The 144,179-nt window shown below is 39.9% G+C and overlaps 1 protein-coding gene across 1 annotated transcript; it reads right to left on the bottom strand.

The window, feature by feature from the left end:
- Positions 1–35,000: 35,000 nt before the first annotated feature.
- On the bottom strand, positions 35,001–129,243 carry LOC149266413 (UPF0235 protein At5g63440). Its single transcript, XM_089430529.1, has 7 exons — positions 128,962–129,243; positions 74,538–74,652; positions 49,315–49,468; positions 47,771–47,867; positions 35,739–35,827; positions 35,544–35,612; positions 35,001–35,327 (listed from the first exon to the last, which is right to left on the bottom strand). The coding sequence occupies exons 1-7, from the start codon at positions 129,074–129,076 to the stop codon at positions 35,268–35,270; spliced, it is 699 nt and encodes a 232-aa protein (XP_089286655.1). The 5' UTR covers positions 129,077–129,243; the 3' UTR covers positions 35,001–35,267.
- Positions 129,244–144,179: the final 14,936 nt, after the last annotated feature.

Genomic DNA, 144,179 nt, shown 5'->3' with positions numbered 1-144,179 from the left:
GGCATTAATGACCTCATAAAGGAATGATCATGATCCATCATCTTAGAAGGCCACTATCATTGACAAGAACATTTGCAGAATGATGACTATGAAAAATCCTTCAGTGGAATATTCAAATAGAAGGTTCATGACTTTCAAAAAAGGCACAGATGAGGATTCAAGAAAGAATGATATGTAGGCTGAGAAAGATGTAGGAAAGCAAAGGAGGTTGAGATAATCTCAATCTTGGAAGCTATCAAAGGAACTTTAAATGATCAAGGAAAGAACAAAGATGAGGTATGTATGCATATATGTGTTAGCCATGTCATTTGTGGTAGCATGGGAATTGCTCTAGCAGCATAGTCAATGTATCTATATTTTTCAGTTTAAATTCATGTCATCATTTTGTTCATGAGCATGGGGAATAGCTCTAAAAGGCATGGTCAAGACTAAGGAAGATCTCTTTCATTAATAATATGCTTGAAGGCATGATTCATACACTAATAAAGGTCAACATGAGAAATGTCACTATGTTGATCTGACTCCCTATCACTCTAAATCACTATGGAGCAAGGTATACTGGGAGGGTCAACATGAGAAAGGACAAGTGTTTAGGACAACACTTCTTTAAAGGGGAGGGGCATGTTATTCCCTATATAAGCCCCTTATTAATCCCTAGATATTGATTGATTACATTTCTATTGTTGTATTGTTGTGTAGGCTAGAACCCCTCATGGCCCCATTTTATTATAATTGTACCTTGTCTCTTATATATATATTAAGGAAACACGTTCTTAGGATCATCAAATATGGTCTTGTTCATTGTATTTATTGGAAAAGGAGGTTTTCTCCTCGAAGAGGACTGTAATTATTGGTTTCTTATAATTTTTAAGGTGCAAGGATCATAACAATAACTAAGAGTGAGGATTTCAAAACTCTTATAAAGTCCTAATTCTACCTTATTGGGTATGTAGAGGACTAGTGGAACCAGTGGTATTACTTTAAGCAAAGACAAGGGCAAAATGTATAAGAGTACACCACATAATTCAAGAAGATGAAAATAATGTTTCGTATCTCTACCAAGAAACCAGACATACTCCTCAATTATCTAGGGGATTTACAAAGTCGTCTGCAAAAGAAAGTAATGTTGCTCAAACCCAAGACAATAGATGAGGCTTTTGTAAAGACATAATACTCGGAAAACATAGGACAAAAGAAAGGGCAATCAAGTGGGTCAAAGTAGAAGGAACACCAAGAAATTTTCAAAGAAGGGAAGAAGAAATGGAAATGGAAGAATGTCAAAAATACAATAGCCACTGAGCACTAGTGCAAAGATCCCAACAACCATTATAACATCAATAGAAATACAAAAGAGAAGGGTTGGAAATTACATTCAGAGATCAACTCGAAGAACCAAAAGAAAGAAGGAAAGAAGAAAATATCATGGCCACAGACTCAAGTAATCAAGTGGAAAGAAACTTAGACAAGGATGAAAATATTTTTCACACATCGATGCAGAAGGCGATGAACCTGAGTAGACTTCAACAACAGGAAGAGGAGATGACCAAATTCTTCCATATAAAGATATAGGTCAAGAAGACAAAAATCGATATTATATTCAACTCAAGATCATAGGAAAATATCATTATAGAAGGGTTGGTCAACAAATTGGGATTAGATGTTCATGATCATCCAAGCCCATATCCATTGGATGGGTAAATAAGAACGGAAAAATAAAGGTAACCAAATAGTCCAAAATTTGATTTGCTCTTAGTGTTGATTTTATTGATGAAGTAGAATTGGATGTCATTCCACGTCATGTGGAATGGTGTTTGGAAGTCCCTATACGTACATGTAGGATGTAATCTTCATGTGGAGATTCAACTAGTGCCACCTCATCAAGGATGGAAAATAATTCACTATCAACGTGCACAAGGGAAAGTCCAATTTTTTGTTGGTAACTACCAAAAAAGCCAGGAAATTAATTAGTTCTAGTAAGAAGTATTTTCTGGTATTTTTAAGAGAAAACCAATCTGTACAAGAGCCAGTGAGAGTAAAGTCATCCCTGGAGGGATGTAGTAAGGAATTGAGAGAAATTGGAAGAGTTACTACAAGAATACATTGAAGTGTTCTAGGAGCTTAAAGGGATACCAAAAAACAGGAAAGTTTGGCACAAGATTCAACTATTATCGGACTCTCTGTTGTGAAACATTGAGTTTTATAGGAAGTCTTTCGTAGTAGCTAATGAGATGAAGCAGTTGCAACTGTTGATAAAGCAGGGTATCATTTGACCAAGTACCTCACCATGTGGGCCACGCATCATAATTGTGCCTAAGAAGGATGGGACTTGGTGACCATGCATTTATTACAAGGTGTTGAACAAATTAACACTCAAGAACAGGGACCCACTACCAAGGATAAATGATATGTTAGATCAGTTACAGTTGTTAGAGAATGTAGTAGGGCAGTGATTAATTCAATGTCTCCTTATTCCTTAATATTTTCTTGTGAACTTTATTTATCTTCTATCTTCTTGTGTTTCTTTATTAGATCTTTTCATCAAACAAATATCAAGAGAAAAATAGTAAAGACAATGGACGCAGAAATTAGGTTCCAAGCTAGGGAAAAATCCCTCATATTGACACCTAATCATTAGGATTGGGTGAATATTTGTAAATTATGTAAATAGTAAATAATGGAGAATGGGAAAATGAAGAGACACTGGGAGGTGAAGCCTAAGAGTCTCTCCCTCCTTGTATGTATCCTTGAGCAATATTAATGAAGAAACACAATTCATTTGAGGAGTTACCACCTCGCTTGACATGGTACCAGATCCAACTCCATTTTCGGCATCCCTTTCTGCCCTTGTAACTCCCTTTTTCCATTTTTTTGCAATATGTCCTCTGCCCCTCCTTTAGTAGAAAAATTTTCCTGCATTTTCTGATGCCTGTTTGTAGTTTTTTCTCTATGTGCCCAAGCGCTCTCCTCGATTCTGAATAGTATGTTAGTTGGAGTGGTGTTTCAATTTTTTTGAAAAGAAGGATTGAAGCTAGAGCGGTGTGAAAGTTGAAGCTAGAGTGGTGTCTTCACGGGTTTTTTTTTCCTAGAGTAAGTCTTCTATAAAATCTTTAAACTTTCAAGTCAGTTGTGAACTTCGATTTCTATTAGGGTTTCTTCTGCCATTAATATGCACTCATTCTTGTCGCGGTTGCACTCATCTCTTCTTCCGGCCTCTCGACCCCTCTACCTTTTGGCCACACAGTTAATACAACTGCACCATTATTGTGTTTTGTCATACACTGCATCGTTCTAATATGACTATGCCCCTATACCACCTTTATTATTCTACACCACATACCACCTCTGTTGTTCTACACCCCGACTCACTCCACATACCCCCGCAGGTCCGATACTCCTGCACCATTAATATAACGCCTCCCTTTTTTTAACCGGTTATAACACGGTTTAAGTGATACGTTGTAATTGACATACAACGATGCTCTCCCCTCCACGCTGCATGTTTGCCACACCTCCAACAATACCACACTTCCACTGGTTTCCATATTGTGCTCCCATTCCACAGTTATCCCAAAGCATCCCATACCACTTCGCTCCCATTCCACAGTTATCCCAAAGCATCCCATACCACTTCGCTCCCATTCCACAGTTATCCCGCGGCATCCCACAGTGATACAGTCATACATAACGCTCTTTCAACTGCGCCATTGCACAATACAACACTGCCATCCACACTGGTCCCCTCACACACCATACTTCGGTTATAATACATATCGCTTGGTCAACTACCACTCTGCACCATACTGCCTGACTCCCTTCGTGGGCTCGTTACCAACCCGCTCCACCCATATACACCCTCCCTTAAATAATACCTCCCCCATATACACCCTTCCCATATAATCCCTTCCCCAAATATACCTCTAGTATATACATATCAGAGTTATATTTTACAATATTGCTACTACAGCGCAGTTTTATTTTTACACAAGGAGTGCAAAATTTGTTTCCAACAGAAGAGCAATTTTTTTTACACAATACACATTTTTAAATGCATTCATTGATCTCTATAGTTGGAGTAGTTCTCTCTAGAAAAGAGAATTATCCAGAATGGTCAAAGAAGATAAAACACACTCTCATTTTCAATGAGTTGGGGAAAGGAGTTTGTGTAGGAGAAGGATATAATGAACCTGCAAAGCCCACCTCAAACAAGAAATTCGCCATTTGGGAAAACAAGAACAGAAAGGCCTATGCATTGATTGCGGCATCTATAAATGAAGAGGTGAGTCGCCATATTTCACCATTTTCAAATTCTTTTGAAGTCTTACAGAATTTGAAGGGACTCTATGACTCACACTCTCAACTTGAAGTTGTCCAATTGATGATTAAATGGTTTAGTCTTGAATTGAAAAATGATGATCCTCTAGCTTTAGCATCAGAAGTAGGATCTATATGCATGATATCAAGGCCACTGATGTTCAACTAGACATTCCTCTTATATCTTTTGTCAAGGCACTTTATCCCACTTATTCAAATTATCTTGAGTCATTGCAAGAAAATGGAAACCTCAAAGAGATTACCTTTGACTCCCTTGTGAAGAAATTTGTTGAGAGAGAGAAAGATTTTGGGAAGAAGACAACTCAATCTTGTGAAGAAGTTGTGTGTCTTGCATATAGAGAGAAGAATCCTCCTCAAGATTCTTCTAGAGGAAGAGGTGATCGAAGAGGAAGAGGAAGAAGAAATTTCAGAGGCAAGGGGGGCATACACTCTCAAGGAGAAAAGTTTGATCTTCATTGCATGTGTTGCAATAAAGATGGACATGATGCATCTACATGTAAGTTTCCTTGGGACAGAATTGAGTAGGAAAGAAATCAAGCCAAAGGTAAAACCAATGACAAAGAGAAAGGTAAAGCACCTGAATCCACTCACTATGTTGTGACACATTGTAATATTGGAGTAACTTAAGACTTGCTTAATACTTCACTTGCTTCTTAGAAAAATGATTGGTTGATTGATTCATGAGCAGCTTGCCACATGACTTTTAAAAGATATTTTTTTGAAGAATTTATTGACAATGTTGATGGAGCAATATACATTGCAGACAAATCAAAACTCAAGCCATCAGGGCTTGGCACAATCAAGCTCAAATTGCCTGGGCTTCCAGACTTTCTTCTGCATGATGTTTTATATCTCCCACAACTGAGGAGAAACTTGTTGTCCTTGGTCCACATCCACCATCAAGGACACTCCATTCATATGTTTGATGGCAAGGTTGAGGTTAGAAAAGCATCATATCACTCACTTTTCATGACGGGCATAGAAGAAAAAATAATTTTGAAGCTGTAAGCTACCTCTGCTCGTGCACAAAATTTCTCATACAATTCTCATTATGATGAAGGTACATTTCCATCAATTCTTTTATGGCATGCTATATTTCGACACTTGATCTATGACAGCCTTCGCTTGTTGAAGAAAAATGGTGTTACTGATTTGCCTACAATTCCTAGGAAACTTAAGCAATGTGATGCTTGTATTCTAGGAAAGAATAGAAAACAGTGTTTTCATGATTCACATTCCAGAGCACATAGAAAAATTGAACTCATTCATTCAGATTTATGTGATCCAATGCTTGTTCCTTCTACAAATGGAAATAAATATATGATGACATTTATTGATGACTGCACTAGAATGTGTTGGGTTTATTTATTGAAGAACAAATCTGATGCTTTTCAAACATTCAAGAACTTTCATACATGGATTGAAAATGATGCACAATCTCATATTGGCTCTATTCGCACTTATAATGGAAAAGAATACACTTCAAATGAATTTGAAAACTATCTTCGCCAGCATGGGATCAAACATCAAACAATTGTGCCTTATAATCCCCAACAGAACGGAGTAGCTGAAAGAATGAATAAGACAATCTTAAATATGGTACGTTCCATGATGTTTTTCAAGAACGTAAAATTGATGTTTTGGGATGATGCAGTTCTATGTGTTGTATATGTAAGGAATAGATTTCCATCTAATGCTATTAGAAACTAAACTCCTTATGAAATGTGGTATGGCCACATTCCTTCAGTAAAGCATCTCAAGGTCTTTGGTTCCACCTGTTATGCCTTGATACGAAAGGAACAAAGAAACAAACTTGGTGCAAGAAGTCGTAAGTGTATCTTCTTGGGGTATTCAAATACCTCTAAAGCATATCGTCTCTATGATGAAGTTAATAAGAAGTTTATTGTATCTAGAGATGTAATCTTTCTTGAATATTCCAAAGTTGACAATGTTGTTAAGCGGCAGCTTGATCGCTTAGATAGATTCAGACATGCAAAATCATTTCAAGAATTTGATAATTAGATTCCACATCTTGAATGGGGGATTCCTATACTAGATCAATCTGTGGAATCTTTTTCTGAAGCACTCTCTCCCCCACATGAAGCTCTAGCCACTTATGATACTTTGACTAATGTGATTGACAAAATTGGGAGACTCAATATTGATCTAGTCCCAACTCAATCAACTGAGCAGCCTGGACCATCTTAGAAAGGTCCTCCAAGATGGATGACAAAGACACTTGAAAGTGTTAATCCTTGTGAGGCTGGAAAGACGGGAACAATAAATTCAACTAAGAAAAATGGAGGTGATGTAGATGATTTTGATTCACTTGTTGATATGGATGTTTCTTATGATTGTGAACTGAATTTGTCTATAGATTTTGAACCAACTTCCTTCAAAGAAGTCGTTTCTCATGATGAATGGAAAGAAGTGATGCAAAAGGAGTATGATGCCTTGATATAGAATAGCACCTGGAAGCCGGTTGATCCTCCATTGGGAACCAAACAAATTGGTTGCAAGTGGGTCTACAAGAACAAGTATAAAGCTTATGGCTCACTTGACAAGCACAAATCCAAGCTTGTGGCAAAATCTTTTGCACAGATGGAAGGGATCAATTATGAGAATACTTTTTCCCCCATAGTAAAATGGGCTACCATTCGGACACTCTTTTCCTTAGCAGCTCAGAACGATTGGAAATTCCATAAAATGGATGTAAAAATTGCTTTCTTGAATGGAGATCTGAAAGAAAATGTTTTTCTGTCCCAGCCAGAAGGATTTGTTGTGAAGGGACATGAACATAAAGTAGGAAAACTTGTGAAGTCCTTCTATGGCCTCAAGCAAGCACCGCGAGCCTAGTATGAAAAGTTAACTGAGCATCTTCTGAAACTCAACGTCAAACATTATGATCTTGATGATGCAACTTTGTTTGTCAAGAAATTTAGCAAAACAGTGGTATATCTTGTGGTATATGTAGATGATCTTTTGATGACATGGAACAATGAGAGCTACATTGCATTCATAAAGAAGAAACTGAGGAAAGGTTTTGAAATGACTGACTTGGGCTATGTTCACTACTCTCTTAGTATTGAAGTAACTCAACATCCGAAGTATATATTTCTCTCTCAAAAGAAGTATATTAGAGATTTTTTGAACAGGTTTGGCATGGTTGAATGCAATCCTTTGACTACTCCAATGGAACAGAACTTAAAACTCACATCCATTGAAGGAAAAGAATTTGAGGTTGTAACAAAGTATAGACAGCTTGTAGGAAGTCTCGACTACCTGACTACTACGAGACTGGACATTTCGTTCGTTGTTGGAATCATCTCCATGTTTATGCAAAAGTCTTGTGAGGGACATTGGTCTGCTACAAAAAGAGTTCTAAAGTACTTGAAGGGAATCCAAGACTTTGGACTCAAGTATACACAGGTGGGCGACTTCAACTTGATTGTATACTCTGATTCAGACTTCGATGGAGACAAAGAAATTGGGGTATCTGCTTCAGGTTATGCTATGAGTCTTGGATCAGGAGTTATCTCATGGAGATCACAGAAACAATCAGTTCCAGTGGATTCCACAACAGAGGCAGAATATGTGGCTGTAGTTGACGCAACAAAAGAAATTGTGTGGCTCGGGAAAATTCTGGAAGATTTGCAGGTGAAACAAGTGCATTCAACTCCACTCATGATTGACAACACCTCTCCAATAAAGTTGGCCAAGAACCCAAAGTTCCATGATCGAATGAAGCACATCAATACAAAATACCATCTGATTCGACATCATATTGAGGCCAAGACAATCCATCTACGCCATTGTTCCACTAATGAGAAAATTGCAGACATCTTCACCAAAGCGCTTGGAAGAGAAAAGTTCAAAAGATTCAGAACAATGCTTGGATTCACCAACATCCCTTCAGATTAAGGGGGAGATGTTGACACCTAATCATATGGATTGGGTGAATATTTTTAAATAATGTAAATAATAAATAATGGAGAATAGGAAAATGAAGAGACACTGGGATGTGAAGCCCAAGAGTCTCTCCCTCCTTGTATATATCCATGATCAATCTTAATGAAGACATACAATTCATTTGAGGAGTTACCTCCTGGCATGACACCTCCAAGGGGAAATCCCAGAAAACCTTTTCTCTTCTTGTAGAATCTACTTGAAATGAGAAAACCAAGACCCAAAACCTAGACCAAATCCTCCAAGCACCAAATCATCCCTCCAAGAAGCCCTTCCAAGTAGATCAGATCAACAAGGTTCAATCCTGCTTCAACTAGCTTCCAACTTCAATTTCGACCCCCGGCTTCAACCTTGCAACTTCAGCCTTGTAGCTGTTGTAGAAACGCTAGGACAATTCATCAAAAGGTCTTCCTTTGAGCAAGACAATGTTTCTCAAAGTCAATGATGTCAAATCAGAATATTCACTCTTCCAACAACTCGATCCTGCAACTTGTTCTTTTGCAATTCGGGCCTACAATTTCGGCATTTATTAAAGCTGTAGAAACCCTAATTCTTCACAAGTGTGAGAGAGAGCCCAAAAACAAATATTCAAGACATTTTCCTTCCTTCCTTGATCTTCAATCTAGCCTTCTCAGTCTTCTCAGATTCAGGTCGAACTTTTCTTAAGAGATCAAACTTTTGAGTGAGTGCCAAATGAGGTCAAGGTTGCTTGTATTTATACACATCTGAGGGGTTAAAGTACCTTCCTTTAGGCCGACTTGAAGCTGCCAGAGTTGACCTATGCTTGGACGTTTCTAGGACTTTCTAGACTCAAAATCAATATCTTTTACATGTTACAACTTGCCTGAAAGGGTCTTATATAAATGACAAAGACTGTTTTCACTCAAGAAAAATATTATTTTGACATAACAAACCCTAGAAGCATGAAGAACATGTTTTACCTAGATGACCATCAAAATGGAGCATGAAACCCATGCTAAAAAACATTATTTTTCTTCCGTCCTTTTCTTGTAATGTAAAATATACATAATGATTTGAGTACATTGACAATTATGAAGACCAAAACTCGTTAGATTTTCCAATAGCAACAACCAAAATACTTCACCAAGATGGACTTAAATCATGGTATTACCAAGTTCTATTCAAAGAAGAAGATACCTAGAAAGTCGCTTTTAAAACCAAACAAGGTCTTTATCACTGATTAGTCATGTTGTTTGGTTTATGCAATGCACCAACTACATTTATGAGGTTAATGAATGAACACAATGCGCCCTTTTTTCGATTCATTTGTTATTTTTAATTTGGATGATATATTGGTATACATTGCTACCTGGGAGGAGCACATATCACATTGATGTAGGTGCTATAGACATTAAAGAAGCATCAACTTCCAGTGAACCTTAAGAATTGTGAGTTTGCACAACAGTCCTTAGTGTATTTAGGATGTGTGATTGGTGGAGGAGAGTTGAAAATAGACCCTGCCAAGAAGGAGGCCATCATGAAGTGGTCAATGCCTACCAATTTGATCCGGATTTAAACAGGAATGCAACAAATTACAGAGATAACCATATACACAAAGATGCAGCGGAAATAATACTTCATTTCATTAATGGAAAATACTGAAATATGCTTACAACCAGAAATAGAAATAAACCAGCTAGGGCGATGGTAGCTTATCTCTGAGAAGAGATGTGGTGGCTACATGCCTCTGAACTGTGTTACAATGAGGCTCGAAGGCCTATTTATTGTTGAGAAACAATGAAAAACCCTTAACATTCCAAAACCTAACCCTAGAAGATGAAACGCCAAATTGTGGGCCCCGTTTGGGTAAATTGGTACACCAACTTCCCAAGGTCGTAACTTTGGCATACGATCTCCATTTGACGCGTACAATAGCTTGTTAGAAAGATCTATCCGAGCACTACCACTTTGGGAGGCAACATGGGTCCATGGACCCATGTTGCCCCAGATTTCCCAAAAAACGTCGTTTAGGGCCTCAAAACAGCTCCGGAAGTTCAGGACCCGAAAAACTGCTAAAAATAGTAAGTTGTGCTACAATTAAGGAAACTGAAAATGCTGAGAGAAATAATGGTGGGGGTCCAGGTGGACTTGGCAGGTGGCCACCAATATCCACCTGGATCATTCCTCCCCCCTTAGGAATCAATGGTCCCCATTGCGTGGAGTTCCTCCATGAGATGAGGAAACTTTTGCTGAACTTGTTCCTTGGTGAGCCACTTGCCCTGCTGAAGGAGTTGGCCTGCTTTGACAACTCGATACAGTTGGATATTCTGTTGGCGAGTGTTCTTGATCTGTGTGTCCATGATCCGATCAATTGCAGCTTGTTCCATGCAATCTGGATTTAATTCTGTGGGTGTGAGTTGTTTTGCAATGTCGGATGTGTCTAGCAATGGTGGAAAGTATGGCCGAAGGCGGTCCACATTGAACACTGGGTGCAGGCCAAGGAATGGGGGAATGCTGAGCTCAAATGCATTGTCTCCCATAGCCTTAGTAATGGTGTAAGGACCATATCGGAGTGGTCTCAGTTTTCGATAGGCTCCAGTAAGGCGTTCCTTTTGCAAATGCAACCAGACTTTGTCGCCCACCTGAAACTTGTGTGGCACCCGATGTTGATCATGTCGCTGCTTGTACTTGGCATTTGATTTCTCCAGAATGTCATGGACCTGCTGGCGAATATGTTGGATGCGCTCAATGAAGCTGGTGGCCTTATCTGTTTCGGACTGGACATGAGCTAAATTTATGTGAGTAGCTGCAAGTGGCATGGCCACATCAATGGGGCATAGTGGCTGGAATCCCAAACCCACCTGAAAAGGGCTATGGCCAGTGGAGCTGTGAAGAGCTTGGTTGTAGCTGTGCTGAACATAGGGGAGGCTCTCGTCCCATGTGCGTGGATGCTTTGAGTTGTACATGCGCAGAATGTGCACAATCATCCTATTGACAACCTCTGTCTGGCCATCAGTTTGAGGATGGAAGGCTGTGGACTTCGTGAGTTTGGTGTCCAGCATTGACCAGAGACTGGACCAAAATGTGCTGAGAAACCGACTGTCCCGATCTGAGATGATAGACTGTGGGATCCCAAAGTGCACCCACACTCGTTCAAAGAAGAGTTTAGCAGTGGCTTCTGCTGTGATATTCTTCTTGCAGGCCGCCATAATGGCCATCTTCGAGAACCTTCGACGACCACAAAAACACAGTCATTTCCATGCTTAGTGGAAGGAAGCCCTGACATGTAATCCATGGAGATGGATTCCCAAGGTCGACTAGGGGTAGGCAACGGGGTATAGAGGCTGTGCTTCTTGATGGTCGGTTTGGCAATGGCACAGGCAGTACATGATCTGATGTACTTCCCAACATCCTGTCGAAGATTCGGCCAATAGAAATAATTTTGCAGTACTACCACTGTTTTCTCGACCCCGAAATGCCCAGCAGCCCGACTGTAGTGTGCTTCCCAAATCATCTTGGCATGCTCGCTTGAAGGAACACAAAGGTGACCCAGGTGGCATAACAGGGCATCCTGGAGGTGAAAATCTGGAACATGCCGACCCTCCAAGATTGTCTGGTATGTGTGGCCGAATTCTGGGTCGCTTTTGTAGAGAAGTGGCCAATCAGAAGTCTCGTGCCCACAAGAGTTGAGCACGGTGGTTAACGCCATGATCGGTGGTCGACTGAGGCAATCTGCAACATTATTGGTGCTGCCCTTCTTATACTTGATATTCAAGTGGAACTGTTGCAGGTATGTAGACCACTTCTGATGGCGATCATTCTGCAATTTCCCTTGGGTCTGTATGAATTGCAGGGGTCGGTGGTCTGTGTGGATGACCGTTTCCTTCCCCAAAATGTAATGCTTCCATTGTCAGCAGGCCTGTACAATGGAATACATCTCTTTATCATAAGTGGGGTACTTCCGGACTGTGTCTGAAAGTGTTTCACTATGATATGCCACTGGATGTCCATGTTGAGTAAGGACTGCCCCAATAGCATAGTCAGAGGCATTTGTCTCGACCTCAAATGGTTGTTGTAAATCTGGTAACGCGAGCACTGGTGCCGTGCAAAGGCGATCCTTCAACTCCATGAATGCCTTCTCTTGAGATTCAGACAAAAAGAATTTTGCTTTCGCCCCTCCCTTGGTGACTTGACTCAAGGGCCAAGTAATATGATAAAACCCCAACACGAACCTGCGGTAGAAGTTGGCAAGACCTAGAAAGCTACGGAGCTCTGTTAGAGTGGTTGGAGATGGCCAATCCCGAATGACTTGGATCTTGGCTGGATCGACATGCACCCCCTGTTCATCAATGATGTATCCCAGATACTGAACTTGGGTCATGCCAAAAGTGCATTTCTCCAAATTGGCACATAGCTTGTGTTGCCGCAGTGTTTGGAGAACCTGTCGGATGTGGTGGAGGTGCTCTTCCCAACTCTGGCTGAAGATCAGAATGTCATCCAAGTATACTACTACAAAGGAGTTGGTGAATGGCCGCAAGATGTCATCCATTAGCCTCATGAAGGTTGCAGGAGCATTCGTCAATCCGAAAGGCATAACCAACCATTCGAAAAGGCCCTCCTTGGATTTGAAGGCAGTCTTCCACACATCAGAGGGTTCGATTGGTACCTGGTGATATCCTGACTTCAGATCGATCTTGCTGAAATATTTCACCCCCTTTAGTTGGTCCAGGAGGTCATCAATCCGCGGGACAGGGTACCTATTACGGACAGTGATCTTGTTCAGCGCCCGATAGTCAATACAGAGTCTCCACGTCCCATCCTTCTTCTGTACCAACACGATCGGGCTCCCACAAGGCGATGAACTCGGACGGATGTGACCTTTCTGCAGGAGCTCCTGAATCTGTCTCTTGATTTCATTGTTCTCTAGAACGGAGCGCCGATAAATTGGTCCATTGGGTAGCGGCGCACCTGGGGTCAGATCGATGGAGTGCTTGACCTGACAGTGCAGAGGAACCCCTTCAGGGGAGGTGAAGATGTCCTCGTATTCCTCCACAACCTTGTCCATCTGTAGTTGTCGTGCAGAGGGACCCCGTCTGGAGGCTGCGACCACCGTCTTCTTCTTTCCTTGAGGGCGTATCATCAGGAAAACAAATTTCCTGGTTTTGGAAATGATCTTACTGCATTGTTTTGCAGTAATCAAAGAGATGGCGGTAGGTGGTGCTACCTTTGGTATCCTGTACAACTTATTTCCCAATGTAATAATAACAGCACGGGGCCTTGATTCATACACAGCATGTCGCTTCCACAAGTATGGCTGTCCTAATAATACATCACAAACTTCAAGGGAAGCAATGTCACACAATACCTCATCCGTGAAGGGCTTGATGTTGTATGGAAGGCGACATTGTTGGCTCACGCGAAGATCTCGTCCTTGGTGAAGCCACCCAATGGTGTATGGTTGTGGATGTGCTGTGGTCGGTAAGCCCAACCGCTTCACGACCTCTGCCGAAATGAGGTTCTTTTGACTCCCGCTATCAACAATGAACTGTATCAGGGAGCCCTTTACCCACATCTGGGAGTGGAAGAGACGCTCCTCCTCCTCTGGATCTTCGGGTTCATTTTTCTGGATCTTGGCGGTAGCAACAGTGGCGTTGGGATCCGCATCAATGATCTGCTTCCCTTTGTCATTCCCCTTATCGGGTTCTGACTCAGAGTCGGAACATGCATCTGATTCTGAAACCTTTAGCTCAGCCACCAGTGACTGCTTGGCCCGACACTCACTTGTGTTGTGGGTGGAGCTCTTATGGAACTCACACTATTTTCCCGTGTCCTTTTTCGGCTTCGCGGCGTTGTTCTTTGCTTGCAGCTTCGGCGGGTTGTCTTGGGCTGTCCCGCCTTGGCTTTGTCCTTTGTTCTGTGGTTTAGGGGCACCTTTCCCCTGCTTTGGATTCGCAAATCCAAAGTCTCGCTTCTTTTGTTTAAACTTCTGCTCGACCTTGACGGCATATCGGTATGCTGCGCCGAGCGAGGAGATGTTCAGGAATTGTATTTCCTCCTGGATGTACTTGTGCAAGCAGCCACGGTATTTGAGTATCAAATGTTGCTCCGAATCCTTGATACCCAACTTTGTGCGAAGGGTATGGAAAAGATTGGTGAACTCTGGCACGTCTTGGTCCCTTCCCTACCGCAGCGTGGTCCACTTTATGTATTCATCCTCATAGCTTCCGACAGGGTAGTACTGCTCCTTGATGGCATCCCGGAATGAATTCCAGGAGGGTGCGACTGAAAATAGTGAGCCAGTACTTTCATCCTTCTGCTCGCAGTAGGTTTCCCACCAGTCCTTGACGTGGGGGGCTTCTTTGAGAAGAGAGAGAACAATCTTTTCCCGACTTGAAAAGTCATGAACAGAAAAATAACCCTCTAGCAGATTTAACCATTTATCTACGGCATCTGCGTCTATCTGACCCTCGAATATGGGAATTTCAAAATTAACTTGTACCTTAAAGGGTGTGGCGTTTCCAGAGTAGCTGCTGGAAGCCGATGCGTCGCTTCTGGGTAGCCGTTGAAGGATCTGGGCAAAGCTGTCCATCATCGCGTTCCGTTGTCGCTCGAGGGCTTCTTCGAGCAAGATTTTGATGGGATCTCCTGCCCCCTCGTCTTTCTTCTCATCCGCCATGGGAGGCCATTGGGATTTCCGAGGCTGGTCTTGCAAAGGTTCGACCAGTTCAAGCCCTAACTCCTTATATCCCGACCTTGTTGGGGACATGCAAAGAAAAACAGAGAAAAAGCAAACCGCTCTGATACCACTGATCCGGATTTAAACAGGAACACAACAAATTACAGAGATAACCATATACACAAAGATGCAGCGGAAATAATACTTCATTTCATTAATGGAAAATACTGAAATATGCTTACAACCAGAAATAGAAATAAACTAGCTAGGGCGATGGTAGCTTATCTCTGAGAAGAGATGTGGTGGCTACATGCCTCTGAACTGTGTTACAATGAGGCTCGAAGGCCTATTTATTGTTGAGAAACAATGAAAAACCCTTAACATTCCAAAACCTAACCCTAGAAGATGAAACACCAAACTGTGGGCCCCGTTTGGGTAAATTGGTACACCAACTTCCCAGGGTCGTAACTTTGGCATACGATCTCCATTTGACGCGTACAATAGCTCGTTAGAAAGATCTATCCAAGCACTACCACTTTGGGAGGCAACATCGGTCCATGGACCCATGTTGCCCCAGATTTCCCAAAAAACGTCGTTTAGGGCCTCAAAACGGCTCCGGAAGTTCAGGACCCGAAAAACTGCTAAAAATAGTAAGTTGTGCTACAATTAAGGAAACTGAAAATGCTGAGAGAAACAATGGTGGGGGTCCAGGTGGACTTGGCAGGTGGCCACCAATATCCACCTGGATCACAATTTGTATGAGGTCAGGTGTTTCATTGGGCCAACATAAAGACTAAGGAGCTTTATAGCTTTGTTTTCAGCAGTAGCAGCACCACTCCACACCATAACAGTGAGTGGCAAGAGTTTCTGATGGGGAAAGGGTTAGTAGAGGACCTTCAAGGAGTTAAAGCAAAAAACCAATCTTGCATCGATTCTTGCATTACCAAAACTGAAACATCCCTTTGAAGTGGAAATATATTTGAGTGAGTACGTTATGGAAAAAATGTTGATGCAAGGAGGAAGTCTTGTATGCTACCATTCTAAAGTATTTCACGAGGTAGCTCTCAACTATCCTACTTATGACAAGGAGCTTTATGTCTCGGTACAAGCTATCAACAATTGGAAGCAATATCTAATGGAAAAGGAGACACTAATAATCCACACAGATCACAAGCTATTACAGTACTTGCAAGCCCACAGTAAGTTACAATAGACCATGCATTATGTCAAGTGGATGGGGTTTCTCCAGTGATTTCATTTAGTGATTAATTATAAGAAGGGAAACACAAAAAAGTTGGCCTACATGCTTTCAAGCCATCCCATATCAAAGATCACAATTTTTGGAACTCTGGTGTGCATGGGGTCTTTCATCCATGATGAAATAGAGAGGCACACACAGAGGATGAAAGGTGTTTCAATGATTGTAGCTAATGAAAAAGGCTCACACTTGCAAGGTTACATGGCATTTTGGAGTAGGGAAGACAATGGCCAATTTACAGAGAGATGTGTATTGGCCTAGGATGCAAGAAAATGTATATAGGTTCATAAGAGGATGTATGTTATATTGTATCAACAAGTCTAGTTATAGGAAATAGGGTCAATATCATCCCTTACCTATACCCACTCATCCTTAGGAAAACATTCCCATGGACTTCATGGGAGGTTTGCCGACAACTAGGAAGGGGCATGACTACCTATTCATAGTAGTAGAAAGGTTCAGCAAGATGTGTGTTCTCATGTCCTGTAAAAAGACCAATAGAGAGAAAGGAGCGACAAACTTGTTCTTTGGACAAGTCTACGTGCACTTTGGAATCCTATGGAGCATCAATTTAGATATGGACACAACATTTCTTAGTGCATTTTAGACTACATTGTGGGAAAAGATGGACACAAAGTTGAAGATGTATACATGATTCCATCCACATATAGATAGGCAAATAGAAGTAGTCAATAGTACTTTAGTGCAGCATTCAACGGAATACAATAAAAACCATTTGAAGACTTGGGATGAAAATCTGGTATATATACATAATGCTTATATCAAGGTAATCATCTTTTAAGTCCCCATTTGAAATGTGTTTTGGATATTTGTCACCTTTGCCTTTGGATATTACATATGGACAGCATGGAGTGAGGAAAGATCTTAGAGGGGATGCCTTAAGGGCATAAAAGTTTGTTAAAAAGGACAAGAAGATGCATCTATGGGTACAAGAGACATTGCAAGAGTCACAGGAAAACTATAAGGCCAAGCATGATCAACACAGAATAAAGAAATCTTTCAGAGTGGGAGACAAAGCATGGTTATAGTTGCACAAGAAGAAGTTATCGGTCCCTAGTAAGGAAATCAAGGCTCTATGATAGGGTCCCTTTAAGATATTGAACGAAGGTAGTAGATAGTGCTTTTAGAGTTAGTCTACCCCCATACATGCACTTTTACTCGGTGAATGTAGAAAATATGAAACTCTTTGAGCCTTGTCTACTAAATCAGAAAAAGGAACAAGTCTTGCCTTCTATAGAGGATTTAGCACCAAATGCTCAAGTAGAGTTCACGGGGCATACAATTTTGCAAAATAGGTATAAAACTACAATATAGGGGCAACATGACCTTTGGCAGATTGGATTGAAATGGAAACTTCCAAGCTAAGCTAAATTGTACTCCAAAGAGAAGGTAGAGGGAAACATTCCTCACTGCATTTAGTAAAAGGTTTTGGATACCAAAATCCTCCCAAAATGGCCAGATATGATCCAGATTGAAACATTATTATTTTTCATCCATTTTGATGCTTTTAGTCTGGGAAAATTGGAGGAATCAACTCATAGGACCATTTTTACCGGTGGGTCCCAATTTGGCAAATTAAGGTTTAAGCCTTTCGAAGGCAATTTGAAGCATTTCCTAAAGTTTTTTGGGGTACAAAATCACTTTCTTGTGCGAAACCCTCTAGCGTTATTCTACTTTTAAATATCTTCCCAATAGCACATGAAAGACCTCAAAAGGAGTTTGTACACAAAAGTTATGCCACCCAAAAGTTGGCCTTCCTATTTTGTGCACCATTATTCGATAGGATGCCATGTTAGCCCCATTACTCATTGAAGAGGGGTTAGGCATGTGACCATGATGAAGAAGAATGTGGAAGAGTCGAGTTTTAATTCATATTTGGGGTTGAATTGGTCAAATTTAACCCTTATCGAACTATGTTATAACTAGGTCACTAGGAGTAAAAGGGGTTTGATTCTATTCTAGGGCATTTTTGCTCCATAGTTGAGCATAATAGATGAAAATGGATAGAGTTAGGGAAGAACAAAGAGTTTGTATTTTATAGCAGGCCACGGACCACGGGTCTTAATCCTTTACACCATTTTCATTCAGAGAAAGAGAGAGCAAAGCAACCTCACCTTCTAGTTGTCTTTTCTCCCAAAAGGATTTCCCAAGTCATATCTTGTGTTATTATGGTTTGTAAGTGATTTTTTCTCTATTTTTTGCAATTTTGTATATTTTGCATGCATAAGCATAACACAATAACTTAATAATCCAAATATATAAAGAAAAATTAACCCTCGTAGTATAGATTTCAAATTTCAATAAATTTTATCAAATCTATTGTGACAAACTATACAGTGGAATATCCATGGATCAAAGATAAGGAGTTATAACTAGGCCTTGAGGAGCACTAACAAAGATGGATATACAGAGTTTAACATTTTTTTACCATACAAAAGCGTTTGCTCTTCTTGGATTAGGGACAAAATAGAGCATTAAATTAATAATTAATAAACATAATTTGAGATTAACATCTCACCAACATCCAAATGAAACTTTTGTAATAATATCAACTTAGATCTCCCTATTCATGTTCCCTATTAAGTTGGTCATTGCTCACACTACATCTAATCTCACTATGAGGGTGATCACGTCAGCGAAATATATCCTATCAAATCACTTTTAGATCAAATGAATTGTAAACTCCATGGAAGTTTATCAACTATCCTTGCTCTCTAAAAGGGCACAATGACCACAAGTTTCTATTTAGAATGGCTACAAGGACTTTATAGATATTGTTATAATGAATTTGGATGAGCAATTAGAGCCTTGTCAATTCCTCTCAAAGTGTCATCAAAGTATACCAAAATATATTGAACATGGTTGTTTTCTTGATAACTAATGAAAAATATTGAGACTGACAAGCACACAAAGATTACTCCAAGATTAATCAATGAAGCTTCAACATGACATTGGAAGAGTTCTATAGGATAGCGTCCCTAGCATTTCATAGATATATGACATTTACGAGGCACTAAGATAGTGATTACAACTATGTTCAATGTTTCACTTTACGCCAAGGCTAGAAAATTCATGGTAGATGATGCAACATGAGCATCCATAACTTCTAAGATCGAGTGCATGATGCCTTACAAATTAATGGCCTCAAACTCTACAGTTTTGATACTAAAATATAGCATTTAGTTTATAAATCCCAAAACCTCTTCCACCATAACAATTTATGTTATATTTTATAATCCAACAAATATTTGGTTTATAACAGTGTAAAAACACATGTATTCATGTTACTTAACTTGTCTTCATGATGAGTTTGGGCTCAACCTAAGTATTTCTTTATAAATAAAAGGGTTGAATTTTGAATTAAGATGTTTATAGTTTAAGACAAAAATCATCCACTCCTCAAAAACTTTAATTAGAGCCTTCAAATGATAGGTCAAGCAAGAATGAGCCATCTGATTATGTCTAAAACACTAAAATAATAGGGTTGGCAAGCACATTCTACCCAAAACCTTGAAGTGACAAGTTAGGCGTTGGAACCATTTGGTGGATAGCTTTTATCATGGTTTAATACATTGGATGTATGTATATTTATGTAATGATGTGACACTCTCATTGTAATAGGGTTTGGGCTCACGAAGCAAGAAAGAGAGGCTCGTCCCTTTTCCATTCCACTTTTTGGACAAGCCTAACCCTGCATCACTGAGGATGAATCAATTATAGGTTGAAAGAACTTGACATAAATGTTAATGAAGATACAAATATGAGACAAATGGTGTTGCAAAGAAATTTCATGTGGGAAAAGTCTTTGTGACTTGGTGCAATCCAAAACCAAGCCAACTTAACATTGAACAAGGGGATTAAGAATGTTGATTCAAATGAGAGGTGACCTCACCATTGACATAAGTTATCAAAGAACTAGATATAAGAGGCAGGAATGATTGACTCACTTTTGAAAAATAGCATCATTAGCTCTATAAAACAATTGAACACACATCCACCTTTGAAAAAGGATAGAGAAATACAAGAGAGCCCAAGGAGATATTAGAATGAGAAATATTTCATTTTGTTTTCCTTTCATCACCGCAATGTTTAGTAAGCTGATTACTAAGTTGAATAATAAGAAAAATGTAAGAAAAAGTTTATAAATATGTGACAACCCATTATGGTTAAGGACAATAAAATAAATTATTTATAAAAATAACACAACTTAAAGTATAAAAGAATTTATTTTTCAACTTACCATTGTATGAATAAGTTGTTGCACTGAATTCAACCTCCTTTAACTAATACAAATTGTTACTATTTTTTCAATATTTAAATGATATCTGCACAAAACCATTCTAATAATAAAACAAATTTAACAAATTTATGAATATTTTCATTATCATTTACCATCGAACAATACATTTAGTATATCTATATTAAATACACACTAATGAAACCTATATTAAGTAATTTTCACAACAACCTTTTAAAATCCGATGTGTTATATAATGTCCATTTCACTCATTCTGAAATCCTAATTGGGCACTAATTATTTTTATGGTGACTCTTCCTCGATAGTTATTCATAAAGTATATTATGAATTATACATCTAAAATCGAAACCCTTCAATGAACCTTATATTGATTAAAACAATTAATGAAGACATTTAATTCCTTACAAAAACACTAATGCTTATTTTACCTTGGCTGTTTTTTTCCATATTGACAAGTATTTTTTCATATCAATAACCCATAATAAAATAGTGATACATTTGTGATTTCTACCATGATTTTAAGATGGGATCTTTCTCTTACTAACTATTATTGACCTATAACAAAATGTCTTTATTTAAGCAAATTATTTTATTGATAAAACCAAAACAAAGGAATGCACAATTTGAGTGGGCCTAATGGTTTACAACATGTACTTCTTCGTAATAGGTCACAAGTTCAAAACCAAAGTGGAGTAGAGTTTCTACATGTTGATAAATTGATATTGGCTTGATGTGATGTAGCTCAAAGAGTAGGCATCCACCCCTAGAGTGAGACCTAGTTTCTCTAAACATCTCGACCCTTCCCAAGTCACAAGTCATTGCTAGTATTGGCTAAGGAGGGCATTCAATTGAACCTAGTGATTATCTATGTGTGTCTGTACCAAAAAACACCCATGATAATATTACCAAGGAGAGTAATTGAGAGGACATCATGCATTGCTTGTCATACCTTATAGTTCAGACTTGGAATGAAAATTAAATCATTTTTAAGAATTTATTTGCATTGTTAATTATCAATAAAAATGATGATACCAAGGATAATTTAAAAATTAAAATTTTATATAATGTTATAAGAGGCTCACATTTAGAATTAAGAATCTTTAATAATAGAATGTTATAAGGAGCATTGTGATGGTTCGTTACAATGGTAAATAAGTGTAATGGAAGATATGACATTTAAGTTCATTAAAGGACGATAACCAATGAATTAATTTACATCACAAAAGTAATTTTCATATGCAATACAAAAGCCATTTTCCCCTTGATAAATGGATCTCCTTTCTTTTGTTGGTAGATGGCATTCTTGTCACTGAGGTGGGCCTACCTTTAGCTTAGATGAATAGGCAAGGGGGTCCCTTTGTTGACTTCAGCAATCAAATTATTGGGCAAAGAGAGGTCCCTTGTCCAACAGACAAGGGGGTCTTATACACCAAGTTGATATCTGGCTTGGTCGTGACATAAATAAATAATAATAATAAATAAATAAATAAAATAGTTATTAATATTATTATTATTATTATGCGAATTTCATCAAAAATATGCAACTAGCCTCTTAATATCCATGTAATCAAGGTTCACAAAGGTCACCACACCTCTATTGCAATCAAAAATGTGATAGTAAACACAGTTCATTAAAATGCCAACATCTTTTTGGAGTTATTCAACCCAAGCCAGCATGCTGACATGCTTTTGGATGAGTTGAACCCAAGCCCTCGTGCCTCGACACCAAATATGTTTCAAGTAACCACTTGACCACAACTTGCTTGACCTAGTAGGAGTGCTATTAAAAACACACGAGAAAAAATAAATTATGGATAAATGTATAATTTAATATAGAAAATTTGTGTACAAGTAATAATGAATGTGGGTAAGGATTTTGAACCTCTCTCTTTGGAATGAAAATTCCCTCCAAGCTATATTGGAGGGTGCCTCAAAAATTTGTTTCAATCCCTCATAAGTGAGGTTATTTCAATCTCCCTAAAGTATATCAACATCCATTTTTTCGCCTTTGCAAGGCTCTATATTGAGGTGGATTTGGGGTCATACTTCTTAAGGAAATCCTTTCAAATGTTGGGTTGAACTTGAAACAAATTTCAAGAGTAGACCTCATTTTGAGATTCATCCCCTAACCACTTCTTATTGCAAGTTAGCATTTTAGATTACTCCTATAAGGCAACCAAAAAAGAAGAAAGCAAATAATTGTAAAAAGAAAAAGAATAATTGTATTCCCAATTGTTGGAATGAAGAAAAATCATATCATATAGTTGGATAAGTCATTGCACAAAAAGAATGTGATGATCCATGAAGCTCCACCATCCAAGGATGATTTAGGGACAATTGAGGGTTCATAAGAACAACCAACAAGCTCATAGGATAATAAGATTCACAATGGCAAGTTCCCTTGTCCCCTCTTATATAGGAGAAATAGAGGGAAGTGAATAGAAGAAAGGAAATAAGAGTAGCATTGTCAAAGAAAAAGACCCTTTAATCTTAGAAGATTTCTCCAACTCAAAGCAAACATCTTCCTTTCTCGTGATGATCCAACCTATTGGAAGAAAATAAATGTCGAGGAAAAATCCTAGTAGTCAAAGAACTATGGGAACTTCAAAAGAGTTGAGATCCAGCAATTGACTTGGTATTGTCTTTTGACTTAGTTATCGGAGAATCCACAGTAAAAACCATTTTCAGTCACTATAAAATGTCTTTGAAGTTTTGGAATTAGAGAAATTGTGTAGAATAATATGAAAGAATCTCCATTGAAATTTTTTAGTATGAAATGGTCATTTGAGTAAAGTCGTGATGATTGCAAGTTTTTCCATTATGCAATATAAATCTCTTTTATTTCTATTAAAAAAAAACAATAACAAGCATGCATTATTATGTTTGCTACTTTCCTGTTGTAAATGTATTAAATGTGATTTACAAGTTTAGAAGTAAAATGCATTTTAATGCAATGATTATGTCATTATCTCTCTATAAGCATAGTTACATAGAACAAATTATAAATATGGATGAACCTTTTACATGATATTGCCCATTTTGCTAAATAACATAAAGTTGTATCCAATGCAAATTTCCCACATAAACAAAACATAGCCTTTGTATATGTTGGCTACCATTTTACTTGCAACTTTACTCACCCATTTTTCTACTACATGAAAAAAAAATTGATTGTTGGTGATCATGTTAAATGACTAAATATGAGAGGTCGCTCAAGCTTGTCTCAGATCCCTAAATAATGGGATAAGTTTAACAATAAAATGTTGCATCAAGAATTAAGGGTAAAGGGAGACAGATCATAATCCATATAAACACAACCCTAGATCTCTTGTAGAGGATGAACTTTATACTTAATATAATAGTTAGCATTCTTGCCAAAATGGAACCCAATTGAGGGTTATAAAAGTAATAACCTTCTTGTAGAAAAAAATTAAATTGTTGGTAGCCCTCCCAATTCCAAAGTTTTTGCATGAATGTTTAATGCACTCACTCCAAACAATTAGGAGATATATAAAAAAGTTAATAGCAAATTTATTTGAAACACTTTTGAGCTACCTCTACCATTTCCTTTAAGTTGATATGAAAGAAAAGACAAGCTCACACATACACAAAAATTTATACACGGTTTTTTTGGTCTAATGGCCCTAGAAAAACCCACAAGGGGAAAACCAGTCTTCAAGGAGGATTTAATTGCATCTTAAGAAAATAATTACACATCAAAGATAAAAACAAACTTATCTCCCTTTTTGCTTGTTGATGTCACTGCCCAGGCTACATAAAAATTTATACGACACTGTCATATTACTCAGTTTTGTTTTTCCTCGAACTTTGTTTTTGTTGTCACCCAACAGAGCCTCAAATTTTGTGTCAATCTTAGTAGAAACTTTCTCAGAAATTTGTGCTTCGGTCCTCTCCAATTCTTCCTCGAGATTGTCATTGTAATTGTCTCAAAACTTGGGCCCAAAAAACTTTGTTAAGACCAAAAAAAATGAGGGCTTCGACCTAGCCTTTTCCTCCACAAACTTTAGTTGAGAATCTCACTCAACTCCCTCCAACAACAGTGTTGAATTTCCCTACATATTTGGCTAGCTAACTCCTACAAACACAGCCTGCTAACCTAGCTCAAAAATCTCAGGATGTGTGCCAGTCTCCAGTAGAAAATTTGGGCTTGTCTCCTAGTTGTATGCTGCCTTCTCCTCTCTGCAATCTCAACCCCCTTACTCCTTGCACTCCTCTCCTTAAATCTCTTAAGAATAATGAATAATCCCTTGTCTTTCCCCCCTTTCTCTACTGTAAATGAAGAGAAGCCTAACCCTAGAGGTCTAATGGTTGAGATTAAATCTCAACTTAATAGATCAAAGGTAGAGATCACTTCCCTCTCTTCATCCCCTTCTCATGTGGTCCCCCTCACTTAATGAACTCCTAGTCACTTTAATATATTTTGTACCTTGTGCATTTTCTCTTATAAAGTCAACATTAAATTATATAGTGATTTTAATAATAAAAGGCACTTTGTAGTTTTTCTCCCTAACGTCACATTTAAAACATAAAGTGACTTTATTAAAAAGTACCTATTGACAAAAAGGTCATTAAAGTGCTTTCCTAGGCAAAAAGGTCAATGCACTAGAAAGCACTTCCTTGGTACCATTTTTCTCAACACTCCCTCTTACCGAGGAAGTTGTTTCCCACCACTCCAACTTTATTTCTGAAGTGGATATGCTCACCCTTAGCACCATATTGCCACCTACTACTCTCACCACATCACCATCAACCTCTTTGATGGTCTACTCTCTCACACTGACACGTGCTTCCTTCAAGATACCATAAAGCCTTCTCGGCTTCCTCTTCCCTGAAGAAGTCTCCTATACAAGTGTGGGAACCTCATCTTCATCCCCCTAGAACTTGTGATCCTAATGAAGATACCCCTTTGGCCTGTAGTGATCTTTTAACTTGTGTACCTGTCATCCTAGAAGCCAGTGATCCTCCTAGCCCTGTGAACATGTACTAGACCTAAAACATGTAATGCACTCCCCTGCCCAAGAGCTTGTTGCTCTACACAATCACCCTCTTGTGACCTCTTCATGGTCTTGATAGGCTAAAACATGAGCATGTAAAATCTCTCATCATGGACACCAATCACTCTAACATATGTTATGCTAGATCCCATGGGATACATCAGCATTTATCCTTCACGAAACACCACAACATATCCCTTGTCCTCAATACAGGAAACTGATATCAGGTTCCTCCTCAACCTTGGTACATATAGGACCTTTGTCACTCTCAAAGGTGGCAATGACTCCCTCTGAAAGGATACAGTCCCCACTCTTGCCACTCTGACCCTGACATCATCTCCAAGCACGACCTCCAAGTCTACTCCCTTTGTAAGACTTGTAAAGTGCTCCCTCACTCCAGTCATATGGCAAGATACTCCACTATCTATAAGCCAGACACTCATGGATGTAGCACTAGTGGCTAAGCTCACCACCAATGAAAACTCTAGATCAAACCTAAGGGTGAACTCATCGATTGATGTTGACAAATCCTTCTTCTTCCCCTTCTTCTCGAGACACTAAGAAGCATAGTGACCCATCTTACCACAAGTGAAGCATCTCACTTAACCCATATCCTTCTCGGACTTCCCTTCCCCCTTATGTTGCTTGGCCCCATTGGTGGACCGCTTCTTCTCCTTGCCCTTAGTCATAAGGGCAACATTCTCCTCCTCATCTACCCCACCACTCCAACTACCACTCTTTGCACTCCTCTTGGTCTTCTCTTGGGTGAAATCATCCCACCTCCTCCTCCAATCTGAAAAATTCTCTTTGGCAACAATGCCATGTATGAATCCATCCCATTACTGGGTGAAACCATCTAATGCAATCCTAACCAACTGGTCCTTAGGGATAGCCTCTCCCAGTGCAACCAACTCATCTCACCTGTGTGATCTTGGTGAGATGCGAGGTCACATTGTCAGTCTTGGTCATCTTAGTGTTTCTTAGCTTCTGCCTCAACACCATCATTTTGTTCTCATTGGAACTCTGGTGTAAAGTGACAAGAGAATCCAACATCTAGTAGGCAAACTTCATTCCTATCACATGAGGGAATAGGTGGTCTCTAATGGCATCAAGAATGATTATCTTCGCTTTTACATTCTTCTTGTTGAAATCAATCAACTAAGCAGGATTTGTAGGAGGTTGCACAACATTCTCCATAATGTTCCATACTGTTGAGAAATCCAAGGGTGAGGCAGTTAAACAATTTCTCTAATTATGACATTAACTTATGATGTTTTCATCATTATTATTAGTTCTTATTAATTATATTTTCTTATCATCAAGACTAATGTCAAGTAACAAAGAGGAGAACACAAGATGTAGGCACACTACCAGGGAAAAACCCCACTCTAGGGGAAAACCCAGTGAAAAAACTTCCTTCAATAGATTCAAGATGAGATGACCAAGTCCCTTACAATCTAGACCCAAGACATCCTCCATCAAGTCATACTTGTAACTGTGAAAGCATCGAGTCCTTATCATTGTGATAGCAACGAAACCATCTTATTGTGAGACCTTATCACTTTGGTAGCATCGAAACCTTCTTTACTGCATCTAGACCTTGTCATTGTAGCAGCACCGAAACCATCTTGTAATAGCACCGAACTGTGGTTACTATGGTAGCACCGAGATCAGCCTTGTGCCTAATCCGAACTCTTGTAGCGATACCAAAACATCTTTGAAATTCACCGAAATTTCGCTCTGAAATCCGAGCTCTATAATCCGAACAACTCACTGTAATGACACCTAAACTTCCTCTCTGAGATTGCACTGGAACCTCCTTTTTGAGATCTGAATTTCTGTGATTGCACCGAGAACATCCCTGTGATATCACTAAAATATTTCTTCTGAAATACTTGTCCGAAAACAATGATCTAAGCGAAGGCCTTTAGGCTTGTATATATAGTAGTCTCCATGACAAATAAGCCGACATGATAGCTTGAACAGTTGTGTCTCCACTTTAGGTGAGGCCAACATGATTTCACTTGAATGTAGCCGACTTGATGATGATCTATTTGAAGCCTTCTTGAAAGAGACTTGATGGAGGAGTCTTTGACCCAACAAACATATTGACTTTGACCCAAATAAATAATCCTAAAGCCTACAACAAAGGCTTAACCTATATATTTGACCCAAGCATGAAACCCATGCTTTAACAAGTCAATTAAAATAATAATAAAATTATTTTTGCTTTCTTTTGACAAATATATTACATTTTGACTTCAAGTACAATGATGAAGACCGAACCTAGTTACATCCTTCAACACATACCTCCAACTACTCAAACAAAAGCATCATCCTCTCCTTCCAGGGGACAAAGTTTTATGCCCCTGCTAATTTGTCCTCCACCCTTATACCAATAGCCATAACTCTCCAACCAACACTAAATTTGAGGTCTATAAAACCCCAAATCTGCCTCCCTCTCAATAACCAATCTCTGAGTATCTGAAAATAGTTTTGGTTTGATGTTTACTAACTTATAATATAAGGTACCCCCTTCTCGCCTTCATCCCGTCCTCTTTCCTTTTGCTCCCCCTGTTCTTTCTCCTCGCCAATAGCCTCTAAAGCTCTCTACACCCGAGTCTCAGAAATGGCAGAGCTCCCAGAAGATCGTGACACAGCTGCAAACCCTCTGGAGCGCGTTATTACAAACAGCGAATGCACCTTATGCAAAGCCCACTGCTTTATGATTGCAAGATTCGTTAAGCACTTTAATGAGCTCAAGGAGGAATTCCATGCGGACAGAAACTCCAAGAGGAAAAAACTGGAGAAGCAAAAAGCGGAGATTGAAAATCTCAAGGAGAAGTGCAACCACATGGAAGAAGCAATTGCTCATATCAGTTCAATAACCCAGAGCATGCAAGCGGAGACCTCGACTAAAATCAGCGCCAAAAAGGAACCTCAGCTTGATGATTCTGTTAATCAGCAACAGTAATCTGTTTAATGTCTTGTAAATTTTGTTTATTAGCAGGCTTGTTTGTACGGCAGTATAGCCGTTATCTTTTTCAAACTATTTCTACTAAGTCCACCAACAAGGATCAAGGGTCTGCGCACCCATTTTGGATCCTCCCCTCTCAGCTTTTACTACAATATGTAACAGGCTCTGCCTTTTGAAGTTTTTTATAATACACAAGTAACCGATCTCGTTAAAAAAAAAAACTTATAATATAAGGTAGCTTGCTGGTTTTTCTTATCAGTTGAAGGTTTTCCTCGAATCTGAACTCCCTCAGGCTTTGATACCATGCAAAAGAAATTTAAGTTGCTAGTGGCCCTCCCAGCTTCAAAGTTTTTGCATGAATGTTTAATTCCCTAACCCCAAACAATTAGGAGATAAATAAAACTTTTCATATCAAATTTATTTGAAACACTTTTGAGCTACCTCTACCATTTATTTTCAGCTGATATGAAAGAAAATACAAGCTCACACATACACAGAAATTTATACACAGTGTCTTTGGTCTAATGAACTTGGAAAAACCCACAATGGAAAACCATTCCTCAAGGAGGATTTAACTGCTTCTTAGGAAAATAAATACACAGTAGATACAAAAACAAACTTATCTCCCTTTTTGCTTGTTGATGTCACTACCCGAGTTACATAAAAATTTGTGCCACACATAATCATATAACTCGGTTGTGTTTTTGCCTCGAACTCTATGTTTGATGTCACTTAACAGAGCCTCGAATTTTGTGTCAATTTGAGCAAAAACTTTCTCAAAAAATTGTGCCTCGGTCCTCTCCAATTTTGCCTCGAGATTCTTGTTGTAATTGTCTCAACACTTGGGCCCAGAAAATTGTGTTAAGACCAAAAAAAGAGGGCTTTGACCTGCCCTTTTCCTCCACGAGTTTTAGCTGAGAATCTCACTCAGCTCCCTCTAACAACAACATTGAATTTCCCTTCATATGTGGCCAGTAAACTCCTACAAACACATCTTGCTAACCTAACTTGAAAATCTTGGGATGTGTGCCAGTCTCCAGCAAAAAAATTGTCTCCTAATTGTACGTTGCCTTCTCCTCTCTACAATCTTAGCCTCTTCCTTCCTCCTTGCTCTCATCTCCTCAAATCTCATGAGAATAGTGAATAATCTGGTCTTTTCCCTTTTTGTCTATTTTAAATCAAAAGAATCCTAACCCTAGAGATCTAATCGTTGAGCTTAAATCTAAGTTCGTTAGATCAAGGGTAGAGATCATTTTCGTCTCTTGACCCCTTTTCTCATGTGGTCCCTCTCACTTGATGAACTCCTAGTCACTTTAATATTTTTGTACCTTGTGCATTTTTTCTCTTATAAAGTCAACATTAAATTATAAGGTGACCTTAATAATAAAAAACAATTTTATTTTTTCTCCTTGTTACCCACCATTTTGTGGGTAATATCCCTAGGAGAAAATTTTCTCCAAGATGGTCCTCAGTCGGCAACCCCTTGCAACCACCATCTAGCCCATTGTGCCATTTCTCCGCCACCTCAGCCATCCCTGTGGTCCCTCACCCATCTATCATGATCGTGTTTTTTAAGGTGGGCCTCCTGAACCTAAAGGTATGCCTGTCATTTGGTAATTGAGTATTATAGTTTTCTTATCATGGACACTTCTAGGTGTGGATTAATGGGGGGATTCGGCGGAAAGACTAGCTAGATTTGTGCTTTTGTCCTCTAGACCTCTTTTGGATGATACCCTTGGATCTTACTCCCATGGGATCTCATTTACTGACCTTTGGGTTTTATGGGTGGTACTACATGGGAAACCCTAATTTTGATTGCGTAGTCCCACTCCCTCTTGCATATATATTACTCCCCTTCCATACATTGTAGCCCCATTCATTATTCTTCCCACCTGGGTCCACATTTCTCCATTGGGTCCACATAGGGTTGGCCTCCCCATCCCCTTGCCCACATCTTGGATCGAGCTTGAAACGTTGCCCCGAAGGTTGATGTGGCTAAAAAAAACAAAAAACATAATTGGCCACACTCAATAGGGAAATGTACCACAAAATGCAAAAAACGGTCGGGACAAACACATTTAGCACATGGGCAAAAGCCAAATGCATGAGCTCCACCCCATACCCATGGTCATCGCCTTTGTTCCTATAGGTCCTAGATGAGCCTCATTTATCATTCTGGAACCCATGATTGTCCCAACCCCTGGTAGGCAATGAACCACCCTACCTTAAAAGGGGTATCCACTATTATACCTTACACATCATGCCCTTATCCTTGGGCCCCGAGCAGCTAATCAAAGAAAAAATCATAAAAGGCAAAAGGCGTATAAAGAAGGGTGGAAAAATCAAAGTCGAGGTATCTCATGCACCACGATTGCTCCCTCTTATACATTATATACCCAAGTGTGGGCTTCCCCTTATTAGCTACCCTTGTGCCCCGACATGTGGCCTAGGATTGCCCCTTTTATTCCCTATTTTGTTCATCTCTTTATCACATGCCACCACCATTTGACGGAAGTGCCTTAGACATACTATCCCCTCTAAAGGTAGAAATTGCCTAATAGGGTACTTGGCTAACCCCCTTTGGAGCTTGGAGACATTATCATATGTCAAAGCCCACTATGGAAGGGCATGCCATTATGAAGGGCCCACCTGTTGTCCATGGTTTGTAAGCTCTTTAACTCGATTTTTGTAAATGACTTGTTGTACTGGAAGGCTAAAGTGCGCATTGGATCTTATGAAGGATGGTAGACGGTCCCCATTTTGAGTTTGGTCTCCTTATACCAGGTCCTAATCCTCCATAGAGCTACATTGGCACATGCAGTGTGTGAGTAAAAAGCCATGGGCCTCCACAGCAATAGGCAGCACCCCATGGATCCCTAGAGACGTTCATAGATTGCTCGAGATTCACCTATTGGATTAGGAAGATGCACCTGGTTCACCATGCCCAGCCGGCCCCACAGTTGTACCATGCACTTGGCAGATGACCCAAGACCTATATGATGATGTGGCATCATTTACATCATCATCTACGCCCTTGCAGGTGGTCTACAGGCATCTTCCATCTACTTAGAGACCCATGAGGTTACTTGTGTGCCCCCACACCCATTGGGACCATCACAGGGTTATTATTTGGAGAACAAGAGGCCACCCCATTGTTCATTGTTTTTGGGAGTCTTATTTCTCATTATGGCACTTATGGACTTCAGCAGGCCTCTTAGAAGGCCCAACGACATCTAATATTGATCATTCGACCTCTTAAAAGGCTTATTCCTTTGTTATGAGCTAGTTTGGTGGGCTTGTCACCAAAAGTTACTTATTTTCCACATTATTTTATTCTAGGGGCTAATGTAGGCCTAATTAGCTAAATTAAACTCATTAGAAATGTATAAATACAAGTGATGTGAGTTCATTTTAGCATCATCACTTGGATTGGACTTGTATCTCTTTAGAGAACTTCGCTATCCTTCTTGGAGGATGAATTTTTGGAGCATGGAATGAATTTTGATGTTTGGATTATTTTCTCCTACCTTGGAGCTTCTTGATTGGCAAATTGTTGATGATTGGATATAATCTTAATACATGTAAGTACAATTTAATGTTGTTTTCTCTTTTTTATTTTTGTCACAAACATTGTCGCTGGGATTTCACTATACTAGGGCTAATTTGTCGCATCCCTTTATGCAAAGTTGTGGAAATTGGGTTTCTAGATAGTGATGTTTCATGTATGGACCATGTATTATGAAAGAATGTTCCTAGAGATGCTTCTTTACTGAAATTCATCTTGATAAGCCATCTATTTTGCAAAACAAAGTATAAATCTCTTGAAGTTGCTTTTATTACTGCCCTAATGCCATGCGAAGTTATCTTTGAGGCCTCCTTGACATAGAAAATTCAACATCCATAGTAATAATTACTCGACTCCAAATCTCCCCAAAGGATTAGACATTGGTCCTTTGCCTTTATCTTCCTTTTCTTACCTTTTCTTTTCTAGGTCTAGCCCTCTAGGTCTCTTGGGGCATCATTTACTTGCAAACAACCCACTGAAAAAATCTGATCTCTTGGCATCCTCTAGGTCGGGGTTTCTCCTATGCATCCTCCAATTTTGAATCAATTAAGACAGTGGGATTGTGAGATACCTCAAGCCCTAGCTTCAAGATCAAATTTTTCCCTTGGTTTCCTTAGGCCTAAAGACCTCATTGGGATCCTCACTTTGCCTTGTGTTGAAAATTCATTCTTTGGTCCCTTTCTCTCTCTGGATTAGGTCAAGCATATCATTGGTTGCCAAACTACCCGCCCCCCACCCCCTCCCTTGACCTAACCCCGGGTCCATTTGTCCTATGTGGTCCCATACTTCATTGAAGACAATTCTTCAAGGATCACTTGGAATCCAAGCCTTCACAAGAATTTTAGGGTTTGAGGGCCTCCGTCATAAGATACATACCCTAAACTCAAACCTTGAAATTCTCCTTGAGCCCTTCCTTGAGAACCTTTAACCTTGCCTTCCAAAGCAAGCAAGCTATTCATTTGAGCCTCTCTTGTGAATAGGCCCCTTAGGATCACCCCTCACCCTACCATTGGTCTATTTATTTCGTGATCCTTATTATATCGGGTCTCCTCCCATCGGTGAAAATCCATAAAGAGTAGGGAGCCATAGTCGAGGTGACAGTGGGCTATTGCTCGATTGTTTCCCTTAATCTGGTAGTAGCCCTTCAAAGATCCCTTTTTAGGACCCCTACTAGCTTGAGTGGTAACACTCCCTAAAGTCACATTTAAAACATAAACTGGGTTTATTTAAAAGCACCTAATACATGTACCACCTCATAGAGTGGCTTTACTTCATGACATTAAGATAACTCATAATGTCTCTTGACAAAAAGGTCATTAAACTATTTTCCTAGGAAAAAGGGCCAATGCCCTAGGAAACACTTCCTTGGTACCATTTTTCTAAACACTTATCATCCGGAATGATACGCACATGCCTAGACAAGACAAATGAAAATTAATGAAATTGTGAGCAGATGGGCCATAATGATCAAAGTTCATATATGGTTGGGGAGACCTCCCAAGCTACAGTGAGATTGTGTTATTGACAAGCATTGAATATTTTATCCCAAAGACTCCCCAACTCAAGATCTACAAAACAATCTTCCCAATTGGAATCTTCATCACGATAACAATCATAGCATTTGATTCAATCCTAACAAACTACCAACCTAAGGAATCCTTATTCCACGACCTATGGTTAAACCATAAATACGGGTTGCTTAGTGTAAGGAGATAAAGGTTTCAAACCTTATGGACTTGCCCACCCATCTCTAATGTGGTGTTAAGCAATAAATAAATACTAATTCTACACCACCAAACTAGGTCTTCCTTACTTGGAGCACATTTATTTGAAAATATGATCAAGCGATCATTTTAAATATCTTGAATTTTCATATAAAACATGCATTCTTTGAAATACAAGCAAGTTGCATGACCTTCACTCCCGTACTTCTCCAATCTAACAAGTGACTCTTACACCTCAGCACAAGAAAGAAACAATAGCATTGAACATTTTGGCCCTTACCAATAAATAAGGTTAATCCCTAGCACATATCTTTGAGATTACAATCTGTACATGCTTAGTGAAATATTTTGCAGTTATCCGTTGCAGAGTATATAGGGCATTCCACCAAAAGAAGAATTTTTTTATTGCCCGACATCCACCATAAAAGAAAGTGTTCAGACTCCTCGACTTGCACCAAAAACACTTGCACTCCTTGAAAGTGGAAGTCCAAACAAGGATATCATAAAATGCCATTTTTCATAAATGTGGTAGACTGTGGTGTCACACCTAAGACCTCATAAAGACACACACTTCTCTGGATCTCACCATTCCAACCTGGCACCATCAAATAATGCCACTTTAAAGTTAGCCTCAATTTCAATGGTCCAGCAATTGTGTGATTTATGGATTAAGCCTCAAGGAGACAGCATTAGCAAACAGAAGTTAGCAAAAATCCAAAGTCACATGACTCAAACTCAGAAACGACTCGGTAAACCTACAGTCGATAGTCAGCTCAGCGGATCAGCACAACTCGGCACAAAAGTCCAATAACTGGGCTTATTAAAATATCAGAGTGCAACGACACAGCAAACCCAAAGTTAATAATCAGCTTGCAGATCAGCAAAACTAGGCACAAAACTCTAATGAGTCGGCTTTATCAAAATATAAGGAAACTTGCAGTTTCAAAAAAATAAAAAATAAAAACAGGAAACATGAACTCAGCAAAATTTGGCAAAAATACTGACCACAGCCAAGTACTCCTAAAGCTATAGACAGTTATATGTACATGAATATAACCATCCAAACTATAGAATTTAGAAAAGCTTATAATCACCACAAATTGTCGCAATTGTTATTACAATAATGACTCATGAAACTTTGAAAGCATAGCCCCACCATGTACCTAGCAGTTAAATTACATGTGAATCCGTGAACAATTATTTCGTAATCGAATCAGGGTAAACAATACTTATAGGCACAATAGAAGTTACACATGCAAAGCCAGTAACAAGTAATTCCTGGCATACATTATTCATGTAGAACTGGAGTTAACTGAGCAAGCATTTTTTGCAAATAGAACAGCAATAAAAAACTAAACTAAACAAACAAATAGAGCACATCAAGATTAATATCATGTCCATATATATGCTACACTGATCAAGGAAAAAATTATTTTCAAACAAATAAGATGCCATATGCAAAACACAACAAAAAGCCAGATGTGTATGTAAAATCAAAATGAAAAACAAATAACTTATGGCTGCACTGCGAGTAAAAGCTTTTCGTAGACATCCCGAGCAGACAAGTCTTCCACCTGATTGAGAAATAACATGATCCCACCATATCACATGATAGGAAAGAGAAGGTCTTTTGTTAGAGCTGAATCCAGAATGCATATATACAGAGCTTTTGGCATGTAAAACAGAGACAGCATAAGAAACTAAAGAAAATTATCAAAATGTGACACGAACAACATCAAACCACAGGATGTAAGAGATAAATCCATAAAAACTGTCAGAATGAAACTCACCACCAGTAGCTTTGACTTATTATTCCATCCCCTCTGTAAGGTCATCTGTGTTAATCTTAAACCCAAAACCTGTACGAGGAAGTCACAAAAACATTGAGTCAAGGATTTAGGAATCCACAATTGTTGACATCAGTTACCTCTTAGAACATAGCATTAGCAAAGCTACCAAATAAAGAGACTTAAAAAAATGCATACTTTGCCCATATATTCTAGCAGCTCATTGTTTGCTTCCCCACGAGCTGCAGGAGCTGCCACTGTTACTCGAACATCATCTGCATTGACTCCTGTTGAAATCCATTGTTAACAATATAAACAACCTTTCACAGAGTATCATGTTCTATATCCTATAATAAATATTGCATAATACTACATGTATCACTGAAACAGCATTAGAGAATATTTGAGGTCTAAAATGGGCCTTATGAGGAAAATAATAAAATAAGAGACGAATTTTCAAAGAAAGAAAACTAAATTTTTTAATCATAGCTTCGATTTATTTACTTATAGGTTTACTCAAATTTCAAGTGTAGGAACTTGAAATTTAAGTAAATCTGTGAGTAGATAAGTCAAAAATACGATTAAAAAAGTTGTTTTTTTCCCTCCAAAAATATTTACCCATATGGTTGACATCATCATCCTACTGGTTCTTTTAAAATTGATTTTGACAGTACATTTTTCATCTTGAGGATCATTTTCTACCTCAAAACTCCTCTAGTGGTTGCCCCTCAGATAGGGTCAAGTCCAGAAACATAACGTGCTCAAATTTTAGTAGTACATAATTCATTGCAATAATGGGATATAAATTTCGACTTGATATTGAAGTTCAAAGGTGTGGCAAATTACTCATCTGAAAATTAAAATATCTCTGGCAACAACGAAAAATAGATGCATATGTACTACAAGATCATCAACAAGAACAAGAAAATCAAGACTATCTAAAATAAATAAATATTATTTCTAACACCCATGGGAGTAGGATCTGGCAGCAAGCACCAACGTGATCAGGCTAGTTTTAATACAGAGACACGGGTTCAAACCCCCTGAGTGGTTGTGGATGATGCCAGGTGCAAGTCTTGGGTGACTTTAATGGCATAGATATGCCCCTCATAACTCAGCAACTTAACCAAAGAGACTCTACAAGACATTTCTAAAAAATCTGACTTACAAATTTGATCAATTCTTCAAGATTCAATGACAAACCAAAACCATAAGATTTTCTACTATCTAGACATTTTTTTCCTTGGCAAATTTGCTTGTGCCTCATTGGTTTACTACTAAATGTGGCAAAGAACTCCTATATTCTCTCTGCCCCTCCACTCTATTTTTTGTTTTTGGAAATGCATCATATATCACATTAAATATCAATTTTCATGCAAATACAAGTTAAATTTATATATGATATAGGACACGTTACCCCTCCTTTCTCCAAGATGGTCCTCAACCGGCAGCCAACAGCCCCTTGCAGCCACCAACTAGCTCGTTGTGCCATTTCTCCACCACCTAAGCCAGCCATGTGGTCCCTCACCCATCTATCATGATCTTATGTTTGAAGGTGGGCCTCTCGAACCTAAAGGTATGCCTTGTCATTTGGTAGTTGAGTATTATAGTTTGCTTATCATGGAAACTTTTGGGCATAGACTAATGGGGGGATTCGGCGGAAAGAGTGGGTTAGGTCTGTGCTCTTGTCCCCTAGACTTCTTTTGGATGCTAACCTTGGACCTTAGTTCCGTGGGATCTCTTTTACTGACCCTTGGGCTTTAGGGATGGTATTACAAGGGAAACCCCAATTTTGGTTGCATGGCCCTGCTCCCTCATCCATATATATTACTCCCCTTCCACTCATTATAACCCCATTCATCATTTCTCCCACCTAGGTCCACATTCCTCCACTGCGTCCACATAGGATTAGCTTTCCCCTTTCCCTTGCCCACACCTTGGGTCGTGTTGGAAAATGTAACTAGGTTCGATCTTCATTTAATGTATTTGAGTCATCATGTAATGTACTTGTCAAAAAAATAAAGAAAAGAATTTTTATTACTATTATTGTGACTTTTTAAAGCATGGGTTTCATGCTTGGGTCACTATGTTTTAGGTCAAGGTCCCCATTGAGGACTTCTAGAATTTATTGAGAGTCAATAGAGTCATTGTACTTTTAAAGAAACCCTTCTTGGGCTTTTGAATCATGTAAAAAGGTTAAGTATTGAGTCAAATATAATTTATGTATCCTCTACATCAACTCGGCCTAGAAGAGATCAAGTCAGCCTAAGGACCCTATTTGACCTCACATGGAGCCTATAAATACAGGCAAGTCGAAGTCATTTGGAGCATCCTCTCTCACAAGAAGTTTGATATCTCTAATAGCTGGAGCATCCTGTCATCTTGTACCATCCATGTCATCACTACCCTACTCTGCTCTGCTAAACCATGAAGTAATAATGAAGAAGAAGTGATCGAAAGTTAGTCATAAGATCATACCACTCTCCACTAACTAAAGTCAGTCCTTGATCCCAGATCAAGTTGTTGAACACCATGCATCCTAGTCATAGGGAGTGTGGAAGTACACGATGCGTCCATCGGTAGTGCTATGGTCCCTAACCATCTTTTCCCAACTCATTGGCCAGATGAGAAGTACTTCCCATGAGTCTCAGATTCTATGGGTAGGATGTGTAACGGGGCATCAGCTGGAAAAGGTGAACCACTCATCCTGCTCATATTGCATAGGAGAAGGTGAACCACTCATCCTATGCATATGTCAACCGTAGGGGAAGGTGAACCACTCACTCTACATGCATGTGTCCGGGTAGGGGAAGGTGAACCACTCACCCTACACACATGTCAATCATAATGGGGTATCACAGGGGAAGGTGAACCACTCACCCTTTGGTCGCTCATAGCTCCAAGAAGTACCCCAAGCCCCCAGGAGCTCCCAGAGCTCTGTGTCCAACTCATAAGAGGGTCGTTCCACGACTACAAGTCTCTCTTGAAAGGTTAAGAATTTGACCTTCCCCAAAGGCTTCGTGAGAATCTCTGCAACCTGCTCATCTATTCTAATGTGTTGGAGCCTTATTGCTCCCCATTGTACCAAAAATTCTAAAATGAGAAACATCAGGTTTCTTACCAGTGAATACTTCATAGGGTGTCCTGAAGTCCAAAGCTTGATGTGGGAATCTGTTTTGGACATACACAGTGGTGTTGGCAGCTTCTCCCCATAAGAACTTCGAAAGACCTTGATCATGTAGCATAACACGGGTGGCTTCTATAATAGTATGCATTAGGGGATTTTTGAGGTCTAGAATGGGCCTCCTAAAGAAATTATAAAATAATTGTGGAAATAATAAAATAAGATTAGATGACATCATCAAATTTTAAAGGGAAAAAAGAAAATTATTTTTTCAACTCGTATTTTCAACTTATCTCCCTATGGGTTTACTCAAATTTTGAGTGTAAACACTCATTGGATGCATAATTTGATTCCTCATATAAGGAGTACCCATATTGCATACTTTCGATGAACCCTAGCATAAGAAAAATGAGAAATACATGAAAAACGTGATTGCAATCACGCTTTTTCATGTATTTCTCATTTTTCGTGTAGCAGGGTCCATCGAAAGTATGCAACATGGGTACTCTTTGGATGAGGAATTAAATTTTGCATCCAACGAGTATTCTTGCTCAAAATTTGAGTAAAACTTTAGGGAGATAAGTTGAAAATACGAGTTAAAAACTAGTTTTATTATTTTATTATCTTTTATATTTTTACTTTTTTACTCCAAAAATGGTTGACGTCATCATCTTGAATCCTATTGGTTCTTATAAAGTTTATTTGGTTGTACATTTTTCTTAGGAGGCCCATTTTAGACCTCAAAATTCCCATAATGGATTCTTCCTTTCGGCAACACCATTTTTTTCAGGAGTATATGCAGTAGTGGTCTCCCTCTTAATGCCAGCTTCTCTACAATAGTCTTTAAATTCATTTGACTCATATTCGGTCCCATTATCGGTCCTCAATATTTTGATCTTCTTCCCTATTTGATTCTCGACCAAGGCTTTGAAAGAACGGAACCATTTGAATACTTCATCCTTCTTTAAGAAATAGATCCATGTGTTGCGAGAGAAGTCATCCACAAAAATAAAATAGTACAAATATTCACCCAAAGATGTCACAAGCAACATACTTGATAGATCATAATGGACCAATTGAAGAATATCAGAGGTTTGAGTTTCACTAGAGGGGAATAATCCCCTTGTATGTTTTTCAGCTTCACATCCCTGACAAACACCTTCATGATTTAAGTTAAATTCGGGCATACCTGTACCCATCTTTTTGTTGGAAAATCAGAAAGGCAGTAAATATTTTCTTGACCTTGATAATTACTTGTGATGTTTCTTATCATTAAGATTCTTCATATCTTCTTTCTTTAGTTCATCAAGTAATTACCATGAGCAGCAGCACATAAAACAATGGACACAAGATGTAGGCACATGCCAAGGCAAAACCCCCCTCGAGGGGAAAACCCAGTCAAAGTAATTCTTCCTTTCAATAGTATTCTTTGAGACTCTTCACCCTAGACCAAGACCAGACCTTCCCTCCACACCAAGTCAACCTCCAGAAGATTGACCTCTTTCCAGCAACTTCGACTATGCAGCAACATGCAGCAGCTAACAGCTTCCGACAGCAATCCAACTTGGAAGACTTCATTCTCCCAATCCAGAGCACGAAACAGAGAGAGACCACCACCAAAATTTTGATTTTCCTTGACTCCTTAGACTCCCCCAAACTCGCATTCACTTCGGCTTCCCAGCAACAGACTTTCCCAGCTTCCTACTTCGCACTTCTGCCCAGTAGAGAGAGAATGAGAAGTGATGCTCCAAATGAATTCGAAGTCCTTCCTTTTATAGGCTTCTTGTGGGGTCGAATGGGTCCTTAGGCCGACTTGATCTTCTCTTAGGCCGACATGGTGTGGAGGTTACATAATTCATATTTGACTCAATACTTAACCTTTTTACATGATTCAAAAGCCCAAGAAGGGTCTCTTTAAATGTACAATAATTCTATAGACTCAGAATAAATCCTAGAAGTCCTCAATGGGGACTTTGACCTAAAACATGGTGACCCAAGCATGAAACCCATGCTTTAATAAGTCACAACAATAATAATAAAATTATTTTCTTTATTCTTTTGATAAGTACATTACATAATGACTCAAGTACATTATTGAAGACCGAACATAGTTACTTTGTCCAACACTCCCTCTTAACTAGGGAGGTATTCATAATGTACATATACAATGGAATATCTCAAAATATATGAACCATGAAGAACTTTAGGCACCGCAATGTTATGGACTAGATTCTTGACCAGGGCAATCTATCCAACCAGTCAATCGATTTAGGCACCGCAATGCCATGGACTAGATTCCTGACCAAGGCAATCTATCCAACCAATCACTCAATAGTTTAGGCACCGCAATGCCATGGACTAGATTCCTGCCAGGGAAATCTATCCAAGTGGGACTAAGATGGACTCAAGCTTTCAACCCCTCTAGGTACCATCAATCTTACTTGCTAACCATCAACCCAAAAATCCAGGTGTGTATCCAAAACAGAGCTCAATGATCAACACCACCTTTCCAACTTCTAGACATCAACACAATGTGTTGGCCAAATGTCCTCTGAGGCAATGCTTCACTCACAAAGCCTCAACACCCCTTGATCCAGCAGATCAAGAATGACCAATCTCTCCCAATCAAACTGATTGGTAATCAACATGCTTTCCTTCGAGAGATTCACCTGTACAAACACAACCCCAATCAATAATATACTTTTGCATGTACATAACCAAATACAAACCTTCGGGGTCTTCCAAGCAATAGATGTTGCTTCTCAACTTTCCATAGTAGGACTATCAACCGAATCTTTGACAGAAGATTCCTCAATCATACATTTTTCTTCCTACTTCATATGCAGCAACATATTCTTCAGTCAGATCCTGCTTTCCTTCTTTCAGCAGCACTTCAAAATGCATTCTCCAATTTCCTTTTCCTGTTCATGGCCTTCACTCAGACTTACGGCTGTTAGTCCTGGTCTAGTGCATGACACATGAAGCAGAGAACCATATCTGACACTCCCTCTCAACCAGGAAGCACCTCTTTATCTGGACTCCCTCTTAATCTTAGGGAGATCTCTTCTATTCATGCTTCCTCCGGGAGATCAGCTTCTTCTTTTTCGACATAGAAGAATCTTTTCGTGGATTCCAACCATTTCATCAAAGTTATCATCAACCTCATCATGCGAGCATCTTCACCAAGTTGAAGATTGTGTACCAGCACAGCTTGTTGTCACATCGAGCATCTTCACCAAGTTGAAGATTGTGTACCTGCACAACTTTCTTGTCACATCGAGCATCTTCACCAAGTTGAAGATTGTGTACCTGCACAACTTAGATAGCAAGTACAACCAAAACTATAGAAGCATGATGTTAGCCATATCAAAAACACGGAAGCATTTCAACTTTATTCATATCAGATACCTAGACTTAATTATAAACAAGAGACATATACTCTTCAACATCTTGCTAGGGACTTTGTCATACACCCTAGACTACTTCATAACAACACTCATTCCATCTAGGGTTTCAATATGTCTTCCAAAGGTATGACATACCTTACTACAACATATAGAAAACCCTAGAAACCATTCACACAAATATGGATCTACAAATCATCTAACAACCTTCCAAAATACATGTGTTAGACTTCTCACTAGGGATTCATACAAATCCTAGATTTCATACAAAAAAATCAATCAAAGTCAATCACAGCTTAGTCATTAACCTGACTAGCTTCCACTAGGGTTAGTTCCAAACCCCTAGATTTTCAATCAACCATCAATCAGTCACTAACATGACCAACTACTACTAAGGTTAGTTGCAAACCCTAGATTTCTGAGCAATCATCATACTCAACCAAAAATTCAAATTTCAACAATTTCTTCACAAATCTCAAATTATCATATAGTCAACATTCATCAGAGATTTCTACTTCGACTAAGGTTCAACTCCAAAACCCTAGAATTCCATTTTCACAAATTCAACAATCTTATACAAATCTCAAATCATCATATTCCAAAGATTTTACTTTGACTAAGATTTAATTCCAAAACCTTAGATTTCCAATCTCAACAATCATTACATGCATAAATCTCAGATTGTTATATTTCACACTAGACAATGTCACTACTAGGGTTTAACTGCCAAACCCTAGATTTTCATTTTTCAACAATCATCTAATAGATTTCAGATTGTTATATCACACATACTAAACAACTTTTAACTTCACTAGGGTTTAGCTATAACACCCTAGATTTCCAAACATCAACATCCTAGAATCTCAGACAAGGACTTCATTAAATCCTAAGACTCATGACCATCAATGACTAGGTCAACACACATATCTAGGAATTCATAACCATACATAAGCATATCATATGTCCAATAACATTAATACATCTGACCTAGACCAAGCTAGGGATTCAACCAAAAGGACATATCTCTATATGCCTAGATTTCATCACCATTCAAATACATTTCATATCATGAGATAGTCAAACCCAACTTCACAAATATCAATAAGAGTTAGACACACAAACATATTGATTATACTAGGGTTTGATCAGACAACACACACATACCAAGTAAATCAATTCTAAGACAATATAAGGGTCTTGCTCACACATTCCACCAAACCCTAATGAGCTAGGGTTCCAATGTAGAACACACATTCCACCAAACCCCAATGAGCTAGGGTTCCAATGTGGAAACATAGCAAACCCTATATTACCAAAACTTCAAAGGTTCCGGGATTTTAGATCTTATCATTCCATCCTAACAAGTTAGGATTTCCCGATCATACCAAAATCCCAAATATGAAATCATCAATAAAGACTTCAACTAGCATTTCACAATATCCCTAATTAGTTTAGGGTTTCAGACATTCACAACAGCATACCCTTCGGTTAGGGTTTTCTAGAACCTGTCTAGGGTTTTACCAAATCATATAAGAGTGGGGTGGGTAGATTTATCAAGAGATGAATCACCCAAACAAGAATCACTAGGATTCAATACTGCTAGTCATAACAAGGTTAGTAATAGATCATCAAATGAATAATCCTTTCAATCAATGAATTCAAAGCATACATTTGTTTCTTGACTAACCTTGTCTTGAGAGATCCTTCTTCTTGCAGATGTTTTCCCTAATCAAGACAATAGAGAGAGAAAGGTGATTATTATTCAATATAATCAAAATTGAATGAGTACATGAACCCAAAACTGAAAAGACATGAAATACTTATCTTTGAGAGTAGTTGGGAGCTCCCTGCAAAGCTTGAGGGAAACCTACAAATTCTAAAACATATAAGACAATATATGTAAAGCTATAAGCAAAGGACTTAGTGGTGTAAGTCCCTAATGTCGAGCTCTTCGGGCTTGACTTTCTTCAGCAAAGTTCGCTTGATCTCTTCTTCTCTTCTTATTCTTTGGATTCTCGGGATAATCACTTTTGTAGTGACCCTTCTATTGATAACACTCTATCTTAGACATGTCAACTTTCTTCCTCAGTCCCGTCGATCTCTTGAGCATGATCAAGGTTAGCTATGAATGGGTCAATATTGTCTTTTATCCCTTCTACCATCAGAGTCATAGCCACCAATTCTAAATTCCTAAATTTCACTTTGACGACATCACTGGCTTCTTCTGTAGGTTTCTTTACATTTCCTTTTACCAAATCCAACACCTTGTTCTTCTCGAGGATTAGGTCAATCCTCTTCTTCCAGGATATGAAGTTAGATGCTCTTTCAAACTTGCTCTCACCCTTGATAGAGTTAGACATCTTCCTTGAATATGAAAGACTCCTTTCCTGAGATAGTGCCTATGAATGGATTTGCCTTTTTCTTCTTTCTTCACCAAAGCTCTGATAAAGGCAGTAAAGATTTTCTTGACCTTGTAATTACTTGTGATGTTTCTTATTATTACGACTCTATATATCTTCTTTCTTTAGTTCATCAAGTAATTACCAAAAGCAGCATCACATAAGACAATGGACACAAGATGTAGGCACATCCCAAGGAAAAACCCCCCTTGAGGGGAAAACCCAGTCAAAGTAATTCTTCCTTTCAATAGTATTCTTTGAGACTCTTCACCCTAGACCAAGACCATACCTTCCCTCAACACCAAGTCAGCCAACAGAAGATTGACCTCTTTCCAGCAACTTTGACTATGCAGCAACTAGCAGCTTTCGGCAGCAATCCAACTTGGAAGACTTTGTTCTCCCAATCCAGAGCACGAAACAAAGAGAGACCACCACCAAAATTTCGATTTTCCTTGACTCCTTAGACTCCCCAAACTCGCATTCACTTTGGCTTCCTGACAACAGACTTTCCGAACTTCCTACTTCGCACTTCTGCCCAGCAAACAAATTTTCACACTTCGGCCCATTAGAGAAAGAATGAGAAGTGATGCTCCAAATGAATTTGAAGTCCTTTTTATAGGATTCTCGTGGGGTCAAAGGGGTCCTTAGGCAGACTTGATCTTCTCTTAGGCCGAGTTACATAATTCATATTTGACTCAATACTTAACCTTTTTATATGATTCAAAAGCCCAAGAAGGGTCTCTTTAAATGTACAATAATTCTATAGACTCAGAATAAATCCTAGAAGTCCTCAATATGGACTTTGACCTAAACCATGGTGACCCAAGAATGAAACCCATGCTTTAATAAGTCACAACAATAATAATAAAAATTCTTTTCTTTATTCTTTTGATAAGTACATTACATAATGACTAAAGTACATTATTGAAGACTGAACATAGTTACTTTTTCCAACACTTCCTTACATCAAATAAGACTTTGAAATGAAGATGAGCAAATCTTATGTGCCATAATTCGGATTGAAGAGAAGTATCAAAAGTCATTTCTCCCAACGGACTTCCTCCAACCTGATAGAGACCTTCAACCATGAATCCAAGAGTGAATGCATCTCTTGGGTTCCTTTTCAAAACACAAACCTTCCCATCAATAAATGTCACCTTAAAATTTTTATCTTCCATCGCAGAAATAGAAACCAAGTTTTTTTTTCAGATCAGGTACATATAGCACTTCTTGTAAATGAAGAGTTTGACCTTGATTTAAGTGAAGAGTAACAGTCCCAATTCCTTTCACGAGATAAGTGGCATTATCCCCAAGTATAATCTCCATATTTGTCTTCTTTTCAACCAAGTTTGAGAGGGCCTCCTTGTACCCAGTGAAGTGCCTTGAGGCACCACTATCAATCAACCAATGATCCAATGTATCCGGAGGAGAGGCGGTGGTGAGGGCAGAAATAAGATAAAATTATTTTTGCTTTACAACATTAACTTCTTCATACCTAGAGTTTCTTGACTTCTTGGGAGGATGACCATTTCCATTTCGAGTAGCGGGAGCATTCTTCTTTCCTTTGTTGTTGAACCTGTTGTTCCTTTGATTGCCATTACCCTTGAAGTTGCTATTATTGTTGGACCCATCATCTCTTGGAGTATCCTTCTTGTGAGGACACTCTCTAGCAAACTGGCCAAACCTATTACATTTGAAGCATCTTCCTTTTCTTCCTTCTTTGAATCCCGACTTAAACCCTTGTCCTTGATTCCTTGGACCAGCATTGTTCCTCCTCTTAGAATGAGCGGAGAAGGCAGTAGGATTGTTTCCATTTGAGAGCTTGTCTCTTTCCATCATCCTTATTTCTTCTTGAGTGCATCTGGCCAATAGTTCATCAAATCTCGGAATCCTGTCATTATTGAGAATGGTAGTGTTGAACACATCCCAATCTCTTGTAAGGCCCCCAAGTGCAATAAGAGATAGCTCCCGGTCACCAGTGACTTCACCAATAGATAGGAGATCATTCTTGATCTCGGTAATCCTCATGAAGTAGGATTGGATGGATTCTCCTCTATCCATCTTGATATCTTTCAGCTTGTTCTTGAGAAAGAGAATTTGATTTGCATTGTTTACTTTGAACATCCCATCCAGTTTTTCATACATCTCCTTAGATGTTTCCAAATCAAAAATATGGGCAACCAAAGGCTTATGAATAGAATCAACAATAATCTTCTTAACTTTAACCTCACCTTTCTTGTACTTGGTTTGTGCAGCAGCGGATGCATTTGAAGGAGGCTCTACTATTCTTCCTTTGACATAGTCCACGGCATCATTCTCTTCTAATGTCAAACCCAATGTCATCTTCCATGCATGATAGTCAACGGTGGTCAAAGCAACGCCAAAATGTCCTCCAAGCAGCTCGGTCAACAGTGGAAGAATTTGGCTTCCAAGAGGGTCAAAGTCAGCCCAAAAACAGTTCGGCCAACCCAGTCAAACATTGCTGTAATTTCTGCAGTCAAAGGCTGAAGTCAACGCTGAAGTCAAACCAGTCAAACTTTCCCAATCACCTCAAAAACCATGCCAATCAATACAGCCTTCAATCGGAATTCTGCCCTCTAGATCGAAGTCAATGCATGGTCAAACAGTCCAAGTCAACGCTGGTCAACACTGCCCTAATCTCTGAAATAATAAATCTTCGGCCTCCAAAACAGTCCAGAAATTCGGCCTCCTGCCACACATGCGAAGAAGAGAGAGGTTGTCCTTTAGCTGTATGAACAAATCAAGAGAGGAGAGAGATGATGTGATGTGTTGAGATGATGTCCAAATGAGAGACAGATCACTCCTATTTATACACTTCGTTGAGGGTGAGGAGACACATCCATTCGGCTTCATGAGCCTAGATTTGACTGAGGCCAACCTTGACAATTTGTGCATAAGACAGAATAAATTCAAAAATCCATTTCTGCTTGTCAGAATGAGATGATCTTTATATCAAAATTGGGCCTCTCGAAAAGAGGAATTCAATGCAATAATCATCTCCATCATATGAGTTGTCCTAAGGTGGAATTTGGTCCTAGTTGCCAATTTTAACAGGTTGAAGCCTGAATTTTTGTAAATGAGGATTGGAGTTCTCATTATTTTCATCAATAAAATTGTTTATTGTTCTATTAATTGTGTTCTAGTTTAACTTGTGATAAAAATCTTAACTGGCATAATATAGCAATTGAATATATGTAGCACGTACTGTATATATAAAACTAGCAACAATTGTTAAGAATAACAGAAATATAAATTGCACAATAAATAACTCAAGGTGTTTACTTGTAATCGCTGAACGTTGTGCACGGTCTTCAACTTCTATTGCAACTTGGACAAGACCACCTTCTAACTGTGAAATACAAGGTGGTACTGGGGCATCCTGCAGCATCCAATTTGACTACTTAAGCATGATGGTTGAAAAGAGCATGAAACCTTCTTCCGACTTACAAAGAAATTGTTAGCAATGTTAAATAAGAGAAATAACAATGGGAAAAATCTAAACTAGCAGAGCAATTAATTTATTAGCTAAATGGCACACAACTGTATGTTTACGTATGAATGTATATATATCTATGTACACTGTGTGTGTGTCTCAAATATCGGTGATTCTCTTTCAAGTTTCAAGAAAACCAAAAGACATTTATAACATCAAAACAAAGTTTAAGCATATTTTAGCATGATGCATACTAACATTGGTATGAGCTAAGTGCACCAACCAAAAATTAGACACCCATCATTTCTCTATTCCAAAGATTAGATTGCATTCATGACCAATAACACCTGCAATTCAAATATAGAGGCACGCACACAGTTTCAATGGTGATTTCCCCCAATATGGTCCTCTGTTTTATTCAAATAGAATCCCAAAATTTCACTGCTAAACTGAGAGTATGTCCCTCTGTTGAGTTCAAGTAAATCCCACATTTTCACTGCTAAACTGGGTCAATGATTGAAAGGGAAAAAAAACTCACAATTTGAGAGTTGATAAAGACTCCTTACCAAAGTTTATGGGCTTATCAAACTCAAATATGTAGTTCATCCTTCAAGCTTAAACCTAGGACAAGTTTCAAAGGTTCAAAGAAATTGTTGATGGTCATTTAGGCTGTAGGGTGTCAAAATAAGTACGTTTAACATAAGGCATAATTTTGGGATAATATTCGTCTATTCTAGTGAGATCTAGTTTTGGTTCAAAGCTTATCCTTGTTCTCTAAATATGAAATAAATGTTGTACTATAAATCCAAAAATGAAACAAATTTTGTACTATAAATCTAGTGACTTTAGGGCAAAAATATTCTTGTGCACTGTCTCATGCATGTGTGCCCTTAAAACTGAAATTTACACGAAAGTGTGAATCTGTCTCCTTCAATGAAATTTACATGAAAATACTAAGCTTTCAAACAAATGTAATTAGTGATTAACCTCTTTCCTCGAAAACCAAAAGCCTTTAGCATGCACTCTATGGTATTTAAAAGTTGCATAGATCATTTAAGGAATAATTGTGATAATAATCCTCTCACAATACTCAGCTTTCAAACAAACCCTATAGTGATTCACCTCTTCGCTCAAGAACCAAAAGCTTTAAAGCATAACTCCAAAGTATTTAAAGGTTGTATTGACACTCCCAACGAATGGTTGTGATCATGATACCCACAAATAAAAGTTTAGACACCCACAAATATTCAGTTATTTTTGTTGTGCCCTATTGCTACACAATGTGCCAGAAAAAAGCAGAGAAGGAAATTCTTAATATAATTATCTATTTACATGCACAAGTAACTATGATTATATAAGTTAACTTATTATTAGGATGATCATTGACCTGTACCTGAGGATTTGTTTCTGCTGCAACTGAGCTAAGAGCACCATCTGCAACATAGATATAAGGAGCAGCTTCTAAATCTTCCTCAGATCGATAGCATACAAATAGTCCACATCCAACACATGCCATACGGAACTGTTTCTCCAGCTTCCCTTCACCTCTAAATAAGACACATTTTATAATTAAATGCAAAGTACTGATTGTAAAGTTGTGTGCAATAAGCTCCACATATTGAGCTATTAGCCATAAATAGTTCAAGAACTACAGAGAAAAGATAAATCATCATAAAAGGCAGGATATCGATCTTACAAACTCTTGATCAATATTCCATAAATCACCTCCATCCATAAATTTTTTAGCCATGTCGCAAATACTCGACCAAAAAAGACAACATATTAACCAAGATTCATGCACTCCTGCCCAATATTCATTTCTTAAAAATACTTAATTAAAGAATGTAATATACCAACAATTCCTGCACTCTGGTGACATTAGATATTGCCTCTAATGTATTATATACAAAACTAGACCTACCTATTAATTTTGGGCAAACAATGGTATGTTCTATGCTTTAGAGCAATTTTACTTCAATTTCTTTATTAGCCCAATATCAATATCCAGATTAGCAATCACATCAACATGATAGTAAAATGCAGATAGAACATAAACATAAACAGTAGAAGACAAGCCAAGACAAGAGGACACAAGATGTGGCACCAGCCAGGGACAAACCCCAATGTGGGGAAACCCTTGATCAATTCTTCTTATAGTCTTCAATAGTTCAGCAGAGAGAGATAGTACAATTTACAAATCTAATATTCTGTAACAGCAGTAAAAGAGCCCTAACCAGAAAAATCAATGCTGGTCAACAGGGCAGATTTGACCTTAACAATTCAGTCAACTTCAGTCAACTTCGGCCTCCAAACAGCAAGATGAAACAGCCCTCAAAACAGCTGAATTCTGCCCAGTCAAACAGTCAACCTGCGGTCAGCCCTAACCACACTCAACGCTGGTCAAACAGTCAGTGTATTGCCTCGATTTCTGTGCCCAGAAATGTGGCCTGCCCAAACAGAAATTCCTCACACAAAACCGCAGTCAAAGATGGTCAACGCAGCCCAAAACAGTCTCTGAAAAATTTGGTCAAACCTGGTCAACACAAACAGAAAATTGCCCTTCTTTCCTTCGCAAGTGTGGAGAGATATGCTGCCTAGAAATGTGTACCCAATCAGATGAGGAGAGAGAGAGATGAGTGAATATGAGTGTGTCCAAATGAGGATGAGGCATCATGTATTTATAGCAAACGTTGAGGATGAATAGACATGATTGTTGGGCTTCTGAGCCTACATGAGTTTGCTGGCCGACCTTGACAATTTGTCCATAATATAAATAAATTCATATCTTCATTTGTACATGTCAGAATCAGATGATCTTTAGATCAATCCTACACCTCTCGAAGAGAGGAATCCAAGAAAAATATCAGTTGTCATAAATAAGATGACCACGTGGAGTTTGGCCCTATTTGCCAATTTTAACACTCCCTCTCAACTAGGAAGAACTGCATCTGCCAATCTGTATTATCTCTGCCATCAATGCACTGCTTTGCTCTGCGATGCTATGCTGAACTATGAAGAAGAAGAAGTGATTGAGAATGTATCATACCATTCTCTACTGACCCGAAGTCAGTTCCAATCAAAAGAGAGTGTCTCATACCACTCTTACTGACCCAAAGTCAGTTCCAATCAAAAGAGAGTGTCTCATACCACTCTTACTGACCCGAAGTCAATTCCCATTGATCCCAGATCAATATCGGTCATCCTAGCATAGGGAGTACGGTAGTACACGATGCGTCCATCAGTAGTACTATGGTCCCTATCCTCATTTCCCTACTCATTGGCCAAATGAGAGGTACTTCCCATGAGTCCTAGACTGCATGGGTAGGATGTCTCAGCAGGAGAAGGATGAACCACTCGTCCTACCTACATGTCTTCAAGGGGTATCACAGGGGAAGGATGAACCACTCACCCTATACACAGCAAACCACTAGGGGAAGGTTGAACCACTCACCCTATGGTTGCTCACCGCTCCAAGAAGTACCCCAAGCCCCCTGGAGCTCCCAAAGCTCAATGTCCATCTCATATAGGACCCTCATAAGAGGGTCTCTCCACGACTCCAAGTCGTTCTCGAAAAGCCAAGAATTTGACCTTTCCCGGGGGCTTTGTCAAAATATCGGTGACCTACTCATCAGTCCCAATATGATGGAGCTTTATTGCTCCTCGTTGTACCATATCCTGGATAAGGTAGTACCTAATATCGATATGCTTGGAGCGATCATGAAACACGGGATTCTCTGATAATCGGATCCCACTCTGGTTGTCGCAGAGGATCACGGTGGTATCCATCACATGTCCAAACAGCTCACTGAAGAGCTTCCTCAACCAGACAGCTTCACAGGAGGCCATACTAGCAGCTATGTGTTCGGCCTTGGCGATGCTCAAGGCAACCGAATTTTGCTTCCTGCTCATCCGGGATATCAAAGCAGAACCCAAAGAAAAGCAACATCCAGGAAGTGCTCTTGCAATCCACCACACTGCCAGCCCAATCAGCATCAGAATAACTATGCAGCCTCACATTTCCGGCAATGTATCTCAGCCCATGAGTGATTGTGCCTTGAAGATATCTCAAAAGATTCTTGGCGCAATCCAATGTATATGATGAGGCTCAACCATGTATTGGCTCAATGTGTTAACAGCAAAACATATGTCCAGACGGGAGTTCACCAAGAACATTAGTGCTCCTATGAGTTGATGGTACTCCAAAGCATTTCCCAATTCAGGTCCAGCAACACTACCACATAACTTCTTAAAGTTAAGTTCCATCGGAGTAGTCATAGGCTTGCAGTCCACCATCCCAAATCTTTCCAATATCTTCACAACATATTTTCCTTGAGAGGGGAAAATTTCCCCTGGCTTTTGCCAGACTTCCAACCCTAGGAAATAGTGCATCGATCCTAGGTCCATCTCAAATTCAGAAGCGAACTCCCTCTTACATTTGTGAATGAGAGGGTATGCACCTGTCAGAAATAGGTTGTCCACATAAAGTACCAGAATAAGAGGTTTATCATTTTCAACCTTAAAGTAAAGGTTCAGATCGGCTTCACTTCTAATGAATCCCAGCTTCATCAGATAGCTATCGATCCTCTCATACCAAGCTCAGGGTGCTTGCTTCAATCCATAGAGAGCTTCCTTCACCCTGCATACATGAGTTTCCCGATCATGAACCTCAAACCCCTCAGGTTGTTCCACATAGACTTCCTCTTTGATTGAAAAATGCAAGAAGGCAATCTTGACATCCATCTGATGTAGGTTCCATCCTTGCAAGGCAGCAAGGGCTATGATCGAGCGGATGGTGGTGTATCGGGCAACAGGTGCAAATATGTCATCATAATCTACACCTTCCTTTTGGAGAAGCCTCGAGCAACAAAGCGAGCCTTGAACTTTTCTGCACTTCCATCAACTCCATGTTTGATTTTGTAGAGCCACATAGAGGTGACAATCGATTTGTCCTAGGGTCCAGGGACCACATGCCAGACATCATTCTTCATAATTGACTTGTATTCTTCATTCATAGCATCCTTCCATACTTGTTGCTTCACGGCTTCTTCGAATGATGAAGGTTTATTTTGAATGATAGTGCTCATGGCGGTCAAATATCCTTGATCCCTATTCGGCTTTTTGCTTTCACAGAAAGTCCCCCTTGGTGCAATGTGTCTCTCGGCATCTTCGAGAGTCTCCCTAAGCCATGAGGGTCTCCTCTTGGAGGAGGAAGGCTCATCAGGAGAAGGATCAATAAGATCCATAGGTTCATCAGCATCAAGCATCGTTTCGTCTTCTTTTTCACCCTGATTTCCTGTGTCAACTTCTTTGTCCTTCCTTAGGATAGGAAGGCTGTTGATCTTCCTGAGGGCCATATCTTTGTCGAAGGTGACATCATGATTTATCTCAACTTCCTTTTGACCAGCCACATAAATTCTATCGCTTAGAATTCTCACTATAGCCCACAAAGATTCCTTTCTTCCTAGATGCACCCAATTTGCTTCTTTTCTCTTTCAGCATATGAAAATATATGGGGCTTCCAAAAATTCCAAAATGAGAGACATTGGGTTTCTTACTAGTGAACATTTCTTCGGGAGTCTTGGAGTCCAATGCTTGATGAGGGCATCGCTTTTGAACATACACGCAATATTTGCAGCTTCATCCCATAGATACTTCGAAAGGCCTTGATCATGAAGCATGGCACGAACAGCTTCTACAATAGAGTGATTCTTCCTTTCAGCCACACCATTCTGCTCGGGAGTGTATGGCGTTGTAGTCTCCCTCTTAATGCCAGCTTCTCTGCAATAATCTTGGAATTCATTGGATTCGTACTCGGTCCCATTATCAGTCCTCAATATCTTGATTTTCTTCTCGAATTGATTTTCGATCAAGGCTTTGAAGTGTCGAAACCAGGTGAACACTTCATCCTTCTTCTTCAAGAAGTAGATCCAGGTCTTGCGAGAATAATCATCCACAAAGGTGAGATAATATAAGTATCCTCCCAAGGAGTTTACGGGCATCATACCAGATATGTCGGAGTGGATCAATTGCAATATGTCTGTGGTCTTGCTATTACTTGAGGGGAATGGTCCCCTTGTAAGTTTTCCTTCGGCACATCCCAGACATACACCTTCATGCTCTACTTTGAACTCGGGCATACCTGTCACCATCTGTCTCACATCAGGTAGGGCCTTATAATGAATATGGGCAAACCTCCGGTGTCATAGTTCAGATTGTAGAGATGTGTCGCAAGACATGGTTCCCAATGGACTTCCTCCAACTTGATACAAAGTGTCAACCCTGAACCCAAGAGTAAAAGCATCTTTAAAATTTCTTTTCCAAACACGTACCTTTCCATCGATAAAAGCCACCTTGAATCCTTTATCTTCCATCGCTGAAATGGACACCAAGTTCTTCTTGAGATCGGGTACATATAGTACTTCTTGCAAATGAATAGTGTTACCTTGATTCAATTGAAGGGTAACATTCCCTACTCCCTTCACGGGATAGGTGGCATCGTCTCCAAAGATGATCTCCAAGTTTGTCTCCTTTTCTATCAGATTAGAGAGGGCTTCCTTGTATCTGGTGAAGTGCCTTGAGGCACCACTATCAATCAGCCAATTTCCCAAAGTGTCCGGAGGAGAGGCAGTGGAGAGGGCTGATATAAGATAGTACTCTTTTTGCTTATTGTTAACAACATTGGATTCTTCATACTTGGAGTTCCTTGATTTCTTGGAGGGTCGACCATTTCCTTGATGTCCCGCATTCCTTTTTCCTTTGCCATTGGACCTGCCATTCCTTTGATCATTGTTGTTGAAGTTACCCCTAGAGTTGTTATGATAGTTATGTCATAATCGGATGATCTTTAGATCAATCCTACACCTCTCGGAGAGAGGAATCCAAGGAAAATATCAGTTGTCATAAATAAGATGACCCATGTAGAGTTTGGCCCTAGTTGCCAATTTTAACACTACTACACTCATTTTTTTAGGTTCTTACTTTTATAAATCAGCATTGATCACAACATTCTCAATAGTTATTCCAAAATGGATCACTTTATAATTTGTCATCCATTTTAGTACATCCTAAGTGGAAAAAAATGGAGCTATGGACTTGTAGGGCCCACTTTAAGTGCAGGTTCTATTTTGGTGATTTGGGGAACTAAGACCTCCAGAACATGTTTGGGGCATTAAATGCCCATCTTTGAGGTCAAAAATTTGCACACAAAGTTCCCAACCCATCAACATTGTTCTATATGTCAAGAATTTTTCAACAGCGCAAAGATAACCTTAATTAGAGTTTGTATGAGAAAGTTATGTCAACCACAAGTTAACCATTGGATTTGACCACCATGGTACCAAGTGAGCGCCATGTCAACGCCTATTACTCACACATGTGGAAGTGGTCACATGTGGACTCTCAAGAAGACTCTAGAAAGTCCAAAACCCTTAACCTAATTAGGACATGAGGCATGCAAAAACACTAACACAAAGCCACTATCACAAAGCCCACACAATTATTAGGACATGTTAAAATATTGGTCACTAGAAAAGCAAGGGGTTCCATTCTCGTTGATTATTGTTCCATAGTTGAGTATAGAAAAGGAATGGGATATTACACTTAGAACAATGGAAATAGAACCTTGAAGTAGCCATATAGGCCACAGTGTCTATGGAAACTTCATAGTAAGTTCATGTCTCTTTGTTTTTGCATTTCATGCTTGAGAAGAAAAGAGCAGGGCATGGTCCGCAGTTTCCAACTAGGTTTTCACATATTGGGTTTACTAGGGTATATCTTATGTTCATTATGTGGATGGTGTGGTATTTGTTCTTCTAGCTTCTTCTATGCCATTCTCAGTTTATGTCAGTGTTTTGAGCACTACGCTTGCAAAATTAAGTTATAATATGAAGAAGACACTACATAATAGATATATCTGTAGAATATTGTAAAATTTGCTCTGACGATATGTTCCAGTGGAATATCCACAAAAGTTTACAAAGCATATTAGTGTCGAAGTAGTTTCCTTTGGAGTTTTTGGGAGAAATTAGAAAATCCAAAAATTGGCTTTGTTCTCAACCAAAAGTGGGTTACCCCTAGGAGAAGCTTTTCTCCTATTCGACTCTTCCAGACAGCAGCCAGCAACCCTTGAGATCCACCTTATAGTCGATGTGACATGTCATTCATATTGCCACCACTTGCATCAGTCATATGTTTCCTCGCCCATTTGTCGAGAGCACATGTTGGAAGGTGGACTTCTAATCAAAAGGTACTTTATTCATTATGAAATCGAGTGCTTATGCTTGTTTGTATTTGGTCATTTTGACATGAAGTATGGGGTAACTTGGAAGAAAGAAGGGTCATGGTCGTCCTCTTGTTCCCTCACCTTAAATGGGGGTTAATTTTCAATCCTAGTCCAGTGGGACCTCCCCTAATGGCCCATGACTTTAATAACGAGCACTACTTGGGAATCCACGTTTGAAATAGTGTAGCCCAATCTATCCTTATTCCATACTTACCACTTTCCATCTTGCATTATCAGCCCCTCTTCCACCTCCTTTCTTCGGGTAAACTAACCATTGGTTCATTGGGATTTGGCATACACACATCCTCATACCTTAGGTAGGGCTTGGAAATGCACCCTGGGAGGTTGATGCAACTAAAAGAAAAAGAAAGAGCATATGATGGCCACAAGAAAAACAAAAGAAAATTCAAAATGCAAAAGATGGTCGAGACTTACAAATTAGCACCTAGGCAAAAGCCAAGCACGAGCTTTACCTCTATCATATGGCAACCACCTGGTTCCTGGGCCAATGTTGCCCTATCACATAGAAGACAAGGAACCCATGCATGTCCCAACCCTTGATAGGTAATGAACTGCCCCATCCTAAAGGGGGTAATATATGTTATACATCATACAAAGCAATTTCTCATTCCTCGAGCTATGAGCAGTAATACAAGGAAAAATCAAGAAAAAGTAAAAGGAAAGATAGAGGGGTGGAAAAACAGAGGCTAAGGTAACTCATGCATCCACAATTGCTCAAGCTTGGTTCTCTTAGATGCAATAATGATTGTTGTGCCTAATGATGAAATTTGCACCACAAGATATTGTGTAATTGGCAAGTGGTTCCATTTATAGGTAGGGGCAACTTAATTGTGGTTCCACAAGTGATGTGTTGAGAGCCATGGGACTCTAGACAGTTGTCAAGCGTCATTTGTAGCCATGGGCACCTTCAGCACCCATAGTGATACTACATTTTCCTTATTATTCATGGGATGATGCACTTAGACCAGTTTTCCCCTAGTCAGCTTAGCAATATATACATGTTGTGGCAGTTGATCTAGGGGCCAAATGAGGTTTGTCTCAAGCCTTGAAACATGGGAGGGCTAGCACCATCTTCAATGCCCTCAACGTTGGAGAAAACACAGAGATTTCATCACTTGGAGACCCACGAGACCCAGCTTTGTGACCCAAACCCACATTTGGGGTCCACGGGATGATTTGCATTGAGATACAGGGGCCAACCCCTAGTACTTAATTTTAGAGACCTTCTACACTTGTCATGGCACTAAAAGGCCTCAACACCATCCCTCAAGAAGCCCACGCAAGCATGATGTCAACATTTCGACTAGCATTTGTGGAGATAAAATTAAATTTGCAAAAGCTACTAGGTCAGTCTGTGACCTAGGCCATTACTTGCACATTATTTTATGATTAGAGGGGCTTGTAGGCTAAAATAGGATATGATAGAGCACATATATATTAGAGAGATCTCATTTCATCTCTCATCATCATCACACTTGGAATTTCGGCCTCATAGAGGAACTCGCACTTACTCTTTTAAGGACTATATTGGATCTTGGATGCGTTTTGACATTTGGAGCTTAATCTCGGATAATTCTTGGAGCTATTCATTCCATAATGGAAGGAATTCATGCATGTTGTCTTGTAAGTGCCCTTTATTGTTGAATACCTATTTTTCTATGACTAATGTATGGAATTATTGATTCTAGGCCATCATAAAATTGTGCCCTAATTTTTTGAAAATTAATTGAATTGCTATCTAGATGAATATTGCATACATTACTCATGGATAACATGTATTGAACATTCCTGGTGGTGAACTCATTGTAGCTCTTCCATGAAAATCTATTTTTCACTGAGTGGGTTAATGCTTGAAATTTGCTTGCTAGGGCATCAAATTTTGACCTCCTCAAAAAGAAGTCTAGTTAACCTAAACCACCCTTGACTCCATATGCCCAAAGGACAAGGCACTAATCCAAATTGTTGGTGATCATTCTCACATTTTCTCCATATTTTCTCTCCTAAATTTTGGTCCTTTCAAGGCTAGAGAAGAGAGTTAGGGCTTGGTGCAAATTTCTAGGGAGAGAGGATTTTGGTGGTTAGAGAGCCTAAACATCAAGTAGGTAGGGTTTGCCACAAAACCTATCAATTTGGTGGGTATCCACTTCAATTTCATCCATAAATTCTCTTGCCCTAGGTGTCTGCCCTAAGAGGGAAACCCTAGTTTTTCTTCCCTCAACATAAGGGCTTTCTTGAAGGTTTCATGATCCTTAGCTTTGTTGGAGAATGAAGTAGGGCGGCTATTAATTCAAATTCTCCTTCACCTTAATAATTGTTGGTATTTATAGCCTTCCAAGGGTGTCCAATTTGCTTTAGGGTCGACCTGATCAAATATGCACATGTGGGCTTATAATTCAAAAACGCACTTTTCCTTGTCCAAATTTGATGATCTATAGGTCGATTTTGGTCCTCTCGAAAAGAGGAATTCAATGCAATCATCATCTCCATCAAATGAGCTGTCCAAAGTGGACTTTGGTCCTAGTTGCCAATTTTAACAAGGGGCACAACAAATTATTGATTGTTGTACAGGCAGGTTGATGGTGTGAGGCTTCAGAGCTTCATAGATGCAGATTGGGCCGGGGGTTCATGATTATTTTAGTTAACAATGGTGTGTTCTATGCTTGTAACAATTTCTTTAATGTCCTTTAGTTAGCCCAATGACGATTTCCAATTTAATTTCCAATAGCAATCACATTAATCATGACATTGATAGAAACTATAGATAGAACATGAATAAAAGCAGAAGACAAGCTAAGACAAGAGAACACAAGATTTGGCAAATGTCAGGGAAAAATCCCAAGATGGAGAAAACCCTTTGATCAATTCTTCTTATTATTATATTAAATGTTTAGCACAGAGAGAGAGTCCAATAAAGTCAAAATTGACTTGCCAAATGATTATCAAGGCATCCCTGTCAAATCAGAAATTTTTCTACAGCAGTCAACAACCCTAACCAAAAAGACAACATTGGTCAAAGCAGCAACAAACCATCCACAATGCAGCTCGGTCATACCCAATCAAACTCGGCCTTCTTAGGTGGTCAAAATCAGCCCAAAACAGTCACCAAAACAGCAGTCAAACTTGTTCAAAATATGCACTTCAAGTCTGCGGTCAGCGCAATCAACATACCGAAAAAATCTATGCTTGTGTGGCAAATAATGCGGCTTGCTCAAACAGAAAATTTCCCACAAAAATTGCAGTCAAACTTCGTCAAATACCCCTTGGTCAATGCTAGTCAAACCCTGCAACAGTCTTGTAATTCGTCCTTCTTTGCTACCACAAGTGAGGAAAAGAGATGCCCAATAAGTTGTACGAACCAATCAGATGAAGAGAGAGAAGAATATGTGGGATGAGATGATGCCAAATGAGGTTTGAGGTCTCTCTTATTTATACAAGTCAATGGGGGTCAAGTGACATGCCCAATCGGCTTCATGAGCCTACATGATGATGTGGCTAACCTTGACAATTTGCACGTGTGGGCTTGACCTCGAAAACATATTTCCCCTTGTCCAAATTTGATGATCTTTAGGTCGATTTTGGTCCTCTCGAATTCAAAGCAATATTTCCCCTAGTTGCCAATTTTAACAGTTCAGCAGACTAGAAGAGCACTTTAGGTTATACTTTCACTGTTGGGTCAACAGTCCCCTGGTTCAGTAGGAAGCAGAGATCAGTGGCACTAAGCTCAGTTGAGGCCGAGTACATGGCTACCAACCTAGAAGCTTGTGAAGCCATATGGTTGAGGAAGCTACTTGTTGGGTTGTTTAGTCAGAAGTTGGAGCCCATAGTCATAAATTGTGATAATCAGAGCTGCATCAAGCTCTCTGAAAATCCCGTGTTTCATGATCACTCCAAGCATATCGAGATCTAGTACCACCATATCATAGATTGTGTTCAGAGGGGTAAAGTCAGACTCTTCCCTACTCATAAATCATTGTTTTCAACCAAAATTAAGGGGGGATGCCTAACCCTTTCTGAGGGGAGGCTCCCACAAGCACCCATTTTGGGGAAACGCATCCTCCATATTGAGGAAATGTTTCCCCCTACATCTCCCTGCCTCTCCCCAAAAGGGGGACGTGAGGAAACATTTCCTCAGGCGTCCCCCCGCCCCAGGTGCATGGGGAGTATCAAGTGCGTGCACCCTGCCTTAGGGGACGCATCTTTGTGAAACATTGGCTCAAATACTTCAACACCCAGCATCGCGATTGCTTTGGGGCAGAGCCATTCCTAGAAGGCCACTGTCACGACACCCATAGATATCACTGTTGTTCCTACCATGAAATGTGCCCTGACACCAACACTTAAGAATAAAGAGGGCTTTGGATTGTTTGTTGTATATGTTGCACCTATTATCATACCAACAATTCACACAAAGCACGCTACTGCTAAGAGTTCTAACTAAAAGAAGAAAGTCAATGTCCATAATCAACAGTAAATAAATTGTGCTAGAATGCCCCAATTTTGTGTTAGATGGGTTAGGCACAGGTTAAGGGTGGTTTAAAGGTTGTATGGCAGCTTTAGAATATGACAACTGTTGAAATTTGGTACCGGAGGACAGGTGGTTCCCTTAGGCTTTGATCTTTGGCCTAGGGAAAAGTGTCCAAAAGAATTTAATTTTTCTCCTAAAGTGACTTTATAATTTTATAAAGTTAAATCTAATTTAAAAGTGACTTTAAGTGATAAAGTTACTAAGTCTAATTTTAAAGTGACTTTTATAAAGTCAATGAAAAATTAGAAAGGAAAAGTGACTTTGGAAATAAATGACTAAGTGGGTCTTTATTAAAGTGGGGTGAATTAAAAAATAAAAAGTGAGATTTAAATGAGCATTTAATCTCAGCCTTAGATCTCAATCTATTTCAGCAATTGGATTTAGGGATCACCCACAAGTCACTTGGATCACCCTAAAATCACTTGGGGTTAGATTAAAGGAGGAAAAGGTCATTCATTCTTTCATGAGCAGATTGAGAGAAGGAGAGCAAGAGAGCAAAGGGAGATTTCTGGACAGTGAGCTGCGGAGTTTCAGCAGCGGAGTTTCAGCAGAGCGGGGTTTCCGCAGAGCGGAGTTTCAGTAGCGGAGTTTCAGCAACGCGGAGTTTCAGCAAGTCTGTACAGCGGAGTTTCAGCAGGGCGGAGTTTCAGCAGAGCGGAGTTTCAGCAAGGCTGAGTTTCAGCAAGGCTGAGTTTCAGCAAGACTGAGATAAGTTGTAAAAGTTTGCTTGCTGATTTTTGCTGAATATTTCTCTTACTGTAAAAAGGCATTTTCCAGAAATAAAGAAGAGCTCTCAAATTGGTTTTCCCCAAGAGTTATAGGGGGTTTTTCCAGGGTCACATTGACCAAAAATCTCAGTGTTTAAATGTGTTTTAATGGCTGTTTATTACTGCTGATTTTTATTTCTGCAATTTCCAGCATTCTGTAAAATTTCCAGAATTTGTGTTTTCAGCAAATTTATTTTTTTCCAGCTTGTTAAATGTATGGTTATGGGAAAGGGTATTTAACTATATGGGAGAAATAAGGAGAAACTGAAAACCGGGGTGGGAAATGTTGGAATTGTCAAAAGACTATTCCAAGGTGAAGTGTTGGAATTGTCAAAAGATGGGACACTATGCAGTTGTGTGTCCGGAGAAGAAGAAGAAGAAGGGGAAGAACCAGGACGTGGCAGCTTCAGCAAAGATTGAGGACTTTGCAGGCTGTTTTGACCGGGAGTTTGCGTTCACTACGTATGAGTCCTCTAGTGCAGAATCACCTGCCACACAAGTTCAGAGGGAGCATGCTTTTCCCTCGATTAGCGGAGCATCTTCAGGTATCTGGTATGTGGACAGTGGGGCTTCACGTCACATGACAGGAGTCCGTGAGTACTTCTCAGAGCTTTCAGAGAGTGGCACTAATATAGAGGTAGTACTCGGTGATGACAGAGTTGTTAGAGCAGTCGGGGTGGGGACACTGACATTTCAGAGGGAGTCCAAACCTCCCTTGAAAGTGTCAGATGTTCTTTATGTGCCAGGGATGAGGAAGAACCTCATATCTGTCTCAGCTTTGGAGGACAGAGGATACGAGGTACTGTTCAGGGGAGGACAGGTGTTGATGTATCCCAAGGGCACTCCAGCTGATTCAGCTAGAGTGATAGGTGTACGCCATGCAAAGGTGTACAAGTTTGCATTCCAGCCCCTTTTGGCATTGCGCAGTAGTACCGATAGCAGAGCTAGCAGTTCTGAGCTGTGTGAGATTTGGCACCGCAGGATGGGACATATGTATCATGGAGCCTTGAGAACATTGCGGGAGATCACTACAGGTGTGCCAGATTTCAGTACTGATCACTTTGATACTTGCAGAGGTTGTGCAATGGGCAAGTTTGCCAAATCCCCTTTTCCCAGCAGTGACAGCAGAGCGACTGGGATACTTGATTTGATTCATTCCGATGTGAGCGGTCGGATGTCTCATGTTTCCTTGAGTGGATATGAGTACTATGTTTTATTCATTGATGATCACTCCAGGAGGACCGGGATTTATTTTTTGAAGACCAAGAGTGAGGTCTTCAAGCGGTTTCAGGAGTTCAGAGCTCTTGTGGAGACACAGACAGGTCGAAAGATCAAGTCCCTGAGGTCAGACAATGGAGGAGAGTACACCCTTGGAGAGTTTGTTGACTATTGTGCGGAGGCAGGCATTAGGAGGGAGTTCACTGTTCCTTACAAGCCCCAGCAGAATGGGGTTGCAGAGAGGAAGAACAGATCCATCATAGGGGCTGCCAAAGCCATGTTACATGATCAGGGGTTGCCATTGTTCTTGTGGGCAGAGGCCTGCAACACAGCTGTTTACTTGCAGAACAGGAGTCTGCATCGTGCCTTTGGGCACATGACTCCGGAGGAGGCTTTCTCTGGGAAGAAGCCTGATATTGGTCATCTTCATATCTTTGGATGCATTACATACTCCTATATACCCAAGGAGAAGAGGACCAAACTAGAGCCCACCGCAGAGAAGGGTATCTTTGTGGGCTACAGTGAGACCTCAAAGGCCTTTCGGATTTACATTCCTGCACAGAGGAGAGTTGTTGTCAGACGGGATGTGAAGTTCGAGGAGGACAGGGCCTTTAGGAGGTCACGGGAGTTAGAGTATCTGGATCAGCCAGACCCTCAGCAGCAGTTGAGTCAGTCGCAGGGATCCAGTGGGCAGGGATCAGGAGGATCAGGAGGATCAGGAGGTACATCTATGAGGATGTCAGGTCCGTCAGTGAGCAGTGGCTCACCGAGCCAGAGGGGTGGTGCTCCGGGCAGCATGCAGAGCAGTTCACTAGGGAGTCCACTGATGGACAGTTCACACGGTACCTCAGCTTCTACAGGTTCAGGTGCAGGCAGGAAGACAGCAGACAGACAGTCAGGAGTTCAGGCTCCTGATGATGATGAGGAGGAGTCTCATTCTCCGGTGGGAGAAGTGCGCTCAAGGAAGAGGAAGTCCAAGTGGCTTCAGGAAACCTTGAGAGATGCCTCATCTGTTGCTGAGCCGAAAAGGCCGATCAGAGAGAGTAGACCACCTGAGAGGTTTTGTAGCTATATGGCGATGGTTACCAGCATCCTTGACTCTGAGCCTTCTAGCTATGAGGAGGCAGCTAGCCAGCAGGTCTGGAGAGAGGCCATGCAGGAGGAGTATTCTTCTATCATGAAGAATGATGTTTGGGAGGTGGTGCCGAGGCCTGAGGGAAAATCCGTGGTTACTTCCAGATGGCTTTACAAGGTAAAGCATGCTGCAGATGGCAGCATTGAGAAATTCAAAGCAAGGTTTGTGGCTAGAGGGTTCTCCCAGGTAGAGGGAGTTGATTATGAGGAGACCTTCGCTCCCGTGGCTCGATATACTTCGATCTGCTCCATTATATCGATAGCAGCAGAGATGGGTTGGAAGATCCACCAGATGGATGTGAAGATTGCATTTCTCAATGGCTTCATACAGGAGGAGGTGTACATTGAGCAGCCACAGGGCTTTGTGGTGCATGGGAAGAAGTCCCATGTGTGCAAACTGAAGAAGGCCCTTTATGGCCTGAAGAAAGCTCCCAGAGCTTGGTACTCCAGGATAGATACATATTTGCAGGGGATGGGTTTCACAAAGAGTGAGGTAGATCCGAACCTTTACTTTATTGTGATTGGTGAGGAGCCTCTCATTCTGGTGTTGTATGTGGATGACTTGGTCATTACAGGTGCAGAGAGACTCATAGAGCACTGCAAGAGAGATCTTGCGACGGAGTTTGAGATGAAGGACATCGGCTTGATGCATTACTTTTTGGGCTTGGAGGTGTGGCAGGAGGAGGGGCATTTCTTCCTGGGGCAGGGGAAGTATATTGTGGACATCCTTAGCAGATTCCACATGGAGGATTGTAGACCCATGTCGACACCGATGATCACCAACTGGAAGAAGCTTCATGCTTCGGATTCCGAGTTGGTGGATCCCACATTGTACAGACAGCTGATTGGTTCCTTGATGTATTTGGTCAACACTAGACCAGATATCTGTTTTGCAGTCAACACGATGAGTCAATTTATGTGTGAGCCTAGGAAGGTTCACTGGGTGGCTGCAAAACACATTTTGCGGTACTTGCAGAGGACAGTGGATTATGGTCTGGACTACAGGCAAGGAGATGGAGTGAGATTGGCAGGATACACTGATTCTGATTGGGCAGGTTGTGCTTCTGATAGGAAGAGCACTTTAGGGTGTTGTTTTGGGTTGGGTTCAGCAGTAGTGTCATGGTTCAGCCGGAAGCAGCAGTCAGTAGCACTGAGTTCAGCGGAAGCAGAGTATATGGCAGCGAGTCTAGCTAGTTGTGAGGCTATCTGGCTTCGCAAGATGTTGTTTGGCTTATTTGGTCAGCCGTTGAGACCTTCAGTGATTTACTGTGATAATCAGAGTTGCATTAAACTCACGGAGAATCCAGTATTTCATGACAGGTCAAAGCATATCGGGATCAGATATCATTTCATCAGAGACTATGTTCAGAAGGGAGCTGTGAAGCTTGAGTATATTTCCACTGATGAGCAGGTTGCAGATATTCTTACCAAAGCCTTACCACGGGGCAAGCATGTCTACTTCAGAGACAAGATGGGTGTGGTGAAGAACACCTTCCTCGGAAAGAGGGAGTGTTGAAATTTGGTACCGGAGGACAGGTGGTTCCCTTAGGTTTTGATCTTTGGCCTAGGGAAAAGTGTCCAAAAGAATTTAATTTTTCTCCTAAAGTGACTTTATAATTTTATAAAGTTAAATCTAATTTAAAAGTGACTTTAAGTGATAAAGTTACTAAGTCTAATTTTAAAGTGACTTTTATAAAGTCAATGAAAAATTAGAAAGGAAAAGTGACTTTAGAAATAAATGACTAAGTGGGTCTTTATTAAAGTGGGATGAATTAAAAAATAAAAAGTGAGATTTAAATGAGCATTTAATCTCAGCCTTAGATCTCAATCTATTTCAACCATTGGATTTAGGGATCACCCAAAAGTCACTTGGATCACCCAAAAGTCACTTGGGGTTAGATTAAAGGAGGAAAAGGAGGAAAAGGTCATTCATTCTTTCATGAGCAGATTGAGAGAAGGAGAGCAAGAGAGCAAGGGAGATTTCTGGACAGTGAGCTGCGGAGTTTCAGCAGCGGAGTTTCAGCAGAGCGGAGTTTCAGCAAAGCGGAGTTTCAGCAGCAGAGTTTCAGCAGGGCGGAGTTTCAGCAAGTCTGTACAGCGGAGTTTCAGCAGGGCGGAGTTTCAGCAAGGCTGAGATAAGTTGTAAAAGTTTGCTTGCTGATTTTTGCTGAATATTTCTCTTACTGTAAAAAGGCATTTTCCAGAAATAAAGAAGAGCTCTCAAACTGGTTTTCCCCAAGAGTTGTAGGGGGTTTTTCCAGGGTCACATTGACCAAAAATCTCAGTGTTTAAATGTGTTTTAATGGCTGTTTATTACTGCTGATTTTTATTTCTGCAATTTCCAGCATTCTGTAAAATTTCCAGAATTTGTGTTTTCAGCAAATTTATTTTTTTGCAGCTTGTTAAATGTATGGTTATGGGAAAGGGCATTTAACTATATGGAAGAAATAAAGAGAAACTGAAAACCGGGGTGGGAAATGAGAAATTTCTACAACAACTTAGGCATATTAAGTCACATTTATGGAAGAAGTATAATATTTAATATTTATCCCACATGTAAAATGTAATAGGTCAATCATAAACTAAAAACTTATAAAGGGGACTAGGAGAAGTTATGGTTAAAACTATTTATCCTTCATGCAAGAGATAAATTTTGGTGTGTGTAGAATTTTGTGTAGAAATTTGATAGAAATTGCAACTACTCAAGAATTCAAACTGAAATCAGGAGACACAAATTCTACTCTGATAATCCGCGGAATGGAAATCACAATTTAGAACAACATGCATAGACATGCAATAAGCAAAACCACAAATACACAATGATTTCTAGGGGAACCCAACTAGGAAAAACCCCTCAAGCTTCTTTGCATTAATCAGATAAATAGAGAATCTATTACAATTGCTAGCTCCAGCTCTGAGCTCAACCTGCAAAAGAATAACTATTCTCTCTGCTCAATGAACAACTATGGCCAACACTTAGCCAATTCTTTGCTCACCAAGGTCCCTATTTCCTTGCGAAATTCTTGTGGAAATTAGCCCCTATTCTTTAGGAATTTCCTCCAAAATGATTGCACAATTCCCAAGGATTGATCACTAATTGCATGCAACCCCTGTACACTCAAGAATATTCTACAACTGACGTTACACTACCTTGTCATCTCCACTTCAACTAAGGAATTCGAATTCCTTGCATGCACTAGCAATTTTGGGTTAATTGATCAGTTAACTGACAGATCTCTGAATTAGATTGTTGTCCCACTTCACAATTGACTCCACAATAGTTAGACGTCAATTAACTGAATGCAACTGAAAATAATTGAACTAGATTACTAAGATTTAACAATCACACATGCATAACTGAACTCCAAGCCCTCTAACTCAAATTTACTGAGCTAATTGAGTGACAAGAACCATGTCACACAAGTTAACTACCTCCAGGTTGTCCTGCTAATGTGGAAATTCAATTTACTCAATTTGACTAAGGCTAAAGTCAAATTGAGCCTTTCTTGCTACATTTTTTCAACACTGCCTCTTAGCTAGAAAGGGATTTTCAACCACCCTTATCCTACACTTGTGGAATTCGAATTTACCTCTTGACAATGTCTTTGCCAAGATGTCAGCATCTTGTTCCTCGGTCGAAATGTATTGTAGCAACATAATTCTCCTCTACGCACAGTCCCGCAAATGATGCTATCGGATATCAATGTGCTTGGACCTGTCATGAAATATTGAAATATTGAAATATTGAAATATCAATGTGCTTGGAGCTTAATGCAACTCTGATTATCACAATATATCATTATCGGATCCATCTCCTAACTGAATAGTCCCACAAGTATTTTCCTTATCCAGGTTGCTTCACATGTTGCTTGACTTGTAGCCATGTATTCAGTGTTTGCTGAGTTGAGCACCACAGACCTCTACTTCCTGTCGTACCAGGAAATAGATGCGGACCCAACACAAAAGATAGCACCCGATGTACTTTTCCTGTCGGATGGACTTTCTACCCAATTTGCATCGATGAACCCTTGCAGCTTCACTCCCATTGTCTCTCTGTACCATAATCCATACTGGGTAGTGCCTTTGAGGTACCGTAACACATGCTTTGTTGCCTTCCAATATAATTTGGTAGGCCTCACCATAGCTTGGTTGAGTTGGTTGACTGCATAGCACATGTTGGGTCGTGTGTTCACAAGATACATCAGTGAACCCACAAGCTTCCTATAAATGGTAGCATCAACTTCCTCACCTAAAGAAGCATACTCCTTCCTCTAGTTTGTAGCTAGAGGTGTGTCCATGGGCTTACAATTCTCCATGTGAAATCTTTGAAGTATCTCGGTAGCATACTTGCCTTGAGACACAAACAATTCACCATCACCCTGCCATACTTCCAGCCCGAGGAAGTAATGCATGAGGCCCATGTCTTTCATCTCAAATTCCCTTGCAAGATCCTCTTTGCAAGAGCGGATCAACTACTCATCACCTGTCAATATTAAATCATCGACATACAAAACAAGAATAAGCAACTTACCATCTACCACAATGTGATAGAGGTTCGCATCTACTTCACTTTTGGTGAAGCCCAATCCAATGAGATAATTGTCAATCCGAGTGTACCATGCTCGGGGCACCTATTTGAGACCATACAATGCTCTCTTGAGTTTGCACACATGCGACTCTTAATCATATGTCTCAAATCCTTCTGGCTGCTCTATGTAAATTTCCTCCTCAACAACATCGTTGAGAAAGGTGGTCTTCACATCCATCTGATGGATTTTCCAACCCATCTGCACAACCAAAGCTAGAATGGATCTAACTAAGGAATATCTTGCAACTGGTGCAAAAGTTTCCACATAGTCCACTCCCTCTATCTAAGAGAATCCTTTGGCCACAAATTTGGCCTTTTACTTTTCGATGCTCTTGTCCGTTGCATGCTTCACTTTGTAGATCCATCTCAAACCAACCACTGATTTCCCTTTTGGTCTCTACACCACTTCCCATACATTATTCTTCATGATGGATTTGTATTTTTCCACCATGGCATCAACCCAAACTGGTTGAGCAATTGTTTCCTTAAATGAAAAAGGCTCTGTCTCAATGTGCTCCATCATGAGAGCCATGTACCCAGTGTACCTATTAGGTGATCTCCTCTACCTGGGTTGTGATGTGGGGACTCCCACATTCTCTCGTGCATCCTGCAACAATCTATCAGCTTCTCTAGTTCTATTTCTCCCCTCTAGAAGATTTTGGTTCAGTGGATGTCTCCACTAGGCCTCCTGTCTGCTCCACTGCATGTCGCTGCTCCACAACCTCGTGAAGCTCATCCTGGGGCTCCTGCTCCGGCGAGATACTCAACTCTCGCTCCAGACAGCATCTCATAGCCTTGTCCTCATCAAACTTAACATCTCTCATTACAACTGTCATCCTCAGTGAAGGCAAATACACCCGATAATTCTATGGAGTTTCGGTGTATCCTACAAAAACTCCCAACTCTGTTGTAGGCTCAAGTTTCTTCCTCGAATCCTTGGAGACATAACAATAAACTGAAGCTCTAAAAATTCTCCCAGAGAAAGCTTCCTCCAGTGTGCTCATACCAAGTATTCTATGCAGACTCTGATTCTGCAAGTAGACTACGGCGTTGCATGCTTTTGCCCATAGATGTAATGGCAGCCCCTAATCATGCAACATGGCCCTTGCTGCTCCCACTATGCTCTTATTCTTCCTCTCAACTACCCCATCCTACTATGGGTTATGGGGTGCTATCAATTCTATCTAAATACCTTCTTTGGCATAGAAATCCTTGAAGGCATGCGAAACAAATTCACCTCCATTGTCGCTCCTGAGAGCCTTCACCTTCTTCCCAGTCTCCTTCTCAACTAATGCCTTGAACTCAACAAATTTTGAGAAAACTTCATCCTTCTTCCGCATGAAGAAGATCCAGCATTTTCTAGAAAAATCATCAATAAAAATAACATAGTACTTATGTTTTGTTGTGGAGGTTGTAAAAAAGGGTCCACAAACATCAAAGTGGACTCACTCCAAGACTGCATATGCTCTGCTATCTCGGTCATTGAATGTGGATTTGACATATTTCCCCAATGTGCAACCCTTGCAGACATCCTGCTGGTCAAGGGAGCCTTTAGGGAGACCGATGGTAATTTGTTGCATGATCTTTAAGGCACCATGGTGTAGATGACCCAATCTCCTGTGCCAGAGTTTTCCAACATCGCGACTTGGCACTTTCTCAGCCTTACTAATCAATGCAGTGCAATCTCCCACCTCAAGTGTGTATAGGTCCTTCACTCGAACCCCAATCTACTTCACTTGCACAGTAGTTATGTGTCTCAGAAAGGCTTTCCCTTTACTGAAAATAACATCATAGCCAGATTCTCCAAAACTGCTACAGAGATCAAGTTCTCCTTTAGCCTAGGTATGAACATAACATCTTTGAGGTGAAGAGGAGAGGCTTTCTCCCTCTCAAAGGTAACAATACCAATTCCTGTAGCACTGTACCGCCCATCATCCCCCATTTCGATATGCATTTGGAGATCATTCTCCTCCAAGCTGCTGAAAAACTATTTGCACCCTATCATATGGAACAAGGCAACAGAATCAAGATACCACACACTCCTCATAATAGTGTTGGCCATGCATGCTATTAGGGTGAAGTCTAATTTGAATTGTGAAGCCAGTGCTTCACCTGTTGCTCCTCCTGAAGGCTTCTTGGTAGACTTCTTGTGCGGACATTTTGTTGCATAGTGCCCGAATTCGTGGCAGTGGAAGCATTTTATCTTGCTCATGTCTTTCTTCTTGCCATTATTTTGGCTAGACTTGGGTTTGCTCTGGGTCTTCTTCCCTTTGCCCTTCTTCCCCTTTCCAACCAATTCAAAATTCTCTTCATCCTCAACTTTGGATGATGTTCCATCCTGGTTATTTCTCTTGAACTCTTCTTGTACCAAATCGAACCACAACCTTTCCCAATTCGGTAATTTCCCTTCCATTCACAGAGTCCTGGTAGTTGTGCCAGGATTTTGGAAGGCCTAGAAGAGCCAGGTTTACCAGGTCATCTTCTACAACATTCACCCCGACCCCTTCAAGCTCATCCCAAAATAATTCTCCTCGTCTTTGCAACATCCTTCTTTCAGTGGGCTAATTGTTGTGCATCCGACTATGGAGGTTTTGCAATGTCAATTTTAAGATATTCTAACACAACATTGTCATCAAGCACTGCTTCCATTCGATCCTTCCAGGCTATGAAATTCAAGCTACCGTCCAGGGCATACTCCAATCTCAGACCATTGAAAGACATTATCCCGATCCTAATGAAAAATCGCTGCAAGAAATCTACAAATTCGAAATTCTTAAGAGACAAGTTCGAAACGTTGGTTCTAATGTGAATTTTGAGGCTCTGATACCATGTAGAAATTTGATAGGAATTGCAATTGCTCAAGAATTCGAACTAAAATCAAGAGACACAAATTCTCCTCTACTAATCTGCAGAATGGAAATCACAATTTAGAACAACATGCAATAAGCAAAACTGCGAATACACCATGATTTCTAGGGGAACCCAACTGGGAAAAACCCCTCAAGCCTCTTTGCATTAATCAGATGAATAGAGAATCTATTACAATTGCTAGCTCTAGCTCTGAGCTCAACATGCAAAAGAATAATTGTTTTCTCTGCTCAATGAACAACTCTAACCAACACTTAACCAATTCTTTGCTCACCAAGGCCCCTATTTCCTTGCTCAATTCCTAAGGAAATTAGCCCCTATTCTTAGGAATTTCCTCCAAAATGATTGCGCAATTCCCAAGGATTAATTATTGATTCCATGCAACACCTGTACACTCAAAACTAGTCTACAACTTATGTTACACTGCCTTGTCATATCCACTTCAACTAAGGAATTTGAGTTCCTTGCATGCACTAGCTATTTTGGGCTGATTGATCAGTTAACTGAGAAATCTTTGAGTTACACTGTTGTCCCACTACACAACTGACCTTCAACTGACTCCACAATAGTTAGAGGTCAGTTAACTGAATGCAACTGAAAATCACTGAACTGGATTACTAAAATTTAGCAATCACACACACATAATTGAACAACAATCCCTCTAACTCAAATTTACTGAGCTAACTAAGTGACAAGAGCCATGTCACACAAGTTAACTGCCTCCAAGTTGTCCTGCTGATGTGGAAATTCGATTTACTCAATTTGACTGAGGCTAAAGTTAAATTGAGCCTTTCTTGCTATATTTTTTCAACATTTTGCTTTCTTGCAGGTAGTTGGTAAAAGACTAAACTGGTCCAAGAGCAGGACTCGTACTTCCCTTGGATACTTTGGGTTTGAGTTGGTTTCCATACCTTCTCAGGAGAGTATTTTTGTATTATTTGAGATAACGTCAAGCTCTGTTTTGGCTAAGATTTACATCTGCTGCTCATCTTCAAACTGTTGTTGTAAAGTTTCACAGTACTGTATCTCAGAATATACATCTGCTGCTACTATTCTACCATTGCCGAATTTCACTGCAGTTATTATGGAATCTGTTGTACTACAAATTGCCGAATATTGTTGTTACCATGAGCAGACCTGGCTATATTATAACTGCAATTTCAAAATATCAATCTGACATTAGGTAGTTAGTAGGTTCTTAATAGTTTTTGCTTGTGATATTTCTGGATATAAACTGTGTCTGAAATAGTTTGAAACGTCCAATGTTTGGGTGGACACTCCACACATCATCAGGGACAATAAAAGCTTTCAAAAGCTTCTATTGTCCCTGCTGATGGGTGGTGTGTAAGTTTTTATTGTCCCTGACAATGGGTGGAGTGTCCACCCAAAACGTTGGATGTTTCAAGCTATTTCACAGCTTGTATCCACAAATATCACAAGAAATATGAATAAATGTGGAAACCCACATTCTTAGATTCTTAATAGTTGGAAAATAAGTTAATAACAGAATTCATATCAGATTTCAGTCATAAAACTGATTTGAAATCGGGCCTATAATACATGGCAACCAGCATTCGATAAATCAGTATGTTTCTATGTAAATAATGTGTCACGCTGTCAAAGGATATAGCTCTGCATGTAGGGCATTTTAAGTCTGCGACAACAGTTGATGTGTCAATAGGTATGTATCTTTTAATAATTCTGAAAAGTTACAATGCATGCAGGGCATTTTGAGTATGCAGAGTCAGTAATTAGAGAGTGGACAGAATCTTAATGGCCTTATGGTTTTGTAAAAAATGTAAAACAGTAGGCCTGTTTTGGGCCTCATTAATACAAACTTATTTTTCTTTTCCACGTCAACCAAAAAAAGACCAATGGATTTGTACTCAAAAATGAGAAAGGATCGCGGACATTTTGTCAATTACACATTTAAAAAGTCCCTAGCATGTGCTTCCAACTAGAACTATCTTAAAAAGCCTTAATAAATTTTCAGGTTGACAACACTAATAGCCTCCAACATTTTATATGAGTCAATGGTCATTTATGTGGAACTGATACTATCTCTGGATAGAAATGCTAAAAAATTTCAGATTACCCACTCAATGCTTGTGTGATTACTCCAGTTTGAAAAGATCTAAATCAAGCAATGATAAACGAATGTATGCAACTTACAAAACAGGAATTACTACAAATTAGCACCTGAATATTTCTATCACACTGGAATAAACAAGTTTCTTCGATTGCTTCCGTTTTTTGCCTAAGGTTGCAACTGATAGAATATATTCCTAATGCTCTTAACAGAGTTAAAGATAAGCCAAAGAACTCCCAGCCAAAGGAAAAATGGAAACTCAGATTGGCCAAGGAGGAATTTCCCAGATAAGCCAAAGAACTCCCAGCCAAAGGAAAAATGGAAACTCAGATTGGCCAAGGAGGAATTTCCCAAGTGGATCTCAGCTCAAACAGAATTCATTATGGTTTTTGACGGAGCATCCAAAGGAAACCCAGGGACAGTGATTTATCACTCTGTGAGCAGAGATGAGGTACAGATTCGCCTAGGGCTTCGGTACAACTACGAATAATATGGCAGAGGCATATGCAATGTATCAATGTCTAGTTCAAATGAGCAAATTGGGAGCTCAAGAAGTGCTGATCATTGGAGATTCTGCAACTCTAAGCTATCATTTATTTGCTGACTCTCTTCCTCCAAACTTGAGGTTGAGAAATTCTTTCAAAGAATACAAAGACTCTATGACCCGATGCTGGTTAGAAAATATTTTCATGTTTTAAGGGATCAAAACGTGGTAGCGGATCAAATGGAAAATCTGGGCACCACCTTGAATAAAGGGGAGCTGCAGTGGCAAGGAGTAAGGGAGTATTCCCCCCTCCCTTAGCTTCAATCATGATGTTTTGCAAATTTTGGTTTGTCTTAGGATTCTTTTGGAGGGCCTATCCATGGTCTAGTTTCGAACAAATTTCCCACTGTCAAGGGAAGGATGATGTAAGTGGAAACAGACCTACTAGAAACCAGAATGTAGACATACTCCTGGAATAAAAGGAGAAGCAAGATGTGTGAAGTAAGCTGCCCTGTGCCTTTCATACAGTGTTTTTAAATCAATATATATTCAAGGATCCTATTCAAAAAAAAAAGAATATACTCCTAATGCAATTTTCTAAAATAGTTACATGGAGAGGACATGAAACAGAAACCATATACCTTTTCAGAAGAAATTTTCCTGTTTCAACAATATTTAATCTCGCTAAATGCTGTTTTTTGTCCAAAACATATGCTTTGTCAGTCTTTCGTCTAGGCATTTTCTGCAACTGTGTATCTGAAGAATAGAACAAATACCAAAAGGAAGAATTTAGAAATCTTCCATACCATGATGGAGAAACATTAAATGACACCACAATAAAACAACATAAAAGAAGAAAACCTTAACTTATTAGATACCCATTGCTATTGAGCCTTGAAAGCTAATAAGACATAAAAAAGAACACTAGAATCTACACCAATAAAATAGACAAACAAACAAACACAAAAAAACCAAGATAGCATTAGCTTTCACTGAAATGTATAATTTAAGACTGTAAAATAGTCAGCCTGCGAGGTCATCAATACAAAACTAGACCCATGTGTGGCAAAATATCAAACAGTTCTAGTTAATGTTTATGGCAGTTGTTCAAGCATCAACTTTCTTAGCAATACATGTGGTGTACTGCTATGTAAAAGCCTTCGTTCCTTTGGGCACAAAGGCTGGTCATTCCTAAGAAGACCCTAAGAATTTAAATTCCAAGTAGTCATTACACTATGATATCAAGTACTTAGCTAACATTGGTCATTGGCACTAATTTCAAAGGAACAATAAATGAAAACCTCATGGTAAATCATCAACACAGTCTGGATTTGCAGGTAAAGCAGGGGTTCTTTGTATCCCTCCACCATGGTTCGTATTCCCCCAGAGACATGTTTCACCCCTCATGGATCATCTCAGCCATGTAAGAGGGCAAACTTACGTGTCCAGGCAAGCCTCCATGCAAATGAGCCCAGGTGCTAGCCCTAGGCATATTTTGCAGAGTAGATTCCCCCTGCTTGCAGTTTCTCAGCCAAAGGGTGTCTTTTGAGGGCTGTAACCCAGCTACATTCCTTCTATAATATTCCAATAATTGGAGAAGGGCACACTTACTGCCAAGTTAGTCAGAAGCATTTTAAATAGACAGAGGATAAGAAATAGCAAAACAAAAGGAGAATCACAACGGTTGATAAATATAAAATGAATGAGACATTTTTGGATGATAAAATCTTAGATCTACCAACTAGCAAAATAACTTCTAAGCCTTCAAAGTGACTACCTAAATGAACGATAATATTTCATAAGTTATTCCCAGTTGGAATGATGTTATTTACTTCAATAGAATCAAACAAAAACGAAGTTCTTGCTAACTGTGCCAAAGTGAACATATTAATAGCCATAATTACATCAAGTGTCCTGAGCTCAAGACAGAAACAGATGTTATTAGGGACAAAATAGAACGACAGCATCAATTTTTTCTAGAAAGCAGGGAGAAGGGTGCCTATCTCCCTTAATAATTTACTTTTGTTTACATGCAATAGTGCCTTGCTTTGTATAAATTAAATTTCAACAAAAACCTACAATAGGATTTAGTTAGCAAATAGTACTCCCTTTAATATATTATTCCTTCTGCATCGAAATATGAGGTACCCACCTATACTCCCTCAATGGCAATCAGGTACCCACTTGACCAATTTAAAATTTGCCCTGTATTAGTCTCAAATACTGACTGCAAGTAGCTCACACTATATTTCTAATGCAACTAGATGTGGAATTTAAGTTAGCAAAACCAAAATCTGATTTTTTAAAACCATTTATCTAATTTGCCTATACAATTCGCATTCAGTCTAAAAGTAGCATAACAGCAAACCATTCTACAGCAACTAAGCGTAGAATAACACCATTCACACACAACATTCATAATTTCTAACAACAAATTACGCAAGATTTACCCATTGAATTTAACAGCAGAAAATACTTATCATTCATCAAGCTGTGCACATGGAAACCGATAGTGTAGGAGCAATTTTCCCGTAGTGTCCTCGGGTAATTTTGCCCTTAGGGTTTACATTTATCTAGGGTTTCCAATAAAAACAAACCTTTATATGACAACAGCGTACATTCATTCACTTTCACTTAACATTAGGCAATATAGCAATATGATTCTTCAATAATCCAGCAGTAATAAATATGATTCTTCAGTCTGTTATGAATAAAATATATAAAATAATACAAATAATGTAAATAATAATTAATTAACTAGTAATTATTTAATGACGAGATATGTCCCTAAGGACATGACCGTTGGTGAAGAGGTATCTGCCTAGGTATATAAGCAGGTCCTCACCCTCATTTGTAATCATTCTCATTCATACATTTTAATACATATTTTTGTATCTCCAATGGAGATCTTCATATTCCAAGTATTTTGGAGTAATTAACTTTCTGAGTATACGAACTTTGTTTGTAACATTGTTATCAGAGCATTCCTCTGAGTATACGAACCTTGTTCATAACATCGGTATCAAAGTTGTTCGATCCTCTAGCCGCTCAACCGTCGTAGAGAACCAGTCTGATCCAGCCCTTGGCCATCAATTTTCATCAACCTTGTTGCCGTTGCAATTCAAGCGTTTCGCTACATAGTTGGAGGTTCTCCATTCTGTTGGATTTGCTATCAAGCACTTGACCATTGGAAAAAATTTATATAAAAAGAAATATAATTAAAAAAAATCATAAATTTATATAAAAAAATAAAAGAAAGAAAGTATTGAAAAAATGGTTGAAAAAAAAAAAAATCATAAATTTATATTAAAAAAACAAAAGAAAAGAAAGGAAAGGAAGTATTGAAAAAAAAGAGCATATACATATAAGGAAGAAAAGGAAAATTAAAAAATAAATAAATTGTTGCAGCCCCCAACTGCTCAACGACCACCACAGCTGCCATCTGCAGTCCGCCGCTAGTTGTCACTGTACATTTCCCAACATCTAAAATAGTCGTCCACTTCCTCACTGCAAAAACCTAGTGTACAGTCACCAATTTAATTTCTGCTACTTAAATTGAAAGTCTGTACAAAATTAATAAATTGGCAGGTCACACCAGTTACATCAGCTAACATAAAAATCGAATTGGGTGAGAAAAATAAAACCACCAAAGAAAAAAAAATTAACAAAAGTCTACAGTGCTATCATATCATACATTACTGCTGTACACAGTTCAACATTCATAGTTCATCACTGTGCATCCACCAACAGTACCGTACAGCTGCTATTTAACTGATTAAACGTGGCCCTGTATAGTATGACAAATTACAGATTGTTGTCAGCCATTGGTTGTGAAGAATTTTCAAGTCCATACATACCGTCGTGCCGTATGGTCATGACTTTTTTTTGGAAGCCTGCTTCTAAACTTACTGCAACAGGAGCCCAAATAGACCTGAGAACAAGTGCAGACCTGGGCAGTAGATTCACTGGAATTCGGTTGCTTCCCCTGAGGGCATCTGCATGCCCTAAAAGAGCACGGAATGGTTGCCAGAATGGAGCAGACGCTACAGTGGGTTTTGGCTCCTTCATTTATGGCTAGCCGCAGCCTCACTTGCCCCCCTGGACAATGTTGTAGCTTCATTGTACAACCACAGACATCTCAGTCTGTGGCCTGAGGCCTGGGTTGATTTCTGCAGTGTGATCCCCCCTCAACCAGACTCGGTGATCAAACCAACTTCGGAGAATGTACAAAGGAGACTTCGCTGTCTGTGTAGAGAGAGCCTTTATGGTAGCCGCTCAAAAATAGGGATGACCTTTGCTTAATGAACAGCCTCAGACAGATTTTTCCTTGTATGCCAAAATCAGACCAGAACTACTCCAACAATATATGTTGTGCCAAGAAAGAGTAAACTCTTTAATTCTTAAACCAAACCAGACCAGTGTTGCAGGAATCGCCCCCCCCCCCCTGGATCCGAGGCCGGAATCGCGTCCCGTACGGAAGCGTTCCGGAACCTCTAGGCGAAGCGCGATTCCAAATTTACTGAAGCGCGATTCCTTTTTTTTTCACGATTCCTGGAATTATGGAAGCGTTGGCCCGGATCCGCGCTTCGGAGGGCGCTTCGGGCCTCCGGAAGCGCAACGCTTCAGGCCCGGAAGCGCACGCTTCACGAGGCCCGGAAGCGCGCTTCCATATGAATCCGCGCGGTCAGCTATCAAACTCGGTTTTTTTTTTAATTTTTTTAAAAAGTTCACTTAACTTAGCATGAGGGGGTGGGTTAGGGTGAGGTTAGGGTTAGTTTAGGGTGAGTTTAGAAAAGAATAAAGCCCCCATTCTCTTCTCATTTTCTCACTTTGAGTTTATGAGAGTTGGAGAAGAGAAGAGAGGAGAGGAGAAGAGAAGAGAGGAAAGGAGAGAAGAAGAGAGGAGAGCTTGGAGGAGTGAAGAAGGAGGAGCTAGGAGAAGGAGGAGGAGCTTGGAGCAAGAGCTTGGAGGACTTCATCTACAAGAGCTAAAGAGGTAAGTTCAAACCCCAAACTCCCTTGTTTTTTTGAAAAAAAAATTGTATTTTTCTCCTCCCTCTCCTACTCTTTCCCATTGTTTCTACTTGCTCCTTTATTTACAGGTTGTCCACCACCTATATCCATATTCCAAGATGGTGTTCTTTTGGCTTCTATGTATCATTCCACTCTTGGTTTTAATGATGGCAAAGGTGAGGAATAGAGGGGAAGAGGAAGGGGATGAACTTGGCGACCCAATGTATGATGAGGAGGAAGGGTTTGAAGAGGAAGGGGATGAACTTGAAGGGGACACTGAAGCACAAGATGGGAAAGGTACAACAACACCCTTGTGAAACTATGTGACCAAACTTGATGGGGGAAAGGGTGGTGGATCTTACAAATGGATGTGCCCTCATGATTGTCATGGAGGAAAACCATATTGTGGTTCATATACCCGTCTGAGGAGGCATCTTTGTGGGGTGCTGGACAGTGATGAAAAAAAGGGTTCTGTGGGGGTACAAATTTGCCCAAAAATTTCAGCTGAACAAAGAACAAAATACATCCAAATAGAGATGGCTGCACAACAAAAAAACAAGAAACAAAAAACTCATTCTGAATCAAGTGCAACCTCTAAATTTGGTAGTTGCCCATCTCCTCATGGTACTTCTGCAACCTCTGGAGGTAGAAAAACAATAGGGGATTTCCTTAATGTTGCTGGGAGGGATGATGTGGATGGAAAGATAGTCCGTTTTCTTTGTGCTTGCGGTGTACCATTCAATGTGCTTCGCTCTCCCTATTGGCATGACATGGTAAAGGCCATCAATGAAGCCCCAAAAGGATACAAGGCCCCCAACTATGAGAAAGCTAGAACAGTGTTATTAGAAAGAGAAAAAGCTAAGGTTCAAAGAGCTTTGACACGTTTTACACATGAGTGGGTGGATTCTGGGGTATCCATTGTATCAGATGGGTGGACAAATATTAGAAACCAACATTTGATAAATGTTCTTGGTGTTTCTTCTAGTGGTGCAGTATTTATTGCATCTCATGACTCCTCCTCCATCAGTGCAACTGCACAAAACATTGCAGATCTCCTATTGAAATCAATCAAAGATGTTGGTCCGAATAATGTGGTTCAAGTGATCACAGATAATGCAGCAAATTGTAAGGCAGCAGGAAAAATTATTGAGCGTACTCATCCACACATCTTTTGGTCTGGGTGCCTGGTTCACACATTGAACCTTTTGATGCATGATATTGTGAAACACAAAGATTGTGGGTGGATTGCTGAGGTTTACAGGAAAGGGAAGCAGCTCATTAAATTCATCACAGGGCATACAAGGGTAAACTACTTCTATGGCACTTACTCCAAGTTGCAATTGCTTAAAATTGCAAAGACAAGATTTGCTAGTTATTACCTCACCTTTAGGCGGCTAGTGAGGGTGAGACAAGCTTTAACTAATCTGGTGTGTGCTGAAACATGGGATGAAATTAACACTGACACAGATGGTGCTAATGCAGTCAAGGACACTGTTCTTGACAGTTACTTTTGGTCACAGGTTAAATATGTTTTGCAATTCACCAAACCAATTTATTACATGATCAAGTTTGCAGATTCAAATCGACCAGTAATTGGGGAGGTGTATGAGCAAATGGATAGCATGTTGGGGCAGATTAAAGACATTGTTGAGCCTAGAGATACCACCTTGTACAATTATATTCGTGCAGAGGTGGAAAACCGATGGGAAATGCTAAATGTTCCATTGCATGCATTAGCATATGTTTTGACACCTAAATACTATCATCCATCATGGCTTTCAAAACCAGCACCTGGGGGGGGAAGCAGGAAAAAACCACACCAAGATAGAGAGGTTCACGAAAAATATATGGCTGCATTGAGTAGATTAATCCCTGATAATGAGGAGGCTGCATTGGTACGGAGACAGGTGAGCAACTATACGAGCAACACTGGTCCATTTGGGAGCATGCATGCAATTCAAGATCGAGAGCATTTTTCTGCTCTTGAGTGGTGGAACATGCATGGAGGGCCTACTCCACTTCTACAGAGTTTGGCATTGCGGGTGCTATCACAGGTGGTAAACACTTCTTCTGCAGAGAGGTGTTGGAGCTCTTATTCTTTCATCCACAGTGTTAAAAGGAACAGGTTGAATTTAGACCGGGCAGAGAGCTTGGTTTATGTTCATTACAACTTGCGATTGTTGTCCCATTACTGTGAAGATGCAAAGTCTAATAAAGACTTGTTGACTTGGGACAAGAATCCAGAGGAGCCCAATTTGGAGGATGGAGTGTTGCGACTAGAGCAATTAGAGGATTCTCTTATCCAGGTATGTCCATTGTGGTATGAATTTTCCAATTTTCCCTTATAAAGCATTTCTCTAATTCATGTTTTTAATTTTTTTGTTAACCAGTGTTTTTTTTTTTTGCATGAATTTTTTGAGCGATTCTAGGATGATGACACGGGTGTTGATATGCCACCACCCCCACCCCCATCTGGTCCCTTGGTTTCTAGGTTCCATGGTTCAACACCAACGGCAGGGGGTTCTTCTTCATCAGTTCCAGTGCCACGACTTACACAGGGACCATCTTCTTCATTGCCACCACGTGGAGGCCCGCCATCACGTTCTATTCGTGGTGGAAGGAGGAGAGATTAGTAGATATATTCACAATCTACTTCTTTTTGTCATAGATTACTCATTAGACTTGTAGACTTGTGAATTTGAATTTTGAACCTTTTTGGCTTGGCGGTGACCAAGTGACATATTTTGTAAACATTATTATTTGAATTTTGGACATGACAAATGTTGACAGTTGCTCACTTGCTAGATAAATCATAATATGCTCTATGTTTTATGTTTTATAATATGCTTAAATGTTTTATGTTTTATAATATGCTTAAAAATTTGATGTATGTTTGTAATAGCTAGAATATAGATGATTGTTGTACATACTAGTAACTACAATGGAATCATGGATGCCATATCTATCTTGATTTATGCAAAAATATGCATGTTTTCATGTCTTCTACAATTAATTTGGTATTTGGGATGTTTGTTTTGAGTATAAATGCAAAAAAATATAAAAATATATATATATATAGCAGACGCTTCCGCGGACGCTTCGCTTCCTAGATTTTTGGAAAATGACGCTTCCGCGCTCTGCGCTTCCGCTTCGCTCCCGCTTCGTGCAACATTGAACCAGACTGCTCCAATGACTTGTGCCTTCACAAGGAAAAAGAGTGTCTAGCTAGGGAGGTAGGGTGGGATCAGCTCCATCGAAACTAGACAAAAATGATTAGATAGGGTGGGATTCCACCGAAGCTAATCAAAAGGAAGAGGTCTTAAAACCCTCAAAGTTTCAGGCTCAAGAAAATCAGAAATATTCCAATCCAAATCCATGATGCAAAATGATTCCAACTCCCGTTTATCTATAGATTTTCTGATGGGGTGCACTCTAATGTAAGGGTTTGCAAGTGCAACCCCCAATTTGGGCCTTTTTGCCCCAGCCAACCCAAAATTTACCCAATGTTGCCCCAAACATTGGATAATTGGGTTTTTCTCCCTTTATCAAGACTACGGCCTACATGGATGATTAGGCTACTTTGTCCTCCCGTAGGCATTCAATCCACAGGGTGCATTACCATAGTTTTAAAACTCAGACTCGGACTTGGAACCGGACAAGGGTGAACTACGACTCGAACTCCGACTTAGTATCGACTCAGCCTAGTTGATTCCACTGACTCTGTCTTTGTAAAAAATACATTAAATATTTAATTTTTTATGAAAAAAACATATTTTTAAAGATTTTCATTCATGTTTCCAAACTCAAAGCATTAGAATAATAGAGAGAAGACAACATATGATTAAAGTATGCTCATGAGTCATGAATATATCTATTATATCAAAATGGAACCTAGTACACTATCCAATACATGTAATATGTAGATATCATAACAAAAACACATAACCAAGGAGGCTCTAAATGACCTCTACAACAAAACAATACAACTGCAAGACTACAAGTCACTAATACAGAATACTATCTAGTGATTAGTATCACTAGTCACTACTACTAGACAAGGCAACATCAACTGAATCGGAGCCAGACCCATGGCTCCTCCTCTTCATCAAGATCTCCAACTACAATTGTAGAAGTAGTAGCACTAGTACTAGTTACACGCTAAGATAGACGAGCTATGCATCTGCGTCATGGTTGAGTAAAGGAAGTGCATGCAGCTAGAGGACTTGGGTCTGGTACTAGTGGATCTGCATCTAACTGAACAATCTCTAATGCATCCAACTCCAAATCAACATCAACATCAATATCCTCGTCAGGGTCAAACTCTGCTAGTTGAGTCTCCACTACCCAATCTGGGGTTGGATCAATATCTTCTAACCTAAGTCACCTGACACGGGGATTCGGGACACGTAGGATTCGGGATACGTGGTGTCGGATTCGGGACACGCTGACCCCCCGGAACAGGACACGTTATATATTATTTTATTAAAATATATATATATATATATATATATATAATATATTTAAAATATATATATATATATATTAAAAAGTAGATATTATCATATTTCTTACACAAATTTTAATTAATGATACAAATTTATTGATTTCAAACATAGATCTTCATCTATAGCTATTAGCATGCATAGTACATACAAAATTCAAATAAATGTCAGTGGTACTGGTCACATAAATGATAAATCTATTAAAAATTTAAATCATGATTCATAATTCATAACTGAAAGACAACTTACAACTACAAGATAGTAAGATAAACACACTGACAACTGTAGTTTTCTCATTAAGTCATCAAATCAAAATGTGTTACATAGGTAGTGTTGGTGCAATGCCAATGGCAAATAGAAATAGAAAATATAAAACAACTACAGGTATACAAGCCTCAAGGCATCAATCAGCATCACTGTCCCCATCATCATGGTCCCCACTGCTCTCCTCTACATCCTCCTCCTCCCCTGTATCCATAGTCGCCTTTGCATCTGCTGGTATGGAGGCTGACCCCTCTAAGTCATCAAATCTAACAGGCTCTAGCACTGGATCATTGAGATCCATGTTGGCCAATGCCAACTCAACAATGGTGTCCAGACCCATATCATCAGGAACAGTGTTACTTGGGAGCGGGAGCGAAAATGGGAGCGGGAGCGACATATTCAGAAGCTCTTGGTTTGGTGCTCTTGATTAAATACGAGTTCCATACCCTAATACATGACAAAATTCAATGGAAACATTGCAATCCCCCAATCCTAAAATCCTGAAAAACTGATAAGTCTGCTGGATTTTTAATCAAATCTAAAATTCTACTTTCTCCATATGAAATCCAATGAGGCCGGAACCACTCTCAAACATCCTGAGTCATTTCATGGTAATGTTAAAAATTTAAGTAAAAGGATGAAAATGAAGATTAAGGAGAATGTCACTTTTACTTTAAGAATTTAACATTACCATGAATAGCATATCAATACTAGGGCCTAGACTTGATTATGAAGCTGCCAAAATGCTCTACTCCTTGCTGCAACAGCACAAATCACTTACCAAATGAAAATATTAATGAGCAAACATGCCCTTTTCATACCTGCGCTGAGCTTAGCGAGTCCTGGAAACCGGACACGTGTCCTAAAATCGCGACACGCCCTCGGACACGACGTGTCCGAAACGGACACGACGTGTCCTGTGATTTGGACACGAATCCAGACCGAATCGTGTCGGATTCGCCGGATTCGGGATTCGCAGGGGGTTTAGGATGAATCCGGTTTCCTAGCTTCTAACACAATGGGATTTGTATCAGGTCTTTTGTTTGGCAATTAGTTGCGTCTTAGTCGAAGGTTGTATTGGACGAAGACTAGATCATTTAACTGTTTTTGTTCTAAACGGTTTCTCTTCTTCGTGTGAATCCTCTTAAAGACAAACATATTGCGCTCACACCCAGAAGCACTGCAATTTTGACTCAAAATATGAATTGCAAACTTTTGCAATTGAGGACACTTGCTACCAAATGCCTCCCACCAGTGTGCTGCAAAAAACATAGTTGTGTAACGAGTTCAACAAATTATATCCAACTTTCAAATTATAAACAATTTAACAAAATAAGACTTTGAAAATTGAAATTGTTTACCTGGCTCATCTGCCTCTCTTGTAATCATCGCTAGATTTTTTCCAAAGGTACCTGTGGCTCTATTGAAACAAGTGATATGTCAGTGTATCTCCAATTGCTCACTCTCATCAAGGACCATGCGCTCAAGGCATTCATACAATCCATCTTTCACTTCCCCAATCAAATCTTCTCCCAGTTGAGCTTTATAGTGATACCTTGGGTTCATAAAATACCTAGCTGCATGTATAGGGCGATGGAGTTGATTGTTCCATCTTTGATCAATGATTTCTCAAATAGGCCCATAATTAGCCACTTTATCCTTTTATGCTGCCTTTATTTGCTCCTTTGCCTGATCCATAGCCTCATAAATTAAACCCATAACCAATCTTTCCCCATCCACCAACTGCAACACCTTAACTAGTGGCTTAGCAATTTTCACAATTTTTGCTACCTTTTTCCAAAATGTGTCATCATTAACTTTCTTTCTTACATCTTTGCCATCTTGTTTGTGGGCCCATTGACATCCATTCCATTCATCACTGGAAAACATTTTCTGCAAGTTTTTATGTTGGGAAAGCATAGATTGCAATGTCAAAAAATGAGTTGCAAATCTAGTGATGGCAGGCTAACCAGATCCTTTCCCCCTGTGTTTTTCCTCATCAAGTTCAAAATCCATGAGTGATTGTAGATATATTTTGTTATGCTTTTGGCATGCTCTATAGTGTTCTTGATCCAATCTATTTTACCAATATCCTCAAACATGAAGTCTATGCAATTTGCAGCACATGGGGTCCAAAAGATGGTTTTGTGTTTTTCCTCTAGCATTTTACTAACAAGAACATAGAGGCATTATTTGTGATGATCTGAACAAAATTAGCCACGCCCACCTCTTCAACAACCTCATCCAAAAGCTTAAACAACAAGTGTGCATCTTTCACCTTATTAGATGCATCAACTGATTTTAGAAACATGGTTTCCTATGGGCAAAAGATACGAAAATTTATAATGGTACAAATCTTTTGACCAATCCATCCATCTGACATGATGGTACATCCTGTTTTCTGAAGCGAACAAAGTTTGTTCTTCGAATTAAATACTCCAAAAGACTTGGAATATGAAGTTATCCATTGGGGATACAAATATTATATATTAAATGTATGAATATGAATCTTACAAATGAGAGTGAGAGTCATGTATATATAGCCAGGCAAGCACCCTTTCACAAGCGATCATGTCTCCTTAGACATGCCTCTTTGTTTAACCAATTATTAATTAACTAATCATTATTACAATTATTTATATATTTTATTCGTAATATTGTCTTCATCCTCAAAAAAGCTTTGTCCTCAAAGCTTGTTAATACAAAAGGCTTGATCTCTTTTTCGGTTTCAAATGTCTTCTTGTCTTAGCACTGTCATCTTCATTGATACAAGTTGATATGATCTTCTAAGTGACAAACAAAATTGTCGCACTGAGAAGGGATCAGACCATCCTAGATTAATCTTCTGTGGAATATTTTGATCATTAGAATTTTGTAATGAATTGTCATCATAGGACTGGATTGAGGTTATTTCAATATTCTTCTGAACGGCAGCTTGTTGTTTCTATTCTGAATGGTACATATACGTACCTTGATTGAGTTGTCTACTCTCATGATTTGGATGTCAATATGGAGCTTTTTTGGTTGGACTTTCCCTTATTGGGTGTGTGGCAATTTTTTGATTTTCTTCTAGCGAAGATGTTGTTGAGTTGGTTACGGAACATTCACTTGGGATGTTCATTCTCTGAACTGCAACATCTAAGTTTGTATTTTCTTCAACTTGTTTGTCTTCTTCCTGAGTTGTGACATTCACTGGATCAATATCTGTTGTTTTTTCGTCAATTTGAATTCCTACATTTGATGCTTCCTTCTCGATAAGTTGTTGTACCTTGTTTTCTAACGACTTCTTATCCTTCTTAAGTTTCTTAATTTGTGTCAGTAATTTTTCACTATGGTTTTTAAGCCGAGAAACTTCTTCATTTTTGTCAACAGTGATCTTCTCAATTTCTCTTGCATATTTTGTAGAACTTTTTTACCTTCTTGAAAAATTACTATTGAAATATCTTGTATGTCATCTGGTGTTACTAAATTTGGCTTCAATGTAACATCTTGAAGTGTTATTTTTTTCTTTTTATATGAAAATGTCAAAAACTTATTTTTCGTATTCAGGATGAAGGAACCTAAGGTTTCCATCCATGGTAATCACATAATAATGTCACTTGGGTCATTACATAGGGATTAAACAGAGAATTGCGATATAAACGTATAATCCTTAATGTTTAACTATAAATTAGTTGTGTCATATTTTTTGTTGCCAAAACAGTCTAATTTTTCGATTATATTGGACTCCGGAATCACTAATTGGTTTGCAATTTTAGGTGTTACAAATTTTTATCTTCAACGGGAGAGATAGAAATAGTAACATCTTTTCCTGCGAGAATTCCCTTCATGTTAAATAGCACTTTAGCATAACCTGGTAAGGTTTCTAAAAATCTTCCTTCCTTCAATTCCGAATTAGATATCATTTTTCTTTCTCAAGATAAACTTACTTCAAATCCCTCCAATAGCCTTTCGAACTATATTATTCCTTCAAACTTCAACCCTTAGTATAAAATTGTTTACTAATGTTCCCTTTTAAGAAATAGAATCTTTCTACCTTGTAACTTCACACTTAAAAATCACCTTCTTTTTTCCTCTATAATAATATTGTTTTCAAATAAACACCCTTTTTTATTTTTTCTCTTATAAATACCTCCTTATATTATTCCTTAAAACGTCAAACCTTAGAATAAAATTGTTTACTAATGTTCCCTTTTGAGAAATAAAATCTTTCTACCTTATAACTTCACACTTAAAAATCACCTTCTTTTTTCCTCTATAATAATATTTTTTTCAAATAAACACCTTTTTTATTTTTTATCTCTTTTCTTTATAAATACGTCCTTATACCTTCAAAAGATATTCCCCTAAATAATACAATTACCCTTCTTAAGCTCACTAATGTTAATGATTTAAAATATATATATATAATCACTTGGTATTTTATTAATCTCTTTTTTTCCACTTATTCACTTTATCCTTAAGATCACCTTTAATTTTCCTAATTTTTTAGTGGATAAATATATATAAATATAAAGGTCTCCGCAACAACTTTTTTAAATATTCTCGTTCCACTTATCTTTTGATTTTTTTCAATTGAATATTGATTAAACTCTTTTAATTTAGGTTCGCTGACAAATTAAAAGAATTTGTGATAAGACGCGACCCAATAGTTAGTCACGTGGAGTAGAAGTTAGTGTGTTGAAAAAAACATGAAAGAACCCCTCAACCCTTTGAGCTCCGCAACATTTGCACAGTCGGCAATGGGGAAATTAAGAACGGGATCACAGTTGCATGAACGGATGATGCGGATTTGGCAATTTGCGACTGTGTTGCAGGGGCGGGCGGCTGCAATAAGCGGAAATTGGTGGTAGCGTGCACAGACGGATGGACCGAACAGTCGTGCTGGTCACCTGCAACTAGTGTAACCACGGCAAGGGAAACCTGTTCAAATCGATTTCAAGGCTCAACGTTGCAGGGATATAACATTTATTACGAAGGCAATGGCGCGGAATGAACGTTTGGTGAGACGGTGTTACAGGCTGCGCGTTACGGTGGGACAGCTACAGCTGATTTGGGCTTCAATGACTAGCGGCAGAAAAATGAGTGTGCAGCTGGTTTGGGTTGTTGGTGTTTGTGCAAAACATGGTGACTGAAGCTTCGAGCAAGGACAGGTAAGTTTTTGTTTTTGTTTTTATTATTATTTATTTATTTAATTAAATTTTCTCTTTTTAATAAATATATTTTTTTTTCTTTTTTTTCTTTTTTATAATTCTTTGTTTATACTTCTTTTTTTCTTTTTCTAATATAACTATTTCACTCCCTTTTTTTAAATATTATTTTTTTATTTTTTATTTTTATTTATATATATATATAAAAGTTTTTTTCCCTAATAATTTTTTTTTTAAATGGCCAAGGGCCCATGTCAAATCAGCGACGGAGAAACTCCAAGCTTGTGTAGCAAACTGCTTCAATTGTGACAACAAGAACATTGACGCAAAGTTGATGGCCAAAGACCTGGATCGGCAAGCGTGGCTCTGTGCAGCAGTGGAGCGGCGAGAGGATTGAACTGCTCTGATACCAAATGAAGAGAACAAAGTTCGTTCTTCGAATTAAATACTCCAAAGGACTTGGAATATGAAGATATCCATTGAGGATACAAATATTATATATTGAATGTATGAACATGAATGATACATATGAGAGTGAGGGTCCTGTATATATAGCCAGGTAAGCACCCTTTCACGAGCAGTAATGTCTCCTTAGACATGCCTTTGTTTAACTCATTATTAATTAACTAATCATTATTACAATTATTTATATTTATATTATTTATAATTTTATTCATAACATTGCCTATTTTATTCGTAACATTTTCACCCATGAGCTTTTGAAATCTTTCAAATATTCCTCAATGGACATAACCTCTTTATGCAAAAGAGATGCCCTTAATTCATGCAGCAATGATGCCATCAAACATAGGTTCATAATAGAGTGAACGGGCATCATTGAAGGGGATATTAGCATCATGCCACCATCACACTATGTAATCACAAGCAGTTTCTCTCAATTCTTTCTTCCAATGGTCATCTAAAGTAGGCTGGATTTGACTTCTATTAGCTTGAGGACCATGTGCACTATCAGAGGGAGAGGAGAGTGAGAAATAACTTTTGATACCACCCTTCTTTTTAATTTTACCCTTAACCTTTTTCTTGAATAGACTCCAAAGAGGGAGGAGCATAGCGAAATGGGTTGGATGCATCAGTACAAGGGATAGATGAAGAGCCCTCATCATCAAAATTGGGGTTGGCAGCCATCATGTGTTTTAGAATCCTCTTCCTCCCTATTTCAACCTCTATTGCTTTTTTTCTAGCTTTGTCTTCCTCAAACTTCTCAAATGTTTCTAGCAACTCCTTCCTAATTTCCCCAATATTCTCTATTGGTTATGCACATGGGACAATTTGGCCTCTAGTACCAACCAAGCTGCGTCTTTCACTCGAGAAGCCATTTTTTGATAATTGGAATTGGAAATGAAAAGAAGAAAAAAAACAACTCTTCATTTCTTCTAGAAAAACTACTCTTTCAATTTCCAGATCTTAACCAAAAAAAAACAAGGGCATATTCGAGAAGTGAAAAAAGCATACTTGTAGCAGGTGCTTTGCTTGCAATAAGTTTAGCCACTATACAAGGGAGTGTCCAAATAGAAGGGACACATCACATGATGATGATCACAATCATTCTAGGGGCAACTTCAACAACAATGATCAAAGGAATGACGAGTACAATGGCAAAGGAAAAAGAAATGCGGGACATCAAGGAAATGGTCGACCCTCCAAGAAAGCAAGGAACTCCAGGTATGAAGAATCAAATGTTGTTAACAATAAGCAAAAGGAATACTATCTTATATCAGCCCTCTCCACTACCTCTCCTCCGGACACTTTGGGGAATTGCCTAATTGACAATGGTGCTTCAAGACACTTCACCAGATACAAGGAAGCTCTCTCTAATCTAATAGAGAAGGAAACAAACTTGGAGATTATTCTTGGAGACAATGTCACCTATCTCATAAAGGGTGTAGGGAATGTTACCCTTAAATTGAATCAGGGTAACACGATTCATTTACAAGAAGTTCTTTATGTACTTGATCTCAAGAAGAACTTGGTGTCCATTCCGGTAATGGAAGACAAAGGTTACAAGGTCGCATTCATCGATGGAAAGGTACGTGTTTGGAAAATGAATTTTAAAGATGCTTTTACTCTTGGGTTCAGGATTGACACTTTGTATCAAATTGAAAGAAGTCCATTGGGGGCCATGTCTTGCAACACATCTCTACAATCTGAACTGTGGCACCGAAGGTTTGCCCATCTTCATTATAAGGCCTTATCCGATGTGAGACAGATGGTGACAGGGATGCCTGAGTTCAAAGTAGAGCATGAAGGTATATGTTCGAGATGTACCGAGGGAAAACTTACAAGGGGACCATTCCCCTCAAGTAATAGCAAGACCTCAGATTTATCTGGTATGATGCCCGTAAGCTCTTGGAAGGATGAAGTATACACCTGGTTCCGTCACTTCAAAGACTATATGGAACAACCCAAGGGGTTTGAGGTTCATGACCAGGAATCTCATATATGCAGGTTGAAGAAAGCTCTCTATGGATTGAAGCAAGCACCTCGGGCTTGGTATGAGAGGATTGATAGCTATCTGATGAAGATGAGATTCACTAGAAGTGAAATCGATCCAAACGTTTACTTTAAGGTTGATGGTGATAAACCTCTCATACTGGTACTTTATGTGGACGACCTCTTTCTGACAAGTGCAGACCCTCTCATTCACAAACGTAAGAGGGAGTTGGATTCTGAATTTGAGATGAAGGACCTAGGACTGATGCACTACTTCCTAGGGTTGGAGATCTGGCAAAAGCCAAGAGAAATTTTCCTATCTCAAGGAAAATATGTTGTGAAGATATTGGAAAGATTTGGGATGGTGGACTGCAAGCCTGTGACTACCCCGATGGAGCTTAACTTTAAGAAGTTATGCAGTAGTGCTACCGGACCTGAATTGGGAAATGCTTCTGAGTATCGTCAACTCATAGGAGCATTGATGTTCTTGGTGAACTCCCGTCCAGATATATGTTTTGCAGTTAACACGTTGAGCCAATATATGGTTGAGCCTCATCACTCACATTGGATTGGTGCCAAGAATCTTCTGAGATATCTTCGGGGCACAATCACTCATGGATTGAGATACATTGTCGGAAATGTAAGGTTGCATGGTTATTCTGATGCTGATTGGGCAGGCAGTGTGGTGGATTGCAAGAGCACTTTTGGGTGTTGTTTCTCTTTAGGTTTTTCTTCGATATCCTGGATGAGTAGGAAGTAGAAGTCAGTTGCTTTGAGCACTGTTGAGGCCTAATATATAGCTGCGAGTATGGCCTCCTGTGAAGCTGTCTGGTTGAGGAAGATCCAGTGTTCCACGGGGACTTGCCCCCCCCCCCCCTTAGGGGTCTAGTTTCCTCGCTCCCCCGCGCTCCGGGGACTTGGGGACGAGTAGGGGACGTTTCCCCACGCTCCCAAAATGGAGGAAACTCAGGGGGACGTGCCAGTGAAACGTTTCCCTTCCCTGAGGGGACGTTTCCCCATGCTCCCAAAAAAATGGCCTTGCTTATAGTTTATGATTTAATAGACCTAAAGTGGTACAAAGCTACTCATGTTCTATATGGGGATAACGTCTTGTGCTGTATTTTGGTTTCAAAGAGCGTTATTTTAGAGGGTCAGTATCATGGAAATTTGTTGGACCATATAGCACGTACATGAATTTTCCCTTTTAAAACTTCTTTTTTTCTCAATTGATGGCTGGATTACAGTGGGGAGATAACTGGAGTGACAGGCAAAGAATATGAGACATTCAATTTGTGTTTTTAATTTGCATGACATTTGACATACAAACTATAAAAGCAGCACCTATGTCATGTGGGAAATAATTGGGTGGACTATAGACTAACATGCGTTTACTGCAAGCATGACAAAATACTATGGGCAGCAAGAAATCTCAGGAACTGTCGTTATATATGAATTTATACAGTTACAAAATTTACACAGACCACAGTTGCTCAGCTTGAATTCTCAGGTCTGAAAATTATTTTCACCCCTGAAATACACTGCTAGTTTGAAGTTTGAACTACATGGCATTGCTCTAATAAGGTAGACAAATTATCCATGCCATCGTTGGTCACCCAAGTTGGTTCGCAGATGGTCATCCTGCAGTCAATGTCATTTGATAGTAAACTGTCAGAAACTCTTTCATGTGATCTTCTCATCTCTCCTGCAACTAAAACTCTTCTTTCAGCATATGGTGCACTGTCTATATTATATATAATATAACAAACTTTCTAGCTATTGGATTCAATACAGCTGGACAACCCATTGTAGTTACCCCTTCTACTGCCAATGCAGTGTTCCTGATCTGTTCATTTACCTTTTCACAAAATTCAGTGGCTACCTTATCAAGCTGAAGCTCTCCCTCTGCCTGACCAAAATCTAAATTAGAATTTGACCAAGCTGAATTAGAATTTTAAATTTATTATTTTATATGATATTATAAATTTGGATAATGTCAAACGATATTCATATCAATGATCATGCTTTGCAGCTTTTCAATTCAAACCAAATTGTCATAGTGGACTCAATTAATAAATTATATTTTATTTTATAAATTTTTAAGACCCTGACGCTCCCCCACGTTTCCTAAAAAATGGTAGGGAGCTTTTGCATAGGCCGCTCCCGCGCCCCCTCGCTCCCTCGCCCCCTCGTCCCGGAACCTTGGTGGAACATTGGGAAGATCTTCAGTGAGTTGCTTGGACACGTGCTACATACCACCGTGATCCTCTGCGACAACCAGAGTAGGATCCGATTATCAGAGAATCCCGTATTTCATGATCACTCCAAGCACATAGACATCAGGTACCACTTTAACCGGGATATGGTACAACGAGGAGCAATAAGGCTCCAACACATTGGGACTGATGAGCAGGTCGCCCATATTCTGACGAAGCCCCTGAGAAAGGTCAAATTCTCGACTTTCCGAGAACGACTTGGAGTTGTGGAGAGACCCTCTTCTGAGACAACCTTAACCTGGGTCCTGTATCAACTACCACACCATGTATATACGGCTAGGCTAGCTGGGGGCAAACTGGTCCCGGTGTATCATCTTGTGAATAATAGGGCAAATGCATGATCTTTGTGGTGCTGAAGGTGCCCATGGCTATGAATAATGCTCTACAATTGTTCGGGGTCTCACTGCTCTCAACGCATCACCTGTGGGTATCAATATGTTCCTCTGGAGGACCTGGACCCCAATTAAGTTGCCCAAACCTATAGATGGAACAACCAGCCAATTACAAACAATATCCAATGCTGCAACTTTCATCATCAGGTACATTAATCATTATTGCATCTACGTGAACCAAGCTTGAAAAAAATGGGCATAATGACACTTCATATGCGTCTTCTCTTCCAAAATTAGGGCCTTAGTCACGTAATGGTGTTACCTTCCTAGATAAAAGTGGTTAATAAACAACTCTATTAGGTGTTCTCAACCCCCAAGGGGAAGCGACATGTCCTTGTTCTACCCTTCAATCGATAGGTGCCATGTGAATAGTGACGGAACAAAGGGGAAAAGACGTCATGGCCAAGTGCCATGGTCAAAGGGACCAACTATGATGAAGAACCTCATCCTGAGTATATAGATGTGAGGAGGGAGCAATCGTGGATGTATGAGTTACCTCGGACTTTGTTTTTCCACCACTCTAAATGTCTTTTACTTTTTCATGATTTTTCTTTGTATTATACTCGTAACTCAAGGGATGAGAGCTTGCTTTTTATGATGTATAACAATTAGTACCCCCTTAAGGATGGGGCAGTTCATTGCCCATCAGGGGTTGGGACACGCAAGGGCTCCTTATCTTCTCTAAGATAGGGCAACATTGGCCCAAGAACCGGGTGATGGCCATATAAGTGAGGTAGAGCTCATGCTTGGATTTTGCCCACGTGTTAATTTGTAAGTCCCGACCATCTTTTGCATTTTGATTTTTCTTTTGTTTTTCTTGTGGCCATCATATGTTCTTTCCATTTCTTTTAGTTGCATCAACCTCCTAGGGTACATTTTCGAGCCCTACCCAGATATGAGGATGTGTGGGTGCCAAATCCCAATGAACCAATGATCAATTGAACCCGAAGAAGAGAGGTGGAATAGGGGCTTATAATGTAAGATGGAAAGTGGTAAGTATGGAATAGGAAGAGATGAGGCTACCCTATCTCAATCATGGCTTCCCAAGTAGTGCCCCTCCTATACCCGTTGGGTCATTAAGGGAGGTCCCACTGGACTAGGATTGAAAATTAACCCCCCAATTTTAGGGGAGGGAACTAGATCACGTTCAAGACCCTTCTTTCTTCCAAGTTACGCCATAATCCATGTCAAAATGCCCAAATACAAACAAGCATAAGCACTTGATTGCAAAATTAATAAAGTACCTTTTGATCATAAACTTGTTGAGGAAAGTGTAACTAGTTTCGGTCTTCATTATGGCGTGATCTTTGTAAATGATGTAATAAAAGAGAATAAATTATTTTTGTATGCCTTGCTACATGGGTTTCATGAGCAAGAAGTGTCATAGGTCAAAAGACTTCTTCTTGATGTCTTTAGGATTCATTAATATGTCAAAGAGTCATGTCATGTTTAATAAGACAAGCAAACACTTCGGATGGGTACAAGGATCTGATCTGCAGTCTCAGTGATAAGTATAGATACAGTGATGTGAAATCTCGGTGAGAACAGTGGCTTGACATCTCTTGGATGGGTATCATGATTCCAGAAAAGATCTCAGTATAAGGAGAACGTTATCACAATCTCGGTGGATCTATCTCCTAATAGTCTATGTATATATATGATGAAAAAGGGCTCATGTTGGCTTGTTGGGGCCTGACCCAGGTTCAGAAGTGTTTTAGCCAAACAAATCCTGAAACTACCGGCCCTTTCGGCAACAGTCTGTGGAGCGCGGACTAAGGTCTCACCCGAGGTAGTATGGGAGGGTGCTGGAACCAAGTTTCCGCACCCTAGGGATGTCTTGATGAGGTCTGGAAAGGTCGCGAACCAATCCTGCGCGCTTGCGCTGCTCCGCGCAGTTGTCTGACCTTCGCGTAGCTCTGTACAGAGCGCGAAGAGGCGCTGCCTAGATCCTTTACCCTTACGGTGTTATTATTATAGATCTGACTTAATTTTGTGGGCCCAATATTCTTATTTACTCATTTAACATTTATAACCAATGCGCGCAATCATAAATTGTAAGAAATGCAAGGATATAACCGAAACATAAACACACAGATCAGAGGCACAATATTCCAAAATCAACTTATCTTTTATTAACCTTCTGTTCCAGTACAATCCAATTCCACCCTGCGCACTCAGCTGCAGGGGTCCGCGCACACAGCTGCAGACTCTACCAAGCCTCTGCGCACACAGATGCAAAGCCTCTTCCTACTCCTACAACCCAAGACTCAAACTTACAGACTCAGAGTGAATATCGCATTCAAAAACCCATATCACTTAAGATCAAGACTAACCAAAGCTGACTTCTACCCTTAGAGCCTCGCTCTATTTATACATTCCCATGGTCCTCCACGGACCATGGGTAGGCCGACCCACTCTATATTAAATTACAATATTTTAGGGCGGACAACCCTAGACTCTCGCGCTCCGCGCCCGCATTTTGCGAGATCTTTACATTACATTGACCAAACTCGGGCTCTAAGCCCCAAAAATCCGCTTATGGGGGGATCCGCTGCCCAACAGGCCCCCAACACAATCAACGTGACTCGTCCCGAGTCACTCGGCTGGTGCGGTGATCTTTGCTCGGAGTCCATCCAGCAACTTCTGCGCTTCGCAGACGTCTGCCACACATTCCGCCGCTGTCTGTTGTATCAATTGTGCACGACTCTCTGATGCATCATTGTCAGAGGCACCCTCTTGCCTTTGCACATATGTGTCCTGCATCTGGGCCAGCTTCCCCTCAATCGTGGCGGTGACCGTGAACGCTTCCTTGAGCCAAGGCTAGATGCGTGCTTTAAGCCCTGCTTCTTTCTGGCGTGCGGCGTCCACCTGTTCCTTTAGAGCCTGGGCCTCCCTCATCTTGGCCAGTCGCTGAGTAAGGGCGACCGTCTGCGCGGTCCCCCGGACATTGTCATAGGCCTGCTGCAATTCCCGCGCTTTTGTCTCTAACTGCTATAGCGTTGGGTCCTCCTGCAGTGAAGTGAGCGTGATGAGGGACTGATCCAACAATCCCGTGCAGTCCTGTATAGCGTGCTCTATCTCTTTCAACCCCAATTGAATGGCGCGGTGGCGCTGCTCTCTGACTTCCAGGGGTGTAGAGGGTTGCGCCTTCAGTCGCAGCTCCGCGATCTGCAAGTTCAGCTCCAACTAAACCTTCGCGGCCTCCTCCTAAGTCCTGTGAACTCCTGCTGCCAGTTGATGAATTTTTTCCGCGGTGAGAAGTGTCGCCAGCACGGCCAACTCCAGAATGTTGCTACAGGCCTCTCCCACTGCCTGTTCTAATCCTTGGTTTTGGGCAACCAGGTTGTCGCGCTGCAGGCTAAGCTGGTCTAAATGTTCCTTTTGCTCGCTCAAGACTTGGAGAGCGCGGCCCTCCCTGGCGCGAAGCTCAGCAGTTACCCCATCCTGCAGCTGGTATAGGGTTTCTCTGGGAAGGGCGGCTAAATTCAACCCCCAGCCCCTCATGTCACCTTCGGCTTCTGCTAAGACAGCGCCTTCTGGTAACACCAGAGTGTTCGTTGTGCGAGCGCGCAACATTTGCTCAGCTTCGGCTGCACCTTCTGCAAGGTGCGATGTCATCACTCCTGGGGGTCACACCTGTAATGCCTGCAACTGCGCTCTGAGCGCCCCCAACACAGTGGTCTGCTCCATCATCAACTCTTCCAGAGCATCCTTAGTGACATCGCAAACTAGTTCGCCACTGTCAAGAAGGGCTCCCTCAGAGGTCTTCGTTGTCTTTATCTTCTTTTGGGCGGTTGGCTTCTCCTAGATGCGCGGCCTCTTAAGTTGGGTCGATATTGTTGTACGTTCCTCTGCCTCATCCTCCTCCTATATGTCCTGCTCCGCAGACATATCCTGACATTCATCGGTCTCTTTGGTGGGCGCAGTTGTGGTTTCTGCCGTCTACATTGTCGTTGCTGCCTCATCCGCCTTCCGCTGCGTGGCCGCTTCCTATTCCTGGCGTTTTCTGTCCGCCAGCTTCGCGATGCAAAACTTGGTCTCCCTCTTCCGTTGTTGTGCTGCAATCTTTTCCAATTCTGCCAAGTCCGGAGCACGCCATTCCGGAGACCATGCCGCCGTTACCTCGAAGATTGCATCATTCGTTGCAATGAATGGAAGCTTCACCCACATTCGGGCTGGATCCTTTCGCGCCCGGATATACAGATTATGCATTTCCTCATGAGCTTTCCGGCCAACAGCTGGGTGGCGACGCGCACCCCTTTGTCCTTGATGCTTGCTATTACATACCCTCGCTTCCTCTTCTCCAGCTGATATTTGGCCTTCATCGCTTCTGCGAGGGCCGAGTCCCCGCCCTTTCCTGTTATGGCTGCGGGATTGTTTCCTTTGATGGGCAGCCAAGAAATCCGGTGAATTAAGTCGGTCGTGATGGGAATCGACTCCTCCAGCCAGAGATACCCATCATGTACTAGACACAGTAGCTGCCAAATGACAAAAATCGTGATGGACGCGCGGTGGTAGTGGGGTATCCACCGCAGATGTAGTAACCCGGCCTTCTCCACACCGCGTAACCATTTCTGCTGCAATAATTGCTCCGTGGCCAGCTGTGGGAACTTCTCACTGTCTGCGAGGTCCCAGTCTTCGAACTTTATATTAGGTACCCGTCCCAGCGGCAGACCGTCAAACCTTATTTCGTCCGGAAGAAGCAGGGTCTGGAGCGCACTCTTCGTGGCCTCCAAGTCCTTCGGTATCTTGGCTTTCCCTTTCCATGGGGGGATGTAGGGGGGTAACTTTATCGCCGAAGGTATGTGGGAAACATTCTCCGCCTCATCGTCCTGTGCTTCAATTTGGGCGATCAGGGCTTGCAAATCTTCTTCCTCCTCCTCTGTTTCAACGGCAACAGCTTTACCCTTCTCGGTCATTGACAATTGACTAAATCATGGGTTCCATGGTGACACCCGGACTGGCCCTATGGGCTACTTGTTTTCTGTGGTCACGGTGTGTGTGGGGACTTGGGAACCTCTGGTGCAACTGCTACCTCTCCAGGCTCCTCTTGGGTCACACGTGGTTCTGGGGTTACTTCCGCGAATCGCACTCTGGTCCTCGCAACCGACATTGTTTCTACACTGGGTGCGTTCGGTCGCATACTCACGGGTGGCAAGGTAGCTTGGTGCTCAATGCTCTATACTGGCTCAACTCTCAAACAACCAAGTGTTGCCTCGAGGCTACCCCAAGGGATTTTATAGTAACGTTTGAATTTGAATTCGTCCATTCCCTCCACTTCTAAGTCATTAATACCGTCTTGGCGACAGATCATCCTGAATCTAGCTCTTAATTCCTGTCTTAATGGCCCGTCGCCCGCTCCTTTCTACCTTAAATTAGACCTCTTGTCATGAACAGTGACATCAACGGTCACCTCCCAGCCTACCTACGCAGCAACGCAACCCCTTCTACGCAACCGCGGCCCCTGTGACATACTAGCCCTGCGCGGAACCTCCTTCCCGCACAGCTCTCCTGCAGACTCATTTATAGTCCCGCGCCTTCTTTCAACTACTTGGAGCGTTGAGACTGTGCTTCCTATAGATAGTCAGGTGGTCGCACCCCCGGTGCGAGGCTTCAATTTCCCTGCTAGCCCGAGCTGCAGGCACCCTTCAAATACCCTTGCGTCTGGTAGTGCGTTGCGTTCTTCTTTGTATGGTACACTCCCCTGTTTAGTAAGGTGTGGTCGCAGCCATGATAGCAGGGTCACAACTCTTTCTAATGCAGTAGTAGGGCCGGCTAGACTTGGTCTCATCATGCTTAGTTTTTCGCAGCCCGCTTGCATGACTTCAGTTTCCAGTTCATTGATTTCTTTATCCAATGTCACGCTTTTCTTTCTCAGCCGTGCCCACTCTTCATCGAGTTCACGAAGTTTCAAGCTCCCTCGCCGAATGGCTTCCTGCAACTGCCTAATCCCTTTACCCAGGTCCTCGCGTCCTGTCCCAACTGCAGGAGCTATGGTCTGGGGATTCTTCTCTGTCCTCCTGGTTGCATCTCTTCTTGTCAATGTTGGGGTCATTTCCGTGCTCCGTGTTATAGACATTTTTGTGCCTTACAGCATTGAGCATGAAATGTCAATAATCCAAGGGATCCAAAGTCCCTAAATAAGTTGTTCCTACCCCTAAAGGAACAAGGTCAACCAATGACAGCTTCTCCCAGAAGTTCTCCACCAAAAACCACTCAGAAATGGTCAAATCAGGATCAATTCAGGAGCTCCACTAGCTGTCTGCGCTGAAATGCAAAGTCTGCACTGGCTACCTGCACTGCAACGCAGGTAGAAGCACTACCAGGGTGCGCTGAGCGGGAATTGACAAATGGCAAGTTCATTCAACGAGGTGTAAAGACCCTGGAAGCTTCCAGAATCTTCCTCAATGACACTTGCCTCAGTGAATTCGACCAAGTGATGAGTAAGAGGTTCACAACCTCCAAGTGGAAGCAAGAACTGACAGTGAGAAGCCACAAGTCAAAACATGAGCTGACTCATCCTCTCTGCTCACATCTATATATGGATCTCTCACCCAAAGGTTCAGGAGGCTGGAATTTTGTATTTGCAGAGAATTGTTGTTGGTTTGAGATTGAGATTAGTACATTGGGTGATTTATGCTTTGCTGGAGGAGAGGAAGGGATTCTTTTGCTGGGAGGTAGATGCTGGATCGGGCCTCATTTGGTTGTATCTCCTCTTGAACCTTGTTTATCATATCAATAAAGCTACTTGAGTTTCTCCTATATGCTTGTATTTCAATGATGTGTTGTTGTATTTGCATATTTAGTTTATATCTGATCCTAAACTAGTTATGAATGTGAATCTATATCTTTCGTGTAGTCTTCTGCTCTTGTGATCTTGCAGGAACCGTGTGAAGCTGGACCAGTGAAAGAGCAGGCAGCGGGAAGCGAACGAAAGAGAGAGAGAGAGTGGATCGACAAACTAGCGGAAGACACCGGTTAGTTACATCTTTCTTCCTCTATTTGCATCTCATAAAGAAGAATACTCAGATAGCTTTCCTTGTTTGTTGCTAAGGCACTATCACCTCTTAGAGTGGGATAGGGGCATTCCGTATTGGATACTTTTCCCAACAACAAATTGGCGACTCCGCTAGGGAGAGTATCTTGTTGGTTTACTTGTGTTTCTATTGCTATTCATTTCATAGACTCAAGAGTGCCGAATCGAACTGCATTTGCTATTTACAAATGCAAAGTAGAGATCAGCTACTCTAGCCCTCTCACTGGGCCTGTTTATGATCTGAGAAGCTGATTCACAAGTGCTCTAACAGCCCTTTGTGATAGATCTTAGTCCTCCTATAAATCATCCTCCTAATTGTACCTAATTGATAGCTTTTATCCGGCCAAAAACTGTAGAAAAAACTGCAAACCGAAACCCAGAACCCAGAAACAACTCTCGTTTCTGCTTCAGCGCAGACTCTGTGAAGAGGTTCTGCATTTCAACGCAGGTCCCGTGAAGGCTACCTGCGCTGAATGTCAAAACCTCTGTGTTAGGAGTGCGCTGATCAGTCTTTGCCTTGTGCAACTGTGGTTCCCTGCTTCCTTTTGCTCAGTTTCATCTCTGTTTTTGCAGCCTGTTATCAGTCAGTGTACCTATCTGAAACCCCTTTTCTTTGCCTCAATTCCGCCTCAGTTATATAAAGAAACTGTATTTGTTCTTTGTGTATTTGTTACATCATTTGCAGTTTCCCATTACGAAAGTAAACTAGTCATACTGTCGCCCCTAGATCTAGACCTGTCGTAAGTGTCGTTTTGATCTTAGGAGTGAGTTTGTTTGTTGTTCACAGTTGATTTAGCTTTTACTTTCGTCTTTTGGTTTGAATTTATGCATTTCAAGTGTCGAAACAAGTAAATCATAAAGTGTCGTAATCGTCTTTTTGATTTTGAAAAAGGAACTTGTTTGTGTTTTCACTTGAAATCGAATTCAAATTTATATAACAGCTTTCTTTTTAGGCATCAATATTAAGAAAGCGAAAACAAATACATGCATATGTGCATTTGCATTTTGACAGTTTGTATGTTGATTTAGGGAAAAGTGCATTACTGTGTGCTCTATGCTCTTTGAGAAAAGATGGTGTCTTTCTTTTCCCCTTGTAGCTAGGATTTTCATTGTTGAAAAGATATAAAAGCTTGGTTATCATCTTTAGGCTGCATTTAGGAATTGTATCATACATCTCGTGGTGATCCAAAAAGGCAAACTTCTAAAAAAGATCAACCTAAAATAAATTGAATGAACTTAACAACGCTTTGCAACATAACGCACAACATAGAGGTCTAGGCTAGAGACGTGTTCCGACGTCGTAAAACCTGGTCACTGGTTGCCTCACTGATGGTTGGGTGATTCCTCCTAAGAGACGATTAGTATCAATACGGATTGTGCTTCCACGTACCGTCGCGTATATATTGGGAGACCCCTATAGGAATATAACCTTTATCCTTAGGAAGCCGTGTCGGCCGCCCACTGATCGCAATGCACTGAACACAGCATTCAGGAAGATCGACCGCCCGTACCCTAAAAAGTATTCTGCGGTTTTGCGAAAAGTTTGGCACACCCTCTACCTAGAACTCCAGAGCAGTTCCTTTTGGCCTTTTTCAGACTCTATAACGGAAAAAGTCCATCCGAGCATTTGTCACTTCGGGCTCGTTAAAACATCGAAGGAGACTAGAGTCATCTTTAGCTTTTTCTCGACTCTTTAAAAGTGAAAAAGCAAGTTGTGTCAAAGCGTCGTTAAAAATTTATTTTAAACGGAACAATCACCCTTTATTCCTGCGTTGGTCTTTAGGTTGAGAAAAATGGAGCCCACCAACCAAGGAATTCCCCTTGGTGGAAATCCTAGTCCCTTCTCCTCTTGGGGAGATGTTGGTGCGCCCCATATGGCCACATTGTCGCTTCCAGGACTGACAATTGGCCTGCCGGTCTGGCTCTTCTCAACCAATGTCGTTCAGAACACCACTATTCCTGAACAGTCGAATCAACAGCTAGACGAGTCCAGAATTTCCCACCAACCTTCTACTTCTTATAATTCTTCCTCTCTTCCTTCCTCTTCGCGTAACGGAACTGGTAAGCCTAAAAACCAAGTTCCTAAGGAGAAGAAGGAAAAGAAGAAGAAAGAGAAAAAGAAGAAGGAGCCAAAGGCAAATAAGGGAAAACAAGTGTCGTCTGATGAAAATCCACACACAGCACTGACCAGGCCTAAATCGCCATGTGTCATCTGCAAGGGAGACCACTTTCATAGAGATTGTCCCTGCATCCCTCGAATACTAAGGGACTGGTCTCCCCGTTTGCACAATCCGGTGTCATCAACCTCTGATAGCCATGTTGAAAGTACACCGTCAACTAGCGAAAGTGAAGTTCCAGGACAGAAAGGGAGGGCTAGACCTCCCTGTAGACTGTGCGAAGGCAACCATGCCCTCCACCGTTGTCCCTTCTTAGATGAGGCCAAAAGAGTCTTGGAAGATCGTCCGGTTTCACCGTTGCGACTTCCTCCTGGATATCAAAGACTCTTACCAAGTCCTTCGTTAGTTGAGAATCCAGCTGGCCCGCTCAAGTGGTCAGCTGAAGCGTCTATCATTGAGGATAAACCGACTGAATCCATACCTGACGAAAGTCAAAAGGTCGAAGCGGCAGTTGACCCGGTCTTGCCTTCAGAGGATTTATCTTCGAATGATACAGTCACTGAAGAGGATAAGGATGACACCATCCAGATTCTTTTCATCAACACAGACTCCGACGAACACGGGGGCAATGCACCCATTCCTTTATCGCAGGAAGGAAGTTCGTCAGAGCGATATCCGGCCGTCTATTCGGTCCCACCACCGAGCAACCTGGTTGTGTCCTTCGACTGGAACCAACTAGGCAGACCCCGCTTGCCAGCGAACATATCATTCAGAATTATCGTTCAAATATACAGGATGGTAATGGCTGGCACCATCATTGATGAGGGGGCATCTGTGAGTATCCTTTCCTCTATTGCTTGGGAAGCGCTTGGTTTGCCAGCGCTTTTGCCTGAAATGAGAAATCTAACAGGCTTCGATAAAAGAACCAGTCGACTTTTAGGGATCCTCCCCAATGTGCCTATCACATTGAAAGGGAAGACCGTTCAAATGAAAGTGATGGTCGTTCAAGGACCCTTGGATTATAACCTACTCCTTGGACGAGACTATATATATTGCATGGGAGCCATCGTCTCCTCACTCTTTAGAGTAATGTGTTTTCCGCACGAAGGAAGAGTGGTCAAGCTCGTGGACCAGCTTTCATTTCCCGGATCACGCATCGCAAATAGTCATGTACCATCCCTAAATGGTCTATTCACGCAAGAAATGTCTCAACCCACGGTCCGTCCTCCCGATGAGCGCGAGTGATTCGGAAGGATATGACTGGAACCCAGGGGGCATGCGTCCTGGTCTGCTTCGGCAGGAAATCTTTGGGTATAGGGTAGGTTTCCGCGGGAGAATATGACTAGTCTGTACCCCACCCATGCTGGAAGAGGGTTATTCTAGAATAAGATTCTTTTGTCAAAGTTATGTGAGTTGACAGACGGAGTCTCTCACCTTTGTCTATGTCGGTAGACATCGCCGAAGAAGTGTTTTGTTTGAAAGATTAATGAAACAATCTTTGGGTGGCCTGAAAGAGGTAGGCCTTTCTTGGTAGAACAAATGTTTTATCTGCAAATTGAGAGGTAACCTTGAAATCGTACTTTATACCTGGGGCCATGCAAACCTTTTGGAGTGCAAGCAAGGGGCGGCTATTTATTTTTTAAATTTTTAGGACCTCTAACCCTTTAAACTCGTAGGATTAGTCGTTTCCAAACTTGCATAACGAAAGGATTCCGGGGCAAAGCTTTATGAGGTGCAAGCCCCATAAAAATGGCATCTTAAATGAGACTTTCTTATCATATGACTGGATAATCGAGCAGTTTTAGCACATAGTTCATGCTCGTTAAAAAATAAACATAAGATCGAGCAGTTTTAGCACATAGTTCATGCTCGTTAAAAAATAAACATAAGATCGAGCAAGTGTTTCAATCCGCGTTTAAGCTCGTTAAAAAATGAACTACCCGGTAAATAACCACTGCGAATGTAAATTATCAGCCATTAAAGCCTTGGTCATGTTTGCACCATCACCTCCACTTTTCATTGGCCGATCATTCACCTCCATTTGATTGTTTACCCATTTTGAGGAACAGCTGCGAAGAGTGATTTCACCTAGCCATCCTTGTGACACTGCCGTGATTGGAAAATTCCAAAGCTTACCTGGAATCAGCTGCTAACCCATTTCATCACTCGTTCCTCGAAAGACGAGTCTTCTTTAAGCTCTTTTCATCTGACTCGTAAAATATGAAAAGATTGCCGAGTTTTGGCCTTCCAGCTCGTTAAAGCAACCGGAAATGCTATCCCTCCTCTAGATTTTAATCTTTTTGGACCCGAGGGATTATTGCACAAAAAGATCGAGCGCTTGTTTTGTTTGGCTCGTTAAAACTATCGAAAACTCATCCCTTCTGTATTGTTTTATACTTTTTCGGACTTAAGGGATTAGATGACAAAAAAGGATCTTTGGAGTTACCTTTACGTACCTTTTCAGACTTTCTAAAATTGAAAAGGACCGAGTTATCTTTGTCGTTAGACTCGTTAAAAAGCATTAATAGCGACAAACTTGTCTTTAGACAAGAACGAGTTTCACTATCGCTAGGCTCGTTAAAACATAGCGATAGGTTTGCCCGAAGGGCAAATTATAGAACAAGCATATGTTACCCTCCTCAAGCTTGACAAAAATAAAGAGGTACTGGTCAAAAATGACTGGGGAAAAATTGGGAGAAACTCAAAGAACTTTTATTGGTAGCAAGTCGCTCTTGAACATGACACTTCCGCTCCGTGCCTGAGTCGGGTTGGGTTGTTTCATTCACCGGTCACATCGCCATGGTCTCGCCAATACCATCCATCTTTGGGGTAAATGCTACCGATCCATCACACAAGTGTCGCCGATATGTTCAAGAGAAGTCATTCAGAGGAGTCAACCGTGTCCCATCCACTACCATACATTGTCCTTCATCCTTTCATGACCGCCACCCTGAACCATATATCATCAGATCGTTTTCACCTCCATCAAAATCATTTGCTCCGTTCCGTGTCACTGATGTGGGATACATTAAGGCCCTCATTTGACGGATCGCTTCTTGTCGACATCAGCTCATTATCCAAGAAGTTGATCTAGGAACACCCCCTTCAGTACTTTGAAGCTTGCATGCCTCAATGGCAAGTTTCTCAATTCCGGCGACAGGTATACATCAATGACCTTCGACCGAAAGATTTTGCGTGGTGTTCGACACCAAGTCCTTTATTCACACCACGTGAATTGTACTGCAGTACCTTGAGGGTCATTATCATTATCGGTGATTCCTCTCGCGCTTGTTAACAGTTTACATCAATGACTGGTAATCAAGCGATGTCTTTCCATGTTCGACTTCAAAACATTTCTCACATGGATCGACTTGTACTTAGAGTGAAGATCAAACGAGATTGAAGACCCCGGATCTAGTTTCATCCATCCGCGCTGCGATATATATTCAGGAAAGATAAAGACATTGACATGTACATCATTGCAGCAGATAATCATCCTACCAAAAAGGATGATGATTTCATCAAAATCATCAGTCTACCATCAGACGATTGTCTGTTCTATGTACAGAAAAATGAATTTATAAAGCTGAGCATGGGAATGCCCGCCTCAGCTAGATTATGAAAGCAGTATGAAAAATAATGTATTGTATTGTATCTTATTACAGGTCTCCTCCCAGCATTAGAAGAACTTCGGATCCTCCTAATAAAGCATTTCACCCGATAAACGGCCTCATACTTTAGGGGGCAACTGTTATAGACATTTTTGTGCCTTACAGCATTGAGCATGAAATGTCAATAATCCAAGGGATCCAAAGTCCCTAAATAAGTTGTTCCTACCCCTAAAGGAACAAGGTCAACCAATGACAGCTTCTCCCAGAAGTTCTCCACCAAAAACCACTCAGAAATGGTCAAATCAGGATCAATTCAGGAGCTCCACTAGCTGTCTGCGCTGAAATGCAAAGTCTGCACTGGCTACCTGCACTGCAACGCAGATAGAAACACTACCAGGGTGCGCTGAGCGGGAATTGACAAATGGCAAGTTCATTCAACGAGGTGTAAAGGCCCTGGAAGCTTCCAGAATCTTCCTCAATGACACTTGCCTCAGTGAATTCGACCAAGTGATGAGTAAGAGGTTCACAACCTCCAAGTGGAAGCAAGAACTGACAGTGAGAAGCCACAAGTCAAAACATGAGCTGACTCATCCTCTCTGCTCACATCTATATATGGATTTCTCACCCAGAGGTTCAGGAGGCTGGAATTTTGTATTTGCAGAGAATTGTTGTTGGTTTGAGATTGAGATTAGTACATTGGGTGATTTATGCTTTGTTGGAGGAGAGGAAGGGATTCTTTTGCTGGGAGGTAGATGCTGGATCGGGCCTCATTTGGTTGTATCTCCTCTTGAACCTTGTTTATCATATCAATAAAACTACTTGAGTTTCTCCTATATGCTTGTATTTCAATGATGTGTTGTTGTATTTGCATATTTAGTTTATATCTGATCCTAAACTAGTTATGAATGTGAATCTATATCTTTCGTGTAGTCTTCTGCTCTTGTGATCTTGCAGGAACCGTGTGAAGCTGGACCAGTGAAAGAGCAGGCAGCGGGAAGCGAACGAAAGAGAGAGAGAGTGGATCGACAAACTAGCGGAAGACACCGATTAGTTACATCTTTCTTCCTCTATTTGCATCTCATAAAGAAGAATACTCAGATAGCTTTCCTTGTTTGTTGCTAAGGCACTATCACCTCTTAGAGTGGGATAGGGGCATTCCGTATTGGATACTTTTCCCAACAACACTCCGGTTTTTGCTTATGGTCCTATAAGCCCATCGAACCGCTGGTACACGCAGGTCCCAGTTGGTTCGTTTCGTCAGGTGAACTTTGTTCCTGACTCCGCATAGCCGTTTTAATGCTCCATCGCGGACTGTTTGTGGAGTGCGTCACCTTTGCTACCGCGTCAGGTTCTGATTTCCGATCCTTAGTCTGGGAAGTGTTTGCACAGTGTTGTCGCACAGAGTGTCTAGGCACCGCGAGAACGCTCAGACCGGGGGCTGTCACCCTAATCCCCGATCTCTCCATTTAAGTCGTCTTCCTATAGCAGGCTAAAGGGGGTAGACCCTATGGGATAAAGGAAGACCAACTGGGAATCAACTGGCTTGGGAGACACAGCAGGGGGAAACAAGCACTTGATCGATTTTAGAATTTGATTAGATCTTTAAATGCTTAAGATCAGTGCCTTATGGAGTTAATGATCCAAGGTAATCAATTCGCTGCTGCTGCGTATGAAATAATTAATGACTGCTTGAAAAATTTGCAAAATATCTTATGATATGTAACGAGTATTAAATAATTCAAGCAATAACGAAAGATTTTCTATGGAAGCAAAATGTCATAGCAATTAAATTTCAAGAGATGCAAATGAGTTTAGATCCTAGAATTAAAAGATGCTTAATAGCCCAAATCTAAGAGGATTTACCACTTTCCAATAGTTATTCTCCAGATATAAAAATTTAAGCACATTTAACTATAGTAAAATGATAAATACTAATACCACAAAAAAGACATCAAAATGAATTTTCAATTTAAAAAATAAAAAATTAATTTTAAAATCTTTTTTATTTTTAAATTTTTTATTTTTTTATTTTTTTTATTTCTTATTTTAATAATTCTAAATGAAACTTAAATATATCTAATTCTAAAACTAAAACCTAATTGTATATATAACAAAAATGAAAATCGAATTAAAAAAAAAAAAAAAAAAACTAACTAACTTTTAGATTTATTTTTTATTTTTTAATTATGAATTCATAAAACAAAACTAAATGAAAAGAAAAAAAAAAAAAAAAAAAAAAATCGAAATCTATTCTAACCTAAGTCAAATTTAAATGAAATCAAAAGAGTGTGCTATCCCTATCACACACAATATCGAATAAAAATCGAATGCTTTGTTTATGTGACTGCAGGTATACGATGATGGCGGAAGAGAAAATGGAGGTCTGCAGAGGGATGCTCGCAGCAGGCAGAGGAGCTCGAGCATTTGAAGATGGGCAACAGATGAGCAGCACGCTACGAATTTGAGGGTTTGCTGGACGGAGGTAAAAGAGTTCGATGGTCAGTCAATGGACAGAGTGGAGATGGTTGAGCGGAACGAGGACAGTGTTTGGATGCTACGGGGTGAGGAATGAGGAGTATGGAGGAATGAGGAGTATGGCCAGCGGAATGGGCAATGGCATAGAGAAAAGAGGAAGTCGACGATAGGGGATCAACGTGAAGGAAAAGGGAAATACGCAAATGAAGAGCAAGGGGTATGAGGAAACGCAGATTGCAGAGTTGACTGCGTGAGGAGCGAACGAGGACTATGGGTTAGACAGATCAGCCCGCGTGCAGGTGATGAGGATGGCTGGTTTGGATGTTGGTGATGACTGCACAAAGGAGCAATGAAATTCGCGTAAGGAAGAAAGGAGCTGCGTGTTGATAAAGAGAGGTGGACAGAGGCTCTGGCAGCGTGGGGAGATGAAAGAGACGCAACGAGGGACAACGGATGGGGATGGAGCTCGAAGACAACAATTTGCTTTCAAGTCTAGTGTGAAGGAGAAACTACGTGAATGAACAGAGCATACCTTAAAAATTTGAAACTTCTTAGCCACCGAAATGAAAACCCATGAACTCAGAAAATCCCACAAAAATTTCCAAATCTGAAGTAAATATTCCTGCCAGAGTTGATCCTAAGGCCAGATCTTACCCTCCAACGCCTAGATCTTGCTTCGGACAAAATGTTTTCTTCCGACCTGCAATAACAAAAAACCGAACACCCAGAAATAATATATGCAAGGATTAAACCCAAAAAAAAAAAACCAAAACCATCTAAATAATTACAATATTCACAAGTTAAAGGCTCTCAGCAGCCAGATCTGTCATTATGCCACAAAAATATTTTTTTTAATTTTAAATTTAAGGTGAGGTGCTTCAGAAAACCCTTCATGCATTCACAATGGAGGTTCTAATGATAAGCCCGGGATCAAAACCAGCTGGGCTCTTCAGAAAATGCAATCCGGGAGTTGGCTGGTCCAACTGAAGACTTCCCCGAACGCCCGGTGATCTCAAAATCAAGGATTTCCTACACAGCTTAATTCAACCATTAACATAGAGAGAGAAAACAATGATGAAATTCAGATCTAATGGAGATACCTGCCATTATATTCAAAAATTAAACTATCATTCAAACCCTAGTGATCAAACAAGATACTTGTGTTTAAATCAATCTTCAATAAGCTAACATCAATGGCTGAAAATAAATCTATGCAAGAAAATAGAACATCTTACAGCGTTTTTCCAAAGAATAACACCAGCAGAAATTAACCCCAAAGTCTTTCTTTATTTGCACATGAAAAACGATTACAAGAGAGCTTTCACTCAGCACACGACTCAAAGATCGAATGATCTCAACTGACCACTGACCTCCTATTTAAAGAAAAATTTCCCAACGGCTAGTTCGAGTGATCCTTGTCAAAGCAATCTCGACCATTGATGAGGATCAAAAAATCTTTTAATCTCATCCGTCGAAATTAAAATAATGAGGAAATTCGAAATTATCATTTAAATGCATTTTAATTAATTCAAAATTTTAATTTTTGAATTAATTTCCTCAAAATTTTGACTTTGACTTAACCCTAGGGACCAAGGGCATAAAATTTAGCAAAATAATCATTTAACCTTAGTCCCTAGACCTCTTAAAATTTAATTTTTTAAAGGACCCTCGAACTTAGCCTTTGGAAAATTTAAAATTACCTAGGACCTAGGACTTAGGACTTATGAGGATAAAATATTTTTCTAACCCTCAAGACACTTTACATCATGATTTTTACATTTTTACATCTCAAGGGGGAAAACCCATTTGATATAGACCCTCACAGACTACCCAGTCTTGCGACACAAATATAATCCAGCAGATCAAGCAATTTGTAATAAAATAACCTAACCAAATAGTTAGGATTATTCCCAAATCACTTTTACATAGACTCGATTTAGTACACTAGGATTCCCCTAAAATTCTAATGACAAAATCCATTCCGACTTTGGGGTTAGGCTGAAGAAAAACTCTGCCGATCATGGATCGGTGAGATAAAAAACCTTCCGGAACGTAGATCATCACTAGAAAATTAGGTTTACCTAGGCAATTACATACATGACACGGATCTGCTGAGATTATTTACAATTTACACATGCAGACTGGGTTTACAATATAACATGATTAGGCTGATGATGATAGTCGAATGGCATGGACACGACGATCAAGCGCTACCCTTTTGCGAAAAAAGGGGGTGTACTGCTATGGGTCGTTGACACGTAGTGGTCAACACACAACACGCGTCTGCACCCATCGACACAGGTGGGCATGCAAACTTCTTCGTCCTCACTGCCCGGCTCGCGCTCAACGCTGGGAACTTCCAAACCATAAGCGTATCCGTCTTCTACAGTCACGCCAGTTCCCCATAGTCTTCTGATGTGTACTCCACCATCGTGCGAGTGTCGCGCGCAACGCCCATTCTAGCGCATCATACCGCTGCTGTTTCGGTACTGCACTTTCAAATTTGTCCAAGAATTCATCCACTCCTGTTATCCCATCATATGTTGGCAGTTCCCTTGCTTCGGTCGTCACGCACCGCAGTGATCTAATCATCATGTTACAATTCAACGTCGTCACTTCGTGCAACCGATTCTGCCAGCGTTCTATCTCTTCATCTAAATCCGAAGTACAAGAACTGTCACGCTCCCATGAGATTCTCCCATCTTCAGTCGGGTTCACTCGATCCTAGTCTTGCGCCGTTATCTGGTAAATGCAATCCAGCTCATCGTCACTGTCATCATCACGCACAAGTTCGATGTAGCACGCACCTTCGGCCGGATCTAGCGGAACTACTACGCGAAGGGACTTTTTCTCGAATATCATCTTCCGCTTCTTCAGGTTGATGACTCCATTCATATCAATGGCCTAGTCTATTCCTAGCAACGCGGGGTAAGGGTTGTTGTCATCAACAATCTCTATTACTTCAAAGTTTGTCTGCGTGCTTGCGCCTTCGATGTCCACTATTACCCCTTGCAACCTTCCCATGGGCAAGATCTTTTGTTGGTTCGCCATCCATAATTGAATAGGGGACCACTGCAATGCGGGCTTGCCCATGCATTCCCATGTCTGCTTTGGTAACACATTCGCATCGGAACCTAAGTCCAGAATTACCTGATCCATTTCATATTCGCCAATCTGTGTTGTTAATCTCATCTCCCTCTCGGTGCGCAATGTATGCTTTCCTAGTTTCCGAACTACGCGCGGTTCACCTGACCCTGCGCATCTAGTTATCAATTCTTATAGTCCTTTCACTACCCTATTATCGCGCAGCAACTTCATGCATGTCTCTAAAAAGGTAGTTAGCATAGAAGGATCCATTCCTGGCTCTAGTTGATCCTTACTACCTGAAGTAGAGGCCTCCGCGAAGCTCTTCTTAGCTTCCATAAACGTCTCCTTTGCGCGTTCCAAGTCAAACTCAGGTTCCTTTGTAGGAGCCTTGCGAACCCATGTATCTTCTTCGAGCTGCTTCCCCTTATCTTCCCCTGTGGTCGCACCGCTTCTGAGCACCATGTTCACGTTGGGGTCTTCTTCACGCGGTTCAGACCTCATCATTTGAATATTTTGTGTCGGATTAGGCTAAAGCACCCCCTTCTCGAGTGTCTATGCAATCAATGTAGGGCAATCTACCATTTCATGATCAAACTACTCACAGTACGAACAAGATATTCTCGTTGGGTTGGTACAATTGCGAGCGTAGTGCCCCGATCCTCCGCAATTGTAACAGATTAATTGTCCCTGGCCCCATTCCTCCTTGTCCCTGACCTCTTCCCTAAAATCCAGCGCGCACCATCCCCGCAGCTGGGTCAAGACCTCGCGTTTCCGTCTGCATTCTATATGCTGGGGTCCAATCCATCATTAACTCGTAGCTTCGACAAGTACGCTCATTGTGGCCCACTGATCTACAGAAATTACAAAACAGCTACTACGGAGTCTGTGTATACTTCTACAACAGATGACAGTTGTCTGTCGTGTGCTTTCCTCCCACCTGACAGATCGTGCACCAGAGCACGAGTGCCGTACTTGGCCCTGCCTGTGCCTCTGGTCTCAATGGCATTGGTCCTCCTCCTGCCAAGTAGTTCGCGAATACCGGACAATGATCCTTATCGTGGCCCTAGCCTTTGCATTTTATACACCACACTTCTTCACGCGCCTTCGGCCGTGGCACCCTATCCTGCTTCAAACTCTGCATCTCCAAGCATAGGTTCTGTAATTGCGCGTGGATCTGTTGGACTCCCAATCCTAGATCCTGTATTAGTGTTTCATGCAACCTCATTGCCATTTCCAATGCTTTTTCCTGGGTCGAAAGCTTCTGCTGTGACAGCGTCGTCCTCATGTGCGGTGTCAAAGATGCCACAAACCACATCTGTTAGCGTCATATTAGCCTCGCAAATCGTACTCTTCAGTCTCTGATCCAGATCCCATGGGGTCTCGCTTGGAAGCATCGTAATCTCCTTAAATCCAATGATTGATTGCGTCTCTGATTTCGACAGGCTAAATTCTCTGTTCAACGCTATCTAGATTTCCACTATTCCTACATTTGGGTGATCATTCGAGTGCTTGATATACCACGTCAACGCACGATCCTGCTACGCACTTACCAACGTAGCCTTCTTAATGTTATCGTTCGTAACCCCTTGTGCTTCCCACATTACTCTTACCATAAACTAGAACTGATCCGGGTCCTCATTTCCTACTCCTCTGAATACAGGTAGCTTAATCGTGCTCACCATATTGAACTGCTGGTTTGGTGGAGGTGGTGTGGGCGAAGATGGAGGTGAAGGAGGTGACGCGAGTGGTGGCGTAAGTGGGGATGGTAACTGCAGAATGCGTTGCCTTATCAAACTGACCGCACTCCTTGGAGAAACCCGAGCGCGCTCTTCCTCGCTCGCTCGCGAAGGTGAAATTAAAGGACTGTTTCCTAACCCTTCAATACCTTTGTAGACCTTTCCGCTTCGCGTCGTTCCAATCATTAATGTATTCGCATCACCCGTTTTTCACATAACAGCATCTTAATCCAGGTATTCAAAGATTTGATGTACTTACCTCGCGGTCCCTTGAGAAAACATCTTTCTGCTTCACTGTAGCTTACAGTCGTGTCTATCACAAATTCAGTGATAAACCCTCCTATTATCTGGTCGAGCCAATGGTCTACGGCCCGCGCGATCTTATCTTCTGATGCCTCTAGCTTGCGCACCAACTCCGGAGTCCACACTATCAGTTTATCGAGCTTATACCTTCCCTGGCTGTCAGCTAACCTTGCAATCCAATCATACAGCTCTGAAGAGAAGGACGCGAAGAAGATCTCGTGGATTTCCATATATACGTAGCGATCCAGCCACCTCTTCTCGGATATCTGCGGAGTTTTGTTTTCCTGTGTCACAAACTCGTGAAGCTTCTGATCCAACCAATCTTCAATTTCCTTCTTCGTAGGGTTCTAGTGTTCTGACATCAGACATCCCTTAGGCAGATCCCAGTCTCGGCAACGGAACCATTTGTTGGCTTGTTGGGGCCTGACCCAGGTTTAGAAGTGTTTTAGCCAAACAAATCCCGAAACTACCAGCCCTTTCGGCAACAGTCCGCGGAGCGCGGACTGAAGTCTCACCCAAGGTAGTATGGGAGGGTGTTGGAACCAGGTTTCCGCACCCTAGGGATGTCTTAATGAGGTCTGGAAAGGTCGCGAACCAATCCTGCGCGCTTGCGCTGCTCCGCGCAGCTGTCTGACCTTCGCGTAGCTCTGTACAGAGCGCGAAGAGGTGCTACCTAGATCCTTTACCCTTACGGTGTTATTATTATAGATCTAACTTAATTTTGTGGGCCCAGTATTCTTATTTACTCATTTAACATTTATAACTAGTGTGCGCAATCATAAACTGTAAGAAATGCAAGGATATAACTGAAACATAAACACACAGATCAGATGCACAATATTCCCAAAATCAACTTATCTTTTATTAACCTTTTGTTTTAGTACAATCCAATTTCACCCTGCGCACTCAGCTGCAAGGGTCCGTGCACACAACTGCGGACTCTACTAGGCCTCTATGCACACAGCTGCAGAGCCTCTTCCTACTCCTACAACCCAAGACTCGGACTTACAGACTCAAAGCAAATATCGCATTCAAAAACCCATATCACTTAAGATCAAGACTAACCAAAGCTGACTTTTACCCTTAAAGCCTCGCTCTATTTATACATTCCCATGGTCCGCAAACCATGGGTAGGCCGACCCACTCTATATTAAATTACAATATTTTAGGGCGGACAACCCTAGACTCTCGCGCTCCGCGCCCACATTTTGCGGGATCTTTACATTACATTGACCAAACTCGAGCTCTAAGCCCCAAAAATCCGCTTATAGGGGGATCCGCTGCCCAATAGCTCAGATCCCTCACTGTCTTTCTGTAGTCTCACTGTCTCATAATCAAATCCCACTGTTGTAATCACAGTCTAGAAATACACTCTCGGCTTGCTCATAGTGAATGTAATGATGATCTCAACTAGAGCACAGTGACGGAGATATGATGAAACAGTCATCATGGTAATTGTCATAATAAAGCTCACTGTGCATCGATAAAGATCACAGTGAAGATCTCAATAGACCTCATTGACATGGTGAAGAAGCAGCAGTGAAGATCTCAGTGATGCAGTGGTGATGGCTTCAATGGTGCAACAATGATGATGATCTCAGCAGTGACAGAGAAGAGAATTGATGTCTTGGTCTTGGAGTGGCAGAGTAGGTCAAGGGTCATGGTCTTGGTATTCGTCAATTGGAATCTCTATAAGAAGAATTTTGTGCAAATTTTCCTCTCCAAGAGGGAGAGGTTTTGGCCCTGGTATAATGCCAACATCTTGTGTTCTTGTCTCTTTGTTTTTGATAGCAGTTTGATGAAGTAATAACACACACTAATAATGCAAAAAGGATTAAGCTAAGATAAATTGTAAAAACACTTCACAAATTGTTATCATGCTAAGAAGAATCACCTTAATTATGTTTGCCCTATATTCTTCAACATGGTATCAGAGGGAGGTTTAGAAGTCAAAGAGAGGTCAGATAAGAGACATGCAAAGATCAAGTCTCAAGCAAAGCATCTAAGAAAGCTGAAGAATATCAAGATCTACATCTTGATCAAACCCTAGATCAAAGGAGACAGTCTACAACAGCAAGAACTTTTGTCTCCACAGTCATCATCAAAAGACCACCAAGACTCTCATCAAGATGCCCACAAAGCAATCAAAGACTACATCATCTTGAAGAAGGCCAAAGTCCAAGAAGCAATCTACAGCAACAATGTACAACAGTAAGGGTTTTGGAGATCAACAGTCTAAAGATGAAGCATTCAAAACTCTAGTTCATGGCAACAGTTTTGATGCCTCCCACAATTAGGTCAATGACATATTACTGCTGCATACTACGAGGTTTGGAGCAATTCAGTGTCATCTCTAATCATAAGGATCAGATATACAAGTCAATTAACTTGAAGGCTTGAAGACAAGCTTCAACAAGGATCTTATCCGAGGGAAGCTCAATGCATCTACCCAAACAAGCAACCAACATGATCAAAGTGAAGATTTCATCTTCACATATCAAGTAAGCATCTTTTCATTCTATAATCAAGTTTGGTTCAATGACTTCATGTCTGCAAGGAGATCTATAGGTTAGATGGGTCATCAAAGGACCTTGCATGGAATAAGAAGGATTGACAGAATCCTTATGAAGAAGAGAAGTCAGTGAACATATCAAGGTCTCCTTTGAATTCATGGGAGGGAACTCTTAAAGTCTATCATCCCTATGCAGCAAGAAAGGAGACAGAAAAGAAATATATGAAGTAAGAAATACAGTAAAGAAGGTCATATCACTTAGACCTGATTGAAGGTATCAAAGAATGAAGAAATATCTTCATAAGATCTCAATTGGGAGATCTGAGAAAGATGATAAGAAGATAATCATCTATGATGACAAGTGTCCTTGGGACAAGGAAGTTTTCTCATTTAACAACTTGTGGTATTTATGCTAGATAGAAGAAGGACAAGTTATGGACAAAAGTGTTGAAACTTTGAAAGGTTAAAAAGACTTAAACATGTGCAGAAAGGCAATGGAAGTTTTCAAGACAGAATAGTATAGCTAAGATTCAATGCTATGGAAAGAAGCTCATATCGCCGGAAGGATGGAGGAAGCTGAAGAAAAGGGTCAAGGAAAGAGGGAGTAACAGACCTCTACTATGAGTGAGATGGTGTCCCTCTCAAAAGGGTCCTATCAGAAGTCCTTGCAGATATGACCATGGTAATAAGATGCATCGTGGCATCATGGAAGCATTAAAAACAAGAGTTCATGATATCACAAAATCCATGGCAGTCGAACATGGAGGACATAGCTCTTGGGAATCTCATTGGACATTAAAGGAAAGGGAGAAGTCATCCAGGACAAAGGAAACATTTGCCAGATAGGGATATGCAAGATCCTGAAGATTCTCTGATAGAAACCTCAGCGAAGGATCCACTAATCTGGGAAGGTAGCAAGTGTTTCATCAGAAAATCCAATTTATGGAATTCATGAGATGATGGTATGATGACATGAGAAATGAAGCAGATCAAGGGATTGAAGATCTTTTCAATCTAGGAAGCTGCTGGAAGAAACCTAAAGGCAAAATGAGGTATGTATGCTTGTATTTGTATTTAATATTATAATGTCATGTCATATGGTTGCAGGTAACATGGATCAAGCATGATCAAGAGGAAAAAGATCTCCTCCTCGGAAAGGATGCAGAAAGACATAAGTCACACTAGATGAAATCAACATAATATGTCCTCATATGAAGTATGAGGTGGTTGACTACAATTGAAGAACTCTGATAGAAAACTCCTGGGAATGGAAGGTGTGAGGATGGAAGAGATCATATGCAACCATGATAAAGACAATCAACATCCAAAGGATCAGGAAGATTTGACTAGGAAATCTCCCGGAAAGATGTGAAGACTCTGATGGAAGTCTGAAAAGGTGAAGACCCTTGACAACAGATATCTTTGGGAGATGTGTCAACATGTATGCAGGGTGTTGATAACTACAAGACGATGTCACTGGAAAAAGGCCATCACCAAAAGGTAATATGTGATTTGTTCTTGGTTTCTGACCTCTTGGAGATAGTTTGGATATGTGTGCAGGGCCATGGTAAGAAGAGTTGTGAAGGATGTCACAACTATGTACCTTATGATCTAGAGCAATCACCGTTGAAGGAAAGGTGAAGATAGATGGCCCTATGAAGAAAGCCCCAGAAGTAAAGCCAAGGAGGATACTTTTTGGGAAAGAAGGAATGACATGATGAAGGAAAGTGATGGATGGTTGAACCCTACATATGAAGAAATTGATGACATCAAGGTCTTGGATCATCAGTCAACTAGAAGACCCTATAAAGTACTAATGATAGAGCTCCTATTTAAGAGGTAGCTCTGGGAGGTTCCTATGAGTAAAGGAACTCGAGTAAGTTTCTAAGTAAAGAGAAACTTGGAACTCATCCCTGGTTAAGAGGGAGAGCTAGACACAACATTCTTGTCTTCAGTTTGGAAGAAAGAATGGAGGATTGTGTAATCATTTGGCATCCGACACTCTTTGAGGATGTGGTAGGGCATCCAAGACAAGAGAGGACAAGAGGACCGATATTCTTGAGGGTTGGGAACCCAAGATGAGAATAGTCTTAGTAGGGCATACTCGGAGAACACGGGCATACTCGGAGAACACCCGGGTTGGTATGACCCTAAGAGAGATAATGATGATGCGTGCCTATCAGTGATTGGTCTCGCCAACATTGTGTGCTCTAATCTAAGTGAGAGATAGAGTTGTTAGTCAAGGCCTTGCTATATGAAAACAATGTTGGTTGAAATGATGTTATAACAGATGGATTACAAATTCGATTCTTCTTATGAGAAATTCTTCAAATTGAGAATGACCAAGTACCATTATGAATACCTCCCTAGTTAAGAGGGAGTGTTGAAGAAAGTGTAACTAGGTTCGGTCTTCATAATGACATGATCTTTGTAAATGATGTAATAAAAGAGAATAAATTATTTTTGTATGCCTTGCTACATGGGTTTCATGAGCAAGAAGTGTCATAGGTCAAAAGACTTCTTCTTGATGTCTTTAGGATTTATTAATATGTCAAAGAGTCATGTCATGTATAAAGAAGCTCTTTATGAGCCTATGTAAATGTATACAAGTCTACAAAAGTGTGTAGCAGCCCTCCAAAGACCAAGATCAATCCTCCATTAGCAAGCACAAGAAGTCTGCAAGCAAATCGATAAGGAATTCATCATGTCAGCTTCAATATTGAATTAAATATATAAATGGCAGTCATGTCGGCCTAGAAAAATAGACACAATGATTCATGAAGTCAAGTCGGCTTATTTGCAAGGAGCAACCACTATAAATACCCTGTCAAGGTATCCACAAAAGGCAGATCATAACTCGCATTTTCCTCTCTGAAATTTTGTATGGGTATAGGAGCAGATCCGCACTACAAGAAGGCAATTGTCTGGGTCTCGGATGAAGAAGTATCACCATACTATTCGGATGGGTATGGGAGCAGAGATCCGCACTACAGGAGGACATACCTCTGCACTTCGGATGGCACAATAAGACAAGCAAACACTTCGGATGGGTACAGGGATCTGATCCGCAGTCTCAGTGATAAGTATAAATACAGTGATGTGAAATCTCGGTGAGAACAGTGGCTTGACATCTCTCGGATGGGTATCATGATTCCAGAAAAGATCTCAGTACAAGGAGGAACGTTATCACAGTCTCGGTGGATCTATCTCCTAATAGTCTATGTATATATATGATGAAAAAGGGCTCGGATCCCTCACTGTCTTTGTGTAGTCTCACTGTCTCGGAATAAGATCCCACTGTTGTAATCACAGTCTAGAAATACACTCTCGGCTTGCTCACAGTTAATGTGATGATGATCTCAGCTAGAGTACAGTGATGGAGATATGATGAAACAGTCATCATGGTAATTGCCATAATAAAGCTCTCGGTGCATCGATAAAGATCACAGTGAAGATCTCAATAGACCTTGTTGACATGGTGAAGAAGCAGTAGTGAAGACCTCAGTGATGCAGTAGTGATGGCTTCAATGGTGCAACAATGATGATGATCTCAGTAGTGACAAAGAAGAGGATTGATATCTTGGTCTTGGAGTGGCAGAGTAGGTCAAGGGTCATGGTCTTGGTATTCGTCAATTGGAATCTCTATAAGAAGAATTTTGTGCGGGTTTTCCTCTCCAAGAGGGAGAGGTTTTGGCCCTGGCATAATGCCAACATCTTGTGTTCTTGTCTCTTTGTTTTTATAGCAGTTTGATGAAGTAATAACACACACTAATAATGCAAAAAAGGATTAAGCTAAGATAAATTGTAAAAACACTTCACAAATTGTTATCATGCTAAGAAGAATCACCTTAATTATGTTTGCCCTAGATTCTTCAACAAAACCCACCTTCCAACATGTGTTCTTGGAAAATAGGCGAGAAGGCATATGACTGATGCAGGTGGCAGAGATATGAATGACACGTCGTCATCAACTACTAGTGGCTCTCAGGGGCTGACGGTTGTCGGCTGGAAGAGATGAATAGGAGAAAAGTTTCTCCTAGGGGTCACCCACTTTTGGTGGATAACAGGATCATAGAGATAGAGGAGTATCGAGTACTATAACTCTATAATATACTTGCAAACTGAGTATCTCAAGGCACTAACTCAGGAAACTCAACAATGCCCTTAGTTGTACTTCTTGATTACCCAGGAAGTGTAAGGTTGTAAAACTTGAAATAGATCAAGGGTCAACTTGAACTCCAACTTAGACTCAGACCAATCTGATTTCAATGACTCATTTTGCTAAAAAGAAATACTTAAAATATTTAAATTTTAATGGAAAATATATTTTAAAGATTCAAAACCATTAGATATAAAATATGCAAAGTTTGTTCATGCCTATACCATGTAAGGGTGAATGTATGAAAAAATTTCAGAATTGCGCCAATTGCAAAACATATTGGCAACAAAATACATAATCAATGAGGCTCTAAAAGGCCTCTACACTCTAAAGTCGAAGAAACATGCTACAAGCATCTACTTTCCCCTCGCCTGGACTTCTTCAAATTTCACAAGCTAAATCTCCTCTCATGGTATTCCAAGATAGATGGTTATTTGCAGAGTATGGGCTTGAGTAAAAGTGAAGTAGATCCTTACTTATGTCATACATTTGTTGGGACAGATATGCTTATTTTAGCGTTGTGTGTAGATGACTTGTTTCTTATAGGTGCAAAGACACACACTACATGATGTAAAGCGGGCATGGTTATTGAGTTTGAGATGGGCATTGGCATGATGCATTACTCCTTGGGTTTAGAGGTTCAGCAAAGACCAAGGGAAATTTTCCTTAAGCAAAGTAAGTATGAAGTGAAGATCCTAAGAGGTTTCAAATGGAGGAGTGCAAACCTGCTACCATAACCATGACAGCTTCAGATTCAGGGTTGGTGGACCCTACAACAGCCAACTAATAGGTTCTTTGGTGTATTTAAATTTTGGTCAACACTAGCATAGACATACATTTTGCAGTAAACACTTTGGGCCAGTTCGTGGTGGAGCCAAGGCAAGGGCACTAGATAGCAACAAAACATGTGCTCAAATGACTAAGGGGCATAGTGTAGTATGGTCCTTGATAACTTAGTGATGTTTGCAGGTGCATACAAACTCGGATTGGGTAGGCAATTTAGAAAATGAGAAGATCACCTCGACGTCTACTTTAGCTTGGGATCAACAATGATAATAGTCTAGAAGGAAGCAAACTTCCATGGCACTTCGCTCAACAAAGACAAAACACATGGCAGTCAGTAATGCTTATTGTGAGGCCATCCAGATTCGTAAGTTGCTTGCAGGATTATTTCATCAAGACTTTGTTCCCACAAAGATTTACTGCGATAATCACAGTTGTATCAAACTTTTTGAGAATCTAATATTTCCAATGTTCCACCAAGGTTCCGGGACGAGGGGGCGAGGGAGCGAGGGGGCGCGGGAGCGGCCTATGCAAAAGCTCCCTACCATTTTTTAGGAAACGTGGGGGAGCGTCAGGGTCTTAAAAATCTATAAATATAAAATATAATTTATTAATTGAGTCCACTATGACAATTTGGTTTGAATTGAAAAGCTGCAAAGCATGATCATTGATATGAATATCGTTTGACATTATCCAAATTTATAATATCATATAAAATAATAAATTTAAAATTCTAATTCAGCTTGGTCAAATTCTAATTTAGATTTTGGTCAGGCAGAGGGAGAGCTTCAGCTTGATAAGGTAGCCATTGAATTTTGTGAAAAGGTAAATGAACAGATCAGGAACACTGCATTGGCAGTAGAAGGGGTAACTACAATGGGTTGTCCAGTTGTATTGAATCCAATAGCTAGAAAGTTTGTTATATTATATATAATATAGACAGTACACCATATGCTGAAAGAAGAGTTTTAGTTCCAGGAGAGATGAGAAGATCACATGAAAGAGTTTCTGACAGTTTACTATCAAATGACATTGACTGCAGGATGACCATCTGCGAACCAACTTGGGTGACCAACGATGGCATGGATAATTTGTCTACCTTATTAGAGCAATGCCATGCAGTTCAAACTTCAAACTAGCAGTGTATTTCAGGGGTGAAAATAATTTTCAGACCTGAGAATTCAAGCTGAGCAACTGTGGTCTGTGTAAATTTTGTAACTGTATAAATTCATATATAACGACAGTTCCTGAGATTTCTTGCTGCCCATAGTATTTTGTCATGCTTGCAGTAAATGCATGTTAGTCTATAGTCCACCCAATTATTTCCCACATGACATAGGTGCTGTTTTTATAGTTTGTATGTCAAATGTCATGCAAATTAAAAACACAAACTGAATGTCTCATATTCTTTGCCTGTCCCTCCAGTTATCTCCCCACTGTAATCCAGCCATCAATTGAGAAAAAAAGAAGTTTTAAAAGGGAAAATTCATGTACGTGCTATATGGTCCAACAAATTTCCATGATACTGACCCTCTAAAATAACGCTCTTTGAAACCAAAATACAGCACAAGACGTTATCCCCATACAGAACATGAGTAGCTTTGTACCACTTTAGGTCTATTAAATCATAAACTATAAGCAAGGCCATTTTTTTGGGAGCATGGGGAAACGTCCCCTCAGGGAAGGGAAACGTTTCCCTGGCACGTCCCCCTGAGTTTCCTCCATTTTGGGAGCGTGGGGAAACGTCCCCTACTCGTCCCCAAGTCCCCGGAGCGCGGGGGAGCGAGGAAACTAGACCCCTAAGGGGGGGGCGAGTCCCCGTGGAACACTGAATATTTCATGACAGTGCCAAACACATAGAGATCATATATCACTTCAAACGAAACAGGATTCAAAACTGAGCAGTGAAGCTCCCATATATTCCCATAGATCTATAGGTAGATGATATTCTAACAAAGCCCTTAGCAAAAGGGAAGCTTGAAGTATTCAAAGAGATACTTGGATTGGCGCAGATTCTGCAAAATTTCTTTCTTACTAAATGGGAGCATTAAGAACTGTAGTTCAAGCAAGAACTTCTTGCATCGGTTTCAAGTGAGCATGCAAGAAGTGGTTTAAGGCATTGTAATTCATTTAGGATAAAGTGAAATATCTTGTGTTTTTCAATGGAGTCTAATAAAGTGCATTCAATGCATAATGACTTAAATAAACTAGATTTAATCTCAACCATACATCTAAAAATCATATTAGCATTTTGGAGATTAAGGTTTTGTTATATTGAGGTTTCAAAAAAACATAAATAAAGCACAAAAGAGAGGTTTGTTCACAATTGAATAAATGAGCAAATAAGCAACCAAAGGAAAGAAAGCAGTGATGGGAAGAAGAGGATCGATCAACAATCAAACATGTTGAAGAAAGGTCATACTGCAATAGTCAAACAACAAATATGTACATATCCATACGAATTCATACAGCATCCTACAACAAATCATACAGGTCATGAAATTGTTGCTCCTCACTTTTTGTGCAAGTTGCACTCTTAGTTAAAGCCATACAACTTAGTTCTTGGGTAACATGAACAAGTTGTACAGTTGCTAGATCAATCAACCTGCGGAGGTTTCCTTGTAAGCTTTAAGGAATGAAAGGTTGATTTAGAAGGAGAAATCATATATGCATGTGTGTATTAATTTATACTTCCACAATTTATCGTTTTCCAGCTATTGTGTGATTGTTGTGTTAATCAAATTATGCAATTGATTTATTTGATTGAGAACATAAGGATTGCAGTCACCTAGGGTTTCTATCATTAGTTTGTAGTTTGGGAGATGAGCTACATTACCTCAGTATCTTTTGTTGTCTTAATCAATGGATCAACATCCCCTTTCTTCAAACTAGGAAGGGGTCTTAGAAAATGATGCCCCCTATCCCCTCTCCTTTTCTTTTTAATAGTTCAAGGGTTAAGTAGGTTAATAATGGAGGCTTTAAGATATGGTAGTTCTAAAGGGATAAACATTGGAACTGCCTACAACATTACATGTCTCTTGTTTGTGGATGATATATTATTTTTTGTGAAGGTACAAGAAGGGCCACTCGGGGGAAAAAGGATTTGATTCTATTCTAGTGCATTTTTGTTCCATAGTAGAGCAGAGTAGCTAAGAGTGGGTAGAGTGCAAAATATGGAGGGTTTATGTTATGTAGCAACTCATGAGCCACAAGTGTCACTCCTTTGTATTTGCACCATTTCCATTCAGAGAAAGTGAGAGCAAAGCAGCCTCACCTTCCACTAGATTTTCTCCTGAAATGTTTTCCCAAGTCATATTTTGTGTGATTGTGGTTTTGTGAGTGATTGTTCTATTTGTTCTCTATTTTCAGCATTTTATATATTGCGTGCATAAGCAAAAACAGTAATTTAATAAATCTAGAAAATGTTAGGAAAATTAACCCTCAAAGTATAGATTTTTGGATTTTCGGAGGTAATCCAAAAACTTTGGTTGAATGATCAAAGAAGAAAGGCCTTGTTTTGGCATCAAGGAAAACATTGGCTGTCCCAAAAGCAAATGGAGGCTAGGGTCTAAAAAAGCCCTCTCTTCTCCAAGGCACTAAATGTACAAAAACATGTCGAGGTTAATACAAGAAAAAGGGTTGTGGGTTCAAGTAATTAGAGCCAATTACATTGTTCCTGCTGTTGTAAGAGATTGGGTAAGGAATCCAATAAAACATGTACATATTTTGGAAAGTTGTCAACTCAGCTTCTCATTTGGTAGATAACTAGCTGATTTGGCAAGTGGGCGAAGGTAACAAAGCGCAAATTGGTCTAGACCCATGGGGAGGCAGCAATGGATTGCACGGATTACCTCTTCGGATGATTCAGGAGATAATAAATAAAGGATATTATACACTTAGACAGGTTGTGAACTAGGAGAGGTCTACAAATTAGCAACAACATTGGCTTACCTAGGAGGAGATTGGTCTAGGGGAAGAACTTGCTGAAGCATGGAAGATCTACACAGATGCATTAAAAGACAATAATTTCAAAATAAAAGAAGATGATGACCAGATGTCATAGTCACTCAATCCTATTGAAATTTATGTGCGGACTCCAGAGACTATGTTACAAAGCCCTTGCGGAGGAAGGAAGGGAGGGTCAAGTCACAGCAGGTATGGAAGTGGAGAACCATCTGGAAATTAAGGTGCCCTCCCAAAAACAAAATATTCATGTGATTGATTTTAAATAATGGGGTTCCCACACGGGAGGTGCTACAAAAGTAAAACTTCAATGGGACCAGGTTGATGTAGCTTATGTCAACAAGCAAATGAAACAATTGTACATTTAATTATGACCTGCTCATATACAAAAGAGGTTTGGAAAGAGGTGCAAAATATGACAGGTCTAAGAAATGCATGAGAGGGTGAAGATATAGAAGAAGCATTCAGATCATCGTATGCAAAAAATGATACAAAGATGATAAGATTGTTTCCTCTTAACATAGCTTGGGAAGTATGGCTACCCAAGAACCTAAAAATGTTTTGTAAAGAGACCCAATCTCTTAAATGTGTGATCTAGTCACTAAACATCTTAAAACCTTGTCCGCTGCCCCAGGATAAACAAAACAGGCATGAGCTGAAAGAAGAGATAATCAACAAGGATATCCCATGGGCATACTTTGATGGTGTCTCACAAGGAAGGCATTCAAAGGGAGGCTCAAGGAGAATTTTATATCTTTCTAAAAATCACAGCATTTATTTCAAAGCTAAGATAGAGCAGGAAACTAATAATTATCTTGAATTGATGGCTCTCAGATCCGTTCTTCAGCTGACCGAAGAATTTGGTGTATCACAAATTCAAATATTTGGTGACTCACTGCCAGTTATTCAATTGTTGCAAAAGGAAATTTCATGTTACAGCCAGCCACTATATGATGATGTACAACTCCAAATGACAAGTTTCTCACATATCTCTTTGTCTCACATATACAGGAACAAGAACAAGATAGTGGATGGACTTTCAAAAAATGAGCTGCCACTAGAGTGAGGAACCTGGATTATATCCATCCTTCGGAATGGGCACTCAACTGGATATACTCATGAACCTTAGCTTTTAAAGTTATACTTTTGATTAAGACAGTGAACAGTTTGAGGTTTTTCGTTGGAATGAAGTAATTCATAATTTCGTGTCTATTTAAGATGGGAACAGGGCAAACTTTACTGCTACAGTTTTCTGTTATGTATTAAAAGGCAAGTATGAAAAGCTGTTTGCTTCAAGTGGCTTTAGTGTACTTCTTGAATGCCACTGCCATATGATACTAGTGAATACAGCAAAATGGAACCAAGTGCAATAAATATATGAACCAAGATGCATAAAAATTAAGGCTGTAAATGGCCTCTAAAATCCAAAAGTAATTATATTACACAACAAACAAATAATCTGAATCTAGATCGTCTACAGTCTTTGCATGGGTTTGCTCAGGAAGCACTCTAACCAGCAAACGAACAGTGTCAAAACAACACTCTTTGCTACAAAAGTCAAAGTCTTCACAAGCTCACAAACGAAAAATGAGAAGGGTGTGAAGCAAATAGTGGGAAGCATAATTAAATAGATGAAAATTAGATGGTTTTTTTTAGTGGGTGGGGCCATGCTGCATGAAACAAGTTCGAACCAGTCAAACCAGCTGGTTTTGAAGAGATTTATATAAAACTGGACAATTTTTTACCAGTTCTGTATGGAACTGGCCAGTTGGGGATAGAACCAGCCAAAACCTTTTAGAGCAACTATTACGGAATGGAAACCTCCAAACAGTCCAAATCAGCCGGTTCTGATAACGTATCCCGAGTTAGGGTTTAGGTATGCAGGCCAAGTTCTCGTTCCAATATGCCTAATTATTTATTATAAAACAAGAACTGAAACCAAACAAACTAAAGCTAGGGAGTGAGGAAGAGCGAAAAGGAGATGTCATCAAAACGCTTGAAAGTTGTCTGATTTTAAAATAAAAAAACAAAATATATAAATATATATATATATAACCCCAATTCACAATTCTGACAAGAGCTATTTAATTTGAACTGATCCTCGACACTGTGTATTTCGAAAAGGAGTTGTCTTTAGTGCGATTTTTTTGGACTTTCAGGTGCTGAAATCCGGCCGAAAAATTTAAGGTGAAATCTTAATTTATGTTATTTAAATTGGTTTTTTTATTGTATATATAAATTCAGCACCCTGAAAAACTTTAGGGCAGTTCGATTGTGCAGGGTTACCCATCAAACTTGTGATTTCAATAAATTCATGCTGGATTTTAGAGAAATTAGACCAGAAAAACTCATCGAAAAAGCTTCCAAAAAATCACAGTAAAGACCACTCGTTCTAAACTCGTTCTGAAAACTTGACAAACCCAAATTTGTCCGCTGTCTGGAATATCGCCAGTAACGAACAGGTCTTTAGCATCCAGAGACACTCAACTTTACTGTGAATTTTACAGTTCTTGAAACCACCTGTACAGGTAGTCCGTTTCTTGATTTTCCCATACCTGGTTATGAAAATAAGTTTCAGCCTCGTTACTTATCCAACTCATGACAATCTTACCTAACTTCGACACCTTGTTCTGACAAATAACAGCTAAATAAAAATTGTCACTCAAGAAGTGGTCCGCTAGCAAGTCGGAGCACTTTACAATGATGATCCAGGTCCAAAATCTAGACGGTATGCTCCACGTGATAATGCAGTTGATTAAGTCTTCCCATGGTGTCAAGTCGTTTCAATGAGATAAGCATGATTCCATGTTAATGCAAAGGCAGTGTTAATGGCAGTTTCCATGCTACTGAGGTTTATGCATACGGATGACATAAGCATAAAATCCGAGTGGCTTTCATGGAATAGATATCACAGCTTCTTAGCTTCTTAGCCAGAATTGATCATCGTAGGAGATCGTCCAAACGGATTGAAAATAACTTTACCAGCCTAGATACAGTTAAATATATAAATATTTGGGTGAATGAAACCCTATAAATGCAATCAAAGAAAATGTAAAATAGCACACAGAAAGATAACTTCCTCGAATATAACATTAAATGAGCGTTCGGGCTGAACATTTATATTGAATTACCAGTTTTCGGACAAACATTACAATAAAATTGAGTTGACATAAATATTCAAACATGCGTTGAGATGCAATAAAGGAATGTAGATTCAGAAGAAAATGATGAATGGAACCTGTAATGAGGACATGAGAGCCGCAATGCTTGCAGTAATAGACGTAGAGATCGGATTCGGGGCCATCTGGAGCAGCATCCTCGCTGGAATACGTGTGGGTAGTCCTCTTCGGCATCTCTCGATGCTCCGAGGAATTTGGTAATTACCCTGTTCGTGAGCTTTGCTTTAACCTTGTTCTCCCACCGAATGATTCGCAACACATTTATCTTTACAAAACTTTTCAAATTTGCCAATCGGAGATTTGTGGGGACAATCGGTCGAGTCGAGGGAAACCTCTATAAACGTGCCCGCATGGTTGGTCCTTTGGGCTTGTTGGACGACTTTGGGCATACTTACATCAATTGCAGATTTCTCCCATGGTAATGTGGCAAGGTTAATTTTTTATTTTTTTATATTTGCAGATCTCATTGCCATGGCGTAAACTTGATTTTTTATTTTGTCACCTACATGTGTGTTGAGTTTCCAATTAAGATAAACTATTAGATTTATGTTTAATAATTATTAATTAGAGTGTGATTTAATGATAAATTAATTAAATTTATTATCATTTATGTTAATAAATTTGATGCGTAATTTAAATACTAAATTTTATGAAAATAGATTATATAAATGATTTTATACTTATTATTTTTTTTATGTAAATGATTTTGTATATATATTGATTTATATGAAAATGCACTGCATCATTGATAAATGATTTTGTATATATATATTCATTTATATGAAAATGAACTGCATCATTGATAAATGATTTTGTATATATATTGATTTATATGAAAATGAATGTCATCATTAATAATTGATTTTGATTTTGTATAGACATACATTTCAAAAAAAAAATTGTAATTGATTTTGTATATATATGTATATTTAAAAAAAAATTGTGTTTATAAGGATTTTAAATGAGACTCTGAAAAACTACAACTTATTTTAAAAATAAAATAAAATATAATGTAAATCAAGGGCCCACCTCCACACAATGATTTGACTACTAAGTCTATGAAGGCATACATACTCTACCCCCCTCTAGTTTTGAATCTATGACCTCTTAGGAGGAAACACATGCTCTTAACCATTAGGTCCTCCCCCCACAGACACACACACACACAAATTAAATTTAAGAAAAATGTTAAAAGATATTATACTCGTTTTTTTAGAAAAAAAATAAAATAAAGAATGATTTTCATTAAAAATTAAAGAGGTGTTTATATTGGCATAGTTCTTTCCTCGAGAGTTATTCGATGGCTTTGTAAATAATAATCTGAAAATCTAATAATACACTTCGCCATAGCATAGGGCCAAAGACCAAAGAAGTAAACTAAAGCGCTCTAGAGGTAGCACTTTTAGGAAATACGGACAAAAAAGAGGAACACGTAATATCCAAAGGAAAAAAACTTTCCAAGTAACCTACATATAGAGGATGACACCAACAAAAAACCTAAAAGGAGATCGTCCATAGTAACCAGACAAAAACAAAGCAAAAGGGAACCGAGAAGGGTTAGAACTTTCTCCACAGACAGAATCATTTACCAGGTGCTCAAAATACATCAAGCCCGGAAAGAGAGAGATGCCATACTTGGATAATGCATTAACTTCAAAAAAATTATCTCTATAAACATGCTAGAAAGAGATGATTGAGAAAGAGCGCATAAGAGACATGATATTCTCCATCCAGTTAATTAAGGAAGGGACCTCGAGCTCATTACTCCCATGAACTCATTGGATGATAGATTTTGCATCACCCACGATCAAGATCTTGTCAATAGCAAGCCAGCGGGCACACTGCACCGCCCCCCAAAGGGCCACCATTTTAGCCCTGCAATTAGAGCCAACGCCACAATACCAACAGAAGCGATAGGCTTCAAATGGGCTAATCCTAATGATGACTTTGCATCCACACAGACCTCTAGAAGAGGCCCTGTCGAAATACCCAATAGGGAACTTATCCCCCAAATCAACATAGGATATAGAGCAGGAATGTGTCTTGGGAAACTAGGGACCAATCTCCTAGAAGTATGCAACGATCAAGAGGTTGGATATCTTAACATTTGGATGTTTGCCCTAAAAAATACAACCATTCATGGAGTGCTAAATCCCCAAATAATATACAGTGGTAGAGCTCTGAAAGCTTTCTGACTAGATGTCTAGGAGGAGAGACATGAAAGGATTGAAGAGCAGTCCACCAAAACATTAGTCTTCAGGTTCCTTGTTACTTCCTCCCATATAGCAACCGTAAAGGGGCAGTTAAAAAAAAAAAATGTATATTATCTTCAAAATCCAGCCCATAGAGTGGGCATCTTCCCCGCCCCTAAAGGCGCCTCTTCATCATCTTTTCCCAAGTAAGGATTTGGTTGTGAATGATCAACCACGTGAAGCATTTGAGCCTGCGCGGTGCCTCCCATTTCCACATTTGAGCAGTCCACTCAGCAGCGAGGCACAATTAATTATTCATAGATATGTATCAGTAGACTTCATTAGCATAAACACTCCCAATAGTGACATGACCCCCCCATACGATCCTATCATGTTTTTGGGACAACGAGATTCCAACCTCACTCAATTGGTTGCGATAGAGTTCCCATTCAACTTCAAGATTCTCTAGAAGGCCAATCTCCTAGGCATGAGGCTAGATAGATGAAGAGAAAAAGGAATGACGTCCATCAAAAAGGCTGGCAAGAGTATGATAACCCTATAGATTGACCATATGTATGATATGGGCAGAAAGTATGTGATTTCCAGACAATCCCTTGATTGTATCCAGGCATATGAGGATCTTTTCCCCGTCTCCTAGCTGCCAACACAGATTACCACATAACCAAGGGTTAGCAACCATCAAGATATGCCATATGAGAGATGCTTTGGATTTTGATGGCGCCCCAGCTATAATCCAATCCTCCAGATTTATTTGTTGGATGTATTTTCCAAAAAATACCCTTTTCATTGAATACTTGCCATAAATTGTAGATAGTAAGGCTAAGTTGAAACGCTTAGAATCCTGAATGCCCCACCCACCCATATGTATTGGCCTAAAGATGGATTTGAGTGTGATAAGATGAAACATTTTATTGTTGCCAGTGCCAGACCAAAGAAATTTCGCAATGATTGCATCGATTTTGTTTATGACAACCTAAGGGATGTGGAATAAATGCATCCAAAACACTGATATACCTTGTAGAACGGCCTTCACCAGCGTTACCCTGCCTCTAAGAGTACGCCATTTATGGTCCCAGTAGGTCAATTTATTTTCAATTTTTTAACTATCTAGTACCAGTCCAAGGTCTCATATTTGGTAGGTTTTAAATAGAAGCCCGAATATTTAAAACCAAAAGACATAGGCTTAATTTTGACCCCAAACAAAGAAGCGATCTATTGGATCTCCTTTGAAGCCCCAACATCGGAAATGATCTAAGATTTTTCTTTGTTAATGATGAGGTTAGATGCTTTTTCGAATTTGGTGAAATCCTGGTAAAAAATTTCCCATTCTGAAAATTTGACTTCCCCAGAGCAGAGAACTGTTGGGTTGTGTTATATTCTTTCCACGTAGTTAACAGGGGGTTTGAAGGGCACCCGTAACCCCACTTTATGGGGTTCGGGGCAGCGCCCTAGAAAAATTTGGTTTTGGACCCTATGTTAGGTTGGGCGGACCCACCTATGGTTTTGTGCATGATTGTCGCACATGTTTTTTGGACGCGATGGTTTTTCGGTCCATGGTATTAGATGCGATGGTTTTTGGTCCATGGTATTGGATGCTTTAGCATGTATAAATATGTATTGTAACATTGAAAGGAACATAATGAAAAATCAAGCTGGTAGTCCCGGTTTTGGGATCTAGGGGAAAATCTCTGTGTATATGTGTTTTATGTGTTATGATCTCGCATTGTTTATTTTCTGTGTTTTAGAATTCGTATGCAAGTAACTTCTGTACGGGGTTAAAACCTACATTTGGTATCAGAGCAGTTTTGGCTTCAAGGGGATGCCTTTGTTGCTGAGGGGTTTCGCTCGGGCCTGTGGTAGACCCTATTCAGTGGGAGATATGCGAGATCGATTCTGGTGGTGAAAGAAGATGGCGAGTAGTGGAAAGATAGAGATCGAGAAATTTAATGGTCAAAGTTTTGAGTTGTGGAAACTCAAGATGGAGGATCTGTTGGTGGATAAAGACTAGTGGATCGCGGTAGATCCGCGTACTAAACCAACGGGAGTGTCCGATGAAGAATGGAAGAAGTTGGATCAGAAGGCAAAGAGCACAATATGATTGTGTCTCAAATTCAGTATTGCTGAATGTATTAGGGGAAGCTACAACGAAGGCTTTGTGGGACAAGTTAGGGACTTTATACCAATCTAAGTCTCTGGTGAATACACTGTTCTTGCGGAAAAAACTGTATAACCTGACGATGAAAGATGGAGACTCGGTGACAGAGCATTTGAATGCATTTAATACTATGGTAAGTCAGTTAGCATCTGTTGATATTAAAATTTCAGATGAAGATAAGTGCATCAGTTTGTTGTGTTCTCTACTAGATTCGTGGGATAGTCTGGTTATTGCAATAGGTAGCAATGCAACTGCCTTGCATTTTGATGAAATAGTCTCATCCTTGCTGACGGAGGAGATGAGACGGAAAAATACGGAGAGCCAAAATGGTGATGCCTTTTATTTTTGTTTGTGGAAAAACATGTGAACAGTTATTGAACCAACGTTTCGGACTAGCTTAGTGAGTCCATCATCAGGGCAATGAGATTTTTATTTTGAGAAGAGAGAGCGTGAAATTATGGAGCTATTAATAGTTGATTGAAAAAATATTCAATGTTTTTTTTTTTTCCAGCTTACGAATGACTAACTAATTAACATCTGTCGACGGCTCTTTTTTGGCTGCTGGTCTCTCCATCGGGCAGCTCCAAAAGTTTTCTGATCTCTTCATACCAGCTTTTTGTTTATATACTTTCTTTCTAGCTCTGATATAATGATTTTTCGCTCCATGTAAATGATCTATAGAGATCTATATCTTTCCATTGTGCTCTATCGTCTGAATATCTTTCGATGCGTCCAATATGCTCGATGGCCTCTTATCGGCCACGCATACATGTAATCATGTAATTATCAGACAGCTTATATGATCTCAATATAACAAATATAGCTTTTTTTCCTCTGAAAAAAAAAACTAATTAATAATTATTTCTTTATTAATTTATATGTATATTAATTAATTTTATTTATTATTATTAATAATTTATTTTTATTTAATTTATTATATATATATATATATATATATTAAAAGGGATTGATTATGTATATATTTAAATTTAATAATTAATTAATTAATTAATATTATTATTATTATTTTTAATCAAATTAGTTTATATAATTAATGTATTTGTCTTAAGAAATATTAATAAATATTAATCTGGGAAAGATCTAAAAAATTAATGTTTAAGGAATTAATCTAATATTAGTAATACATTATATAACTTAATGTATAAACAATTAAATAATCTATTAATATATTAGTATATTGTTAATGGTTAATTAATATTATAGATAATATTACTATGTTACTAACATAGCACTATAATATTAATATATTTATATTTATATAATGTAATATAATATATATTATATTAATGAAGTGTCTTAAATGAATTAATGGATTAATACCTTAATATCAAGATAATAATCTATTAATTTATTATGGAAATGTATTAATAAATTATTGTATTAAAATTAATATGATATAATAATAAATTAGTAAATTAATATTAATGAAATACAATAACAATTTTATTCAATTATTTATTTATTATTATTAATTATTATTTTAGATTTTAATGTTATGTATTTAAGTTATTAATTAATTAATTTATTTATTATTATTATTATTATTATTATTAGATTTTAATGTTATGTATTTAAGTTCTTTGCAATGTTCGGCCTGGAGTATGCCGTAAAACTGCTTCTGCTTGGCTAAGAGCTCGTCTTCCTCGGACGTAAGGAAACAGGTTAACGGCCCAAGACCCAGAGGCATCTGGCAGGAGTGATGAGCCTGCTCCCTTACGGACCACCAGCGGGTTATTTCAGGTGGCGTGGTTTTCCTATCTAACTGTGATGAGTCAAACTGACATTCGCGGATAGCAGCCAGAGATGGCTGTCCTCACTGTTGGTTTTGACACCTGAGTTGATAGGTTTTTCCACCTAGGTGAAAGTTCTTTGCAATGTATTAAATATTATACTAGTAATGTGCTTAATCAAGGTTTATTTATGTTGACTAATTAAATTTTGTTTAAAAGAGGGTTAAAATTTTATTTTATTTATTTATTTATAATTTTTTAATGAATGAATGATTGTATATTTGTGTTTACTGTTTTTTAATTTTATTTAATAAGGGTTTCCAGGTGTTACTTAATTTTAGCCCGTCATCTCTATTCATGTTGTTGGAAGATTTTTCGATTTCAATTGCTTCTTTCACCCTTCTTTTTAAATAATGGTCTTCCTTGTGAATTAATTTTGCTTGTTCCATACAAATGTAGTGTGAGGAGGAACATGCATGCTCTGCTAGACCTGATTTTTCCGACATGTTTCTTGTAATATCATTAATGTGTTCTTTTAACCTTATGCCAAAGGATCTCCATGTTTCACCTATATATACTTTTCCACATGAGCAGGGAACCGAGTATACTCCTTTGTGATTTTTTGGGTCTATTATGTCCTTGGCAGAGTCAAGCATGTTTCTTATGGTGTTAGGGGGCGTGAAGGCAACCATGATGTTATGCTTGGAGAGAATTTTGGCAATTCTGTCTGTGGTTCCTTTTATATAAGGTAAGAAGATTCTAGGGTTTTCAACAGTTTTTCTTTTTTGGATATTGGTTGAGGATTCTTTAATTATTTTTTGGATAATGTTTTTCTGATAGCCATTGTTTATAAAGACCTTGTAGAGGTGGTTGAGTTCTTCTTCTAAATGTTCAGGGTCAGAGATTCTAGAAGCTCTGGTAGCTAGGGTTTTGATGACACCCACTTTCTGCTTCGGATGGTGGTGGGAATTTGAATGAAGATATTTGTCAGTGTGAGTTTGTTTCCTGAAGACCTGGTGGCTAAGTTTGCCATTTTTCTTGGTAAGGAGGACATCTAGGAAGGGGAGTTGGTTGTCTTTTTCAATTTCAATAGTGAATTTTATGTGTTCAAAGAGGCTATTTATGTGAGATAAAAATTCATTGAGTTTATCTAAACCATGGCTCCATTTAGCGAAAATGTCATCTACATATCTTTTCCATTCATCAGGGGTAAAGGGAAAAGATTTGAGGGCCATTTGTTCAAAATTTTCCATGTATAAGGGCAGACCTAGAACAGAGGGCAGACCCAGAACAGAAACAAAAATAAGTCATTGAGTGGGAGATCTAAATCTAAAGGGAGATCTAAATCTCCAGGAAAACCTGTAAAGGTGGTGTGCTGGAAATGTGGAAAGGAAGGGCACTACAAAAGGGACTGTAAATCTAAAGCTCCTGACAAAGGAAAGGTATCTGATGAGGCTCCTTCTGCATAGGCGAAAACCACCTCAGATGAAGGTGGGGATGTGTACTTGGCTTCTTCAAGTACACATGTAGACATGAGGCATGGTTGATTGACTCGGGTGCATCTTTTCACTTCACTCCCCATAGAGAGTGGTTCTACGAGTATGAGAAATATGATGGTGGTGATGTCTTCTTGGGGGATGACAGGAAGGCTAGAATCATTGGTCGCGGAAAACTAAAGTTGAAGTTGCAAGGTGGAAGGCTTAGAACACTTTCGGGTGTTCTACATATTCCTGCATTGGCCAGAAATCTGATTTCTGTAAGCAAGTTGGATGATGCAGGCGTAAAAACAGTGTTAGAGAAGGATACCTGCAAGATGGTTCGGGGAGCACTGGTATTGATGCGGGGAGTTCGGATTGGAACTTTGTACAAGCTGCAAGGTAGCACTGTTATTGATGGGTGCAATAGTTCTGTGGTTCCTGAAAGTGGAGTAGAAAATCTAGTGGTCTCTAGAGAGAAGACTATGTTGTGGCATCAAAGGCTTGGACATATTGGAGAAAAGGGCCTTTGAATACTTCATGGTAAAGGTATGGTAGAAGGTATGAGTAATAACTCTCTGGATTTTGATTTCTGTGAAAATTGTGTATATGGGAAGCAGAATCGGGTGAGTTTCCCCTCTGGTAGTAAGATGGCGAAACAGATATTAGAACTTATGCACAGTGATGTGTTTGAACCTGCGAAGGTTCCATCACTAGGTAAGTATGTGTACTATGTATCATTTATAGATGACTTCTCAAGGAATACATGGATATATTTCCTTAAGAAGAAATCTAAAGTCTTTGACAGGTTTAAAGAATTTAAGGCTCTAGTGGAAAACCAAACAGAGAAGAAGATAAAGGTGTTGAGGACAGATAACGGTGGAGAGTTTTGCAGTAAGGAATTTGAAGAATTCTGTAAGAAGTGTGGTATAGCACGGCAGAAGACTACTCCATATACACCTCAGCAAAATGGAGTTGCAGAAAGAATGAATAAGACGTTGATGGAAAGGGCAAGAAGCATGCTTAGTGGTGCCGGGTTAGGACAGGAATTTTGGGCAGAGGCGGTGGATACTGCATGTTACCTGGTCAACAGGTCACCTTCATCAGCGTTGGAGGATAAGACTCCACAAGAGGTATGGACTGGTAAGAAACCCTCTTTTTCACATCTGAGGGTATTTGGATGTGATGCATATGTACATGTAAGGAGAAACGAACCAAATTGGATAGTAAATCTGAAAAGTGCATCTTTATTGGGTATAAGGATGGTTTAAAGGGTTATAAGCTTTGGAACCCAGTCACACAGAAGGTTGTGTACAGCCGAGATGTGGTGTTCAGAGAGGTGAAAGATGTTATTAAACATGAAGTCCAATGAAAGGAACCTGAGAAGATAGAGTTTGAGCTAAAGGAGGAAGAATCAAACTCTACAACAGAGGAGGAATCAGAAGATGAAGAGCCACAAACTCCGGCTGTGAGAAGATCAGTTTGAGAAAGAAGGCAACCTGAAAGGTGTAGTTCATCTACTTTCTGTTCAAATTTTGCTTTATCTATTACAGATGATGATCCCAGAACTATGAAGGAAGCAATAGATTCAGAGGATGGAAAACTCTGGAAAGAGGCCATGGTTGATGAAATGGCATCTTTGAACAAAAATGAGGCTTGGGATCTGGTGGAGTTGCCGGCTGGAAGGAAACCCATTGGCAGCAAATTGGTGTTCAAAAAGAAGACAAATGCAGAAGGAAAAGTGAAGAAATACAAAGCTTGGTTGGTAGCAAAAGGTTATTCCTAGGTGTCGGGAATTGATTTTGGTGATATTTTTTCTCCTGTTGCCAAGGTAACTTCTATTAGATTACTTTTATCTGTTGTTGCTGCTTTTGATTTTGAGGTAGAACAAATGGATGTGAAGACAACATTTCTTCACGGGGATCTGGAAGAGGAAATCTACATGAAGCAACCTGAAGGCTTTGCAGCGAAGGGTAAGAAAGAACTGGTATGCAAGTTAAAGAAGTCTCTGTATGGGTTAAAACAGTCACCAAGGACGTGGTATCAGAAATTTGATACATTTATACAGGGACTTGGCTTCACCAGAAGCAAAGCAGATCATTGTGTGTATTTTAAATTAATTGGTGACCATGTTATTTATCTGGTTTTGTATGTGGATGATATGTTGCTGGTTGGAAATGACAAAGAAATTATCCGGGATTTGAAGACCCAATTGTCCTCCAAATTCGACATGAAAGATCGTGGTGCTGCAAACTATATTTTGGGCATGGAAATTAAAAGAGATCGGGCAAAGAGGAAGCTCTGGTTAAACCAGAGGAAGTATGTTGAGACAATACTGTAAAGATTTAATATGCAAGATAGTAAACCAGTGAAGGTTCCTATTCCTATAGGTGTGATGTTATCTGTTGAACAATGTCCCAAGACACAAGAAGAGGAAGAGGACATGTCCAGTGTTCCATATGCAAGTGCATTCGGTAGCCTAATGTATGCAATGGTCTGTACTAAACCAAACATTGCACATGCTGTGGGAGTATTGAGCAGGTTTATGTCAAAACCAGGAAAGGAGCATTGGACAGCAGTGAAGCGGGTTTTCAAGTATTTGCATGGCACTAGTGATTATGGTCTGTGCTACCAAGGAAGACCAGGATTGGAAAGAGTGCTGGATATTCATGGCTTTGTTGATGCGTACAGGACTGGAGATCTAGATCAGAGAATATCTACAAGTGGGTATGTGTTTAACCTATTGGAGGTGCAGTCAGTTGGATGAGTAAGAAACAATATGTAGTGGCACTATCTACTATAGAGGCAGAATACATGGCAGCCACTCATGCAAGCAAGGAAGCAGTTTAGTTGCAGAGATTGTGTTCAAGTATGGGGTTAGTACAGGAAGCTATAAGGATAGACTGTGACAGCCAAAGTGCAATTTTCTTGGCAAAGAACCCTGCATATCATTCAAAGACAAAGCACATTGATGTTCAATATCACTTTATGAGGGATATGATATAAGACAAAAAGGTGTTGCTGGTAAAGGTGGACACTTTGAAGAACACTACGGATGCATTGACAAAATCTGTGAGCTCTGAGAAGTTCTCTTGGTGTAGAGAGAAAATGGGCATTTTAGGGCTGGGAAAATGACTAAGCTCTCTTGTGGCCCCCTGTGGAAAGAAAACAACAAGTGGGAGAATGTTGGGTTGTGTTATATTCTTTCCACGTAGTTAACAGGGGGTTTGAAGGGCACCCGTAACCCCACTTTATGGGGTCCTTTGGTTTTGGACCCTATGTTAGGTTGGGCGGACCCAACTATGGTTTTGTGCATGATTTTTGCACATGCTTTTTGGACGCGATGGTTTTTCGGTCCATGGTATTGGACGCGATGGTTTTCGGTCCATGGTATTGGATGCTTCGGCATGTATAAATATGTATTGTAACATTGAAAGGAACATAATGAAAAATCAAGCTAGTAGTCCCGGTTTTGGGATCCAGGGGAAAATCTCTGTGTATATGTGTTTTATGTGTTATGATCTCGCATTGCTTATTTTCTGTGTTTTAGAATTCGTATGCAGGTAATTTCTGTATGGGGTTAAAACCTACAAGAACATCATCCACAAACATAAGGTGTGTTGTTGTATTATTTCTTGAAACCCTACACCCATTTATTGATCCAACCTCCTTCTTAGCTTTGATACCTCTACTAAGAGCATCGATGACCAAGATAAAAAGTAGAGGAGAGAGGGCACATCCTTGTCTTAGTCCTCTAAAAATTCTGAAGAAATTGGTAGGCTCACCATTGATTAGACCAGCCATGGATATCAAAGATACGCAGGCCATAATCCATTTGACATGTCTGTGAGGAAAACCAATTTTGTAGAGGACCATATGGAGGAACTCCCAGTCTACCATGTCATAAGCCCTGATAAGGTAGACTTTCATAAGACGTGCTTTCAACTTCGTGTTTTTTATAGAGTGTATGCACTCTTGAGCAATAGCCACCGCGTCCTATATTCTTCTACCTGGTAGAAAACCAAATTTCTCCAGAGTGATATGAGGGGATAGAATCTTCCTTACTTTGTTAGCTAGGAGTTTAGAAATCATTTTATAAATAGAATTGCATAAGAAGATAGGTCTGAAATCAAAGAAATAAAGAGAGGTTGTCTTTTTAGGAATGAGAGTAAGAAAATTTGTGTTGGCAGCACATGATACTTGACCGGAGCTTCTAGATTCTTCCACCATGTGCATCAATTCTGTACCCATAAGATCAAAAAAGAAGAGGAAGAGTTTGACAGGGCAACCATTAGGGCTCAGGCTATTATCCTTCGCCATTTCCTTCAAGGCTTGAAGGAGCTCATCCTCCAAGATAGGGGTATCCATCTGGGCTATATCTTCTTCATTGACCATTCTTAGATATAAATTCACCAACTTCGATTTATCTTATATTTTGTCCTCTTTTGACTCCTTGAATTGCTTACTAAAGAAAAGGAAAGTCTATTTCTTGATATAGTACACAGAGGAAATAATTATGCCATATTCATCTCTTATGGCCCATATTGAATTGGAACTCTTTCTTTTAAATGTGTCCTTGTGAGAAATCTTAGTATTTTTATCCCCACCTTTAATCCAAGCCATCCGACTCTTAATCAGTCATTCCTCTTCCTGTAATTTGAGAATTTTTGTTAGGTCCCTATAATACTAGTGTATTCCCTCATTGTTATTAGTGTAGCCCCCTTATTGTTATTGTTGTGCCCCATAGAAGCCCACTATTGTTATTGTTGTTCCCTTACATTATTATTGTTATGTCGGCTCTGATTATATTGTGACCCCTTAGACTCCTATATATAGAAAGGAGGTTTTGTCATTTGAATCATCCAAGAATTGTTCATTTGTGTAATGTAAAGGAGGTTTCCCCCTCGAAGAGGTTGATTTTGAAGTCGTTGATCTATATTTTCTTCTATTTTGTGAGTTGGTTGCATAACATTTGGTATCAGAGCTTTGAATTCTAGGGTTTCGCTGCTTCAAACAGGTCATGATGGAATTTTCACTAATTATTATTATTATTATTATTTTTAACGAAGATTTAGAAGTTGAAAAAAAACCTATTTGATACAACATCTTGAAGAACTTCGTGTCTGAATTTCAGACCGTTTCTCACAAAATGTTCGGAGATATGAACCAAGGAAGTTAGGGTTTTTGCAGGCTCTCGAATTCCATCCCAAACAGGTGACCTTGGGAAAATCGTCATAACTTTCTCTCTGAGCATCGGATTCAAATTTCGTAAAAATATAAAAAATAAGACGGACTGTAGTTTTTTGGGTATCGCTTTCAAGGCCCAAGGTTGAAAAATTGACACGTGGAACTTCATACAAGTTCGCTCTACTGAATCAGTGTATAATCAAGCCATTGTGGGAGATTGGGCATAACTCTTTCTGGGAAAATCCAATCTTGATTAGACTTGTGGGGTTGGAAAGAAGACTCAGAATTCTACAACAAAACAAAATTTCAAACCTTGGAGATCCGAAATTTCAGAGATACATCAGATTCAAAATCGAGCTCCTACAAAGCAAAACAAAAAAATAAAAGGTGTGTAGTCTTTTTTAAAATTTGCATAAGTTTTGTTTGAAAAAATAGTTTGAAGTGATTCAAATGGAATAGTGAAGCATAATTATCTTTAATTGAAGTCCCAAAGAAAGAAAATGGAAACACCTAGTAAGCAACCCAAAAGCTCTTCTATGACTCATGAATAAGAGGAAGAAATGCAACATGATATATCAAAATTACAAGACCAAGTGCAACAAATTTCACTCTCACAAAAAGCAACAGAAGCTAGGATGGATAGTTTGAAGAATGGCATGGAAGTTGAGATGGATGGTTTAGAGAATGGAATGGAAAGATAAGATTGATGGTTCGAAGAATGGCATCAATGAATCAAAAGGCAACATTGAAGATTTGAAGAAGGACATGGAAGGTTTGAAGGGAGGTTTGGCAAAGCTGTTACACGAAATGCTTCCTAATGGCGAAAAGGTAGTAGAGGAAACTCATGATGAGAAAAAAAAATGTTAATCATGATTTCATAGACTCTAATATTGGATTGAAGACCCACCATATTCTAAAGATCGATATGAGGAAGTTTGATGGCAAGGATCTCGTAACATGGATACTATAGATGGAGCAATATTTTGATCTCCATAATGTGCAAAACACACAAAAGGTACGCATTGCAACTTTATATTTAGAACCCAATCAGTTTGTATGGTATCGATGGATTTTCTCTCGTAAACAAATTGTCACTTGGTCAATTTTTATGAAGGAAATGATAGCACATTATGAGGACACAAAGAGCAACACCTTCTTTAACTAATTGATAAAGCTCAAACAAAAGGGTTCAATAGTGGAGCACATTGAGGACTTCCAAAAGTTGAATATAAGGGTAAACAATATTCCAGAGGAGCATAGGATTGATGTATTCATAGGGACTCTAAAGGATAACATCCAACACAAAGTTTGCCTTTGGGAACCTGATTCATTGGAGAAGGCATTCAGGATGGCGAAAAAAATTAAAAGTAAAATTATGGCAACAAGGAAGCCTACCACTCACAACTATAAAAATGGAAGTGTGGTTGCTCCTAGCCTTCCACAACCTACAAGGTTGACACCACAACAATTGAAAAAAAAAGAATCAAAAGGGCTTCGTTACAGTCGTGATAGCAAGTACACTAAAGGTCATAAGTGTGCTGAGAAGAAATTATTTTACATCAATTGTGAAGAGGAGGAAGAAAAGGAACAAGAAATGTCAAAAAAAGAAGATATACACCAGGAACCAACCCCAGAGAAAGGAGAAATGAATCCAAGCATATCTTGTAATGCATTGACAGGAATTACCACTCCTCAAACTCTCAAGATAGAAGGACATATCAAGAAGAAAAAGGTAATAGTGTTGATTGATTCAGGTAGTACCCATAATTTTATTCATTGTAAGATAGCTAAGGAATTAAATTGCTTCCTATATCCAGCACCGGAGTGTTAAGTGATGGCTGCAAAAGGGGGAACCATAAATTGCTCGGGGAAAGTGCCATAATATCAAGCTATCCATGGGAGAATATGTATTGAATCATCCAATGCTTTCCATTCCAATGGGTGGTGTTGATGTTGTACTAGGAGTCCAATGGTTACAATCTTTGGGTATGATAGCTTTTAATTTCAAGAACTTTTCTTGAATTTTTTTGGGAAGGAAATGAATTTGAATTAAGGGGTATTGTAAGGAAACTAGGAAAGATAATCATCTCTAATAGCATGACAAAGCTTCTAAATAAAGAACAACGGGGCATAATTGCACAATTATGTTCACTTGAGGCTCAAACATCGAAATCATCTATTTCTCCAGACCTCCAAAAAGAATTTGACAATCATTCCAAGGTATTTGAGACTCCCAAAGGCCTCCCACATATTCGTGGTCATGATCATGCTATTCATTTGATTCTAGGAACTATTCCTCCAAACATCAGGCCTTACAAATATCCTTATGCTCAAAAGAGTGAAATTGAATGTATGGTTGCAGAAATGTTAGAGGCTGGTATAATTCAACCTAGTCAAAGTTCTTTCTCTTCTCCAGTGGTATTGGTGCACAAGAAGGATGGATCATGGTGCATGTGTCCGAAATATAGGGAGCTCAACATGCTCACTATTAAAGAT

The sequence above is a fragment of the Pinus tabuliformis genome, chromosome 6 (assembly GCF_031772625.1).
Source record: "Pinus tabuliformis cultivar Carrire ecotype Pingquan chromosome 6, CPIR1, whole genome shotgun sequence".
Lineage (NCBI taxonomy): Eukaryota > Viridiplantae > Streptophyta > Pinopsida > Pinales > Pinaceae > Pinus > Pinus tabuliformis.
This window is presented reverse-complemented; position numbering and strand designations above follow the sequence as displayed.

Coding starts and splice junctions, on each gene's coding strand:
- LOC149266413 (XM_089430529.1), bottom strand. CDS start 129,076: ATGCCGAAGAGGACTACCCACACGTATTCCAGCGAGGATGCTGCTCCA. Junction 74,653..128,961: donor CTCTCATGTCCTCATTACAG/GTTCCATTCATC, acceptor TCTATTCTTCAG/ATACACAGTTGCAGAAAATG. Junction 35,328..35,543: donor ATAAGTCAAAGCTACTGGTG/GTGAGTTTCATT, acceptor TTTCTCAATCAG/GTGGAAGACTTGTCTGCTCG.